The sequence below is a fragment of the Anser brachyrhynchus genome (genome assembly GCF_964034855.1).
Source record: "Anser brachyrhynchus genome assembly, chromosome: 2".
Taxonomy (NCBI): Eukaryota; Metazoa; Chordata; class Aves; order Anseriformes; family Anatidae; genus Anser; species Anser brachyrhynchus.
In genome coordinates, this window is record NC_137695.1 from 79,491,676 (window position 1) to 79,635,854 (window position 144,179).

Here is a 144,179-nt window from a genome sequence, read left to right on the forward strand (position 1 = left end):
GGCAGCATTGTGGTGCCCGTGCAACTAGTTCGCTAGTTACACACTGCTTTCCAAGGACCTGGTCCTCTTAAGTCCTAGGGTTAAGTCCTCCTGCTCCTAGGATTAGGTAAACTTTGCAGCTTCAGACACAGCTTCAGCACGCTGTGGAGATACATAATCTAGCTTCCACCTAACCAGTATGAATAGCAGAGGTAATAAACTTGACACAGTAACATGGAGGTCAGCGTAGGCTATTCATTCACACTGAATTGACTCAAACTCAAACTAGTTCTTAGGTGATAATGTATCAGATCAATGCAACAGAACTAGTGCTAAATAAAGTCTGCATTTAAATTAACATACCTTCATTCTCTCTGTCCTCATCCATTCTCCCCAGTCTCAGTCCTCCGTGTGGAGTTGGGGGCTGTGTCGATACTGAGATGTGCAGCTGTAGCACACGCACCCTCACATGGGCCAGCCTGCATACGATGAGCTGGAAAAACACAGCAGGATACACTTCAGCACAGCGCGCTTTCCAGCTGCTTTGGGCTCTCTCAGTCCAGTTCAGGGGGCAACAGTCTATATTAAACACACCTGCACACACCCGTGGCACAGTTGAGCAGCCCACTGCATCCTCTCACCTCTACCACCAGCGCCCTTTCCTTCTCCCTGTCAGCTGCTTCTTATTTCTGCAGTTGAAGCCACTGGGAACAGTGAGAAACCAAGCACTGTACACACACTTTTCACCTTCTCTCATTTCTGATGCATAATATTTTGGCACCCAGAATTTGCTTGATTCAAAGTACTTGAACACATAATGTAGGGAAAAAGCAAACAGAAATGAAATTGCTTCTTGGCTGAAAGTCCTGCAGTTTGTGAATCACTACAAGCTGACAGATACATACAGAACTACCACCGTTCGCAGAGCACCATTTATCTGGAAGCAGATATTATCTTTATAACACAGTGTTCACAAACTTGTATCACACGTATGCAATTTTCTTAGAAATTTGTTCTCCTCTGCTATTTTTATCCATACTATGGCAGTTCATGTAAAAAGTTCTTTTTAAATACCTGCAGTTTGGAAAAAAAAAATAAATAAAAATGAGGAGGGAACCTCCGTCACCAAGAGCTTTGAGGGTGCTCCACCTACACCTTTAACTTGAGGTGAATTCCCCCCAAAATCTAAATGCCCTGCAAGCTTAAAACTTTATTTTAATTAGAGAATAAACAAAGCCAAACAACTTTCAAAGATATGGGAAACCAGGTACAAATTTGAACCTCTTAAGTGCACTTATCAAAATGATTGGTGAGGTAGAAGAGAAATAAGAGGGCTGTAATCAAATCCCCATCACACTTGCTGCATCCCAAAGAGAGGTCCATGACTGCAGGCTTGCTGCCAGCCCAGCAGTACAGAGGTGCAGACCATGCCCTCTGGTCCCCAGAGAATGCCTTTTTCTCTCAGCCACCTCTGAGCCCTGGCTCCACGCTTGTCCCCTGCTCCTCTCCAGGGATGTCCCAGCCCCTGGTACCCACCGCAGCCTCCAGAGTCCCCTGTCCCTAAGTAGGCTCACAGGAAAGAAGCAGCCTCCTGCTATCTCTGCCAAGGGCTTCCTCTGACCCTGTAAATCTCTTCATGTAGGACCATAACCCAACATAAAGCAAACATTCTACATCCCACCTTTGGTAACCCAGGTGCTGATCCTACAGGGCAAAAAGGCTCTGGGGCACAGTTGCAGTGACGGTTAAGAAAAAGAATGAAAAATATTATAAAAGCTGTCAAATTATTTTCATTCTCTTTTCATTCCTCTGTTGCCTACTCATATGCAGCTGGCAGCTCATAATACTGGGAGTACCAGCCAACTCCCACAAATGGTAAAATTCATACACAGTTCAGTGGCAGAAGCGTTGAACACCTCTAGTGAGCTTGATGCTGCTCCCACTTCAGAACAGAGCGTGAACTTTTTCTGATGAAGCTACAGCGGACTGAGAAGATTCATAATACCTGTAAAGTGTCAGATATCATGGTGCTATCACCCATGCAAATAATTCAACAGATAGATTAATTTTCTTTTTCACAATTGAGATCCCTGCTTAGCACACACTTCCTTTTACTCCAGTTGATAACGTTCAAATCACTTCTTTTAGCAGGCTCCTATTCTTAACCTCTCCACTTAAATTTATGTTTGGAAATAATAGAGCTGTATAAAAAAAAAAGATATTTCATTGTTCAACTTACTCTTTACTATAATCCAACTGGCATCCTACAGCCTGATTCCTCAGAGACCCCGGAGCAGGGGAACAGGGGCAGCATTTCTACATGTCCCATGAACAGGCAGCAGCCAGAAGAGAATGGCAGCTGCTGGAGTACTTTGCACTGTGCTCTTTGAGCAGATGCTGCCCCGTCAAAGAGGCATTGCTAGGTCCTCTTTTCACTGTGAGGCAACCCCTCCAGCTGCACCATGAGCAGGAAGGGACCCGGGTAACCTTGTCTCCACTGCACTGCCCTGCAGAAGTATGTGGAGTTGCATCTTCTCAACAAGGTTTGCTGTTTTAATTGCAACTTCGCTCGCTGTTTCTATACCTCTCCTACTAGGGATGGTCTGAACTGGTCCCTACCCCGTGGAGCCAGAAAAGCCTTGACATTCATTAAAAGTTTATTGTAGAATGGAAATGCCCTGGACGTGCCTCACACTTTCTGTGGTGGAGCAGAAGAGATGACAGAGTTGTCCTGGCAGATGACAGAAGAGTTTGTTAGCTGGGGGCCTCTCAGTCTCAATGTTTTGGAAGAGGGTAATTTGCATAACTTCAGATTGTTCATGTCTTGTTACTTGGAATATATGTAGGCCTTCTAGGAGAATAACCAATTCCACTCATGCATACCAATATTAGAAAAAGATGTTGGTACAGTTAGCTTTGTTTCAATTCATAGGTGGAGATGAAAAAAGGTAAGAACAAAGACAGCTTCCCATGGGCATGTTACGGGGGCAGAGCCCTGACCTTCTTTGAAAACACGACTGGTGATAGCTGATGCAAGTTAGTCTTTCAAACTATATTGTGAATAAAAGCAGGAATATGGCAGCTATATTTACAGAGGGGGCCTGGGTTTAAAGTGTTGGGGTTTTTTAGATTTGAAGGCATCTACACAATATCAGTAGGAATTAATGCATACAAAGCAATGAGTTGGATTTGCTCTTTACTAGTAAGCCTGTTCCAGAGAAAGCACATATTTCTGAAAAGAGTTAAGGTAATACAGAAGTACAGAAAGAAAAAAAAAGATTTTTTCTCTGCTACAAAGCAGTTGTGACAACTTTTTTCTGTGTTCAGCAAGCCAATAACCCTAGTGTGTCTTGCAGCCCAAGAACACCTTCTAGTTGACCACAACAATGTGTCAGTAGCATGGGTGGCTAGCAGTGTATCTACAGCCTGCACAGTACAAAGGACAAATCAATGAGGAGGAAAAAAAAGGGGTATTTGTCTATTTCTGAACTTTCTAGTCAACCAAACATCCCACTAGGAAACATCACGTTTCTGTTTTTCAGCTTTTGCCTGCTCCACACCATGTCTTTGATCACACACTTTGGATAACTCAGTGTTTGAAGGTGAAGACTAGAAAGTCAATGAGTTTATTCTGATTAAAAGACAACAAGGATCTGACTTCAGAGCTTTACATGAATAAAATAAATGGAGTCACTGCACAAGACAACTGCCACCATGCTGGGCTTATGATTCAGGCAGCGACTTTCCTCCTATTAAGGAGGAAATAGGATGGCAGAGGCCCTTCTATGCGTACCAGACAGGCACTTTGAGCCTTTTGTTAACATTCAGGAAAGCTTCTGCATGGTACCAGAGGAGAGAACAAATGAGGACAGCATTATTTCTGTTGCAACTACATCAGTTGCTGCTAATAGCAGTGGCAGCGGAAAAGAAGAGTGACCTTACCTCCTCTGCTTACTCAGCAGTTTAAAGGCCTAGAAAGGCTAAGATATAACATGAGAAACCACATCACTATAGCCAGATCCAAAGAAAAGAAAGTACCATATTAGTATATGTCCCATTAGGCAAACTTTTATTAAATACTACTCGTGTGTGCTGTACATGGATTGTGGTGTGCTAATATGTATCAGCTAATATGAGTACATTTATTATTCCAGTTACTGTACCGCCAGAAGATACTAATTTGAGATCTAATAAGAATGGGATAAACAATTCTTTTGTTGAAATGATGATGATCCAAACTGGTGAACGTTGATTAAAATAAGCAGAAATAATTGCTTTTAAGTTTGGAGTTTTGTTTAATTCTCTGGGACAGCGAACACCCAGCTTACAGTCTTTCTAGCCCCAAGCAGAAGACATGAGAGAGAAAATCCTCAGCAGTTGTAATGCAACATGACCTCACTGGGGCTTTCCTACAGGGATGATAACACCAGTTTTTGATCATGACATGGCACCCTGCAAATATGCTAGTTAGCTAGGATCTGCTAAAATTTTTACATGTATGAGTGTGGCTTTTTTGTTATGGTGCTCCAATATCCCATGGAGTTGTTATTGCAATACTAGTGTGAGAATTGTAAAATATTTACTGGATCCCTGTAACACAAAACCTAAGCACAAAGAGAAAAAAGAAAAAAAAAAAAAAAAGAAAAAAAACAGTACACCTTGAATTCTGGGATTCTTTTTAAGGGAAGAATGAACAGTTTAGCACCCAAATGCTGCTGAAAAGCAAAAGAAGTTTGGCATCCAAACCTGACTAGGCTAAATCTAAATGCTTATGTGTAGTTACAGGCTCTTTTAATTGCAGAGAAGCAGAAAGAGTCATAGATGAGCCTGAATCACAAATTAAATACCACAAGGATAATTTGCTCCACCTAGAGCTTTTGTTTTACTGTAAACATCTCCCAGCCTGCTCTGCCTATTTTAAGACAAAGACTACGCGGTGCGAAGTGCCAGTGTGACAGAGTGCTGTTCCTAAGATACTCATACCTCTGGGAGCAATGCTGCAAATATACACCATGTACATCAACTATGACAGGGAGGAGCTGCCACAGAGCTCGAAACATGGTGGGGTCAGCACGGTGACCTGCACTGCTTGCAGGACACGGGGGAAAAGCCGGCAGCATTTGCTCCACATCATGTAAGCTTGTCCGCAGGAGCTCTCAGTACCGCTACAGTAACAGATAAACTGTCAGACAAGTCAGGGAAATGAATTTAGGCCAGCTCTAGTGACGTTTTTCTTTAGAAATTTGCCTACGGAGTGAAAGCAGCGACTGGCTGCTTTCTAACAGGCAGCTGATGCAACAAGTAGAGTTCAACTGAAAGGGGCTTCTTTGGGAGGGAGACCTGATGTGCTGTCACCCTAAAAGCCGTGCTGGGAGAGCAACTTTCCCATAAAAGGGAACACCGCAGCTCGGAGATTTTGCAGGGAGATTTTGTGACGTGCCTGGCACAGCTCCTGCAACGGTCTGTTCCCAGTGGCAAAGCAGCCCTGGTGGCTACCAGCACAGTCAAAATTCGGCTGGGTGGCTCGGAAGTAGCAGAACGGCCCCGCGCTCTAGCTCATAGTTCAGTTCACGACACAGCCTGCACTTTGGAGAGATTATTTTGCACTTTAGAAGCAACTACCGAATACAGCAGCAGCATTCGCCTCCTTAATTGATGTGGAGCCTTTGTACATGTCATTTGTCATGGCAAGGTTTCGGATCCCTGAATAGAGCTCACCTCTTTTCACTGTAATATTCCTGATCTTCTTTTTTTCTATTGATTATGCCTCTATTCCTTGCAGATTTCAAAGAGTAGAAATGCATGGCCAGTTTTCCCCCTGTGAAGCACCTGAGAAAAGAAATGGAAGAATCTTGTAAATCCCAAATCAAGGCAACATAAGCTAGTAAGTGCAAAGGGAGAAAGAAAAAGAAAAAAAAAAAAAAAAAAAAGCTGTAATGTTCTGGAGATAAAATGCAAAGGTAAGAAAAGGCTTCTGTGTGTGTTCTGTCCTCCTAACGCACATAAGAGAGTCGCTGCAGCCTTTAATTGCTGGTGGGGGTGGAGAAAATAGAAGGGTTGAAGAAGAGCACCAGGGAAAAAATAATGGAAACTTGACCAGTGACAGGAGCTGATTACTGTTGGCAGACCATAGAGGTTTCAGACTCACGCTGTGACTTAGGAAATAAGTCCTGGCCGGGATGCATTTTTCTGGAATATCCCTAAGGAATATCTATCAGTGATTCATCTAAGCAGCCACTGGATATCATTACTGCTCTACCAAAAATGAAGATAAAATAACAATCTGGAAGAAATAAAAGAAACAAGTGCCCCAGATTTTCTCTCAAACTGTAGCAAAGAGATCATAAGGGTGGGTAAGGAAAGGAGGGGGGAAGGAAGAGAGGGCTGAACTTTTCATCTGTACGTCCTCAATTTGCCTTTAAGCTGTGCACATTGAGTTTACTCTTGTCAGAAGCTACCACCACTGTACTTTGTAGCTCTTAAAGAAAGAGATAATTGCCTTTTTCTCCAGTCACATGCTCACTAATATAGAACTTTATTTTTTTTCCCCAGCCCTACACAGTAGGACCTCCATCACTCAAAATAACATAAGCTTTGCTAGAGATGTTAATGCACTATCCAAAGCAAACAGAATGCAGAGGCTCTGACAGGTTCACATTTTGAAGTCCCTTTTGAACTCAGAATTTCTCTTTTTTGTCTGATGAACAGTAGCCAATTATAAATTATAGCTCTTTCCTAATGCCCCACCCCAACAGTTCCTATGGGTGAAATTCCTACTGGGGTGTGTGCTGCATTAGGCTGTTTTTATATCTCTGAATAGTTGGGTATTTTCCCTATCATGATGTTTAGCTGATACATAGCTAGTCATATGGGAGAAAACAGATAAGAGAATTAATTCTAGAAAGAAAGAGCTTTATGAGTCTATGAGCTTTTTTTTTCCTTGTTTTTCCTTTTCTTTTTTTTTTCTTTCTTTTTTTTTTTTTTTACTTTTGAGTCAAAGACATGCCTAGAAACCTATTTTAAACTGTAGCATCAGATACTCAGCTGGACTTCTAACAATGGTTCACTAATTTACATCAGATGCCCCATAGGGTCTATTTGACTTGCAAGTTTAAATAGAAGATTGTTACTGAAATCAGTGTTCTTATATATAAACATATAGCCGATCCAAGGAGAATGTAAATATCTACCACAAACCAAACCCAGCCTAGATTCTCTGAACCTTGTAGGAATTAATTGCAAGAATTACACTTTGGAGCTTTTAAAGTAAGAGATAATTGCCTCTTTTTCTGTCACGGGCTTACTAATACAGAACTTTAGTTTTTCCAAATCCTCCACAGTGGGACCTCCATAAGTCAAAGTAATGTAAACTGTGTGAGAGATGCTAATGTTAAGCACTAGAAAAATATTCAAATTGGCTATACAGTATTTCAAGTGTGAAAAAAAAGCCTGTGGGTTCAGGAAATATTTCCTCACCCAGTTCAAGGAGAACATGTAAACAGGATTTTTTTTAACCCTCCATAGTCCACAGGGGGCTTGCAGCAGTGCTAATCCCCATAGCGTCTCAACCCCTGATTCAAAGATGCAAACCAGACATCCCAGCCTTGGGGGAACTCAAGTGCCCAAAGTTCAGCCTGTTGCTAATTAACTTGCAGAGCTACAACCCCGGTCAATAAACCAACATTTCAGTCACAGATAAACTTATCATCCATTGAGTGTGGACAGCTCATGCTTGCCAGGAATCCAAGAGCAGCTGCTGCCTTCCTCTGCTTTATCATGGGTGCTTGCTAGTCCACTCATTTCCACTCAACTGCAAGATGGTCTGTTCTTACAAAAGCCCACTTGCATCGCTCTGATTCCTGCTGAATGTTTCCCACCCTGCTAGAAGGCCCACTGAACAAAAAATTAGAAAGAGGATCAGCTAGAAGATGTTTAGCTCTCTTTCAGTACAGTACCTATTAACGGGAACTAGGTATATCCCACAGCGTTGCACTTCCTAAAATAGCTACAGGCAGAGGAGACAGTGAAATGCAGAAAACAGAGTGTTAATTCCCCCATGAATTACTATCACAGTTTGCTGCTAATTGAGAAAGTAAATAAAAAAGGTCCTGACAATATGCTCTTTTCTAGTGGGGGCTATTCTCATTAAATGCAAAATAAAAGGTTGCCGCTTCTCCTTCTGACTGCAAATCCTTTACAGCGGAGCAAATGTTTCTCCTCATTTAAGGAAAAAAGACCTAAAATTACATTAATACGAGGCTGAGAAGCCAGCTGCATTATGCAGTTTCAGTATTTTCGTTGCACTTCATGGCAACCTGCAGCGAGATGCCACATCCATAGGGATCATACTCTAAATGTCGCCCGTAGGTATAGTTGCGCAATTCCGTATGAAAGGAGACATAAAATATTCTGCCAAGGGTTTGGCTCCTGGTTCCTACAGGTTACCTGAAAGGAGCAGGGCTTGTGCGAAGAGAGAACACAGGATGACTGGGCAACCACATATACAACCCGAAGGATTAGGAGGAGGGGGTACAGGCAACCAGCATGGGAGCAGAAGAGATGGAAATTTTCAAAAGGCTGCAGCCTCCTAAGGAGAGTATGTGTATTTACAAACACTGCACAGGTATTCCTAGCCTTTTGGCTGCAATCACACCTTCATCTAAAATGTGGGCATCTGCTTGAATTCACAATGTTCCCGCCTTCTTAAAATGCAGGCTTGGATTAGCGTCACCCTCTTATGGGAGCAAGACTTTTACACCCACAAGAGGTAGGGACTAGGTATCTATTAAAATATACTGGTCACTGGACTCCAAAAACTGGGATCACTAGGAGGTCTCTGATGACTGGCCCACCTGGCGGCTTGAATCCAGGCACAAGAAGCTGAAGTGTCCATTCTTCAGACGAAGGCTCTTGGGAGGAAGCAGATGAGAGGAATTCCAAAAAAGAAGGAAGCAGAAGAAAGACCTGTTGTGGAGAATAATAAAACAGCCCACATAAATTTCATTGCTGAGATTCTTGCTAGCCCTTTGCCTTCAGCCAAACATCAGGAACACCGAGTTATAGCACTTATATAAAGTGTCATGCACAGGGCCCACGTGGTGTACTGGGTGTTTGTTTTCGCTGGGATGACAATATCACTCGGCAAGCAGGAAGGGTGGCAGCAGATTTGCTGATTAGCTCACATAAATTCTCATACAAACCTCTAGCTCATTTTGCAAATTCTGTACATAGCTAGCTATTCTAGAGAAGTATCTCGGGGACTTTTCATCATTTTCATTACTATGCTGCTGTATAATTTCTCCTGAAAAGGAAATGTACCTCTTAATGTGCAATCTGACATTACTTATTTTTTTCCAATGACATTGTCATTTAAGAAGTTCCACAACCTCCACATACACATGAATGTATGTATGTAAATATGTATAAACGCATATATATGCATGCATGTATGCCCATGTATGTATATATATGCAGTTGTTCACTATTTCCTCATATTTTACACTGCAACAGATGACTCAAATATTTAAGCTAAAAATGACTTTAGCCAAAGTTAGGTTTCCAATGACACCAGTTTCTGTGACTGATCATACAGCACATCCCACAGTTGGTTTTGGTGACAGAAATCTGGTGAATTTTGACAGAGGCAGGAGCAACGTGACCCTGGGTTGAAGAGGGAAAAGTGACGTAAGCTACTTTGTTAATAAAAATATAATGTGGATTTAAAACCTTAGTGTAAGGTGTATGGTAGAGAATTCAGCTCTAGTGTAATCCCACAGATGACTGCAGTCAACCAAGGTTATAGGAATCAAAAAGTAGAGGAGTTGAGGGAAAGAAAAGCACCACTTTTTAGAAAACTACTCCAAACTGACCTAGTATTGCTTGTGTGGATGAACTAACCTCACACACAAGCAGGTATACGAATGAATAGCGTTATCTGGAGAGATGAAGATTTGGAATAAGTCATAATCCTGAGAAGGAGGAATTGATCAGCTGAGGAGGGAATGACCTGTGGTTCTCAGCAGGACTTATCTGAGAAGTGAGAAAGATACGCCTGGACTGAAACCTTTGGTAGGAGACAGATGTGGCAGGCACTGTGAATAGGAGGAGAAGACACTGGTGTGAGCTGGAGTGGAGCAGGAATCAGGTTTGGATTTCATCCCCAGATCTAAAGCAACCCGCTGCATGAAGCTTAACTCACTTCATCTCTTCATTTTCCTTTTCAGCATTTGAGCCTTTTGGCTCAATTTAGGTGACTAACCCTTTGGGCCTGGAAGTCTGTGAGTGGATGTGTGCACATGTGTACTACTGAAAAATACACATGGATTCTGATGTATTAATTATTTGCCTCACCTTTTTAGTGCTTTTTGTCCCATTGTGCTAGGTGCTGTGCAAAGACAGTCAATTCTCCAGAGGTTATTAAAATATAAAGTATGTTCATGTCAGACTCACAAGCAAGTTATTACTGCACAGTGAGTAGCCTACATCAGCTGAAGCACAGACACTGTTCATATAGGCACACTTAGCCAGGAACAAATGGAAGATAATTCTTTTTAGCCAAGTCCACGGTGAACAGGAATGACAAAGTTGAATTACATGGTGTTCTCTACCATCCGAGAGTACAGACAGACAGCTACTGTGGCTCTGGCAGGGAGGAGAAACTGGTTAAGCCAGGGTAACTTACACAGGAAGTTTGATCCCTAAAAGAAGAGAGAATTGATGAATATAAACAGACTGGGGACTGCCAAGAATGCAAGCTTCACACAAATAAATAATAGCATTCACAGCCCAAGTGGTGCACTTTCATAGCAAATGCAGCCCTGCAGACGAGTGCTGTGAGTTCCACAACAAATTAAAGGGAGTTTTCCGAGAAAATGAAGCATTTCTTGAAAAACGCTTCTGCACATTTTTTAAAATATTCCCAAAGCACCCAAAGCTTTAACAGAGCTGGCCAAACAGCACTGGCTTCTAATATAACTGCGGTATCCTTGCATGTGGAAAGGAGTAATGTCTACAGACTCTGCCTAGTGCCCATGACTAACACCTCCTACAACAGCAGCATCAGAGGAACACTGATAACATGTCTTATCAGTTACAGGGAAGCCATCAAGATTCAGAGTGCACCCAAATGACCTACAGTGAAACGTGGTCATGAACTGATCTCACTGTGTAGCGTTTGTTCAGCTGAAGGGACACAATCTGATTTTCCATTTGCTACTAGCCCATGCATGCAGATGTGCGTTGGCTCCTCACTTATCCCAATCATGCAAGCTTTTGGTTTTAAAGACCATACTGGTTGTGATGTATTTATTGCCATGGTGTTTCAAATGGAAGATGTTTCTGCCCTTTCGGGCCTCTTCTATGGCAAGCAGAAGTGCTAGCTGCTCGTGGGAGTGCTGATTAGAGCCATTATAACCTGTTGAGGCAATGAAACTCCCAATGCGTTAGCTGCTATTTACATGTCCTATTTGTCTATGCTCACATTTTTATGCTTCTGCCAGGAACGATCAGTCAGACATATTGGTAGTGCCGAGGTGAAGGACTCCTTACCGTCATGCTTAAAAGCAGAGTTTCCTTGTGGTTTGCAACGAGTCTGGGCTGAACCCTGAAGTTGAACGGTTCAGTCTGGCTGAACATAACTAAATTGGATGTATGTGGGATGTATCTGCCATTCTTTAGCTTGTTGTTTTCACAATACAATTCTGTAATTACTGACTCCATAAGCAACATAACAACAGCTGTTCTTGTGATATTTCAATACCACTGGAATTAGGAGAGGCAAAAAATTCAGAGGTGTGTGACAGCTTTGAAAATATCTGTTTCAGTATGAGTTTCACTGAAACAGGGCTTGTTTTTATCATCCACGGGCAAGACACCAGAGGAAAAACTGGGGGAAGGTCATGATAGTCAGGATTATTCAATTTGGAAGTAATAGCCATTTCTTAAAGAAAAATGGTGCTGTTTTGAACAGTTCAGAGGTGCACAGAGCAGCAGAGAAATAGCATGTTAGAAAACTGAATTTCCAGAACACTTTTTAAAATAAACTGTCATCTTCAACTAAAACTTCAACCAGAAGTTCCATGCTGTTAAAAGGAGAAAACAAAGGAGAAACCAAAATTGTTATCATTTTCTAATTACCTTCATCTCCTGACTTTCACTACTGAAATTGCGAAAGACAGACGCTCAAGAAACCAAAAAACTCGAGAACTCAAAGGATTTGGAGTTACAGGTTCCCTACTTGGGAGGCAGCTGAGAGGTTCAGAGAGCAAGCTACAAGGAACCAGGTAGATTTCATAATGTGTCAATGAAAAGAGCATAGGATGATGAAAATTTTGTTTCTTTGTTCTTTTGTACCTTGCAATGGGAAGCTCTTTCGCTGTAAAATATCTATGGCATAGGTAGAAATGGAGTACTTCCTCACATGGTTTATGAAGCCACAAATCTAGCTATCACCTACTTTTCTTCACCGCTTCTTGAAGGAGGTAAAAAATCCAACAAACTCAAATTAGAATGAGGCATTTAGATTTGCTGGAATAACCTCTTCTGTTTTGGGAGCCTGATTGGAAGAAGGATGTCCTCAAGAACAAAACTATTCAGAGAAGAAAAACATGCAACAGGGGGTTGTGTGCAGTCACTGGGATCCATCTAGCAAACCATTACCTCTCCAGTGGTCCACCAGACCATAGGTATGGGCAAAGAGGACAGGAAAGTGGTTGAAACTAGCCGGTTTCCTTTGTATTGCAAAGGATTGGGATTAGAAACACACACAGGGTCATGTTCAGTGCTGTGAGAAGCTTGTATGGCTTGAGGGATCTTGGCCTCTTACAATTGTCTGGCTGATCCTTGATCCCTGCACGTAGATCTACAGGACTGGGTTTAGAGACTTAGAAAACATGTAGCATTCAAGCTTGGGGAGGCAAAAAACGAAAACAGTTTGGATTCTAGTAGCAAGAATAAATGAAAAAAAAATACATGGTTTAAGCTATCCAGGAGCTCACTATTTTATTGATCCTTAATATAATCTGACACTGCAATTAAAAGGCTATAAATATAAAGCAAACAAACATAAAAGACACATTTATACCCTATATTGTTCACCTGTGGAACTCATTATCACAGAAGGTCAGAAGTGTTAAACTGTGGATTTTTAAAGATTTGCATGGTGACCATGCATTGCATCTGTAATGATGTGACACCAGGTTAATAATTTATTCTATCTTAAAATTTTTGGCATCAGCCTATTGCTTACCAGGTTAAACAAAATTTTCTTTCCTGCTCTTGCAGTGAAGCAAAATTGTAATTTTTTTTTTTTTGGGGGGGGGGTGTCTTCATCTGGAAAATAAAAATAAAAATGAAAAGAGTGAGGAGAAGTTCTGTTACATTGAGGTTTCCCCTTTACAAAGTCAGAAGATCCCTTCACATTTTTGAAAAATAAATAGGGCTGTGAAAACTCTGAAGTGTCTTGTTCATGTGAGAATTTACAAAGTGAGACCTTCAGATTGTTTCACAGATACTGCAGCTTGTAGTGAACTGTAGGTAGCTTTTCAGTGGCTTCAGAAAATTTCTTTCTAGTCCTTAAACCCCACATAAAATCTTCCATTGTTTAGAAATGGGATCTCTCCTGAATAGCTTAGAGGAAAATATCACATATTTCTAGCTCATGCTGTATTTTGGTTTTTGCACTGATGAGATTCATGGACATTTTGGTCACAGTTTGGGTATTCCACAGAGACCATAGAGGCAGATGTTGCCACTTCGGATCTTCGTTCTGGCCAGTTCAGTGCTATGTCTATCCATGGGCAGGAACAGTTGGTTCAGAAAACAGCCCCAGGCAAGGTGGGTGTGTGATGATATGTTTTACATGGAGTACTCATCCTGATTTCCAAATATCAGATGGGTTCAACAGCTGAAAAAAATTAGTTTAATCTACTTTCCTTTTTTTTTTTTTTTTTTTTTTTTAAGTATTAAGTGTAACAACTCTGACCACTGCAAGCTGGACACATAGCCAGCCAGTCCTTCTTTGAACCTTCTTAAATTCTCCACCTCATGTCAGGGCAGTAGGTTTCAACCAACGTTGATTTTGATTAATTTTCACATGCCTAGCTGAACATTTCACTCAGCTGATGTGTCAGGTACAGGAAACTTCATGGCCTAATGGCCTGATCCAGTCTGGGAATTCTAATATCATTATAGCTGTCAACAGAAGAGGGTTGTAGAGGAAGGGCATCACTTTGACAATGTCCCTCAAAAATGAAAACAAGTCTTCTTCACACAGCTACAGACTTAAAATTGTCAGCCACAAATTGATGTAATTAATGAGAAGACAAAAACCCCAAGCAGACACTTTGGAGAACACAACAGTTCCTGTGCTAACCTTTCCTTCTTGACGAAAATACAGAAGTCCATCTAGGACATAAATAGCCCTGTCCTGTCTGAGGAAATAATGCCAAGAAAAAAAAAAAAAAAAAAGAAAAAAAAAAAGCCTAGAGCAGCCTTATTAAAGCTAACTAGAATGAGACACATCCAGAAATGAATAATGCCCAAGGAGACCTCAGGGTCAGAGTGGGCAGTGAATCAGACATTGACAATGCAATATGGCAGGGAAAAAGGAAGCCTGCAAATGTGGTCTGTCATAAGGGAGAGAGAGATGGTGTCCAGGAGGGACCCTCGGGAATACTCTGCAAATACTCCTGACCCGTCAATGCCAAAAAGACGGCTAATGAGGGGACCAGGGGAAGTTCAAAGAAGAGCGAGCAGAAAGATCCGCGCACTGCAACAAGCCAGCCGCGTGGAAAGGCGATGCGGCCGGGAAGAGCCGTGCCACCTAGGTGGCTTTGTGGGGCCATCTGCATTAGGGGGGCTCGCAAACACACGGCAGGCAGAATCCGGCCCCTTTCCAGTGCCTTGGCGATGGGAGGTATCACGCGGAGCCCTTACGAGTCCGATTTTGTGCTGAGGAAGGGCTCTGCCAGCACAGCCACTGCAGGGAACAGCTTGGGGGCAGCCTCAAGGAGCACAGGCCCTATGTGGGGGATGAGAGCCGTGCTGCGGAGCTGCTGCAGCACCGCAGGAGGGACAGCACGGGCAGCAGGGGAGAGTTACCTGGACTTGCGGTGCTCGCCGCGCTTAAATCACGCTAAAAGCCTTGAAACGGTCCAGGAGCGGGAGGACACAAAGGTGGCTTAGAGCCAGCGCAGAGCCATCCTTAAGACGTTCAGCCTGCACAGATTGCGGGAGGTGGGATGAAGAAGAAGGGAAGGGAAAAAAAAAAAATACCCGAAGGCTTACGGCGGGCTAGCAAGGGAGGCAAGGAGACGATAAAGGTCAAACCTAAGGCCGGGGAGAGGCGCTGGGAGGCGAGGAGCGCAAAGCCGCACTTGGGGCGACATTTGCCGTGCGTCTTGCAGGGACTGAGCGCAGCTTCAGCCGCCCGGGGCTCCTTTTTTTTTGGGTGCAAACGGTGCCGGCAGGCAGCCGCCACCCCGCCCTGCGACCCCTCGTGTCCAGCCCCCGGCGGCCGGGGTCCCCCCGCGCCCCCTGCCCGCCGCACTTGTCCCCGGGGTTTGGGGGGGGACACAGAGCCGGCCGGCGGCTGCCTCCCGCACGGAGCTGCCCGGGGGGAGCTGGAGAAAAGGGGGGTCGGCGGGGCAGGACCCCCCCTGCGCCCTCCCCCCGCCTCCACTCGCAGAGCCCGTCCCGCTCCGAGCATCCCGGCCCCGGGGCGGCGGCTCCGGCATCCGCAGCGCTGGGGCTGCGGGTGTGTGTGTGTCCGTGTGTCTGTGTGTGCGTATGCGGGTGTGCGCCTGCCGGGGAGGCAGGCAGGGAGGGAGGGAGGAGTTTGTCTTTTTTTTTTTTTTTTTCTTTCCCTCCCATCCCTCCCCCCCTCCCTCCTTTCTCTCTCCCTCTTTTTTTTTTTTTTTTTTTTTTTTTATTAATCAGGAGCACTGAATGGAAACCAATCAGATGGAGAGCCCCCTCGGCTCGGGCTGCCTGCATGCTGGAGTTAAAAAGTGCTGCCGGCCGAGCGGCAGCCCCAGAGAGAGGCGGGCGGGCTGAGCGCCGCCGAGCAGGGGCCGGGGAGCCGCCGCCGCTGCGTGCCGGTAAGGAGCGGGGGCTCCGCGCAACTTTCCGCCCTCTCCTGCCAGCCGCCTTCCCCCTTCTCCTGCCCTTTCCCTGCGCTTATCGGGAACGCTAATCCAAGGATTTGGGGGCGGGGGGGGGCGGGGGGGGGGGAGCATTTATTCTGCAAAGTTGGCTGTAGGGTGGCGGGGGGCTCCTACCCCCCCCCCGCCCCCCAACCCTCCATCCCATCCCCAACCCTCCATCCCAACCCCAACCCTCCATCCCAGCCCCAACCCTCCCCTCCATCCCAGCCCCAACCCTCCCCTCCATCCCAACCCCGACCCTCCATCCCAGCCCCAACCCTCCATCCCAGCCCCAACCCTCCCCTCCATCCCAGCCCCGACCCTCCATCCCAGCCCCAACCCTCCCCTCCATCCCAGCCCCGACCCTCCATCCCAGCCCCAACCCTCCCCTCCATCCCAACCCCGACCCTCCATCCCAACCCCGACCCTCCATCCCAGCCCCAACCCTCCATCCCAGCCCCGGGGCTCCCCCACGCTGTTCCCGGTGGGCTGGGGGCGGGCGGGGGGCACAGCGGCGCTGTCACCGCAAGCCGGGCGAAGGGATGCGGCGTGTCCCCGCTGGGCAGCGAGGGGCTGGGGGTGCGGGAAGGTGGGGAGGGCAGGAGGAGGGTGGCGTGCCTTTGGAACAATGGTGGGAACAGTAATAAGAATAAGAGCACGAATAACGCCGGGAGACGAGACGCAGTAGAAGAACTTAGAAAATTAAAAGAGAAGAAAAAAAAAAAAAACTGTCCTGGCTTTTTGGCACTGCTGAGTCGCAGGGAAATGGATACAGGGCAAAACCCTCCGGATGAGAAGCGAAAGGCGAGGCAAAGTGCGGAGCTGAAAGGGGAGCCCAGCTGAAGCGAGGCGCTCCCTCGGTGCGAGGCAGGGGCCGAGGGGGCAGATCTGGGGACGCTGCCGGCACTGACAAACGTGAAAGCCTTCATCTGAGGAAGGCACGGGCTGGGGAGCGATGGAGCTGGGGGAAGAGAGCGGGTAGGCGTAGCAGCATTTTACAGGAGAGAAGTTGGATAATTACAGAAAGAAAGTGCTGAATCTGGTTGTTGTCAGTGTTTCTAAGGAGCTGGTAACACACTTCGTATGTCAGATAGATTGAACTGTTTCTGTATTCATGTGCATGTAACACCCACATGCACGCACGCCGGCACACGGTGCGGATACTCTCTACGTGTATTCTTGTGCAGAAGGTTGAGCCAAGAGATAAGCAATAGCGGTAGAGGTCAGTGGCTGTGGGAAGAAGTCCTGTCACTGCTGCAATAAAATCCATATTTTATGGAGAGTTAAATGCAGTACTTTGTAAGTGCAAGTGGATGGTCACCTAAGTAACTCCTGATGACATTCAAGGATCAAGAAGCTTAATGACCAGAATTACTCCCAGCGTGATGGCACAGCTGCTACTTTTATACAAATCCAGAGGCTGGGGCATCTTTTTCCTTCTACTTCTACACGATGTGAGGTTTCAAAGTTCGGTTAGCACTGCATGGGGAGGCTCTGTAGCAAAAATTACTTACCGAGCGTAAGGTCAGTCCTTTCTCTGATTGACCCTTCTTCTGGCACAGCTGGAGCAGAGGGGAAAGCTGTGCCCATTTCCCCAGGAATCGGCGAGGGCAGCACACACGTCCACATGTGCACTTCATGGGCTGTGTGTGCGAACACATGCGCAAGGAGAACGGCACGATCAAGAGCAAGGTTATTTTCATTCCCTTTTGTCATAGGGCTGTATGTAATAGCACCCTGGAAATAACATAGTTCGGGGGGAATAAAATTGCTCAAACGTGAAGACCTCTTCGGTTTTAAGCAAAATAGGCATAATTCTCCCAGTCAAGATAAAGGCTTATCTCATGTATTTGCTGGGCTGCAATCTCTATTACGCAGCCAGTTCTGTGCACAAGTGCTTGCATATTACTTAAAGCATTCCATAAAATTGATTAACATCTGTTCCTGAGCAATATAATGCCATGAGTAATGGTGCATCCCTATTCATTTCTTTTTTCTTTTTTTTTTCTAATTCCTGTTTAAAGGTAATAAGTTTGCACGTCACAGGAGAGCCGGGTCGGGCTTGGAGGCTTGTGATCAAGATCAAGTAGATTCCTTTATCATGGATATATACAGTTTTAGAGGCCTGGCAGCAATGGCACAATTGGATAGCTCCTTTAAACAGCCCAAACATGCTAATAAAGACTGCAGGGCTGAATCCCTTTTTCCTCTCCTCTCTTCTCAGATGTTGTCTGACACGGCACCGGTAAATATATAATCTCATATGCTTCTGGCTTTCAGCTGCACCATAATCTTTCTGGACATATTTCTAGTGGCTTGCAGTTGACTTTTGAGGTGGAGGAGGCAGGGGGGGCAGGCAGCCAGTCCTTGCAGAGCAACATAATCAGAGGCAGAAATACATTTTTTATTTTATTTTATTTTTTTCAGGGAAAGTGGCATTGATTCAGTCCTGTTGTAGTTCTCTGCAATTATCCTCTGCAGCCACTTAAGGACCTGGCAAACTGGGGTCCCCATGGGGACTTATTAGTCCCTCTAGGTATTTTAGCTTTCACACCAGTTCACAGCTCTTACATATTGCCATGCCAGCACTCCAAAGAGCACATTTATAGACATGGTTGTCATTTTCCAACCAAGTTGTTCAGCTAGAAATATGCATCTTAACTTCTGACTCCTCTCTCCCTCCCGCCCTTGCACAGCTTTCCCCTGCAAGCAGTAACCTGCCGCTCAAGGCAGCCTTCCCTTTCATAAAGTTTGCGTTTTGCCATCTGCTGTTTCAAAAATATTTAGCTGAGAGACTTCCTTGAAAGCAAAACACATGCATTAAAAAATGCTTCCTCCCCCCGGCTCCTTTCTGCTGAAGATCTTGAACCCAATGTAAACTTGGTGGAAGTTGTGCTCGTGCCTGTGCAGCTCCCCAGCCGAGATCCGACCTGAGCTCCTCCGCTCGGCGACCCGAAGGCACGCCGGGTCCCTCGGGCAGGATCGTCCCCCCTCGGGTCTGCTCCATGATTTTTGCTTTGGCTGAAGATTTCAGCACGCCGACCTGCTTGGTGTTATAGACTCCTGCAATGCAAAAATTGGGGTTGGGAAGGAATCGCCGTTGGGTGCCCAGCGGGTGCCTGTGCCTTTTGCAGTGGTCAAGCAGATCCAGAGGGCATCGACATTTCTCTGCTGTTAAATGGTGGCATCCATCTCTTGCTTAACTTTTTAGCATGCTGTCTGCCCTTCGTTGACTACTTTTAAACTCTGCTCAGTTGCTAGTGCAATCTCATAGCAGTATGGCTCAAGATGGGCAGGAAATTGCTTATGGATCTCCTTGGAAATGGTGGCTAATTACTGAAACGAAAGGTAGCTGAAATCTATAAGAACGAGTGGGTAAAATCCGTTGGAAACAGCAGGCCCCACTGCGATGGTGCCTCATCCTGCATAATGGTTGCAATTCCTCTGGTGGCTCCGTTGCAATTATACCAGAATAAAACAGAATTGGTTTTCAGTATCTTTTGATTATCGTGCGTGTGCAGGAAATGCCACGGAGAGGCCCCGTGTTGGGAGCTGGGTGTCAGGGAGACTTCTTAATTAACCCCTTCAAGCCACCGCTAGCTGCACCAACTGTGCTGCTTTCTTCAAAGGCTTGGAGTCATTGGGGGTTGCTTCTTTTTGCTTTGTTTCTAAATAATTACTTTGGTTCCCAGCTCTCAGAAACAAGGCAGATAACCGTAGCTGCGGTTATCCTCACCCCCACCGGGGGCCAAATTCGGCTCCTTTCCAACAGAAACCTTGGAGGCGAGCCCCCCATCAGCAGACGGCTCCGCGTGCTGCCGAACCCAATCTCTTCCGTGGACTCTATGCGGGGTTCGAGTTGCAGCCTAAGTGCCCGAATGTGCTCTGGTGGAGATAAAATCTGGCAGCAGCTGGCTCGCTGGTGCTGCTTGCTTAGTCATGGCAGCCCTTTCCAAGGGGGCTGGAGAAATGAGGGGAGATGTCTTGACATCTCGGCTCCTTTCGTTCAGGATGGGGAGAGAAGAGATGCAGAGGGGACATTTAGCGTGATTAAACTCTGCTGCTTTCTGTCTCTATTTGCTTAACAAAAGGTACAGGGCAAATTAGTAGTCCCTGTTTGAGTTTTAAAAACACCCTCGAAGAATGCATAATAAATGCAAAACACCAGCAGCCTTATGCTAACCAGGGAAGTGACAGAAAAAGTCATCCTCTCGGGGTCGCGTTGTGAGTGACACTGCAGGAGAGCTAGGTGGAGAAAGTGCTGCATAAAAGCGTTTTTTAAGTCAGTTTTTTTTTGAGTGCTCCTCCTCACATTGGTGTGGGTTCTTCTTGCTGTACATCTCACCCTAAGAGCTTCTCTCACCCTTCCCAAACAACTGCCCCATATCTGCTGGGGGTCCATCCAGCCTCAGGCTCCCCAGCTTCCCTAGGGCACTGCTGTGCGCCCCAATCCTCATTGCCCACCAGTGGCTTCCCCTCCCTAATTCAGGCAGCCTTCTCCAGCCTTGCACCCATGACCGTCCCTGGTACTTACTCCAGGTGTGGCCGGCTGCCAACATTGTCTCTCACTTTATTTATTTACCTGGCTGTGTGCTTGGCATTGAAAGGCCCAAACAAATATTGTGAATATTTGTATTTATACCTTTGTTTGTTAACAGGAGCATTCCCTGAAGAAATCAGCGTAACTGTAGTTCAGGACTCTTTTTAGAGTGAGTGAATTAACGTGGCTGGTCAGTACATCCCATCCCATGGAGCTGCCCTCCCCTCTCAGTATTTCCCTCTTCCAAAGCAAACCAGAACAGTTTCCCCGAAGGTGCAGCCCCCTTACAGCAGCAAGGGGCAATGCTGGTGGGGAAGAGAGACCGTGCCTTTGTGGTGGGGAGCCCGTGGGCCCTGCCAGTGCAGAAAAGGTGCATTTGGCGTGGGGATCTCCATGAGTTACGGTGCTGGACCCCCAAAAAGAATCTGGAATTGACACAGTGGTTGCTTTACTGTGACGGTGCCAGAGCCCTCGAAACTGTGCTGCGACGTCCACCATTGCACTGACACGGCTTCATCTCACCCCAGCCACAAGACGCAGTCCCCATGCCGTCCTCTCCACCAAGCACACACGCAAAGAGCAGACACACTTCCATCTGGTTGCGCTCAGGAACGGTGCCAACCTTGCTATGTTTTAAGTAACCTGCTCAATAATGGCATCATTCTGGCATTGCGGGCAGATATTTTATGGATTAATTAGCCTGCCTTGCCAGGATATACATATATATTTCTATATATTCAGAAAGTGCTCGGTTATAGCCAGAATGTGACTATTGGATTTGATTTGCAACATAAATACCCATTGTATCCCCACGGCTCTACCCTAATGACACATCGCAGCACACAGAAGAGAGCACTTTATGAATGGGATCGGTTCCGTCCTATCTGGGTACCTTAATTCCTCTCAGCTAAACTAATTCCATTATCTTGCTGTAATGTTTACAGCCACCTGCAAGATAATAGGTAGTGTTTCTTTCCCACTTCTGCATCTAATCACGGAACCAGAGCAGGAGCACCTAGGAGAAGGGTCAGCAGGAACTGGAAATTAGCACAGAAATTAAAAACAAGTCGTTTCCCCAGGTACTGCAAGTGCATGCTGGTCTGGGTGTGAGACAGAGCTGCCTTCTCCCTAACTGCTGCCTCTCAGTCGTCAGTGAATAGCTCCTATAAGCACGAAGGCTGCTCAATCAACACCATCATTAGCACCCAGCTCAGCTTTGGTGGGACCAGGCTCAAAGAAATACTTGCCTCTGATGGTAACCCAGCAGTGGGTTCTCGAAGGAGGTGGGAATCCAGGTTTGTTCTGCACGTGGGACAGGCGGCTGGTGGGAGACCACACACCCCATGAGGTCCCAGCAGGGTGCGGACACCAAGCGGCACAGGGACCAACCTCTGTACTGATGCTCTCGCCCAGGGGAAAGCCCTCTCGCTTAGAAGGAAATCCACGTGTCCTCTTCCCCCCCAGTTCCACTACATTAACAAAAATAACAATTAAAAGCATGGTTGCTTTAAGTTTTGCCCTAAGCATTCAGGTGAAAACAGCTTCCTTGCTGAATTGATTCTCTTTGAGTGCCCGGTAGTTTGTAACTTCAGGGTGTCATTAGTCTGGCAATCATTATTTGACAAAAGCATCTTCACGGACAAAAAGAAAGCGAAATAGCTTATAGTATCATGTCACAAAAATAGCACTTTACCATTGTGAGATGCTCTGTGGATGTCTGGTGGTCTTGCTCCACACAAGGGACAAGGCGTCGTCGATCTACATGGGGCCATCACTCAAAAGCTATTTGAGTGTTCCACCGTCTCTAAAAATGCGTGTCTTCACCACGCAGCCCCCAGAGAGGCTGGCCTCTGCAGCCGGCCCTGTTTTACGGAGGGGGGAAGCGGATCACAGCGGAGGTGAGTGGCTTGCCCAAGGTCATGCCAGGAGTCCGCAGCACAGCAGGGATGCTGAACCAGGATCTACAGCGAGTGCAGCTTGCAGTCAACCCTCCCACCTCTCTGCTGCTTACTCAAGTTGTTGGAGCTGATCAAAGAATGTCTGGGGAAAAAAAAACAGATTTGGGTCTCTTTTTTCATCCAGAAGAAAGCCAATTATTTTTCTCAAGGACTCCTTGTAGCCGCTTTGACGCTCTCTTCCCAAAGGACTTTCTGGATGTCTTTTGCTTGTTTGTTCAGTCGTGTTCTGTGCCGAGGGGAAGGGGGAGGCCGGGTAGCTCCAGAGCAGTCTGGGACAAGACTGAATATTTTATCCTCAGGGGACAGTAATCTGAGCTGTCCCTAAGCAAGGTGGAGATGACCTTCCTCTCCGCGTTGGCCTGGTTGGAGCAGCCACAGAGTTTCTTTGCCATTCCCTGCCTTGTCCATTCCCACCTACTTATGCCTGTGAGACAGGAGGGGATAAAGAAGTCTCATAAAAAGCTGCTTCTTCTGCATGCTGCTGCCTGTGGCTTGGGGCAGCCAGAGGTCACGCTCCACTCTCTTCTTCACCTCTGTGCCTGTAGGAATTCATTTCAAAGCACCCCTGCTTTGTAAACATCTAAGGAGCAGTATTCCTAGCACATAGCTATGAAGGTGAGCCAAAGGAAAGTTACCTGAATAAGGACATGGCGCACACCAACACCCCTGCCATGGGTATTGATCCTGGAGTAAATAAATAGAGGGAGAGGCAGGAAGACATGCAAACAAAAAAGATGCCTTGAATTTGCAAGCTATGTGGTGGGGTCTGATCCAAAGAGCACCAGGCTCTGAGCTGCATGCAACCCACTGTGCCCTAATGCTTTTGGAGCTGGCCTTACAAACGGAGCAGCCACTGTAAGGATTCAAGAGAGCCTATTTCCTCATTTTCACACTGCGAAGAGTGCTCTGGGAGATCACAGAGCAGGAATATATGGAGTTAGAATCCCTTTCAGAGAGCAAATTCCTTTTGTGAAATTGGTGCTCAATTTAGCTGTCACTGCTGAAAGGGAAAAAGATGCAGAAGCAACTTTTAAGTCCACCAGCCACATCCCTTTAAGCAATCTGTGCTGTGCCAACCACTTTTATAAAACTCTGTATTTCATCTAAACTCCATTTAAGTCTAAATAATATGAATGTCCTGCTACTGTACTTCCCTTCTCACTGCTGATAATTGCCAAGTTATTTCTGCTATAAACAAAGCAGTGCTCTTCTCTCTCTCTGCCTTATCATACCTGGTCCCAGAGCAGAAAGCTGTTAAAGACATGTTTACTTTTAAACATACCACCACACTGCACCAAAGTCCACAAGACTGTTTGAATTCCTAAGTGCCTTCCTGGATCGAGATGTCAGGATCCTGTAAGGCAGTGTTTACAGCTCCCCGATTAATTCAGTGCTGACCAAACGGTGACCTCTGAAAATTTGTAAACTTGGTGTCCCTAAACAGCAGATGAGGAAAAGTACGGGTGGAAACCACTGAGTGAGGAATGATCATCATTTCCCACTGACCTCCCTTCAGTAAGTGATATGGCCCTGGCTCGTTCACACAGCGTGGAGCTGGGTTCCCTGCTGTGCTGCTGCTTCCACCGGTGGCTAGGGGAAGTCAGGGGGGGATGCAGAGCAGGGATGCCTGAATGTGGCAGGAGCATCTTTCCTTTGCACAAGCGTCGCGCCTCTAAAGCCAACGCTTAGCTCAAACTCCTCCTTCAGGTGCCTGTGCCTTCAGGTTGTCTGTACTTAAGAGAAAGTGCATACACATCTGAGGGGAAAATGCTGGCCCAGTGCATCTTATTTATGAATATTTACAGCCATCAGCACAATTCCACAGACAATCTAATCTCAAGCAGCTTTGAAATTCAGCGCATTTCAGAGCAGCGTTTCCCGTCAGAAACAGACCTGTGCGCTCTGATTTGTAGAAAGGATTTCTCTTCCTCTTAACAAAAAAAAAAAAAAAAAGCTCCCTCTTTTCTCAGCACAGAATTTATATTGTTATTAAATGAAATGTATTATCATATTTTAACATTTTAGGCTGTCTTTTACAGGATTTCTAAAACAGCTCCCCATTAATCTCCTGCAATCCATTTGACAGATATCTCAAAGCTACTTGATATCACAGCTACTTTAAGGTATGATAGAGTTTTCCTTAGCAACAGGTTGTAATTTCAACCAGGCTGGTAATTGTGAGGTCAGAAGCTGGTTGTTGCAAACCTAGGAGATTAAAATATACTGCACATCCTTGTTTCCTCTTGAAATACCATCCTGGATCTTGGAGGAGCAAAAGTAAATACCGGGGTTACTCGGGGACAGCTTTTGTCCACTTGGAATGGCTCGTTTAATTAAGCATATTTTGTGTTTATTACAGAAGCATTTATGTTTGGCCAAACTGGCATTAAAAGCAGCCTTCACGTGGTTCAAGCACTTCAGATGCAGATTTAGTTTCGAGCCCTCACCCCAGCAAGTATCAGTTACCTCTCCGGGTCATCGGGGACGGAGCTGCTGGAGCAGCAGTGCTGCCTGAAGAGGGAAGGGGATTTGTAGCAGCCCTCCTGACCCTGGCAGGCATCTGAGCTGCAGGAGACAACCAGAAAACTTTCTCCTGGAGGTTGAACCTAGAAACAGTGGGCGCACAGACTGGAGGGCTACCAGAGGTCACAGCTTCAGTAAGTGGTTGGCCGGGGCCAGGTCAGTGCAATCCAAAACACCTGGGATGTTTTGTTAATTCCCAAACTTAGTGTAGTTGGCTATGGCGGTGACAGAAAGTAGTATATTATGGCTGTGGCAACAGCTTTCAGCTCTGTGAATGGTGAGGCGAGCACATGAAGGAGACACTCACCCAGCTGCTGCTTAAAGTCCCATTCTTCACTTCCTTTGAAGGGGAAATGGATTAAGGTTTGTTATTTTTTATATCTACCACTGATGGTAGTGCAAGACTCATGTTTATTCCAGCTCTGTTTATGGCACGTGCTGTATAAAGGGTGATGAGGACGTATTTCCAGGCACCACCCAACTTCCTATTTTCTCCTTCCCTTCCCTATTTCTGTTCTTCTATCGGATTGTTTCAAGCTCATCTGTTGTTTTATAACAAAATGATCCTTCGCCCAGCTCTCTGCATGTTGCCTCTGGGAAGACAAGACACATCGGGAAGCCAAAAGTTCAGTAGACATCAGTGCGTTGGAAGTAGGTCTCTGTCCTCACACGTTGTGTCACGGGGCTGGGTGAGCTTGCTCTGCACCTGCTGGTGTACCAGGGGCTGTGACCGTCCGAGTGGAGCAGAGCACAAGCAGGATTCAGCTGCAAGCTGGGATGGGATGAATTATTGTAAATAACTGAGCTGAGCCATTCAAAATAAGTTGCTAATGTAAGCAAGATTAACTTGATGTGCTGCCTGAAATGAGATATTAGAGATGATAGGGAGAGAGAGAAAACTTTTCATTTAGATGGAAACAGGACTGATTAATTAAGCAGTAACGAACAAGAAAGCTTGCCTTGAATTACTATGAGGCTTGCAGTGCTAATTTAACACAAAGTACAGCTCCCAATTTGTTATTAAATTAAAATGGCTTTTAAAATTGTTTACTTTTTTTTTCCTTATCTGCTTCTGTGTGGCAAAATGATTATTCTGGCTAGTTAGAGAAACCAATCAGAGCAACAGAAAGTGTAGGTTGAAGGGGGAAATGATTGTCCTGTTGTGTAATTAAGAAATATACACTAATATCCACGACATCATGAATAAGCACTTCAAAGTAGCATGTTTGCTCTGTGTTGTATATTAAACGAAACAATTAGCATGCTAACAAGCTGCTCTGGACATACAGGGGGAAAGCATTGCACTTAAAGATGTAACTGCTTTTTGCTTTTTTTTTTTTGAGTCTAAAGATCTGTTCACCTGACTGACAAGTATTGATAAGGAATAGACAAGAAACGTTTCTCCTTCTTCTGCCTTTCCTCTTTCTTGTGATTTTCAGGATAGTTTTAACTTGGTAGACTTTGTGGTTGCCCCGTACAAGGGAACTTTTGCTACGCCACCAAAGTGTGTGATGGAAATGTGAAACACTCTGTGTGATATAGATCCTATGAAACAACAAGGGGAAGAACCTTCTAGTGACTTTGCTTTCTCAATCTCAGACAAGTTTTACTCTGACAGGAATGACTCTATGTAATTTATCATAGGATAGCTCAACAGTAGCAATTTGTCATCCATTGTGATGTAATTTGATGGGTTCATTTCTTAAATGAATTATGGATTATGGATTACCTCCGTATATCAACAACAGAGCTGTATCTTTTATGTAAATATTCCCTCAACTTTTTCTTCCTCTTCCAATCCGTTTTCCATCATACAGAGATGGCTTCTCTTCCATCTAATCTTTCTACTAATAAGGTGTTTAATAATTTAGCAGCCTAAAAAATGAGCATATTTCAAAGGAGTTGGTATCAATAGTAGTATAAGAGCCTCGGGCTACAAAAATGTGGATGAAGCTACCAAAGTTTTAGAGTCAGGATCCCAACTGTCTTTGTGCTTCAGGCAGCTATTTTATTAAAGTTGGTATTAAACAACACCGCCTAGGGTCTGATTAACAATTTATGACTTCCTAAGAAGGATTAGCACAAGCCTATCATTTTTATATTTAAATCTTAATTTGCATCTAAGAGAAACCTTACCCAGGTTTACATTTTCATTATTTATTATTTTTATTATTACCATTGCTGGTTCGGAAACATTGCTTGTGTGAGCACTGCCAGCACCAGTTTGTTGTACTCATCTTTTCGCACCTCATCCCCTCACACACGTCAGAGGAAAAGCTGGCCTCCTGTGTCATGGGATGGGTCTCATCCTGCAAAATGATGAATTTTGCCTCTTGCTGGGCTCAGCTGCTTTTCACTGCCCCTGAAGTCCACTGGGATGGAAGGGATTGGCACATGGTAGAGTCAGGCTGAGATCTGCAAGCCTAGGAGCTGAACGTTGTCCAGCTAATGTTACTTTAGAGGGTGAAATCCAGATATACACGACTGAGGCTTGCCTGACATACCTTCTCAGAGAGAAGAATTTTCATTTTTGACATTTCTTTGATGCAACTAGTTGTATCTCTTTCTCAGTGATGTTTTTCGATGAGCCTCTCTGCCCTGCTTATTAGGTTACTGCTGGGCAGCCTCTGCTAGGAGAGAAGGCAGGGGGTGATCCTGCTGCTGTGTTCTGGGAAGCAGTGGAGCAGGAGCTGTCGATTTCTGTTGTAACAGAGGCAGCCCAGGAAGGAGGATGCTACCAGGTGGAAGGGGGAGGCGAGTACATACCAGTATCTCTGCTGGCCAAACTTCGCTCACAAAGGCAGGCCAAAGACATGCACCCTAGTGCAACACAGTGGAATTCATTCCACTGCAGGCAAGGCTATTTTTTATTTATTTATTTTAATGTTCAAATAGAAAATAACAACAACAGTCTGTTCTGTTATCTTGCTATTTTCAAATTGACCTAATGTTCCCTTTGACTTTTTCCTCTCCAGGTTCAGCTGCTTCAGGAAATTGTATGGCATATCTTCTTCTTTTTCTTTCTTTTTTCCCCTCTGTTTATTTCCATTTCTGTTACTCTTCAGCGGACTTAACACTCATTTCACCAAGGGTTAGATGTGGTGGTCATAGCCTGTAGAGCTAAGGGAAAAGATTGTCAACTAGGGGCTACGAGCTCAACTGGTTCACAGCAAGGAAGATGTGATTCTTGTCCTCTTGAGTTTCCCTAGTCAGTAAGACACTAAAAGGCTCAAAAGAAATGCTGGTATTTAAGCATCTTCATTGCTTTATTTGAACTCTCAACACCTCCATGGCTTTTCTTTTAATCGATAACTTAGTTTTTGTCTTGGACTTGAGGGCTTTAAGCTTTAAAATACTGGAGTCATAATCTGAAAACTGCTGGTTCTTCAAAGCAAAAACGAGCACTAACACATTCAGAGGAAGATCTCTCATATGCCTGGCTTTTCAGGTTGTGACAAACTAACTTTCAGTTTTAGGGCTGTATTCACATTTCAAGGTGTTAGGAGAAGTCTGAGAAGTGCAATCAGAATGTTTTCCTGTGGCGCTTGCATTCAGCGTGTGCTTGTGGGCCATTACTGTCAGTGGGATTTAAGCAAATGCTCAAAAGATTGTGCTGAATCAGGGACTACGCAGTATCTGTGAGGAGTAAGTCCCTTGGATCCGGGATTAGTGACACTCAAGGTTTCTATCCTACATTTCTGGCTGAAATTTTAACTAGTCACATTCTCAGTCAAAAGAGAACAAATGAATCTTATTCCTTTGACTTCTGGGGAGATGTAATGATTAATGTGAGCTGAAAAACTGGTCCAAGAAAGCAGAAGAAAATGCATAAATAAATTATCAACAGTGGACATGCCCAGGAACTGAGAGCAGTGAGCTCCCTTCACTCTCTCCCATGAAAAATCCTCAACCATGCAGCCCAAGAGCAGAAGCAATGTCATGGGACTTCGGTGGCCAGTGACATAGCAAACAGCATGAGCAAACAGTTCATACTTAATCTGTGAAATGAATTATTTATCCAAAGTATTCTACAACAACATATTATTATTTATTGGTCTTACATTAGTCCCCACAGTTCTTAATTGCATGAAGCACTGTGCTAACCTAATAGAGTCCCAGCTGGCAAATATGTTCGGAGAAATCAGTCTTCGTTGTAGGAGTATTTGACCAAACTGTGGCTAGCTTTGCAGCAAATCATATTACAACAGAGTGGCTAAGCGAGTACTACCCTGTTATAGATGTGTAAATTAAACATCAAAGATGGCTTATTGGTTCCCTTAAATGAATCAGACATGAAAAAAATGCAATATATTGAAAGTAATGCACAAGAACATCTTACATGAAGAAGCCTCAGTGGTCTTCTGGACAAATTCTGCCCTGTTTCACACGTCTTTCTACTGTATTCACAGATGGAACTGTGTCCAGAAAAAAAATGCCCTGTGCTATTTTATTTTGTTAATCATCATTCCCCAGAATGTATAAAACCCTATTTCTTTCCTATTGTGTGGCTGCACAGTCTGAACTAGACAGTAAAATGTCCAACCATGGTCAGTAGATATTTTATGGTTATACTGGGTTGCTTTCCACAGTAACACAGTTTTGTAGGAAATGTTGACTTTGCTGTACATCAGTCTGCAGTAGAATGGCACAGTTTGCAGTCACAGACATGGTGTTTGGGTCAAAAGAACTGCTAGATGAAAAAAAAAATCAGGGAATGTTTCTTTTATACACCTCTCTAAATGTCTACCTTTAGATGCTGATTGCTAATGAAGTTCTACCACACACCAGTGCACTTAAATTTTTCTCGTGTGGATGTCATTTCTAGAAGAACATGTGGTTATCAGCCTGTGGTGGAGTGTCAGCTGGCCTGAATCCAAACCATAAAGTCAAATACCTTCACACAATGAAGGTGTTTGGAGCCTTGAACTGACGTCCATGTTGTGCAAGTGATTTCATCTTGACATGAATGAATGAATGAGGGAAATGCATGAAGTAGGTGACCTCTTAGCATCTCCTCCTACCTTATTTTCTGAATCTCTTCAGAATGAGTACAGAGACAGCCCTGCATCCACACCCCAGCTTTAAATGGGTTACCGATACCCAGCTCTGCACTTTGCAGATTGAGTCTTTCTGCTGCTTCAAACCAGCCCTGAAATGTGTCCCTTCAGGTTAGCTTGCATAAACATAAAACCCCAAATTAGCATTGCAAGCAGTCATTGCCCTCAAAAACCAGTAGTTTGGCTGCGTTCAGTGCATATTTGCCATCTGCTAATGCATTAAAAAAAGACCAAAAAAAAAAAACCAATCTGGGCCAAGTCCTTAATTGGAGTAAATCCACGCGTATCTCAAGTAACTTTAAGGAACTGTCATCACCTTTACTATCTGATGAATTAGCCTTTGTGACCACAAGGCAGTGGATGCTTTGGAGCACTTGGGCTATGTGCTGCTTCTGCCTGACTGAATGGATGCCAAAGGCAGGGGTACATTTTCACGGAGGCAGCCTTCTCATTGCTGTCTGCTGTGCAGAACAAGGTGTATACCTTCAAACTGCAAGCTTTCTGTACTCCCGAGTACTTGGCTCTGTGACACAACTCACATACCTTGCAATATAAATACTCAGCTTTGCTTTCTAAGCTCTAACCCTGACCATGCAAAGCCAGAAGCATGGATGCTGTGCTAAAAATAGGAGGCTGAACCCTAGGTCCTGCAGAAATGATCTCTTTAAAAGCCCTAAGCAAAGAAGGAAAAGGATGTGGAAGTATCTCATACCAGAAGGGACATTTTGATTGTCTGTGGGAGTTTATCTCTATCAGGAAAAACAAAACAAAGCAAAGAAAAAAAAAACAGTTCATTTGGGCATAGGAGTTTGCATTTTGACCTGTGTTCTGCTCAGGATGAGGAGCGTGTGATGACAGCCTGGCTCATGGTGCACCATTACCATGCAGGCCACTGGCACTTGAAAGCAAAACAGGACTGTCAAGGAAAGAAATGTAGAATGACACTTGTGGACCATATTAAATGGATTTATAAAGAATATATTTCCTTCTAACAGCCTTTAAAATGCTTTCTTTCTTTCTTTCTTTCTTTTTTTTTTTTTCAAAAAGAAAGAGAGAGACTCATAGCATTTGTCTTTTTCCCACAATGCTGTGGTTTGGTAGATGCCTCTGGGGGAGGGCTATGTGGGAACAGCACAGAACACTCTCCAAAAGCTTTTAACTAACGCTATTTGAAAAACATAATTCAGTGAGAGTGTTTAAAAGGCCTTGCAAGAGAAATTTTGTATCTTTACTTCACGCCTCACCCTCACATGCCTGTCTCTTTCAATAAAACTATTACTCTGCCACTGGGAGCACCTGGCTTGCTGGCTGGTATCACACATCTTTCAGTATGTTGATATCCACATAGCTGGGATACCTCAGGGGATTGGCAAGCAGACGGGTTTTGAAAGCCCTCTACCTTCAAGGCCCTTGCTCAAAACCCAGCTAGAACAGATGCCAGCAGTCAAAAGCACCATCAGTACCACCTAATGGCTCTTCAGAGGACTGTGTAAGCAAAACAAGTAGTTTCATTCCCTTTCATAGAGGGAAAATAAATAGTGGGGGTTGTATTAACAGCATCATCTCTTGAGACCTCCAGTGGCACTGGCCCATGAGCCAGTGGCAGAAGTGGCACGGAGAGCAGCACTGCTAGCCAGCACCCAGGCACGGTCCCTGCAGAACAGGCGTGAGGCTCCTTGTCGAGCTGCAGAAACTTTCTTTGCTGCTGTTTATCCACTATCTGTTCTGTGGATAAATAAAGGTCTTCAGCCTCCACAGCTGTCAAGTGTCTACACTGCAGAAGGACTGCATCAGTAACAAGATTGAAAAAAAAAAAAAAAAAGAATAAATGCTCATCCCAGAGTAACTGATCTGCCATGGAGTCAGGCAAGGAAAGGATTCCTGAACCTCTGGACCCCTGTACAACACACTGAGTTACTCAGAGAGGCCATAGCTTTTGTTTTCTCATATCTGCAGAGAGCTACAGGCAGGGCAGCCTCTTATCTCAGGGTGGAATTAACTTTTCGCACACTCTAGTCATGCAGTGAAAGATCTGCAGTGATATACCTGATACATTCTGGCCACGTGTTTAAATTTTAAAACCTTGACTTGTAACATCTGCTGTGATGGAGGGGAAACAGAAAAGAGGGGACCACATACATCCACAGTACTGCAACTACCCACTAGAGAATAGTTTCTGAAAAGGAACCGGATAACTTAAGCTTGAAGTATCAGTGTCCTTTTCATAAGTAATCCTTACTCATGCTGAGTTCAATTTTTTTTTTTACAAAGAGTATTGTATCACTAGCTTTTAAGGTCTTTGTACCCTGGAGCAGATCGTTTGCTCAATTACAGTGGAGAAGTTATTTCATGAAGCCAGTGATAACTCACTTAGATAGGAGTTTGCAAACCTGCACACTGGGGTTTGCAGAATCTGTATTTATGCTTTGTAGATGTGCACCTTAACAGAAACATAAGCTTGCAAAAGAGACCATGTGGCATACGTTCATAAATAGAATGGGTTTTATCCTCTTAGGAATAGATGTATATGAATCTAAAATGCATATAGCTGTTCATCTCACACAGACACCTTTTTCTTCCACTGAAGTCTAGGTTAGACATGAAATTCAGCCTGAAGTTTCATTTCGTAAGACAGCCAAATCAGTATTCCTCCAAGGGAAAAACAAAACAGAAACATGAAAACTATAACACCTGAGGACATGATCTAGTTTTCAGTCATTTAGACAGTCTGGTCAAATGACAGGACCTACACTCGCTCTTATTTACATTGAAATGTTGCTCTTCCCTCCCCACTGGAGATTCTGCCAGCATTTTCAATGAACTTCCACGAGTTTGAGAAGCTAAGATTTTACCCATTGATTTTAATGAAACTGTTTTCAGCTGATGTGAATGGTGGCAACAAATCAGACCTTTATATTTTAATTCTTGGTGGTGTTTGTTTCATTTCCAAATCCCCTGTGTGCACCATTTCTTATTGTCCACTCTAAGCATTCATTTTTCTTAAAGCTCTGACTTGGTACGATAAAGATATTATTATACAGGGATTTTAATTTTCTCTAAAAAAAAAAAAAATCTAGCTCTTGGATATAAAGAAAGCTTTGAAAGCATAAACTCTACTGAGGGGTAAAGATAAAAGAATAATCATCTTAGCTATTTTCAAGTCAATCCAACTCAAGATTTATTTGGAGATGTGGGATTGGCAATACAGTTAATTTAATCGCAATAATTTATTACTTTCTTACTAACTAGTAATTTATTAAATCACCAGCAAACTTACCTCTCAGCTTTCTGGAGCAAGGCAGATTCCAGGGCTCCATCTCCCTGTTCCTATGGTCTCACTGGCTTCATCCGTGTATAATCTGGCCAAAGACATGCCGACTCCTTGGTCGCAAGCAGCTAAATAAACCAGAAATGTATTAAGTAAAGGTGAATGATAATGACTTAGCACTTACAGTGTTCCTTCGTGTCCAAGTGCTTCGCAAGCAGAAACTAATTACAATACGTTCGGTAGTAATGGTTCAGAGAGATACTAAATTGTGTTCTTACTGTAATAAATGGCTGTGCTGGGGTGGGAAATCACTAGATTACAAGACAGGAGGCAGCAGCTTTAGGATAATCCCTGTGTAACCTCATGCACCCAGGTCCCTCACTGGAGACAGCGCACATCTAGACTTCTGCACAAACACCTTGCTGTTTTTTGGGAGAGGTTTGCAGCTTGCCCATATTGTCCTTGCTTCAGCTGTACTGGTGCAAAGGGGCTGCAGGGCTGCCAGAACTTCTGCTGTTGTCTGTTCATGACCAGACACTGAAGAAGGGCTGGAAAAACACTTCTTAACTGCCACGGGTTTAAAGAAAGATGACTAACCCCTAAAGCATTTTCTATTGAATATTGCAGAACAAGAAAGAAAAAAATCCCCTCTTTGCTGCTCTGCTGTAGCAGTCATCTTGTGTTTTCTCCTTGAAGTATGTGATGCCACAAAAAAATTAATTACTTTAGCAAAAAGAAATAGGATTGTAGGGGAAAAACAGATTTGTAATATTATCCTGATTATAGCTACAGGTAAGAGATAATCTCCTGCTTTCGCTTGTGCAGGAAAAGATACTTTGTCTTAGGAACTTACTCAAAAAAATCCATTTTTTATGAGGTGTCTAGCTATAAAGAAAAGGAAAAAGCATCATCTGTGGACTGTTGCATTTACTTATTTCTAGAAAAACTTTCAGGGGATAATTCACATTTCAACATCTTGTTCCTTATTAACTTCGGCCAATACCCCTTTCCAGGAATCCAGTCCACTGCATGGTGATGGCGAAAGCTCTCTAAGAGGCAAATTAATTGTGTAGGTTGTGCTTGTGCCTTGCTGAACTGAGCTCTCTCTGGACTCGGCGGGGCTGCCACAGAGCTGCTCCTCAGGGCTGCCAGGACGCCGACACTCAATCTCTTTAAAACAGAATCGTTCTGGATGAGAGGGAGGTATTAACCAACAAAGTTTTAGACATTAAATGAACTTTGGAAACGAGCAGCACATTCTGTTGATTTGGCCAAGCTTCCACACAACTAAAGTTCATGGCATTTCTGAGCTTGCCCAGCACACATCATTGAAGGTAATTTTGGCTGAAGTGATCTTACGCGGCTTTTCCTTGGGAGGAATGGCATACAGACCAGCTTCCCTCTCCTCCTTCAGGCAGAGAAGTTCATAAAAAGATATGTAGCTAATAAATGGCAGTGGTGGAAACCCTAGTTACTGGCAATGTTCAGGGTTATGGAACAACCCCCACCTCAACTTTAGTTTCTCGACATTAAAAATTTATAGTGAAATACCAGCCCTGTAAAATCCATTGATTACTTGTTCTAATGCAAGAGAGAGGGCATTTCTGAACCTCTTCAATGTTTATAATACAGATTTAATGACGGTGGATGCTGCCAGTTTCATGGATGATAACAACCTGGGTTGTGCTCATTCGGCTGGTCCTTGCATAAGTGGCATTTGGTGGCAGTTTCCCCAGGCTAAGCTGCTGAACACCTTTTCCTCCTCTCAGCTTTCTAAAAATTAAGTGTAATTCAACCCTTGTGAAACTTAGCCTGCAGATTACAAGACAGCCATAATTTCAGTTGGTGCTGATTTAAAGAGGGGATTATTCTTTTTTAAGAAATAAAAAATTGTTCCTTTCTTTTCTCCTCAACCTACTCTACATTCAGTAAATCCTATAATGGGAATTCTGAAAGCAATTTTTACAGGTTTTACAACACAATTTTACAACAGACAGACATGCTCAACCCCCCCTCCTTTTTTTTTTTTTTGGCAAAACCTTCCTAAAACTGTATCTCTTTGACCTAAGATTTCATGGTTAGTAAAGCACTAAAAACATGGAAGATATAAGATTATTGGTAGAGTTCTCATAGCCCATGAGGTATTTAACTAGAAGAGATAGTTTATTTTCTAAAACGCTGTCTTAAGAAAACAATAGCAAACAGAAGGTGTTTACATTCAGAAGACTAGGGTAAAGCATTTATCAGAAGAAAAGCAACAAGACAGGGCTGAAAACAAACAAAGCAAAAAAAAACAAATCCCCAGCTATCCAAATAGGCTTTGGAAAATGGGAATGATTAAAAAAAATCTCTGATCAAAAAAACATCTGCATGCTAATCCTGGTGTTTTCAAGTGGAACAACAGAGTAAGAAAAAAAAACACATATATTTAAGAAGAAATATGAGAAGCAAACAAAAAATAATTATGAATGGAAAAAAACCACATGAACAAGTTAGAAAAATATACAGAAAGAAACAGATTGAATCTGCACGTTCTTTCACAATGGAGCTTTTGCTGGTGTAACTGCATATTCAGCAGTGTGAATATTATAATTAAAGAATGTCAGCTCAAGCAAAATGTTTTAAAATCTTCCTGTTAATAAACAGATAAACTGCTTAAAAATACTGATTATTTTAGGAAAAAGTGAAGTGCTGGATTTTTGTGCCTCGATTCCTTTCATCTGATACAACCCATTTAGATAGCAGATGTCTCTCCCAGGCAGTGTTTGATAGCGGTGCTGTTGATTTCGATACCAAGGTGATGAGAATATCTTCACGGGGCGGTTTGGCACCGTGGCGCAGATCCCAGCACTTTCTGGTACCTGTGCCAGGGTCCAGCGCGGTGCTGGGCAGGGGTCCCACCAAAGCAGCCGAGCAGCACTAGCCCCGTGCCACCTCCAGGCTGATGAACGGTGCCTGTCAGCAGGATGAATTAGGCACGGTGCGGCGCGGTGCTGGGGCAGCAGCTGGGAGGGCTGGGGGCTCTGCACGTTGCAGCCCGCTGCACAGCCGCGTGCTGCGGACAGAGCTTGACCCCCAGCGAGGGCAAGCGGCAAGCACTAAGCGCTGCTTTATGCCAAGCTTGGACCCCAGCAGGAGCTCAGGAGACAGCTCTCGAGCGCTGTCAAACCTGAGTGCTAGTTCAAGGCAAAGCTCCTTCTTCTCTGGTGTTTGGAAAAAAAAATTCTCATTGAATTGCAACTAAACTTGCTGCTGCTTCTTATAATAGCAAGACGAAGTCATCAGTGTATTTAATAACAGTTGCAGTGGACTCCAGTTAGACCAGATGAGCCCAATCCTGCAAATACTTATGCCTGGGTGTATTTTTAGGGACACGAGTAGTCTCAAGCACTTACATGTGTAGCCACTCTGAGAATTTTGCTTATCATTCAGAAAGGCTTAAGGAAGATCCTATCATTGCATGTAATGATCTTAAGAAAGATTGTTATAACATACCTTGAAAACAACTCCTTTTTAGGTCTCTTTAAGATACTGTTCCAGCACAAATAACTCAAAGTTGGCTGAACCGTGAAAAATGGCAGCTGAAAAATAACCGCTGGTGTATATATTCGTCCTGGGCTCCCAGGAAAACATTTGTCATTTGGAAAGCCACTCTGAGCTTGTTTTTTCAGCGCCCGAAAGCATCAGAACATCTTAAGATTTTTGTCAGGCTCTGCCAGTGAGACTGTGGTGCACTTTTCCTCCCCATTACAGCCACGCTCTGCTTGGTGAGCAAGACAGTTTACCTGAGGTGTCATTACAAAGTGGGAGAAAATTGTGATCATAAATCATCAATGTGAAAAATAAATGAAGCCTTTGGGATTGTGGGATTTTGTCCAAAGTTTTTGCCTTGCTATGAGCTATCCTGTAATCTAGTGCTAGATTTCTGTCTTTCTCAGTTGCTAAAGTGCTGCTCCACACTGCCAGGCTTCCAGAGGGTCACCATGGCAGTCAGACTGTCAACCCAACCCCGAAGAGCAAACAACAGCACAAGCAACGGTCTGGTTGTGAGTCTGTAAACATGACCTCATCCATTTCAGAGAAATTTTAACTTTCTTCCCCATTCGAGGCGCAAACTTCCAGCTCCAACTCCAACTGTTCAGATGCCAAAAACGTCAGACATTGTAAAATGTAATTTTGAAAAATGTGGAGTAATAAAACACATAGCTGCAGCCTTTGTGAGATAGATGATTAGCTAATTTTGAGTCATTCAGAGACAAATCTAGATACGTTTCTCTCACTGTACACATTCAGCTGTGCTCTCTATCGCAGTCTCACAGAAAACGACTGAACTCTGGGACGCGGCAGATGAGCAGAAAGGAATTTGTTCCTCTGGGTTGCGCGGCACAGGACGTGAGGCAACATGAGGCACATCTAGACAAACAAAAGGCTTTGTGATTAACTAACGGCATTTCAGGAGAGCGGCGTTTAATAATGTCAATTCTCAATGTGATTTCATCCAGTTGCTGCCTCTCCATGCTATAGCAGTTTTATGTTTTGTTGTCACAGAGTCATTCACCTCTGCGTTCGGGGTCAATCTCTCTTCGTTGCACAGCCTGGCCATAACCGTGCAGTTGCTATTTCTTGCCGCACATTATTTTGTTTTAGGCCACTTAATTGGAAATAGTTAATTGGCCTTGGTGTCTTATGGCAGGGAAAATAACGCTCTTAAACTGTATTAAGCTCCCATAAATATTTCACTTCATGCTAATTTCCGTGCTTCCAGCTGAGCTGTTAAATGCGCTCAAAAGAAATAAAATTAAAAAAAAAGGAAAAAGTTTTTTTCTTTTTTTTTAACTGTCACACTAAACACATGCCTAGAAAGCGGTGAGGTGCATGTAGCTTGCTGTAGCTGCCGCTTTGCGAAGCGCCTGCCAGCCACCGAGACCCCATTCCCCCTCCCGGCCGCCGGGAGCCCGCCTGAGGGGCCGTGGCCATGCAGCGCCGTGACCGTGCCAGGCCAGGCCAGGCCGTGCCGTGCCTCAGCCGGGCCTGCAGCGACCTCAAGCGGGGGCTGCCGGCAGCCGGGGCCGCCTCCGGGAGCCGCGGCCCAGCCTTGGGCTGGCGACCCCCGGCCGGGCACGGCCGTGGGCCCCCGGGCTCCCCGCCGCCTGCGGGGCTCCGTGCAGGCCGCAGGCGGGGGGCGGCCTCGCTGGCAAGCCCGGCCGTGCAGCCAGCACAAGGGCCGGCGGCAGCAACTTTCTCCAAGTTTTTCCTCATCCTTCTTTCCGTGTGGTTAACAAGGCAGTATGCTTTTATCTGCTGCTTCCCGCAGCTCCCAGCTCATAGCCCGCTGATGGCGTGTCAAACGCCCAGATTCAGCATCACACGTGAAAGCACAGAGCTTAGTGACTCTCCCTCAACATCCCGTCCTTCCTTTATTTTTTACTATCCCCCAATAAAAGTCGTGAAGGAGCATGTTATCATACTCAGTACATTACACCTATGCTCAGAGTCACAGTGCAGTAATTCAGGCACCATTTTGCCCATCTTCTTATCTCTAAGGTGCTTTCTAATGGCTTGGTGAAGCACCCACACGGTTGAGTTGCGTTACTGGGGACTGCAAATGGGTTAAGGTGATGGCTTAATGAATGAAAACTCAGCTACCAAAAAGCTCAGCCTCCAGAAAGCTAGGTCACAGATATCAATCTTTAGCCTTAAATAAATCTGCTATTGTTAGTCCCTTTCCACAGTCTGACCCTATTTGCATTAGTGCAGATTGTCACTGTTCCTCCAGTATAAATCTGTCCTCAGCTTAAATTCAGCCCTGGAAGGCTTATCCCAAAATAGGTGAATTCACAGATTGAGCGAAGCTTTTCTAGCATTTATTCATTTATTTATTTAAATCACACCCTCTGCAGAGAATATAAGTCAGGGCTTGGTCTAAAACGTCCTTTATTGTCCTGGTGCATCCCTGCTGTGTTTAGCAGCTGGCACAACTTAAAATAGCCTTCAGGCTACTCTAAATATTGCCGAATTTCCTGGGAGCATAGCACTAGAAGGAATCTTTTGGGGCACTGAGTCCAGTTTTGCCATAATCACAAGTCTCCCCATAATAGACATCTAGTTTGCAGGAGTGCACAGCGCACTTCACCCTTTGCTACATCCTGTAGCCCACCTGAGACCTGAAGAACATGCAGAAGCAGCTTAAAAATGGCAAAACATCGCAGTAATGGAAAGGAAGAGATCAAGGGTATGATCTGGCAGAAACTGAGTGAGGACTAGTGGTGTATAAGAAGGACTTAAAGCCACCTTTAACCTTACCTTTACTCCCCAAGCTGCTCTAAAGCCACTGCTTGGAATGAATCACGCTCTCCTGTGCTCCCTTTGTGCAATGCCGACTTTGTAATCATTTCTAGAAGCACAAAGCATTGGCAGACAGATTCGTGGCACTCATTTTAAAGCCCGAATGCTTTGCAACTGCGTAGGAGTTTGTACCATATGGTTTCTGCTGGATCATGTAATGTCATACTGAGGAGTTGCGAGATGCATGATAAAATAGTTTCACTTGATAGTGGCCAAAAGCAAGATATTGCTCATTGTGGTAATGTACTGCCCCAAGTCTTATGTCTTATGTCCCATTAATATATCCCCCTGTAAAATACAGGCTTTTACAACAAGTGAACACTGCTATACTATCTTTGTAATACACGAAAACAACAACTAAGGAATATATTGTCTCAGATTGGACCTTTTTTTTTTCTTACTTTCTAATTACATTTCCACACTAAACCAAAACATAACAAAACAAACAAATGAGTAAAACCAGCAGAGTTAATATCTTGATTGCTTTTTAGGGCCCACTAAAAAGGATTGTGATCCTGTCAGTCATTCTGGTTTCTTTCGATGAATAATTAAAACTCTGAACGTGAGATAGACTCGGAAATGATTTCCAGGAGCGTGAATTTTATTTGCCACTCCTCACCCCCCTGTTTTTTCCACTGTTTATTGGTTTGACAATTATAAGTTACTGCCCACCCAATAAATTGCTATGCGATACTGGACACTGTGGCAGGGCACCATGTTTCTCAAGAAAGGACTAATCTAAAAGCAATAATAATTGTTTTTCTTCAGAAGTCTAGCTGTTTTCAGTAGTCTGGAAAAGTCTATCTATGTCCTAATTTCCCAGTACAGTTCGGTGCTGCAGCTGAGCCAAAAGAGGCATATCATGTTTAAGAGCACTAATAAGAATATGTCCAAGAAAACAGTCTTATCAGGGCACACACAGTTGTTAGAACAAGTGATAGCAAGGGAAGGATCTTGAAATCTTCTCATGTATGAAACACAGCAGGCAGAAGGTCTTACGGAAAGACTCAAAATATCTGCTAACAGTATCTATGACATGCAAAAATCCTGCCCCCGCTTCCATTTCCTCCTCTCCCTCACTCACATGCAATATGTTGCAAGGGTGCAAGTGTGAAAAAGCACGCATACAGAGTTACATGTAGGCAGCGCAGAGACTCCTGTCATTTTTCCTGCTGTGTATATTTATTTTTGATGGCCAAACATCATTATTTGCTGTTATCATGGAATGAACTGGGCAGAAGGATTTGCACCTGGCACGTTACTGATTGCCCCAAAATCTTGCAAAGGTATCAGAAATTAGGATATCACTTCAGATAGATAACTGGGACCTAATTTTAATTGTAATTTGAATTTAGTTTACCACCTTGCTTACATTATACTGAAAGCTCTTCTTATACACACTCTAATATAGCCATATTCTGGCAATCACCATTCATTCAAACAAAACCTTGTAAAAATCTACTTTACATAAGGATATGAATCATTTCTGACTTGCTGACTTCTGTAATAAAGCAACAGATCTTGCACCGCATTGTTTGTTGTGAGGGGAGGGAGTAGGCTGGTGGGATTTTGTTTGGAGTATTCTGACAAGCGTACAATGTTTCACGTGTTCTATGGGCTTGACTTGTCTTGCATATTTGTGCAACACTGTGGGATCAGCAGAAACAAACATCTTTTGTCAGGTGTCTCTGATTTATCAGCCCTCATTCACGTTTGTTGTAATTCTTGCTACCTTCTGCCCCACGTTATGGCTGCTTTGCAGTATGCCCCACAACACAAGCTTTGTGGTCCACTCCCAGAACGAATAAATACCGAGGAGAGGAAATGTTTTTTCATGCAACATGAAACTGTTGTACTTCAGGAGCCACTGCAATACATAATCCTGCTAAACCCGATTTCAGTAACATCCAAAAGGGAACTGGAGATGTGTGTGGCCAGAAACACTTGTCTGTGAATGAGAATGGTCCAAGGTCCCCACAGCTGCTTTTGGAAAAGCCATAAATACCTCAGATCTTCCGAGTTCAGAGCAGTCTCTTAACTACACCAAACCAGGATCACCACACGGAAAGCAGATCACCCCCACACCAGCCTGTTGCTGGGATCTGTGACCACTCCTTTACTGCACCCAGTGCTGGCCACCTTCAAAGGAGTGACAACAGTCTAGATCTGCCACGTGTTTGTTCTCATAAAACAAAATGGCTTTCATCCTATGTTCCATATATTCTTCTGGTGTTTGCATCAGGAGTTCAAATTCTGACTCAGGCTGAGCTCTGCTGTAATAAAATACCTGTGGCCTGGCAGTGTTATGATGCCCAATCTTTTAATGCACCAGCTAGAAGAGACGGAAGAACACAGATGTAGCAAATGCCACTGCACAGTATGCTCTCTCCAGTTACCTGGAGGCGTTGTGCTGTACAAAAGCATAATGTCATCAAGCACTTGGGTGATTCAGCTCCTCCCCATCCTCAGTACTACCTTGTAAGAGGTATAATTGAGCTCTTTTTTCTGTTCTTTTCAGATTTTTTTTTTCTATGTGTTTTTGTAAAGTCAAACAAATAGGAAAATTAATGACAGCACATGAGTGCACCACAGAATAATGCTACTTAAGGACTGCTGTGCCCTTGGCTCCAATTAACCTTAGTGTTCGTTATAGGTTGCAGCCAGCTGCATCAATCACAGTTACTTCGGTCGGGGGGAAAAATATAAAAAATCCATCATTATTGCAGCCACACACAGATAGATACATTATTTTCCTAAAGTATCATAATCCTCCACTTACCAAAGAGGGCCTGTGATAGCTGGGAGGAGATGAAACTCGATTTTCCTTCACATCTGCTTGATCCTTTCGTATAATCAGCACCGCATGCACCAGGCAAGGTCACAAACTATGGCAATGTTCATCACAACATGCAATCTCCCCATTCTAGTGCCATTAACTGCTCAGCAACCTCTCCTTCTCCATCCCACTGTTTTTAATCTCCTAGAGCACTTCAGAGCAGGAATGGGAGAGCTCGCCTTGCAGACCCGTTTCCAAGATCGCTGTCACAAACCACACTTTGAGAAGGAGTCAGCAGTGAACCACTATCCCATTTGTTTCAGTGCAATAAGATAAAGAACATCACAGTGAGATTTAATTTCAGGTTTGCTGGCCAGCACCTGCATCTAGGAAGTAATTCTGACACCACCACTGTTATAGGACTGCAGTATCTCCTCTGAGTAACATCCTGGAAGTTTGTAGAGACCTGTAGCTGATCTAGAGACAGTGGGACCAAAAACATGGTTCATTTTCTTCCTTTTATTTTTTAAAAGGGTAGAAAGTCAGTAGTACCCTCTGTTATGAAGGCAATTATTTGCAGAAAGATGCAGTCAACTTTACACTGATTTTCTGAAGGCCTATTTGCTTAACCTGCATAGTTTGGGCTGAAGTTTTGTTCAAAGCCCATAGCTGCTTGAACCAGAAATTAAAGCAGAACATGCATCGCCTGAGGCGAGGGTAGGAGGTTCTGGTGAACCCCACCTCGCACTATTTCACATGGCCCTAGTGTTGCTGCAGATGCTTCCTTTATAAAAGCAGACCTTTCCCAAGACACCTCCCTGCAGACCGGCTGGGTCAGGCACACATCTCTTGGCTTTGTTGACTACTAAAGGGCCTCTTTCCCTGACACTGGCCGGGCTCTTCTTCCCCACCCCACTCACAACTCTTCTTCCACGTGGGTCCCTCCCCACCCCACTCACAAGGCAGCACCTTGGCACTGTGTTGCTTCAGCATCCCTGGGGAAAGGTTTGCCTCACGCGACGGTTAGGGCACCCAAATGTTAGCTTCTTACTTTGAGGCTGCCCTCAGCTCTAACGAGGCGAGGTAAAAGCAAGAAGTCTTACGACATAGACAAGGCAGGCCACAGGTGCACCAAAGCGAAAAGGTAACCGAGTCCCTGTCTTCCAAGCAGCAACATCAGCTCTAAATAGCTCACTCTGTATGCATCCAGCTGACGAGCTGACAGATACTTCACAGCCCTCTGGCTGAGGATTTGGTTCTTATGCAAACCTATGACTTCAGATTGCATTCATGCAAGAGGATCCGGGATTTTTATAGAACCAGATGCATCTTTTGGCAGGAGGTGTATATGCATGTGTGTGTGCAGAGTGGGGGGCATATTCAAATTCAAATTCTCCTATCCCTTCTCTCTCCCTGCAAGGGAAATTGTTAACTCAGGAAGACATTTATGTTACCAGACAATTGTTTGCTTTTCCCAGTCTCACAAAGGCTTGGTACTTTGGGAAAGGCAAGGTGCAGGGGTTTCCAGCGTCGATGATAGAGAGACGCCTCACGCCTGATCTGCCAGCACGCTGTAAGAGAAAATGTTCTTCTCCGTTTGGCAAAGGGGAAGTCTCAGTGCGAAACTTCCTACACAGAGCCTTCCATCACACTTACAGATGTGTTGCTGGAGGAAAACCGAGGCTGCCCCAAACTTGCTAAACAATCAGAGAAGTTTGTTCACCTTCTTCCCTAACCAAAATGCCTGTTTGGAAGGAGTAAGTTAAATAAACTTGCTGGAAACATAAAACCATTTATTTCAATGAGAGATAAGATGCAAAAATCCATTCCTCACCTGTCTGTAATCCCTACTGTTTTATGTGTATTGAAAAAGTACTTCCATCAGCATGATGCCAGCCCATCATTTCTTAGATAATGATCAAAATTTTCTCTGTAATGCTCTGCTGCTTAGGCCTCAATTCAGCAAAGCATTCAAGTACATCTTTATCTTTAGGTCTGGTAGCAGTCTTCAGTGAAAGTATACAGCTCGGAAGTAAAGTGCTCTGCTAAATTGGGTCCTTCACAGGACTAAAGTGAAAGCTCACATGAGAGCAAAGCAGCATTGCTTTCCTTCCAGTTACACTTGTTTTATTCACTTGCTCTTGCTGTGTACAGCTGTGGATTGCTGGCAGTGTGTTTGGATGGAATTTGAGGGATTCACAGCTTCAAAGATGAGATGTGCCAGCCTTTAAAACAAGCTTGTATAAACACAGGAAACAAAAGCATCCATGTAAACAAAGGGAGGCAATGCATATATTCACACCTGAGCAAACACACACACTTCTGCATGCAGCCCCTACCAGCAGTGCTCCAGCAGGTTAGATAACACTCCCTGTTTCAGCAGACGTAGCTCTCATTTCTGGTGTTGCTTTTCTCTTTGCTTCGTGATCAGAGAAGCACCGGGGCCAAGCCTGCTGCTTTTGCAGCACACTGTAAAATGTATGAAGAGGTTTCAAAACAACTGACAGTGTCTCGTCTACAGTGAACTAGCATTAGGTATATGCTCTGGGGATGTAGCAGTCTACATATCATTGGATCTCTACCTTATACTTTTCCTTGTCTTGCTGAGATTTTATGGGGAGGCAGATGTTGCTTTGTTTTTGAAAAGACAGTAAGGTTTTAGAGCATATCCTCTAATTCAAAAGGCTTGTGTAATCATAGAGATCAAGGGATTGGGAAAAGAAGAAACCCTTACATTGCAAATACTGAGCATTTCTGAACTCCCTGCCACAACAGAACCACCAGATATCCCAGTACTTCAGGGGGAGCAAGCTGCTTCCCCATAGCCTTTACTGCCTTGTCTCCTGTCCTGCCCTGCCCCTACCTATGCCAAGAAGCCGCACCATCTCCATGGGTGGCCTGAAGCGAGCCAGATTTTATCCCCGCTTCATTATGGATGGGCACATGCATGGCCCCACAGAGGTGTTCACCTTTTGAGGGCTGTCCTGGATCCCTCTCAGTACCAGGTAAATAATGACCCTGGACACACATGCGGACCTCTCGTGTGTGAGCACACTCAGCCGGATGGTATACTAGGATGGCACACCTCTGGATTATTCAGGCTCGCTGTCAAACCCTCAGAGATGTACAGGGTTGCTTCTTCTACAGCCCCAAATCCCATTTGCTTCAATTCTATGAGAGGTAGAAATGTTCGGCACTGATCACAGTTGGCTCAGGCTTGACACAATCTTCTGAGATTTACAAAGATACAATGTTAGTTCAAGAGACTTGCAAAAGCCCCTGAGGGAGCTCATCCATGGGAGCGAGATGCCTTCTCGGGATGCACAGAAGTCAGCCTGGTGCCTAATTCCCATTAAGTTAACTCACGCAAGTATTTTTGTAAGTCCCTCTTGGCACTAATCCCTCTTGGCTTCCCTTCCCTCTTCTCCTTCCCCCTTCAATCTTTTAAATAAAGACAGCACTTAGCATAAAGAAGTGTTGCGAGGCTCCACTCAGTGCCTTTAAAGTGCTTTTCAACTCCTCTGGCAGAAGTGTCTAAGTGTGGAGTATGCAGTGAAACTGGAAAAAGTGGGGATTTTAATGGAGATGATGTGCAGGCTCCTTTCTATCAAATACATTCATCTCAAATTTCTCTGGTGTCAACGTCACACGGCTAAAAGAGGGTGCCGAATCCCCAGGGCTCTCCGTGCCTTTCGGCACCATGATTAAATCCCCCAAGCCGATTCCCATTTCATCCATTTCTGCATGACTGAAGCAAGAGATGTGGTTTGAGGGATAAGAGAACAGGAGATATTTTAGCTAAAGCAACGTAGCTAAGTCTTAGTTATATTTTGTTATCTTCAAAGAGAAGACAGATAATATATAAATCAGCTGCATTACAAGCAAAAAAAAATGCACGGAAAGCGAGTAGGGGAGGGTGGCAGCGTGCAAGTGACAAACCAGTAATTTGGTAATAGGGAGATGAAATACAACAACTGATTTGTTTATCTGACCATTCTATTAACCTCTAATGCAACATTTCATCTTTTATAATTGAGCTTTCCATTTTGCTGTTAGACCATAATAGCTAAATTGGCATCTTGCGGACCAGGCCAGAAAACAGAAGCGAGCACAGGGGCACGGACACACTTCAGTCCCTTCATCTATTCTGCACAGAAGCTGCACCGGCCCCGTTGCATGATGCAGCTGAGGTCTTGCTCCTCCGTGCTCTTCTGGCTGCATGCTGTGGGTGAAGGAGAGACCGTTCCTCCACCTCCTGGCCACCATCCCAGAGCTCTTGGGATAGACTCCTCCTGAGAGCCCTCCTCACCTCCTTCAGGTCAAAATTGTAGGGGTTTGCTTGAGATCTGCAAGCTGCACTGAGTTTATTTCAGCTGAAATGTATTATGGAGTAGTACAGCTAACAGGCTCCTCTCCTGGCAGGGTGTGCAGATGAGTGTCTGGTGACAAAAAAGCTCTTAAGCCAACACAGCTGCAGCAGAAAGAACATGTGGATGAGACCTCGCTCCCCCATCTGAGCCCACTGGGTTGTGTAAGGTAGGGCTGCAATGCAGTTCGTGCTCTACCCACTTAGGCAGGAGCGGGGAAGAAGGAAATAATCAGATGGGAGAAAGAACTTGAGCCAAAAGTTTCCTTTTGCTACTGGGCCAAAGAAAGACTGGAAAGGAGGCTTAGGTCTGGTAGACAGAGGATTCAGGTGGATGGCCTGGGTGCTAATCCGTGCTGTGAATATTATGGCACGTTACACAGCCTCAGCACAGCACATTGAAAAGGATCCAGCTCAAAGAGCCCCACCAGAGAATGGGGGCTGGAGGTGGGGAACGGGCTAGAAAGCTGTTCCAATTTGGTAGATGCATTTTGATGTCCCAGCTGGGGCTCCTGAGGGGAAATAGGAAAAGGAGGGTCTAGCTTGTGAATGGTGCCAAGCATTAGCTGCCACATTGCCTGCCTGCATCAGATTTGCATAATTTTGCCCTTTCTCAGTAGCAGAAGTGCACGCACCTGGAGGGCTTTGATGGCAGAAACACGAGTGCCTGGGGAATTTTGGCACCCCTAGGGTCAGCTGGCAGCTGAGAAAAGGTTCAAAGGCTCTAAATATTGAGCTTCAGGGCCCAAGTGCTCCTGTCCAGACTTCCTGAACTGATACTATTCACAATCTTTTTTCAGTAGTTGGACAAACATCGCTTCCATAATTTGGAAGTTGCTTTTGCAGTTTTCAACCCTCTTTGTCCCTCAAACGTCACTAATCTGTTAAAAGTCCCACATAATAACCACTCTTACTACATTCCTTTTGCCTTTTTTTTTTTTTTAATCTTCCTGATGTACTGGTCTTTTTAAAAGAGAACAAATTCATATAGCTTGTTCCCCAAACTCTGCCAATTATATAAGTAGACATTTATCAGCCACATTTAGGAGAAAAAAGGCTTCAAATTACCTATGTTGCCAGCTTGTGCCTGAGCAGATTACATGTTCAACTGGACACCGACACGCACACCGACAATTTGGTACAACAAAATAAGTCAGTCCATGGCCACTGTTGTATGTGCAACGTGGTATGTTTCATCAAGTAGGGAAGGAAGGAGAAATCACCATTTGCTAACTGGGTATGGATCCCACCCCACTCTTCTGGAAACCCATGCAAGAATCCTCTGAACATATCAGAAAAAGTCAAAAAACAGTAAAGAATAAAGTATCATTTGCTGACCCATAAGAGGCTTTTACTAAACTACTGGCTAGTAGCAAACATGCAAGCTACAGAACTGCACTTGATGTGCATGTCTTTTTTAAAAATAAACAAACATGTTTGATTATTTGTAATCCAGTATAATCCTGTGTGTAATGTTAAATATTTTAAGAGAATTTTGCTTCCATTTGTTCTCAGCTTGCTTGGCCTGGAGCCAAAATGCTGTTATTTTTAAAGGCAACACTTTGCTATGGGTTTTGGATTTCTTTCACCCTGGTTCTTTTTATAACAATTTAAAATTGATTGTGCATAGCAAATCCACAAACAGCAAAAAAACTATAGGAGAACATCTCACTTGTGCAGGTAAACTGCTGGTCTCATGTCCCAGGGTTGTGCAGCAGGAAGGACCCTACAAAGTACTTGCTAGGAGAAGTAAAATAGACCTGTATGTGCAGAAGAACAATTAAAATGCTGCCTCCACACCTACAAAGCCAAACGACAACCAGCTCCTTTGCACCTCCGCCAGAGAAGCAACAGCAGGCAGATTTCTTAAAACACTGCAGAGCTGAGGATGCCACAGGTGAAAGAACCGGGCTGGGGGGTTAGGTCTGGAGAGAGCCCGGGTTGTGTACGGACTGGAACCAGGGCTCACGTGTTATTGGCAGTATTGCATACACTGTTCAACGGCATTTTGAAGACAAAAGACGGAGCAAATCATCTCTAAGAAGCTGTTTTCCTCAGTGAAGGTAATACAGCAATTTTTCCCTGTTAGTTTCTCGTTCTCTGGCAGAGAGCATGTCTTTGCTCCTCCTGGGGATGCAGCTAGCAGACAGAGTTTGCTGCAACTATTCTGTTCCTCCTCGTCTCAGCAGGCATCTTGCATCCCTCTCCCCTCTTCACTCCACTCCAGGCTACTATGACCCCTTCCTTCTGCTCTTCTCAGCACATTTCAGATCTTCAGTTTAAATGCCCGGAATTAACCATGCCATGATTAAAAGTCAGGAACCTGGCCCCAACATGAATGAGATGGGTTTTCAATGCAGGAGGTATTTTGTCTCAAACAATGAAAAAACATCATAAGGACAGATTTGCTTCCATTGCATTCTAGCTTTTGGGTGGCTGGGACACAGGTTATATTTTCCAGTATTATTTGGCAAACATCAGGCTAGAAACATGCTTTCCTAAATGAAAACGAAGATTTGCACACAATAACCTATCTCCAGGAGCTGGGGCTTTAATTAAAATATCGATTATTGCAAGACTTGTAATGAAATTGCCAGTCAGCTGTGCTGAATGTCTCAGTTTCCTCCCCTACCGATACAGGTTTCTAAAAGAGGTAACATCCCTTTCTTCCTAAAACTACAGCAATGTAAAAAATAAGCAGTACGAGCAGTCCAATTCTCTTGTAAGATATTTGTATAGGCCTATAACCTCTTTCAGGGATTTCTTCTTAATTTGTATTCATTCACAACCAGCAGAGAGAATGAAAAGTGTGGCAGGGAGAAACTCATTCCAGGAGTTCTGCAGCACCCTGCAGCTTAGCAAAGGTAATTTGTGTAGTTACAGCTCTTCTTTTATTGAACACATCTGCAGCAGTCATTGGATTGGGATGTTTCCTTTATGCCTCTTTGAGAGCTAGTACATGTCCTGGGTGGAAGGTTGAATTTGAAAAATGTTCATATAGCCTGTGACCAGCTATGGGAATACAAAAGCCAGACTGCTTTGATCCTATCAGCCACAGAAATGCTACAACACACACACGTAAAAGAGAAACAACAGAGAGGACTCATGGGTAAACAGCTATTTATTTGTTATGATCTCACCCTAAAGATTTTCTCATTAAGACTTAATGTGGTTTGGTACAGAGGTGAGCTGGGGTGCGGGGTTGGAGATCAAGCCTATAAATAACCAGCAAGTAAGAAAAAAAGGTTTAAAAAAATTGTTCAGAGCTTTTTTCCTTGTCTCAAGTAAAATTTATAGATTTTACCCTATTGCCACCACACAGTGCTCTTCACTATGAGGATGAAAAGAAAGTAAGATACAATAGTTTTAGAGTGCAATTAAAAGCAAATTTGGAAAAAAAGCTAACAATGACTAAAACAAGCGTAGCTGCAGGCAGAAGGCAGAAGAGACCCAGAGACACAAGGCTGACGTTACCCAGCCAAAAGTATAAGGAATAGGGTTATACATTCAAAGGGCTCCCCTCACAGTGACTGGAAGACATGCGATGGCAGCGTGTGCTCCCTTTTAAGCCCCAGGGGAAGTTGTGTTTGACCAAGCCACAGCTGCCTGCTGCTCCCTTCCTACCCCTCCCAGGCTGTGAAACGTTCAGCAGTCAGACAGTGACCCATTCTACTTCTGATTTTCTTCTTGCAGTTTCGCGTTTCAACATCCTTCCTGCCACAACCAGAACTGCGAGCATTACTTTCACATGTATCCAAGGAAAGAAAAAAAGATTTCAGAAGTGTAGATGCAAACCTGCAGAAGTTTTTGTCAAAGCTTCGCACAATAGACCAACTGACAATTAATTTTCCGTTCTTCCCCAGCCTCAAGCTGTGCTTACATCCCCCCATGTCAGAGAAAAGCGCATTCATCAGTTATCTGTCTCTCCAATCCCACTCACCAAACAGCTGTAATAAAAAAAAATCACTTCTAAATTACTTCAGAATACAAAGGGAAATCTCTCCATTTTGTAACGACTTTGCTAATTTTAACAGGGATGAGGATTCTTTTTCCCTCGTGTTTCAAGCTAGCCTATACTTTCTAGGACATCATATTTTGTTCTCAATTTGCTGCAAGTACTCATCCAGATTACTACAGCGTCCTCCAGCAAATGCAGATACAAATTGACATTAAGAAGACACACATTTCCTGTAGGAAGTCACCCTCTGTGAACCTTGCCTGCCCATAAGTATGCATAAAAGTGCACCTCCTTGAAAAAGATTGAATTCTTGTCCTGGGGGAATGGAGGAGGGAAGTTGTGCTATTAATAAATCCAAATGTTAGGCTTAACTCAATATGCAGAGTTGAGGCAGGGGTGATATATTTTACTCCCCTCTTTGAGAAAGAATGGCGAGGGAAGGACAGACATTATCATTTTTCCTTGGAGACAGCTCATTTTCCTTTATATGCTTATTCAGGATGTGTGGCTCAGGTGCTTTATCTGGGGGGCCTGGCAGGACCCTATCCCAGCCCCTTCCCCACATGTCAGCTCAATGGGTGTGTGACACCACTGAAATGCCACGCTCTGTGCTCCCTTTCTGTCTTCAGCTTTCAACAGCAGTGAGGTATATGCGGTCTGGAGGGCTGTTTTGATATTTTTTTTTTCCTCTCATGATTTAGAAAACCAAGTCGCGCATCACATTGCACACCGCAATTGGGCACAAACAAGGAGTCATCCATCACTCTCCCAGGTTCCCCGTGTTTGCTCAAGGGTCTGTTTAAGGCAGTGTTAAGGGAGCTTTAAAAGCCCCAGACACAGCCAGGAAGGACGTTCTCCCCCCGTTTTCATCATTTGCACGGGAACTGAACCTCAGCGACTCTGCTCATGTATGTGTCAGCACAGGGAGCAGCACGACCAGGATGGCTCGGACTGCAGCACCTAGATGCAGCGCCACAGACATTTTGGGAGGCGGAGACTGAGCAGCAGAGCACAGGCAGCTGCAGGGACTACAGAGCTCCCTCAGGACTGTGCAGGGCCACTTCAGGCCTCCAAAATGCCAGAAAATAAGGCTGCTTAAAGTCAGCCTCATCCACACTTCCCTCAGGCCTCTAAATTACAGGTCGCACCTCAGAGAGGCGGCACGACTTTCAGTGAGCCTCAGCTAATAACTTGACGCTGTCGGTTCCGTCACAGAGCTCGTGCCAGTGGCGTGAAACTGCTGAGAAGAGGAAAAAAATAAATAAATCGATGCTGTGAGCATTGATGGCAGCCTTCGTGACTGCACACTGCCCAGCCTTGGGTGCAGCTCCCCACAGACAGCAGGGGGAGGGACAGCCGCTGCACGTGCTCAGTAGGCTGGAGCCTCATAAAATACCTGACCCCTGGGCTGTCGGCGTGTCTGAGAGCCACTGACATGGGCTTAATGCAGACGTGAAGAAAAGGAGCACCTGTGCCCTGAGCCTTCCTTGCCTGGCTGCGTCCCAGGCTCGCAGCTGGATAACCAGCTGTATCCCAGCTCTGAAGCGCTGCCAAGTGAGGAACCTCTCTACTGCCACTCCTTTTCTTTCTCTGTGCTGCTACTTCTCATTAGTTTCCCTTTTTCCACACTTCTGCTGCACAAAAGTTGCCCATCTGACAAAGAGTGCTACAGTCAAAATCTCATTATGGGCACAAGGGAACACACCTCGTATGTGGAGCCAACAATTAGCATTCATTGTTAGCCTAATTAACATTTCAGCAGTAAAATCAAAATGAAACAAACAGCTATTCATCATCCAGTTACGTTGATACTAACACTTTCTGTCCATGTTATCTATTTTTTGCTAATTCCCATTAATAATACGATTCAGTTTGTTAGTCAGTGACTCCCTGGTACCTCCCCCTTTCTGTCCCATTATGCTCACCTTTCTTCTGGGCAGTCACAGGGAGTTATGACGTCCCAGGTTCCCCACTGGGAGGAGGATGCCCTTGGGGGCCAGAGTTTCTTCCTCCTCGGTCTGAGGTCTGCTTGGGGTTTTCAGACAGTCTGTTGCTAACACGTTCTTAATAGGTCCATGACTTCAGCCGCGATTTCTTTAGGTTAAAACCATGCAATTTCACAGAGTTAAGGTAACACAAGAACTAAATTAGACGTTAGTCATCCGTTGGGCAATTGCTGGTTCAGCTAAAACAAGCTTCAGACCAGACAAGGCCTGAAGCAGCCTGTGTGAAGGTAGAATAAGATTTGCAGTTTGTGGCTAACAAGGGCAGCACCACATTTCCTAAGGCACAGGGCTGCAGGAGCTGTGTTCATACGGGCACTGCTGGTGCATATGTGCTCTCCTCCAAACAAGCACACGTACCAATTACCTGTGCCATAAACACTTCTGTCAGTAGAACTCTGCTTACCCCATCTTTTTCCAGTTACAGTCAAATTAACCGCCATCAAAGTGTTAGATTTTATTCCCCAGAACACCTGAGGTTTTCTTTCAAGCTGAAGTTGCTCAGCTCTGTTCACATCTGACAAAGCCATGCTTTGATTTCAAGCAACAGCGGCTTATAGTTTTAAGCCTCCATCCTATCCTGGACACTAACATGCCAGAAGCGCGTTAGTCATTCAGCACTGAAATCAAAGTTCAATTGCCACTGTTAACAGTAGCATTACTATAGCCTTTAGTAGTATAAATAGTATACAGCACACAGATACAGGCATAAATATATATTTATATACACACACACGTAAGCTCAACATTTGGGATACGATACTAAATGACAATATATCACACTCTCATAGATTCATTAAGGTTGGAAAAGACCTCCAAGATCATCTGGTCCAACCATCCCCCTACCACCGATGTCACCCACTAAACCATGTCCCTAAGCACCACGTCCAACCTTTCCTTGAACAACCCCAGGGACAGTGACTCCACCACCTCCCTGGGCAACACATTCCAATGCCTGACCACTCTTTCTCTGAGAAGAAATGTCTCCTAATTTTTGACAATCATCAGGCATTTATAAACAGAAAGGAATTAAAATCTAAAATCATAAATCTCACATTGCCCATTTAATGAACTACCATATTTTTTCCATAGACAGCCTGAACCTTGGATAATCCCTGCTGCTTTATAAGTGCCCATGTTTGAAAATAAGTTCTCTTACAACCTGCAGTGCAAAATAACCTGCAGTAAATCAGAAGAAAGGGGTACTGTTTAGAGATTATAGGGAGGGAGCAAAGGCAGATAACTCTGGGGTAATCTTCCCCCATATTACCTGTATGTACATAACCCTGCATTGTTGCTAAGTTCCAGGGGCTTTAAATAGCAGAGAGAACCTAATTTCTGGTTTAGAAGAGATAGACTATGGATTGCTTATATAACTGAAAAGACAACATTTCGTTACAAGACGATCAATTCTACAGATAATAAGTAGATGGTGTTAATAAACTGCTGGTGTAATTCTCATTTTGTTTTGAAACTATATTCATCCAGGAGGTGAAAAATATAAAACAGTAAACGTCTTGCAGCTTATGTAAGAAAAGATCATTAAAAACAAAATTTAAGACCTGAGTAGAAACGCATGAAATCTTACAGAGAAATGAGAAAGATAAGCATGTGCATGTTTGAGTTTATCCACGTTCAAATGACAATGATTCCCCAGATTTTTTGGTGGCCATATTATCTTCTGGTTTTGAATTAGTGCTAAAACATAATACGATAAGAGGCTTAAATTCCATTTACCTGATTGCTGTAAGTTAGGTTTCTAAATGCCTTAGAAGGTCTCATCTTTACATCTATTCAGTTTCCATTTCCAGAAATGCTAACTTTGTAGTTCTCCCAAAATGACTCTGAGGATAAATACAATAAAGATTATTAAGTGATCAAACTCCTTGGTAATTGAGACTACGCGGATACCTCAGACAGGTGAATAAACACTCATGTTTGCCTTCAGGGCAATTTGACAATTTTCAGCTTACATCAGTTTGCCCATAATTAGAGGTGAGAAGGAAACAGGAGAGCAGAAAGTGGGAGGACTTCGGGATCAAAGCTAAGTGACCTTGACAGGAAGGAGGCTTTTATCTCTCCAGAAGGAAGCCGCCTCAGTTGGCGACAGTCACAATGCATGCGATATTTAAGATTTTGGTGTGGGACATATAGTGGGTGCAAATAAGCACAATTTTTAGGAATGTCTGAGATTTAATTAAATGCATATTTTGTTGCAAAAGCATGGATTTCCCTAGGTACAATCAGTAAACGTTTGATCACTTCATTTAATATTTAGCTGTAGCATCTTCTGCTGTAGTCATTAAAGTCAGGCTAACAGAAATTTTACCAATAAAAACTAGAATAGCAGCTATTGAAAAAAAGCAATTGTAGAACTAGAAATGTAAAAGAAAAAAAAAAAAAGCAACATCCTAGCTCCGGTGACACAAAATTCATGAAATTCTCATCATTTTCAACAAGACCAAAGCTGGTCATTTCTGTACACTGCTATCTTTAAAAGTATCAGAAAAGTTAAGTATTTTCTCAAGCCAAAACTGAAGACGTATAGAGTAGTCTTTGCAGTTATGGAAGAACAGCAGACTCACTCCTCTCTGATACAGAGCAGTGTCAGAGACTGTACTGACAGCTCAGTTGGTCAACTTCCATTTATAACTGGAATTACTTTTCCTGAACATTTACTGCTTTGGGGAATACCTTTTAGATGAAAAGGAATTTCAGAAATAAGAGGGCAGTCTCTCTTGTCCAGATTAGTATCTCATTGTTTTTTAAACAGAGACATCTGTTTACAGGCATGAAAGCACACATTATGCAGAAACAGATTCATTTAATTCTGCTCCTCCCAAACTGCTTATCCATTTCTCTCTTTGATCTTGGCTATCAATCTTGGCTACTCCACGGAATTAATTCAGAATCAAAACTCCACTGAGCAACAAGGGCCAATTTTGCAGCCTTCAGTGGCTTGTACAGAGCAATGCTCCTCTGAATCCTGGACCAAGAACAACCACTTGCATCGCCCATTTTGTATATTTAGGATTAGCTCCTTCGGTTGCCTAAAACATAAGAACAGAGCTGTCTTAGATATTTCTAACCCCCTGTTTGCTGCATATGTGATCGCATAATTATTTAGCATTAACAGCATAATTAAGAGTTGCAGTATGACTCCCCACTCCCTTCCCTTGAAAACAGTAGCAAAGAGTCTAGCTGGAACAAATCTAAAAACAAAACACCATATCCAAGTCTCCATTACACAAGGGGAAGTTTTCAGTAATTCCATTACAAACCCCACTTCCAAAATATATATATGAATTCGCCTTCTATTCCAAAGAGATTCCACTTATAATTGCAAAGAACTTAACAACATTGTGAACACCCATTGTTTTAAGGCAGATCAAGAAATCTTTCCCAGACTTCTTTACTCCTAAGAAGCAACATGCTTACAGGGATCTGATCATAAATCACTGAGAGGAGCTTTCTCATGGGGTTCAATGCCCAGAGGAGCATGCCTTAATAACAGAAGCATGGGCTTAGTCACCTTCACAACATTTGATGTTAATGGTGTATGCACACTGAGCTGTGGGCACCAAAAGAGAGAAAATAAATAAATAAATTTGTGATTCAAATTTCTTCAATATTCCTAATTAAACAACTCATTAAGGTTTTTCAAAGAACTAGTGACATAAGTGGCATTATGAAATACTTCAGAAGCTATTCAGTCACAAGCAACGTTATTCTTTCATACATTTTCATATTCTAAGAAACATGAAATTACTAGCAAAAACATATTAAAAGGCCCCTTTCAAAGAAGAAAGCCACCTCTCAGATTAGCAATTTGAAAAGCAAGTATGCATGTTTCCTATTCAGGGAACTTCAAGAGTTTCAGAAACATCACTCAGTGTTCACAAAACCTCAGTTAAGTAATGAGTCACCATGGCTGGATCGCAGTGAAGTGGGGAAGTTTCTTGCCTCACCTGAAGTCACGGGCTGATTTCCCCACACAGGTTAGAGATACAGCACAGATAGTTCCAGCTTGGAGCTGTACTATGAATAAAGATCATCTTGTTTGGACAAGAATATCCTAGAGGGCAGAGTGCTAGAAAATCCCTGCCGTAATAGCATGGTATTTATTCACCCTGGATGAACAGCAAGCATGCCTCATTCCCATTTAACAGTGATCATTCAGCCCTAGTAACTCTGAAGTCACTCAGAAAAGACTCAGTCCCCCTAAATGCCACAGCTTCTTTTGCCAGCTGTGAGGAGAACCCAGGACTCACCACAGGTGTTTCCACTCCTAGCCGTGTAGTCTTGCTTGAGAAGATCTCCAAGCTCCTTAATAGGATCCCAGGGAGGATCAAGAGCTGTGAGAAGGGAGGCCGGCAGATCTACATTAGCTCTCCTGCCTTCTGGTACTGCTTCTTAAGCTGTGCAGTTAATAGGGGTAACGTTAAGAGGCTTTTAAAGAAGCCATAGCCTTTTAGTGCAGCCTGTTACTGTCATGATCAAAGAAATAAGAGACTCTTTCATCAAAAAAAGAGACATGACCTACTAATCTACAGTTCTTTTAATAGCACATTTGTAATGAAATGAGTCTTAATGGGCATTCCTCTATTTTCCTGTTAATTGCTCCTGTTGGAGTGTATTTGCATAAATGGAGTTCACTTGCCCGCAATATGCTGAGCCTTACAGGGATTGCTGGTTGGTAGCAGTCCGCATCCATTTCTCCGTGGTAAATGGCTGTGGAAGTCCACAAGAAATAAGAAAGCCCTTAATGATCACATATAAAGCTAAAGTTTAGCTATTTCTACCCTTCCCAGGTCCAGTACATTATGCCCCACCTACCAATTGTTTTCTCCTAAGTTCAGAGTGGGAATTACCATATGTTACTGTCAAAAAAGCACAGACAACTAGAGAGAGCATCAAGCCTCTAGCAGAGAGAAAGAAATAAACAGCAGCTGGTGACTAGAAAACTACTTAAGAAAGATAACCGCTTTGCTCTGCCACAGATGAAATGGGGCGTGCTGGCAACGGGGGTGGCGAGGAAAGTCCCTGTAAGGGAGAACTGCAAAAGGCAAGCAGAAGAGATTAGGGTCACTAAAAAGGAATAAAATGCAGCAGTCAAAGGTGGGTTGGGGCTTTCCTAGAAATGTGAATTTACAGATGGCTGTAAATAAATAAAAATAAATAAATAAATAATAATCGCTCATTAAATATGAAAAGTGTATAAACTCTAACATGCCTAAATTGGAATCAGGTGAACTCTGCTTACCTGGTTTGCCTCAATTAGACCACTTTCTCTAATAATTCTGGTATCTCTGTCTGTGGGTTTCCTCTGTAGGAAACAAATTAGGACTTTAGCAATTAGTATCACACTTGACAACAATGTATACTGCCCAAAGCACAACCAAAATACTCTGTCAAAGAATTTTCTTCTATCTGTGTCTGTTATTGAACTGCCTAATTACTACTGTCAAAAATAGTCAGTCTTTGATAGGAAGATACGCTAGTGCCTGCTGAAAAAGAAGCTCCCCCCTGCTTGCTTTTATTCCTGGCTACGCATGTGGCAATATAGCCTCTGCCTTCACTGTCACACTGCAATGCTTTAAGAAGAACTGCAGTGCCACTGAAACAGCTGCAAGCCCAGCTTTTTCTCTTTTCTCAAGCCAGGTTTTGGAGAGTATCTGCGACATCTTGGCTTAGAGTAATTGCTGCTCAGCACAGAAAGGATCTGTTGCATGTGGCTCTGTCTCATTTACAGGAGCTTGAGGATGACATCAGGGGCCTCTGATGGCATGGAGGCAGGTGCCTAATAAATGGTAGGTGGATGGAAAAAGCAAAACCCGGCATCTCATCTAGTTAAGGAAAAGATAATTTTCAGGGAGAAGCTGACGAAGATTTCTTTAATATGTCTAATAATTCTGAATAGTTCCCTTAATAGAGATTTTGGGGTGGTAGCATCTCATACTATTCTAAGAATGGAGTCTTGTTTGAAATAGCTGTCTATATTCTTTAAGAAGAAAGTCTAAAAAGTCACTGATCCCTTCTAAGAGCCCGTCTATGAGACTTTCAAGTACCTGAGTCTGGAAAGAAACAGAAGAAGAGGTATTCAAACTATATAGCTTTTTCAATGAAGAGACAAAACGCTTTAACTTAGGCACTTCAAGTCACCCGAGACCCTTCCTCTCTGGGTAGGAAGACTAGGTTCCTTTTCAGACATCAAGTTTTGGTGCATAAGGTGGAGTGACTTTTTCTTTTATGGCACTCCTGCTTTAAAGAACCTGATAATTTTTATTTTTTTATTTTTTATTATTTTGTAGGTTTAATAATAGCTTATTGCATGTATGAAAACCACAGTACATTTCACAAGGGGGTGGCAAAACTGCAGATTTCCAACAAGTACTGAGATAAGGTATTCCTACAGCATTTTCATGGCTTCAAGGATATTTTTGGTACTGCTGAAAGCACTTTGGCTATCACTTCAGGCACATCTACTACTCTGCCATCAAGGTATTGATTAGGAATAAACGACCCATGTGCCAGATACGCCCAGCATCAGAAGTGCTACCAAGTTGTTTTCCTACTAAATGTAGTTGTTTTCTTAGCTGTTTTTATCTTCCCTCCATCAAGGACCAGCTTAATATTATTTAAAGTATTCTGTTGTATCACCTGCTAGTCACATACCTGTCCCCAGTTTTAGGATATAATGCAGTTTTAGCTGAATGCTTTTCTCTGCGGGGGAACAATGAAATGCCATGGATGCCTGTCCCCACGTCACCTGCATGAAGCAGATGCAGCTGGAAGCCTTTGGCAAGATCAGTTCCTGCTTCCTGCTAAAGTCACACAGAAATAGCTCACAGAAAGGGCAGGATCAACCCTTTCCATGTAGCTGCTGGCCGCAGAGGTGAACAGCCTGTGACACCCGTGTAAGGTTGCTGGAGTTGCTGCTCTTGCCTGCACACCCAGGCAACGTCAGATGCTTTTCCCAGTGCTCCTCCTGCAATGTCACCTGCCTGCACACCCTGTAGCATGCGCCAGCGCGCTGCTGGTATGTGCAGCAAAGGTGGGCGTGGTGATTAAAGCACAGTGACTATGTCTTGACTGGCACACCATCAGGAAGGAAAAAGAATAACAAAGTGATTAAAGTGCTGCTGTGTGACTTAGGAAAGCTGAGTCCAGGTTCCAGCCCTGCCACAGGTAGAACCATAAAATGGTTTGGGTTGGAAGGGACCTTAAAGACCACCCAGTTCCAGCCCCCTGCCATGGGCAGGGACACCTCCCACCAGACCAGGTTGCCCAAAGCCCCAGCCAGCCTGGCCTTGAGCACCTCCAGGGATGGGGCATCCACAGCTTCTCTGGGCAGCCTGTGCCAGGGCCTCACCACCCTTACTGTAAAACAAAAATAAATATATATATATATATTCTTCCTTATATCTAAAATGTCTGATTTATATCTAAATCTTCCCTCTTTCAGTTTAAAACCATTGCTCCTTTTCCTTTCGTACACACACTGGTAAAAAGACTTTCTCCATCTTCTGTATGTTTACATATTGAAAGGCCACAGTAAGGTCACCCCTGAGGCTTTCTATTCTCCAGACTAAAGCCCCAGCTCTCTCAGCCTTTAGGAGAGGTGCTCCAGCCCTCTGATCATTTTTCTGTCCCTTCTCTGGACCTGCTCCAACAGGTCCACATCTTTCTGGTGTTGGGGGCCTCAGAGCTGAGCGCAGGGCTCGCAAGAGCAGAGCAGAGGGAGAATCCCCTCCCTTGCCCTGCTGCCCACTCTGCTTTTGGTGCAGCCCAGGGTACAATTGACTTTCTGGGCTGTAAGCACACATTGCCAGCTCTTATCTGATTCTTCATCCACCAGCAGCCCTAAGTCTTTCTCTGCAGGGCTGCTCTGTCAATTGATCCCTAGTCTGTGCTGATATTGGCAATTACCCTGACCCAGCTGAAGGACTTTGATATTCTTGAATGACCGCAGATTAGTCACTTAATGCAGCCATACAATGGAAACAAGAATATTTCCTCTTCTGTGATATGCCTCTGTCTTGTGTGTTGACACAGTTTATGCACAGTGGATATAAGATATGATTTCAGTGTTTCTAAATACAGAGACTTAGCATCGGCATCTCCGAAACAAGACAGTACTGAGACTCTTTTCAAACAGCAGGTGAAAAAATCAAACTATCCGAAAGCAGATAAACCACATCATCAGTCCCCTCACCAGCTACTGAATAATCTTATAAAAGTCATGCAGTCGTCTATTGCCATTACCTCTGAGGCACAAAAGGGAGACAGATACCTCTCACTTTGCCTATTTTGTCAGTGTGTGCTTTTGTGAAGGCTGGTGTTTGTGTGCATTCAGGTTCACTGGGGTTAAAGCAGTTGCATTGTTCAAAAGGGCCATGCTAATAGATCCCAATGCAGGATGGAGGTAGTAGTTATCTTAACATTTCTGCTGCATTCAGTTATTTTTATAGTTCTGGACCTTTTCTCCTGCTGAGAGAACTGAAAAAAAAATGGTTTTCAAAGACACTATAATCAACCACTGCTGGCTGCAATTACATTGTGTACTTGATGTCTTCAGAAAGAACCTATGGTTAAAACTACAAATCTTTTGGTTTGAATTCTCCTGGCTCTGTTCTGTTTGGTATTTCAGAGGTGTATTTACAGAAATGATCGCTAGGGCATATGGGTTTATATAACAAAGATATCAAAAAAAAGTGAGCATCAGAAGATTAAAATTTCATCAGCTATCTTTACTCTGAAAAACTGACTTTTTTTTTTCCTGTTTATGACTGATATTTACAAAGGAATACCCCATGGAGAATGAAGGAAAAAGGGCATTTGGATTTCAGAGCAGTAAAAGCTAATTCACACTTGAGAAAATTATTAGATGGAGACTTTCAGATCTGACTGGTCATAAGAGAGACATAATTGTAAAGTAAGCTCAAACTCAACTGCTTTTTAAGTCCAAGTCAATTATGGACAAGTCTGCAATGTTACAGCTTCTGAGTACATGAAACTTAGCTATTACTGGAAATATCCAGCAAGAAATTCTTTCCTATATATGAAAACGTATCAATATGATATATTTGAATATACGAATATGGCACTGAAAATAAATGAATATGATGACTTTGGAAGCCTCTATTTTTCAAGGTTAGCTGGAATACTTTCTTTTCTTTGTGTAGCTATTGCTACTTTAACCTTTCTCCCCATGATGAGAAAGTAATTTTTTTGCAGATTTTCCTTACAGCCTTAATCCTTTTCTTGCAGTCTTGCCTGCGGGGTAGCAGAACTTGGTGTTTTTGAGGACAGCCCCAATGACAATTTGAAGTCCTGCCTCCTCTGGGTTGCTCAAATTCTTTTAGGAACTGGGATATTGCTTCTTCAGCATGGCTTTGCAGCAAGGTAAAATCCAAGCAAATAACCATTAGATCCTCACCTAGCATGCCTGGTTCCAAACCATGGACTACCACATCCTACACACTAAATCTAGGACTCAGTATCCAGCCATTCTCCTTCCCCCAATTAATGCTTTACCCACCCTTCATTCCTCAGGCTTTGAAAACAAAATGTTGGTTCCTTCCTCTCTCTCAGGAAGGCCTGACAGGTTAAACACTTGCACCTGATCTCAAGGCCAGGGGAAGGTCGTTCCTTGCAGGAGATGGTGATTATGGAGAGCACCTCTGCCTGCCTGGTCCCAGCACAGGACTGGCAGCTGAGCCTCCTGCACTGGGAAGCTGCGAAGCTGCAACCTGTGGTCAGGCAGCCACAGCTGGCAGTTTGCTCTGTAGGACTGTTGGGGATTTATGCAGGGTCAGTCCGCCTGGTAAACTCACTTGGTGTTGGCTGGGCAAGCATCTAGAAGTTATTATATCAAAATTCTTGTACTGCTTTCCCCCATCCTTCGTCTTCTATAAAATTAAACATAAATTACAGCTTCCAGGGCAGAACCCTCCTTCTCTTCTGAAGGTAGTGGTAGACACTTCAAGTGATACAGTCGTTGGTGAAGCCAGGGACTAGTTTGCGCCTTTTCACCACTGCCCATAAAACAGGCTTGATTTTGAGGCAGCAGAGGCACATGCACAGGTGCATTCACAGTGTAATACTGCTAGAATTAAACAGCGGGGTCTATTCTCTGCCTTTGTGCATTTCTTTCCCAAGAACCTAAGCAATCTTGATGAGCATAGATGCAGCTTATTTCTTCAAATAAATAAATTAAAAAAAAAAAAAGTTAAACTAACTGTTCTTGTTAGTTGAATATTCAAGGGGTGTATCTGTATCATTCCCCATACTCAGTTTCCTCAATTATTATGACACATCAGCTATTAACGTTCACCTCTTTATTCACTCTTCATGTGAGAATAACAGTAAATTACCAATTCTTGAATACAATCAATGTTAAATCAAATGTAGTAGTGGACCTTAATCCTAATGTGTGAAGCTTTGTACCCAACCCTCAAACAATGAAACTATACTTAGATGACTAAGGAATAAAAGATCTATTCTAATGGTACTTCTTCTTGAATAAAGGTTATGTCAGAAATTTTAGAGACACTGATGATTGTTGATATATTTAGAGACTATTTACAATCTAATCATCAGTGGCCCATAATGTTTGACATCGATATATATACAGAAACAGAACTGAATTCACGGGATCTGAAAAGAAATAATTCTCAAGTCCAGGATCTAGGACAATTTACAAGTCATATTCCTTTGGGAGTCTATTGAGGAGGGAATACGATGGGGCTGAAGAGAAAGGAATAAAAAAGCCAATGTTTTCCCTCTCCTTACTGGTGTCTCTGATGGGAAGGCTCCTTGCTAGCCTGGTTCATTTAACCACCACCTAGGAAGAGCAGCACAACCCACAGTGCTGCAAGTGGAGGTGGGACCTCTCTGGGGTTCTTCCTGCCAAGAACCTGCACCTGATGGCTGTCACTGTGCCGGAAAGCCATCTCCAGGACTGTGCTCCCTGATACATTGGCGGAACCCTGATGGACACATTTCCTCCGATTTATACTTGCAATAATGAAGTACTTTGCAGGAAGGGTGTAAATTCGCACTGAATTCTCACATCGGTGGCATGAAGACATCTACATTAACGAGATACTGGGGGAAAGGGTGAATAGAAAGGTTGACTATGAAAATCATCACCTAGGGGAAATAATTTTGAAGTAAGTTGATATTTATAGTGATTAAGCAATTGTCTGAGGTTTTGATCCTTCAAAGAGGCATGAACATAAACTTTAAATCTGCGACTTGTCACACCAAAGACAGTTCTTTGACTGCAAGTGACATTGCTTTTATGTTAACAATCATCATACCTAAACTTAGACTGGGATTTTTTTTTTTTTTTAAGCTTGGGTATGCAGATTCCTCCTTCTCCGATAAAAAGCCCATATTTGATGTATATTTGAGCTGACAGAGCTAAGCCAGTCGTCTGAGATTGTTGTACAGGAAAATCGTTTTTCACTCTTGACATTTCAGTTGATTAACACAGTGCGTTCCCCAATCAGCTGACCAGCTGATGGTTGAGGAAAGTGAGATGTCTGAAGTGCTCCTTCTGTCTTTCTGCCTGTCTTTGTATGATGTGAAGAAAACAAAGAAATTTTAACTCCCGTCCCTTGGTCTGGACCAAAGGAAATGTCCCATCAATTGTATTTGCACACCTTCAATTAGAGAAAGAAAAATGTCCCTGGTCAATGACTTGTTTTCAAACTAAAGACAGGAGTGAACACAGAGATTGCAGGTGAGCAACCATTACGTTGCAGAGACCTCTCTGGAGCACGAGGCATTGGGACTGAAGCACAAAATGTCATTTAAAAGCCACAGGAGCTCACTCTTTACTAATGGCTCAGCTCGGAGCATATTGCTCCTGTCCTTTTTATTCACCTCACTGAATTTATCATTATGACCCATAAAATAGTTATCAGCACCTATAGGGCAAAGACACCCTGGACTTCGGTGGGTACTTACCCTGACTGCACACTTAAGCCGAGGTCTGCAAAAGTGTCTCTGCTCTTTTGCCACTCACACAGAGGCTGTCAGGGCTTAGCTGCTGAGGCACTATGCAAAGACCACCCAGTCAAGAGGAACATTATGGGATCATGCCCTTATTTCAGCTTTTTGGACACATCTCTGCAGAGAAGAATAAAAGACTGTATTTGACAGCTATGATATCATTCTCGTGAGCTATATTTCAGCATGAGCCACTATAAAACCTCTCCCATGACATCAGAGCTGTGAAATATAGCTGACTTCAAGTGCAGAAAATTCCTCCATAGGAATAATTGTTTCCTGGCAATTGGCATTTGAAGGACTGATCCTTTAAAAGGATGGCACAAATCCTATGCAGGTGACTCTGCTCTAGGCAACACTACTCAGAAAACATTACATACAGGAGCAGAGGCATAGAGCCCCACTGAGGGATTTGGCCATGGAGGCAATGAGATGAGCGCCGGGGGAGCCTGTCAAGTGGTGATTTTCATTCCCTCATGCCTCAGCAATCCACGTAGTCTTCACTAATCGCAAAATAATAGGTTTGCTCGTACGCTGTGCTCCCTACCTCAGACCCTGCCTCCCTAGAGAAGCAAGCCATGTGTGTGCAGCCAGAACTCGCATCTCCTTGTCCTTTCCCACCCACACTCCACGCGAGCCTCATGCCAGGCGTGCTGCTAGAGGGCTCTCTCTGTGCGTGCACGTATGTTTGCACGGGGGTTGTGCCTACAGAGCCACGGGTCGTCATCTGCCTCACAGCACGCAGAGCACCCAGACCTGCAGGGCAGCGCTGTTCCTGCCTACAGAAGACTCACCCGTGCTAATGAGAGCTCACTAGGAGCCTTCCCTGCTCTCCGGAGGAAACTACACCACTTCAGAACTAATTGTGCCTTTTCCACTCCTCCTCTTAATGTTAAAAAACTGACTCCTTCCCAACCAGAAGTTACCTTCTTACGCTATTTTACCTTGTGAAGCAGTAAAATGATATTGTCTGAACAGCCCTGTTCCATTACGTACTATCCATCTAAAAGCTAAGTGGTATTTCTTTATAGAAAATGATTTACTAAGAGGAACCGTAAGAGACTTGAGGTTATTTTATACAATTTATTACTAAGAACAGTGACAACCAGAAGAGTGGCTAACCCGAGGCATTGTAAATGCTTTAACTCCATCAGTGTAGCTCAGAGGCTAAATTCTGCCTGATTTACACCTTTAAAAAAAGAAAAAAGAAAAAAAACACATAAAATATAGCTTTAAAAATTATCTTTGATGTAGAATATGATCCAAATAGTGACACATTAAATACTTAGAAAATAAAACAAATCTCTTTTGATTTGATATGAAGCCAGATTGCTGTTCAACAATTTTATTTACAAACATTGTGAGCTGCTGTGTTGAATTTTGAGCTGGTTCAGAATGATCTATATTTTTTGATCAGGATATTGAAAGAACTTTTCCGAAGAGCATCTGTGCAAAACAAAATGAAAATCAAGCAAATGAACCTTCTTTAAGAGTATGGATCTGTTTGGACTAAAAAATTGAACAAAGTGTTTATGAAAAATACTCTTATATGTTGTAGAATGTTTCCGTCAACTAATTCTGATTTCTTCAGATTATAAAATGTTCCAGAGCTGATCATTAGGCATTTGGTTATCTGATATCATTTCTTCTTTCTGAGTAAAAGCTTTCGACTGCTTTAAAACAGAACTGTCAACACCGAGCTGTAGTACTGTATGGATGGCTTTTTTCATGATGAAAATCATGTGGTCTTCTGAGATGGGGATCATTTTCATATTTATTTTGTAGCTGCACAGATATTTAATATTAATAATAGGAAACAGTAGCTAGTAAGAGCCCACAGATAGAGATGAACTAGCTGTTTTTTATAAGTAATTAATGAAAACATTTACATATATAACTATGTATTTAAAGATTCAAAACTCAGCATAAAACTCAGGCAGTAGGTAAATAAGAAAACCAAAATGTCCACTTAATCTCCTACATAGTATTAAACAGGCCTAGCGTGTGGGACATATTGACAAATACATACATATATTTCACTAACTTGTTTACCTGACCCTTCTAAAATGAAGTTAAAGGCAACATTCCTTACATTTTAGGGGAATATTCTAGAGTTATTTTCAGTCCATAACTATAGCAACCAAAATGCTTCCTGAGAAGCGTGTGCATTCTTGCTAGCCCTTCTTCAACATAGCAAAGTAATCCCATCAAGATCGCTGGTCAGAAATTAATCAGTTATATCCTGAAGTCCAGGCCATAAAAAAGGAAATGCCTTGTTTGCCTTAGTCCATGAATGGAAGTAAATGGAGGCAAAGAAAAAAAAAGAAAAAAAAAAAAGAAAAAAACTACAACAACAATAAAAACACCAAAACACATCAACACTAGCTCTTCCAACTCAACATAGGTTAACTCCAGTTACTTAAAGGACCACCGGCAATGTTCTGAATCAGGAATAGCCCTACTTTTCAATGATCACTATTACTCTTCTACTTTTTGGACTTGCTTGCTGTAATGATGAATGTTAAATACCTTTGAAAATACTTAAAATGTTATTATTTTTCTTTTCAGAGATCCTTTGAGACTGCAAAAACTATTTAAAGAAGGAAGACGGCATGAGATTGGATTCAGTGCAGTAAAGTAGGTTAGTTTGAGGACAAGAAAAAAGTTGCTGTTTAGATCTTCTCGTGTTGTCGTGATGAGAACTTACCATTGCTTCTGGCTGCTGTTTTGGGCTGGTCAGCCCCACCAAAGTTTCTTAACTTCGTTGTCCAAAAGGACTAGTGGCTTTCCAGAGAAGGGAAAGGTTTTGGTATTGTCTGGAAACAGCAGGAGAGAACTCAGTCGTTCCAAAAGGAGCTGGATGTGGAATCAGTTCTTTTTATTGGAGGAATACACAGGAACTGACTACCAATATGTTGGCAAGGTAAGATTCTTTTAGACACATCTATGTTTTGATCTTAGAAGAGTTAGAAAGTCAGCAATAGCAAGTAGGTAAGAACAAAGCCTGCTACAACTTGCACTTCTCATTCCTATCTGCCCAGCTTCAGAGGACATTAATTCAGCAGAAAGGTTAGTACACTTCAGCTTCAAATTGTAATCCGCAACAGAAAGTTCCCAGTTTAACTTGCAAGTCCTATGGCCAATCATACACAATTCTTTTAGAGTTGTTTTTTGTTTGTTGTTTTTTTAAATATATATTTTTTTTTGTCTGGAAATAATGCAACTCTATTATAGGACAGTCTAGGCCAGTTATTAGCTTTAAAATTTAGTATGTGTTTTCCTTCATACTCCTTAGCTTTGTAGCGTCAAACTATATATACCTGAAGAGGGTCTAGTCCAAGATATTTGGGATTCACAGTACCCATACTTTGGTGAGGGTTTACTCTACCCAACAGAAGGCAACCATTTCATTGCTTATTTCCCACTGCACACACCAGCACTGCAGCCATTTTCTGATGAGGTTTCGTGGTGCTCTGTGACATGACCATCATACCACAAGCCATGCTATTACAAAGAGTTGAAGAACACTGTGCTTATACACTAAGCAGTAACAAGCAGCTAAAAACTGCTAAGCTCAAAGCATGCTGACAGAAAAGGGTCTACAAAAAAAAAAAAAAAAAAAATTTTATACCACCCCAACTCTGAGAATATCCACCTCCCTGAGCTGTAGACCCCCATGTAGGTAACAACCTTTGTGTGAACTGTAGAGCAACTGCACTCGTGGTAAATCTAGAGAGTCTACACTGCCCAAGGTGCCATAGTCTATAGGAGTCTCTTCTTGCAGAATATAGAAATTATGCTATTGATGATGACATTCAAAGTAGAAACAATACAGCTTAGTTTTCCAAACTAAAACGGGATTGTGTCTGATCTAGTTTGATCTTTCGAGCCTCTCAGCAAAGGCTACAGATCACAGTGGTTTGACATTTTATCTCCCTCTACAAGCTTCTGAGCATCCCCATGAGAGATGGTGGCTGCTTTTCTTGCCTGCCAATCAGCTGTCACTCAAAGTTGGATGTGACATCCCTTTCCTACTAAATGGCTGCAAGGCATGATTCAAATGAAGAGCTACTCAGCTGGCGTAACACTCATAGAGCTCCAACCAGGATAATCAGCATTCACGAAGAGTACCATTGAGCCCAATCTACAGGAAAAAAGCCAAAGGCAGAAAGTCCTCAGAGAGAAGTAGAAGGGAAGATAAGAGGGTAGGAAAAAAAGCCAGAAGAGAGTAAGAGGGGAGGAGTAGAAAGACAGAGGTGGATGGAGAGGAAACTTTACAAAGAGGAATCAAAACAGGGCGAGGGCAAAGGGAAATCAAATGGGGATGGGAGTCAGGAAGAAAGGTTACCTAAAGAGAGCACAATAAAAACAGAAGACGAGACAGCAAACAAAAAGCAGCAACAAAACCCCAAACAGACAAGAAATATGGAGTCAAGGAAAAAAAAATAAAAAATTGGAAGGCAGCACTCCTTTACGCACTCTTCTGTTCCACAGATTACCTGTGGGGGTTGAGGCAGTGGGGTCTGTCTGCAGCACATCATTTCCACTGCAAATCCTGACATTACACCTTCTCAGTCCCAAGTCCCCCACACTTTCCACTGCAGAATTCAAGCAGAATCCATTGACTTCAGAGGGACTGATACGGGAGCAAATATTCCTGCAGGATAAATTTGCTGAGACAGTTAAAAATGGCCTAGTTGGACCAGAAAATCAAGAAAGTTTGAAGTGGAGTCACTGAGAGAGAAAAAAATGTGGATGTTATTTTAAAAAGTTGTTCTCCTGTCTATTGGTACTTTAATATAATACACTTACTATTACAAAGCATAGAAATGACACATAATGTATAAATGTCATTGATTCTGTGTCCCTGGGCTGTTCACAAGTGGCCTTTCACACGTCTTTCAAATGCCAGAAATGCTCACACCCTTGTAATTGAACAATTAGCCAAAAGGCATGGAAGAGCAGCCATTTATTATTAGAGAAAGTTGAGTATTGGTGTGAGGATAAATGATAGAAACAGCTGAATGTCTCCAAATCGAGGTAACCAGGCAATTTAACTGAGCAATTAAACTTGATTGGTGTGGGCAAATGAGGATAATGAACATGTTTATGAAGCATATTTTAGCTCAGAGGACAAAATGTTAACTTTAAATATGAACTGAAAATGGTCCGAATATTTGGCTATCGTCTTTTTATTCTTATATCATAAGGAAATATTAATAGGAAGGTCTTTGAAAACGGAAGCAATATATTTATGTAAAGGGGAATTGTACTCGTGTCTTACTGTATAAGCAGTCATATCTAGCTGTTCTGTTTTTTGTGTTCAGTGGTTGAAGCTAGTTGGAATTAACTTCAGAATTATAAAAAAGATGTACATAAGCTACAAGAAAAAGAAATTTTTTTAGGCTGCTTTTGCTTTTTTCTTTTCTGTTCATTGTTCACATCTGTTTAATTCAAACACCTGCACCAAAATTTGAGATATAACATGTCTGCGGTAAAAAATTCCAACAACATTATTTCGATAACTGCCCAAATTACAGTTGTAAAAGCCTGTAGCTGTTTATGCTACAAACCCCACATTTATATCATAATAGTTTTGGAGAGAAGGGAAGGAATGCATTCAGGTCTGAGATAATAAAAAAGGTAATCTCTGAGGACATCAAACAGCGGTAGAGCTCAGGGCAGTACTGAATGCAGTGCTGAAGCATCATGAGTCACGGACCAGAGCACTACAGCGCTCTGCGTACTCTACATCCAACGAACCCAAATGCCTCCATCCTTTAGGAGATAATTGCCTAAGCATATACGAAACAACATAGCCATTTTCTGGTACCCATGGCTACTGTGAACTGTTACAAAGAGGTCCCCAGTTTTGTCTGACATGTATTTTACTGTCAAGCCAAATACGCTGCTTTGTCACCTTGGACACAAGAAACTGCCGGTGTTATCAATACAAGTTGATCGTATGCTGTGGCACTGACACCAGGGCCACCATTTTATCATCCGGTGCTTGAATTCCTGAATTTCATTCCCGTATATCCACAAAACAAATCCTTTTAAAAGGAATAGAAATTCACACCTCCAGTACTGGTTAGTCTCAGACACGACAATATAAGGAACTTGTACAGAAGTTCTAGACTGGAATTATTCATTGCACTGCTGAATAACTTGTGAGCCACAGCTATTCACTGAAGTGTGATTGATGGGCATGGTGACATTTTAACCTGAAGATATATTTTCTTCTGGTTCAGGAATTATGGAACTTGGCAGGGACTCAATCCCAAAATAAAATAAAAAGATTACATGAGCATCAAAGTAGAGAAGTGCCAAGTACTACAACCCAGAAAAATCTGCAACCCTTGAGTTAGGTTTCTACAAAGATCTACTTGTACCAATGGTTGTTTTGTACACTTTTAAAGGGCTGGGGTGAATGTTTCTCTAAATCACAGGTAAGCGATGAAATGGTAGCACAGCTATATGTGAAAATATATGCTATGTTCCCTAGAGGTCTTCAGATATTACTGGGCAACAGAGTGAAACAAAATCTGCCCTGTTACAATTGCAGGCTCTGGGGTATAGGTACCATTTGTATGCACCTGATGTCTTTACACAGCTATTCCACTGGCTGCATAAAATCCATGTGCTGGCATCCATCACCAAGTCGTCTCATCAGAGCACAAACCTACAAGTCATTGTTATATAAAGGGATAGGATGCCTCTTCCTTTTAGAATAAAGAAAGATCTGAACAAGTCTTAAATCTTACTAATTAACCCAGAAACTGCTTCTAGCAGTCTGCAGTAGAAAGAAGCAACTTGCTTTCCTGATAACAGCAGGCACAACTGTGGAGCGGTTCTGTCACACTCTGTCTGTCTGACAGTAAAAGGAAACTTCCAGACACACTTTTCATTTTTCCTGTGTCTTACTGATGTTCGTATAATTCAAGCAGTATGCTTGCCTGGAAGCTATCTGATGTTTCTACCTGTACCACCCATCATAAACAATCAACCTTCGCTGACAACTCCATTTTTCAAGGAAGATAAAGTCAAAGTCCTGCCACTATGTGCCCTGGCAAAGCAGAAAGGGTACTGCAGCACTCTCAGCAGAACCAGAATCCTTTCATTTGGTGTCAAAAGAGCCGCTGGGAAGGATGGGCTCCCCTCTGTCAGGAATGGCGTAGGCACCATTGATCCTGCTTCTGAGGAGGAGGGATGCACTGGATATTGCAGTATAATTTCCAGTACTATTCTGCTTTCTTCTCCCTGATTTTACTTCTGGCTACAGCTGGACTGAAGGCAAGCATCATCAGAATCAAATCAAACAAAAGGCAGAGTCTCTCCAAACCACTCTGAGTTAGTGGGACTAAGTCACGTACTAAATCACAAAACAAACAGGATTTACTTCTCTGCCTTGAAACTAATGCTGTGATATATTCCTGATGTCTTCAGTTTACCATTCCAAATGCAGTGACCATTTGTTATCTTTACAACACCTACAATTAAAACTTCTGTTTGTGACTTCTACCTGTTGAGCGAGTCTACTCAAAACAGTTTTAGATTTCTCTTGATGTTCAGGATATCATTTCTTTAGGACTAGATTCCACGCTCTGCTTCCAGGAGAAACAAGCCAGTCTCTGGATGGCCTCTTGGTGCTGAGCAATTCCTTGGTCTTGGAGGGGCTCACAGCAAAACTGTCCACCTCTAGGTTGCATCAGCTGAGTTGATGATTGCAGCACAACCCAGAGCCCACATGGGGTTCTGTGCTGGACCCCTGTCCCCGGCAAGACCTCAACGTTGTTCTTTCACAGCCAGATGTGCACGTGAAATTTGTGCATATCACGCAGGAGGAGGAGGACTAAAGCTTTGTTCCTTTCCAGATGCAGCCTCCCTCCGGCACACCATCTGTGTGAGGGCACCAGGGTCCTCGGGGAGCAGTAATGGCTGTCAGCACCACGCTCTGCAAAGCCACTTTTCTTTTAGCAGGGCACAGGGCATTTGTGGACCGCTGATGAAACTCCTGCCCTTCCTCCTGACAAGAAAGTCACAGGATCCTTTACGAGTACCAATATTAGTTACTTGCAATGATATGTTAAACGCTGTGGTGAAAGAAGCATTAGCACCAGTGTTTTATAAATGAGGAAACTGATGTACAGGGAGGTTAAATGACCTATGCTAAAAATCAGAACTCTCTAAACCATGATCAAAAATAATAATAATAATAAAAAAATCAAGAGTTCTTAGCCCCCACCTGCCTCCTGCTCAACAGGCTGAATATATGTCTTTCTTGTAAAAAGTGGAACAAATGCCGTGGCACATCTGCACTTCCTTTATTCCTCATCCATCATTCATATTTTATGTTCCACCACTTGACTTTCCCAACTGCCCTTCATTCCTATATTGAATTGCACACACACACACACACTTGTCATATACTCCTCTTTGAAAGATTTACTGGCGCTGATAGAAGTTCTCTATGCTGTCAGTCCCTGTGGAATAGAGATAACTCTGAAATGAGGGACAGTTGAGAGGTTAGAGGCCCAGGACGTGAATCCAGAAACAGCTTGCAGATTTTAAGCCATCGTATGGGGACTAAGAAAGGAGATAATGAGAAATGGGTGGGATGAGCAAGGATGTTATTCAGCAAATGAAAGGGAGGAAACAAAGCATGTTTAATGTTTACGGTCCTCATAATTGTGAATCTACTTGGCATCATCCTTATGCCCAAATACATTGCACGATATTAGAGCCTTACAACCATCTGTCTCAAACATACCACATTTCCTCCTTTATGGCACACGATGGTACTTACAATGTAACGGTACATAACCTCCTCCCCTTCTTCCCATTCTACCCAGAGAAGCCAAGGCAAGCAAATTCTGGGACCCTCAAGCCAGTATTTTTCTCTGGCTTGAGAAACGAAAAGAAATGAAAAAATCTTATTCTTCATTTTTTGTGTCCTGAACTTCATAATTTTGTTTTCTGTATGCTAATGACCCAGTGCTTACATTTGGGGCCACATCTTTTCACAGATCATCCTGTCCTCCCCTTGCCAGCAATCTGCCTGTTTTCTCGAACTGTGCACCCTTAGACTTCTAGCTATAGAAAAATAGCTCAACATATTAATCTTTCTCCCCAAGGACAGACTACAGGTGAAGTTCACGCATTTTGGGGGGTTACTTAGATCACTGGTCTTTGGAGCTGTGATTACCATTTTCCTATTTGTTTATATAGCTGAGTAAAGTCCTCACTATAAAGCTGCAATGTCACGAATATGGAATTTGCAGGGCAGCAACAGCTAAAAAAATCCCTTTTTCAGGCTCAAGACAAAGATCCATTGTTATTCCACCATTCATTATTTACAGTTGGCTCACTGAAAATATTAAGCCATAAAGCTTAGAGAAATCTCTTTATTAAATGAAACTCTTATCCTCTGTGACTCCCCTTGCTTTTGCTGCTGTTTCTCTTGCTGGTGAACAGAGGTTCACAGTGGGGCAGCAGCAGATTGAGAGCTGTGGCCAGTCAGCATAGCATTTCAAAACACAAAGTGAAAATGTGTTGTGATGTGAATAGCTACTGCTGATCCGTATGCGTTAATGCAGACCGTGGCTTGCTTTCACCATTAATGGGGTGAAACAAACCTTCGCATGCACTTGCAAATACTTCAGGGTTCAGTGAAGCTTGTACTTAGCATCAAAGTCTGAGGTGGCAGATGAAGGAAAGGTAAGAATCACACTCTGGAAGGAGGGGAGAAAGGAAAAATATCAATCCTTTCTCTTTTTTTCTTCTAATTTCACCCCCAAAAAAGCATATACCACCACCAAGAACAACAAATTTTGTAGAGAAAACACTGAGTGAGCTGAGAGCTAACCCGTACATTACAGGAGAAGGGGAAAAACGTACCAGCAAATGTTTATTCTGGATCTATCATTCCTACTGTTTTCTTTTCAGAGTTGTTTATTCTGGGGTTATATCATCCAAAGAAGACTGCAGCCCTTCTATCCCCAGCTGCCATATGCCATGTTGTACAGAGCAGGACTCTAGAAAAGCCCAGCTGGAGTGGCACCTCTGTATAGCAATACTGTCTACCTGGCACTATTTCTTACTTTGTCTCTTCGTGAAACATCAAGTGTTCTTTCACCATTAGACGTCTATTGGAACAAATAAGGTTTTACTGCCCTGCACAGCTTCATAATCATCATTCTGTCTTCTTTAGTGTGTTTGCCATCTTTGCACCTACTATATCTTCATGTTGGAAGGCTGCATCAGTCAAGTCAAGTAATGTGTGTACCTTCTGTGTTTAGAATCATGTTATCATCAATAAGAGGTTAAAATCTCTCTAAAAGACAGAACCATATCACTGTACCTTTGGCTCTATGACATGGTTCCTCCTACATAGCAGCCCTTGTAATCCAGCTGACTCGGGCACCAACAGAGGAGTTAAAGGGCATGCAAAGAGAGGTGTCAGAGCGTTCACAGCTTCTTTCCACTCCATGCTCTTTCTGTGGTTTTACACTTTTCAGGTCAGTTGCTTAAAGCAGAGTTAATGCTGCTTACAACTGCTAAAATCTCTCGCAGAATGTCCTGTACACGTAGGGAATAACAACCTCTATGGGTGTTGCAGACAGAGAGTTAATGCCCCGTGCATAACAACTCTTGCATGGATATTCATAATTGTAAACTGGTGTGAGCTTGAGCCTTGTGCTACTTCCAGTAACAAAGCCCATCAGGATCTACACAATTCACCCTGACAAACCCACCTCATGCAAATACCTCTGATTTACCTACAGAAAATATTTTCTGTAAAAATACTTTTAGATGATTTAGACTGATTGGATCATATCCACTACATGTTCTTAAGATACTTTTTTATTCCACAAATACTAGGTAGCAATTTGGAGAACACAGACACAAATATTCTCACCAAAAGAATTCCAGGCTCTCCAGTCAAAATCAGCCCTCATTCCTAGACAAGCCGCGTTGGATCTGAACTGCTGAGGACTGAATATCACTCCTGACAGAATCACAGAATAATGCAGGTTGGAATAAACCTTTAGAGGCCCTCTGGTTGAACCCCCTGCTCAAAGCAGGTCCATTTATAGCAGGTTGCTCAAGGCTTGGTCAAGTTCTGAGTATCTCCAAGGACAGTGATTCCACACCTCTTCAGTGCTTAGCCATCTCTCCTTTCATTTTTTTCTCCTAATGTTTAATCAGAGTTTCCCTCATTGTGGCTTCTGTCTACTGCCTTTCATCCTCCATCTTCTCTAGCTCTGTCTTCTCTACACTGCCCCATTATGTAGCTGTAAACAACACTAAGCCGCCTCTTCTTAAATCTAAACAAAAACATTCCTTTCTCCTCTCTTCATACATCATACACTCCAACCTCCTAACCCTCTCGGTGACCCCCCTGTAGACTCCCTGCAGTGTGTCAATGTCTTTCTTTTACAGAGGAGGGACGAAACCAGATGCAGCGCTCCACTTGCATTCTCACAAGCCCTGAATGGAGGAGAATGATCTATGCCCTCTATCAATGGGCCACACTACCTCTAAAAGAAACCAGTATACAGTTGGCTTTCTTCTCAGCAAGGACATACTGCTGATTCATTTTCAGATTTTTGAAATGAAACACCCAGATCCTTCACTGCAAAAATGTTTACTATCTAGCCTGTACTGCTGCAAGGGATTAGTCCAGCACAGACACAGGACTTTTTGCATTTGACTGTGCTGAACTTCACAAGGTTTCCATCATTCCATTTCTCCAGGCTGCTGATGTCCTTCCAGATAGCACCTCTACCTTCCCAATACTGAGAGCTCTCCATGCAACCAACCCCAAGTTTTTCTTATGACTTGCAAAATTGCTGAGAGCACATTCCATCATTTGAGGTGTTAATAATTAAGCAGTACTGACCCCCAGTATCATCCCCTGAGGAACACCACGAGTAATCAGCCACCAGCTGGACTTCTAACCACAGATCTCAACCCTTGGTGCTTGTCTATCCAGCCAATTTTCCACACGTTTATGCAGTCTGTATCTCACCAATTTGTCCATCAAAATACTGTGACAAAGGCTTTACTGAAGTCATGCAATATCCTCTGCTCCCTGCTCGTCCACTATGCCATCCATGTCACCACGGAAGGCAAACAGGTTGGTGAAGCAATTTGCCATTGCTAAATCCACATCACTTGTTCCCAATCACCTTGGTTTTCTTCATGTGCCTAGATTTAGCCTCCAAGCAATTTGCTCCATACCCTTCCCTGGGACTGAGGTATAGATGGCCAGCCTCTAGTTCCCAGCTCTTTCTTGTCCTTCTTTAGAATGGGTGTGACTTGCCCTGTTTTCAGAAATTAGGAACCTTCCTCAATCACTATGGCTTTTCAAATATTACAGAAAGAAAAAATTCCTTCACCATCCTTAGATGCATCCTATATTATCCCATGGACCTGAGTTTGTCTGATTTGTTTAAAAGGTCTTTATTCTTTTTATATATATATATATATATAAAATTTTATTTTATTTATTTATTTTCATTTGCTGTGTAATGCATCACGTCACCAAAATTTGCTGCTAGGCTCAAGGACCTTTGAGACCTGAGGGCAAACTGCACTTTCACATCCTCAGGAAGTTCTTCTTCTGCATGCATCCAACATAGTGCATCCTCTGGTCAACTCATCAATCTCTTGTGTGAAGAAATTGTCTTATGGCACTTTGCAGAAACCTGGGTTGCTTGCACACAGCCATATTGCCTTTCCAGCAGACATCAGAATGATTAAAGTCCCTCACGAGTACCATAGCCTGCAATCATACAGCTTCCTCCATCTGTCTAAAGAAGCCTTCACATACTTGGTTTCTTTGAGCAGGCAGCCTGTAGTGGATGCCTACCATGATATCACTTGTGGTGGTCTGTCCTTTTATCTGCAAGCTCTCGAGTGATTTGTCACCTGTTCCAAAGCAAAGCTCCATCTACCTGAGCTGATCTTTTGCTAATCCACCTTCCTGGCCTTCCTAAAGGACCTACGTTTTTCTATTGCAGCATACGTGCTGCCACGTGAGCTACCCCTTGTGTCCTGGCTTGATCCTTTGAAAGAAGAATCTACTCAATGGCAGCCTTGGCTAAGGTTTCCCATAAGCAAACACTTGGTCAAGCAGCCTTCCTCAAGAGGGCCCTGTCAAGATTTATATATGTGGCCTTTTCAATTGCCTCACACAACTCCTTAATTATCTGTTTACACAACACAAACATTAGAAACAAAGTTGGGAAACACGACAGCATGGAGATATTTTTCCTTTCTTCACTTTCTGAATTACAGCACTAGATGAGCCAGGCATGCAAATAGATTAAGGATTCTACTAAACCTGTGGATATGAATTCATTTCCTTCTTGTCAGATCTTCATTTAAATGAGAATGTGGCTTCTCCTTTGTTTGAGTGTTCGTCTATATTCTCGCTTCTCTGCTCCCTACTTTCCACCCTGCCACACACACTTTCACCTAGCATATAAAATTCATACACATACCTCTGGATTTGATTGGCAGCATTAAGTACAGCTCAGAAAATCAAGGGGTCACCTTTGTCAGTAAGCAAAGGATGAGCATTTGCTTTCACGCACATCCATCAGGGAGTAGTAAGAAGCTGTTACTTACTGAAGAAGCCTGATGTTTTATTCAACTACATCCCAATAAAAACATTTCTGGATATTAGGCCAAGCATGTTGGTTTTTTTTCTTCCCTAGTTCATCATTAAGTGATACCTACTCGCTCCTCCCCACCACTCCCCAAAGAATAGGGATTTTTACTGCATTAAAAATGTATTTCTTCATCTAACTTTATGAATCCATATTATTGCCACAAAGAAAGATAAAGGCTGATATAATATTAAAATTAAGGCGCTTTATTTGCCAATGATTTAGGGATATTTTTTAAAGTTTGGAAGTCTGAGAAAAACACTTTTCAGTTAAATGGGTAATTTTGACCTCTCATAAAGAGTAAGCCCTGGGTAAATTTCCTGAGATGCCGAAGGCTATCAAAGCTGGATGTATAATACAGATTGATTTCACTAACTATTCTAATCAAGTAATTTAGACATTAAGGGACATATATTGAGACAAATTATTAGTTACCAAGGTGCATGTTTGTAGAAAGTAGTCTTTTTTTGAAAAGAACAAAAAATCCTAATTTCAGTAAATACCTGTTGTCAGCTACTATTATTTGAGTTCCCTTTCTGACTGAGTAACGCAGTACAGGATAGAAGTCCCATAAAAGTCAGCTGGAGATCTTCAAAGATACACAGATCAACCCACAAAAAGTATTCTGCCATAAAATGACTACGTACACACACAAACTATGATACCTATTTCCTGTGTAATTTTAAAAACATTACATATATATATGTATACATGTAGTAGATAGCTATATATATATATGTATATATATGTCTTCTGGCTCAGCGAGTACCTTTTCTTGCAAAAATGGAAATGCAACATAGTCAATATATTATTTAATAAAGTTAAAGAGTGAAGGTACATTAACTATGCTGTAGGTATCTTTTCCTGTGCACATATCTGTCTTGGAGATATACAAGGATGTCAGGATATGGGAGCTATTTTGCTCTGACTTGAAAGAAAGCTGCAAGGAAAGTACGTGCTCTTGAATTGTATTTGCAATTCTCATTGAAAAAATGGGGATTTAGGCAAGAGACTTCCATGGAGGCATCCTTTTCTTCAGGGACTCATTGCACTCCCACTGAAACTCATTACAAGTTAGGCACTTAATTTTCCTTAACTCCACAGCTCACCCAGTAGAAGAAAAAACACACATTTATTTTCACTTTAGCACAAAGTCATAAGTTTTAAGACACCTCCAGATGTTATTTGAGCTCATATAGCCAGCCTCAGTTCAGAAACTCCCCTACCTACCCCCTCCCTTAAGTAACGTGTGATGACAGTGACTTTCAGCTAGTGGAGAATAAGCACCTGAGAGCAATTACATTTTGTAGTGTTGCAGCTGGATTAGGAATAGGACATCAACCCACCCGCTAAATGGAGCAGGCTCTGGCAAAGCCACAGTATTTCCCTTGCTTTATTCCAGTTTCTTCAGTCTTTCTACAAGCTAACATAGAGAAAATTACACCTAAGACTTTCAAATCATGTTATAATCATTATGTACAGAACTGAGAATTGTTAACAACCCACATTTTACTGCAGGGAGAATGCAGAAGCATCAAAAAGTGATCTAACATCAGACAGTAAGACTGTGACAGAGACAATATGAAAACCTGCAAGTCCTGTATTTTCAACTACAAGCCTACCTTTTCCTTGCATAACTTGTGTTTTTGTCAAAGAGATGCACTTACATGCACTTCAGTCCTTGCTGTTGTTACTTTTTTTATACCAAGCAAATCATCAGTTATGCCTCAAACTAACCTTTCCATTTAGTCTTTAAGACACACACTCTAATCCAATGACTGACTATGCAGTTATGGGAGGAAACCTGCAGTGATGAGCTAGTCCGTCTACTATAACAAAATGACTTGTACAGCTCTTTATGGCTTTCAAAGCTTCAAAAGACTGAATTTTCATTGCTGACCACTAGGTAATAAAATAATTTTTAATCTCTCATAATGTTCTGCTCAGATATACATGCAAGACAGTATTCTTCGTACCTGAGCTAGGGTATGCAAGTCTGGGGTGGCTAAGTCCTTCACGCTTTTTCCTAAGTGAATACTGATGCTTCAGCTAAAACCAGTCCCGCTGTCTACCAGGTACTGTTTCTAATGCACACTTTAAAAAGAATGGAAAAAAAGGGCTGGTAGTTACTATGACAAAGAAATGCCAGACGCTGACATGGATGGACCAAAAAGCATAAAAACATTTTTTCAAACAGCTTTGGCCTTCCATATGGAATTGAAAACTGGTTAACAACCATATCTTTTGTAAGGGTAGTTCTAGAAGTCTGTCCAGTGCTCTTTTGTTATGATCACTGCTGTTCAGCTGGAAAGGGCAACTGCATAATGAAACCCAACTGCTGTAAGTAAAACCATAGAAAACAGTTTACAACAAATATATATATACATATATATATATATATATTTTTTTTTTTTTTAAGTGAGAGAAAGCAATTACTCAGAGGTGTAATGGCTTTGAGTTCTTTAGTGCCTACAGAGTGAGACTGGATCTCTTTCTTATGGTTATCAGGTAATTCAAAGAAAAGCAAGAAGTTTGGTGAAAACATGAAATTCAAGGGCCCTTATGTATAGAGAAGATCAGACTTGGACACAGTCTGCCTTATTAACTAGAGACTTACTTGTCTGTCATAACTGTGAATTTGTCATTTACAGTTATAATTGTGATAAAAGATAATAGCAAGAGGAACAAATAAAACTGCTTTACCACAGAAAACCTGAGCAGCTATCAGCTCAAGAGAATATGGTGACACCTTTACGTATTTTGCAGCCTTGTTAAATAATCATTAAGATGTGATAACAAGTTGCTCCTAGAGGGAGCGACCTACAGAATAAGAGACCTTCCCAGTTTGATGTACTGTGGTGCAGGACAAAAGCTTTTGTGTCATTGTCCCTGTGCTGCACACTGAAGAGCAGCAGCAGTTGGGGAACCCAAGAGGGAAAGAGTTGATAGGCCCTAGGCAACGTTGAAAGGACTGACACTTCCCAATTGATTTTCTGCAAAGCTGATTAGCTGTGGCTGCATGTTTGCACTTCAGGTTAGAAAACCCATTTGTGATTTTGAAGGGTGTGTAATAAAAGCATGAGTCACCACAGTACGGACGTTTAATCTTAGTTTTGCATGTTTTAAATAGGACAGCAAGTTCCTGACTACTCTTTGGGCATCCTGTCCCATAAGCCAAGGATCACAACATCAGCCAAATTATCATCCAGGTCTATCTCGGGCCATGCAGCCTCACGTATAGTCCTCACAAAAGGAGAATGAAAAGAGCCTTCCAACCTGCCTGGACGGTGTGAATCTGGAGGGTCCAAAGTGAGAGCACTTTGTCTCTTGTCCCTGGTCAAATGATAAATTCTCATTCCAGTGCCCTTTATACTCTATTTCTTACTCTTTTTTCTTTGGTTTTTTTTTTGATCCCAGCACCCTATACTCTTGTCACAGGGCCTTTTCTACGTTTTGTTTGTTTGTTTTGAAATCAGATGCCACCATCTTTTACTCTCAGTTTGCATTTCAAGCACCTGTTTGCTTCTGAATCTTGTGATGTTCTTACTGCTTCTCAGTCTATTCATTTCCTGAAGCTGTTCAGAAGCACAATACTGTTTTTAGCTTCTCTTAGCATCATTACAGAGAATGGAATGGCACTGCTGCTTTTGAGAGTGAATGAGAAATACCACTGACATTTTGATACTCTCAAGAAGCAGATAGATACCATTACCCTGGTGGTTTTTTGTTATTGTTGTTGTGTTTTTGTTTTTGTTTTTGTTTTCTAGGTGTCTTTTTATTCCTCCTATAGTTCTCAGTCTCAGCACAATCTTTGCAGATGATTCTATTGTTACTGAATGCTTCTACCTGACATCTAGCTTTTTTCCCCATTTTCTGTGGGTAGAATCTTTGCATTTTTTTCTCCTTTAAACTCATGGCATGTTTATCTTGTAAAATCCTCAGGGTTAGAGCAAAGGACTAGTACCTAGGTTAAAGGGGGGCCTAGGGGACATTTTTGTTTTACCTTTGCCTCTTGATAAAACTTTTCAGTTGCATTTTGGACTTTGAATCCTTTACAGAACTTTTGGTGTTTTGTTGTTGTTGTTTGTTTTTGTTTGTTTGTTTGTTTTTGCTAATCTACCTGATTCCATGCAACTAGAGCTGATACAGTTTCTTTGTGGAAAGTAGGTTGTAGGTATGAACTTTATATAAAAACAAAACTCCATAACTCGTTTTATATTATTTTATCAATAGGGTTCCACAGCTGAATATCTTAGGGTTTAAAGTATTTCTGGATTTGCTATACCACCCTTTATAGCATTAAAAAAAAAATGTAAGCACAATACAAATAGGACATCATAGTGTATTTTCAAATAACTCCAAACAAACCAACATCCCCAGAAGTCTCATATAACCTTAGTAATTCTTCAGTTCTGTTTCATTAATTTATTACAGGTTTAATATTTGCACACCCGATTTTAGTACTGTATCATATCCACTGATCAGAATATCTCACAGAAACAAAAAGATGATCTTAAAAATGGAAGGAACAGAAACAGGATAGAAATGCAATGTTCATGAAATAGGAGTTGGGAAAAAAACATCAAATACACAATGAATGGTCCTAAATTAGAAACAGTAAGAAAAGGAGAAAAACCCGAGTGTTTTAGTCAGTCCTGGGATGACAGGAAGAAGCTAGTTCAATATGGCAATGAAAATGGCAAATGTACCTACTAGTTTGTAATAAAGAAAGGAAAATATTAACATCACTGTTTAAAAACCTGCATCCGCTCATACAGAAGGAAAGACAATCAAAATGGACCAATTACAGAAAAACTAGTAGGAACATCAGTCCTTCATATCTGGCCTTTTCTTCACTGACTGTTTTTGGAATCCACTTGACTCGAAAATGAGAGACTATGACTGTAAACAGGATTCCGAGGACTGAAAAGTGCCCATTTTACAAGAGAAGAATACATATAGGCTGTTAGCCTAGCAAAGAAAAGTACTCCGAGCATAAGGGATTATTATCTTTAAATGTTGGAAGAGGAAGAATATATGAATGTGGGAGGAGGTCCTTAAAACAGAAAAACAATCTTGGCACGAGAACACAGCTAATCTGGGAAACAAGATTTTTTCTAATCATCAGAGCAGTGATTTCTTCAAATAGGTACTGTGTACCTGTCATACCTTTTTCTTCACTAGGCGTGGTGGGAAGCAAGGAAGTTAGAACTGCATTAACAAACTCAAACACTCAGGAATCAGTCACACTGAGCCATATGAGGTTCACTGTATTAACTGTAATATAGTAACTACACTTACTATAGTAAACTAATCACTACACTAGACTAATTCATGTACTCTGTAAAACTGTAAAATCTGTAAGGTCAAGAAAGTGATGAACAGTGAAGATCATAGAATCATAGAAGAGCTTGGGTTGGGAGGGACCTTAAAGATTATCTAACTCCAGCCCCCTCCCACGGGCAGGGACACCTCCCACCAGACCAGGCTGCCCAAGGCCCCATCCAGCCTGGCCTTGAACACCTCCAGGGATGGGGCACCCACAGCTTCTCTGGGCAGCCTGTGCCAGGGCCTCACCACCCTCTGAGTGAAGAATTTCCTCGTAACTTCTAATCTAAATCTCCCCTCTTCCCATTTAAAACCATTCCCCCTTGTCCTATCATTATCTGCCTGAGCAAAAGCTGCTCTTCATCATTTTTATAAGCCCCCTTTAAGTACTGAAAAGCTGCAATGAAGTCTCCCCGGAACCTTCTCTTCTCCAGGCTGAACAGCCCCAGCACTCTCAGCCTTTCTTCATAGGGGAGGTGTTCCAGATTGCTGTATTGCTTAGGAAAGCAGATCTTGGGTTAGTGAAAAGATATAAAAAAGTGGGTATCTACTTCGAGCACCTGTCATAACAGTCTAAATAAAGCCCCTGCATGGAGGAGCTCTTTCTGGCAGCTGCACATCTGGAATGATGGTGCTGTGCTCTGGTAAGGTCAAGTCTGTTCGCATTTCTCTTTTCAGCTTGTCAATACCTTTAGTTCGGTTCGTTTATTTTCTTTGGAAATGACAGTGTTTGAATCTTACTTCAAACTGCTGCTCCCCCACCTCTTTTGAGGCTGTAGAGTATAAATGTTCATATAATCTTCAAATTGCTTTGTGTAAGAATGGAATCACTTCTTACAGTTCTTTAAACACCTTTTCCTCTTCTCTTCTGAATTCTTTTTTAGCATCCTCCCATTTTTACCAGAAATTTAAGTTAATTTTTTGAAATAATGATATAAGTTAAAGGTAGGTACCTACATCTTAACATAACCATCCAGATATGTGACCTAAGCAGACAAGTAGCCTCAGTGTTCTAGCCACAGTCTCTGTTCACTGTCCCCTTTACATAATGTTAAGTCCATTAACCACTTCCAGTTAAGTTTTATGGAGGAGTAAAGGTGTTGAAACCATTCATCTCCTAAACAGTTTGGAAGAACAGTAGCTGCATGAAGCAAAGAAACCTACTTTGTGCCTTGACTGTTTGGCTGTGCCATAAATATGCATATAAGCTACTGCCAAACATAAAGCATTCTGACTCTTTTCCAGCCAGGATTTAGGGGATATGAGAAGGAGCTTAGCATTTTGCTTGCAAGAGGTTTTGAGGACACGGCTGGAGCAGGATGTATGAAATACCATGCAGTGGGCTAACTGATAGGAGGAAGAGCAGAATGCTTTGCCTAAGGGGTGCATCTGAAAGAGAGGTTATGTGAACCATGAAAGGAACCAGAGCTTTGCATAATTGAAGCCATAAGAACATGGCACACACATCCCCAGGAAATCTCTCATTTCTGGTGATGCTGGATCTCCCTGTGGATCTTGTGGAGTATCTTTTTAGAAAAAAATCTTTTATGTGTTAAAATAAATTATTTCTTTAAGTATTTGCCCTGATGATACATGACTCAGTGTACGAATTTGTAGGTATATGGAACACATTCAGTGTTTGGCAGGTAGATTTTTGGGCATTAGGAAGCAAATAAGTAAGTTTAAGCAAAATATACATAAGTACTTATTACCTAATGTACAAAAAAATGCTTTTTTTCCTTTTAACACAGAGTCACCAAGTGGAGTAAAAGCTTTTGGGATGATTATTTGGTGATATTAATGGTGTTGATTATGATATTAATTTACAAGGTTGGATGATGTTACAGGGATAGAAAGCACCAGGAGGGACAAGGAGGTTATTATTCTGAAATAGAAATCGTGTGCAATATTATAGTATTACAGTATTTTGAGTGCTTTAGTTTTTCTGAATGCTGTAACATCGCACTGTGTAACCTCAAGCAATACATGTCGTTGAATTTGTTCAGTACTAGACAAGACTGCTGTTTGGATTTATTCAATTTGGAGTGAAATCATTGCTGTGAATGCTGCCAAGTGTAAACCAGTGATTCTCTTTGTTACCAAATGCCTACTTGCTACTTTAATAATTGGTCTCCATTTCATTATTGTGCTAGGGGAAAAAAATGTGACCACAGCAACTCCAGAATATCAAGTTCTTCTAATAAACACAAACAATAAGATATGAGGCAGTTAATTTCTGGATAATTGTAGGTTGATGGTTCAGTGTGTACATCCCAAGGTTAATTGGCTTGTGTCTTCGTAAAAGTCCAGGAACTGCTCTGAAATTCAGGGAGTTGGGGTTATATTCACAGCAGGAACCAGAACTTGGTCTGTAGGATGGATGGAAAACTGCCTAGCCCACTGAATTGCAAGGTATCATAACCAGTGATATGACATTAGTGGGAGCTAAACTGCAATTTACAGCTGTCTTACATAACCTAAAGCCACTTCCTGAATGAGATTAACTATGATGTTTAAATCAGTGTTATAGAGTGAGGTAGAGGAGGGATGTTATTTCACTCTGGAAAATATCCATGGCCTGCAATTTCATTTTTTTGGAATTTAATTACCACAGCTATAAAAGTACATTCTCAGTGAAACCTCATTACAAATATGTGTGCTGGAAAGCTGCCTCTCTCTAATGCATTCCATTTTAACACACGCACACAAAAAAAAGACAGAGCTTAATCTTAACCTATTACAATATATGGGACCTCACTTTCATTACAAAGTTCTGGTGCTGCTGTTTCATACAATTTTGTATCAAGGTGGATTTAGTGTGATTAGTAAAGGGCCCCAAAGGGCCCCACCAGACCAGGCTGTGGCCCCTCGGCAGCCCCAGAGCCACCAGCCCCAGAGCCACCAGCCCCTGCCCCATAGAGGCTGCAGCAGGGCCGGGCTCCAGCTCCCCACAGCCCTGCCCTGCCTGCCCATGGCCCCCACCCGGCTGGGCCCAGCCCAGCCATGGCCCCGTGGAGGTGCCTGGTGCTTGGTCTGCCCCGGTGCCCCCGGTGCCCGGCTCTTGGTGGGGCACTGGGACGGGCCCTACCTGGCCCTCACCACCTCACCAGTGTTAGAACACACTAACACTGCTTCTTACCTGTGTACTGCCGACATTTTGGAGTACAGCTCTTGCACTTTCTAGTACCAAAGACAGACATTAGTGAGTCGCACAACTTAATGCCAATTTGATCTGCTGCTTTCATGCCGTTTCAGTTTATAGTCTTATTACGAAAGTACATGAAAGACTCCCTTAATTTCTCCCCACATACTTTGCTGAAGTAATTCCTATTTGTGTAGCATGTGTCTGATTCCATTTTTGAAAACCTGGTAAAATTTTCATGGAGCTTTGCTTTAAAGTTAAGCAATCCTATGTATCGGAGATGAACACAAATACTGTAAATATATTCACTCACACACACACACACACAAAATGCTCACAGTACAAATGCATTGTGCACAGCTTTCACCTACCTTTTCCTTTCTGTCACGGTGAGGAGACACTTGTCACTGCCCTTGATGCTTTTGGGGGCCTCTGCCGCTGTGACACTGCGGAGAGAGAAGCTGCTTCAGATTGTGTCTACTTTCAATAAAAAATCCTCTTTTAAAATTACTTATGTATGTGACAATGAGCATGATGTCAAATACAGGTAGCTAACGCTGCAGTCCTGCAAGCATTTTAAAAATCTCTTTGTGTTTCTTGCTGGAGGAATTAGGCCCTGGCTGTTTTCAGGCAGCCATATTAGTATTTTAGGCCAGGATGTTTGGGGGTTGGGGGTTGGGGGGAGAAAGGAAAAAACTGGACAGTTTTTATTTGACTATAAATCATTAAAGGCAAACCAGATGGTTCACATAACAGTGGCATTAAAGTAAAATGAGTAAAAGTATGCCTAGGGAATAATAAAATCTTTAATTTGTCTTTCATCCTCAGCCTTAGCCAGTGATTGATGGGTGATTTCACAAAAGTGTCCTGACAAGATTCTGAGTGAATCAATTTACAATAATATTAATACAGCTCAACTGATGATGCATTTTCTGTTTATTGCACCAGCATAGACCTATTTCTTCACAATTTTCCTTACGTTTGGGGTATTGCTCAGTTCAGTGCCCCGCTGACATGAATGTCATTGAGTAACACTGAGTTCCTCAGGAAAAAAAAACTCTAATTTTAAGTGGAGCACTAAAAACATTTGGCTGTTTTAACATCATATTGAGGAACAGTAATATGATACAGTCCAGCTGACATGAGCACTGTGTCCCACAATGTATTATTCTATCCCATGACTATCTGCCATGGTCCATTTATCTGGCCTGTGACCAACTTTATGCAGAGGATAATGGACACTCTTTTGCAACACGGGTTAGCACCCAGAGTGAAGCTATAATGTCTTGTGTTGGCTACGATCTGCCCTGCTGAAAGCATCCGCAGTATACTTTATATGCATATCTCATCACAGCAAACTTCCTGTGAAATGAGGTGTCTGGGTAGTGAAAAATAACTTCAGCTTAAAAGGAAAGCAGGGTTGTAACCACTACTCATTTCATCTTCATAACCTAACAATTGTGTTAAGTTTTATGTACAACACCATCAACTGCATTTTTAAGTGCATCTCTCCTCTGGGCCCTTCTTTTGGCCTAAGCTTGCACCATTAGTTTCGCCTTCGAATTTTCTTTCCTTTTTTTTTTTTTTTTTTTTTTAACGTGGTTAGAGCAGCAATCTTCCCTTTCATATAGGTCACACAGACAAAATATTGCTTCCAAGTAAACTGGCACTTAAGAAAAAATAGAACAGATTGCTTTTGCCTGGGTAAAATTTTATACCAAGTAAACAGTCAAGCACAGATAATGTAATCTCTAATAATAAATTGTTTTTCCAGATATTTACCTCACATGTGAATGCTGCAAATTTAACATCTGTAAGAAACTTTCCTACAGATCTGCAGGAATGTTATTTTCTGAAAAAGAAGGGTACAAAATCCAAACTATTTTGGCCTAGCTATTAAGCAGTCGATGCTAGTGCTGTGATATTGGCCTATCCCACCAAAAAGAAAAAACTAAACAAAACACCTGATGTTGAATGGTTAGAAAATCATCATAATTTACTGAAATCAAGCATTGTAATTATACCCTTTGAGAATCTTTATGAAGCATGTTCTTGAGGCCATGTGTGGTGACACACTGTAAGGGCACTGTTGGTTTGAAGAGCAGGCACTCAGCCAGACTGAGCTCTGTGTAACATACACTAGTCACAAGATGTGACCTCCTTCAGATTTCACTCTTACAGTAAATAAGCCATTTACTGTCTGACCCACTGAGCACTTAGTTTGTTCTGTCATGTTGTAGGAAAGTTTTAAAACTGAAGGTAACAGAGTTGAAAAGTATCTTGTCATGTGGAATATTTATTTTCAAAATTTAATGGTTTTACTGAAGGGCTAGAGTCCTAACCTTTCTTTGATGAAGATCACCTCATTCTCAACATTAATGAGTTAGTACACCGAGATGTACATTTTCTTAATACACAGAGTCACAATCCATCTTACTCAGGTGGATTAGTTGTGGGAAAAGAATGGAAATTTCATAAACTATTGACTTGAAAAAAATCACACATTTCTATTTTTAGCTCTTTAGGTGGTCTAGACTATGTAAAAAAAATATTTTGGAAAACAATTCTCAGTGGTTCCAACACCTTTTCTAGCTTGACCTTTTTTGCTACCTTGTTCTTTGAAACCAGTTTTAATTAAAATGGTGATAAAAATTATTTTGGGAGTCAGCCTGTAATAAGTCTCACAACAGCACTATTCCATGATTAATATGAATTAATGATAGTCTGTTACCGAGGGCTGTTTTTCTCCCAATATGATGCAGACAAAATTAAAGAGGCATTCAAGGCAAACAAAAATTAAATTTTGGGGTGTGAAACAACCATAAGAAATACACATTTTTAAAGACAGAATTCTTTCCATGCCTTTTCTGTTGCAGGTTGCCTTTGAGAAAATTATATTCAAATATCCTATTATAATTACTTCCCACAGTAGACTTCTAGTCTGACTTCTTAACAAGCAGGTCTAACAGATGTTCTTCAGAGACTTAGGTTCTATCTAGTAGTATAATTTCTGTAAGCCTGATAGCCAACTGACTGGAACTCAGGAGATTTGAACTCTATTCCATGTATAGTTTTTGGAAACTTGAAGTTTCTATACTTTGTTATTCAAAAAACAGAGCAAGTGTTATTGACTGCTTTTGTGAAGGGTTTTGAAATGTGATGAAAAGTGTTGCATACAAGCTGGCTATTGGTATTCCTATTATCAAGAGAAAGGGCTCTGTGCAAAATTACATTGAATGCTCATTTTCACACTGAAGGAGAAAATGAAGGAACAGTGCCTTGGCACGTCTGCTAATGATTAACCATGCTACAGTTCTGAGATTTTGTTTTATTGAACACTCTTTGTATGTGTGGTGTTAAAGAGATTTGCCTTTGAAGTTGGACTGGTTGCATGGAGCATGCTTTCTGTAGGGACCACAGGCACGTGGTGGAGTGCTATGCCACCAAGTGTGTTGTCAGTATGCTGCCAGCATAGCACTGATCTGGGCAGAAGGTTGGAGGAAGCCCAAAACATTGACCATATGGTCATACTGGAGGCTGCCCTTCCAGTGTGGTTGGGGCGTAGCCAAGCACTGGCAAAATCTACGTGAAGATCATAATATTCTATATTCTTTCAACTTACAAATCTTTTTGTTCTATGCAGCATGCTATCCACCAACGCTAAATACTTCACCACACATTCAGCTGGGTATATTTTTTGTTATTTGCATTCGGGAGGAGAAGCAATGAGCTGGTCGAGAAAGTCCATCTCTCCTGACTCATCAACATGTCTTTTCTGTGAAATCAACCATCTGCAGAATTTGATACCTGATCTTTTTTTTCCCCAAGAATTTCGTCATGAAATGATGAAACCAAACTTAGAATCCATTTTAATAAATATATATTTTTCCTGTAATGTATCAAGAAAATAAAATGCAGTTGATTAGCCTTGATTTTAAAGCCAGGGGAATAAATATGCCCTTATCAAGGGAAGAGCCATCACAGGAGGATTTAATCGGTTGTACTTTGTGTGTGCTAAGCAGCATTTCAAGGGAAATGGAAGTCTCCTGGGAAAAAAAGGTGGTAGTTTGGGCAGCTCATGATTTGTATGCTATCATCATTCTCTTTCCCCTGCCCTCACCATGTTTCAGCTTGGTCCATGTCCCTTTGGATAAAGGGAACTGATGTCTTCATTGCCAGTGCTGGAATGGTCTGGTACACACGCCTGCCTCTGCTCTTGGTTTGCTGCATTTGTTAATACATCTATTTTCCTGTTATATGTGTATTTAGTAGTCGAGGGGACATAACAGCACAGAACACAGAATTTAAACTCAAGAAGTGACTGGCATGGCCACTTTTTAATTCTTTGCTTACTACAGTTCACGAGTCTGCTGTTTTTCCAGCTGTAGGATCTCAGTATCCTATATATTCCTAGGATTCCACCTGAGCCACTGGCATTTAGATCAGATTAATGTATGCTTAGCTTGTGGAAGTGATCTGCAGCTGTGGTTCGTGGTTTTTCTTAGTTTCTTATAATACAGCAAATGGTTTCAATTCAATTCAGACATCAAGACACAACTCTATCAATTCAGTGCTCCTACTGAGGTATCATCTCATTTCCTAAAAGCAGTGTACAGCCTTTTGGCTGGGCATTAATAATAGTAAAGCCTGTATCATGATAACAAGATAAAGTACCTAGAATTGTGTTCCAATTATTTATTTTTCCTTTTTTTTTTTTTTTTTAATTCCCATTTCACCACCAGCTGCATTCAGACCAGGATAAAGGAGATGGATCACTTAAGTACATCCTTTCTGGAGATGGAGCAGGAGACCTCTTCATTATCAATGAAAACACTGGTGACATCCAGGCCACAAAGAGACTAGACAGGGAAGAAAAGCCTGTATACATACTTCGTGCCCAGGCTATAAACAGAAGGACTGGAAGACCAGTGGAACCAGAATCTGAGTTCATCATTAAGATCCATGATATCAATGACAATGAGCCGATGTTTACAAAGGACGTTTACAATGCCAGCATCCCTGAAATGTCAGACGTTGGTAGGTGCTAACTAACAGTTAATTTCAGTGTCTGATACGGGTTCTTTATGTGGATTTTATTAAGGCCCCAAAGTTTAGAGACATCTGTTTTTTGAGTTGAGTAAAAGTACCTCAGCCGTTTTAAAAATTCTAACCCCAGGAGAATTAGCAACAACAGTTTGCCGAAAACAGAAGTGTCCACTGAGTGCAACCCACTCTCTCTGTTGTGCCCCAGAAAAAGCAAGTTAATGCAATCTTGTTTAGTTCACGGTGAAAGTAAGCTGAGCTTACCTCTGTTACATACCTTTAAAGGACTTAACATATATTGCTAACATGATTTATTTGCAGTTTAATAGTATATTAAGCCATGGTCACCCATGTGTGTCAACACAACCCCTAGAACTACTAAGCAAACCTTGTTTAGTTCAAGAAAGTAAAAAAAAAAAAAAAAAAAAAGGGGGGAAATAGCAAGCACAGAAGTGAATGTACACACTTCAGGAGAGAAAACTATCAGCCAAGTCAACTCATCACTAATTCTTAGATATGTCATTAACTTCCTATGACCCTTGTTGCTTTTTTTAGGCAACAAAAATGAGCTCCAAAGTCCACTGATGTCCATTGAAATCTTTCGATTGGTTTCAAATGTATCAAGCTGTAAGAATCAATCAACAAAAGAAAAGAAAATAATTTCCTTGAAATATGATTTTAAGATTGGATCTTTTTCACAGAAGTTGACAGGTTTTGATTTTTTCTCTGTGATTCTGAGGAAGGTCATTTTGATTTCTTTGTCAGAGAGCAAAGGATGGTTGAACTGCAAGAAGCACACTTCTAATCTGAAATAATACCTAGGGAAAGAAACGTTAATTAATCACGATGAAGAATGAGATTAAAATAAAGCTCAGGCAATATGAAAATAAAGACTTTGGGGCATACTCTCTCCTCTCATTCATGGGACTTGTCACATGGATGAAAACTTATCTGGTGAAGGAGAACCTAATATTCACATTTTAATATGTGAAGTGAATACTTTATTTACAAATCTGTTTTAAATGCCAAAACCTAAGCTAATTTTTCATGTTTGTTAACACTTTGCCTAGGATTCAAAACCATTTCTTTCTCTAAAATGTATATGAAAAAACAGATTTACATTCTGATGTCAAGCACCTTCAAGTCTAAGATTGTTCAGATTGTAAATTTTAGTCTAACCTGTTATAAGCATGAGTAAATTTCTGAAAGTATATTCTTGACCGATATTCAAATTCTAAATACCTTCAGTATCTGGGGAAAGGTGGGTTTCAGGTTTGTTCATAAGAATTATGATAAGGAATCTACAAATACAGTCAATAACTGCATTTTAATAAACTGAGAAAAAGCCATCTATCATTTTGGTTTTGGACCTATGACCTTTATGAGCAGAGAAATTTCTGAAAAATAAGAATATCTCCACTTTTCGCCCTAAGTTTGACTTGAACATGAGCTATGCTTTTTCTACATCATAAACTGTCTTGGCCATGGAAAAAAACGTGCAGATTTTTATTTTGTTTAATTTATCATTGCAGGTACCTTTGTTGTGCAAGTCACTGCAACTGATGCCGATGATCCTACATATGGGAACAGTGCTAAAGTTGTCTACAGCATTCTCCAGGGACAACCATATTTCTCTGTTGAATCTGAGACAGGTCAGGAGAGCTTATCTGTCATTCTGTGACAATGTCTGCAATTTAAAATGACATGCTAAGCCAAGCTAGGACATATTAGACAAAAACTTCAAAGAGATTACATCTTATTCAGTGCAAAATCTGACAAATCTAATAGAGCGATACATCTGTAAACATGACACCTACATTATTTTAATCTTACCAGCAAAGTCTAATAAATACAATTAGTACTGAATGAGAACCAGTTTTCAATCATTTTTAACAAGCAGTGGGTACAGAGACTGCTGTAGATGCTTAAATTAAACCAAATAGGTTGGCTTTTAGAAGAAAACGAGAAACAGGTGGGTGTGGAAAAAAAGTGCTTAATCCTCATAGATCTTCATAATGGCTAAATTAAGACTGAAGGTTTGCTCTTTTTTTTTTTTTCTCCTTGTGCTTCTTCAAAACTTGTTTAAAGTAATTATAATTTCTGTACATCTGCAACATATCACTTTAATGCTAATTTTATGAAAGAAATCTTAATTAAGAATAATGATAGAAGAGGTAAAATTGGCTGTTGCGCTACACTAGCAGATCACAAATAGAATCCCAAACTTCTGAGTTCTGTTTTTGGAAGATATTTAAATTATACACAGTGACTGGAATTTTTTATGGGCTGAATAACAGACTGCTTTGGAACCTGTGCGTGTAAAACATACGAATTCTGGTGGACTGAATCTGCTGTACCACTAACTATCTCACTACATAGGTATTCTCTTCCCAAGACTTATAACAAACTTCTTCTACAAGAAACAAAGGATTTCAAGAAATTCTTTAAATGGAAACATCCATTTTGATAGGTTGCTGGAAGCTAGAGAAGACAGTTCTCCTCAGCAACCTTACAGGAAAGGAATGGATTATCCCAGACAATTAATCAGGTTTTCACATTGTTTCTTAACTAAATCTTAGAGACTCAGGCAAAGTAAAGATTAGATGTCTCAGAGGAAAACGGAAGGTGAAAAAAGCTTCCCTTCAAGCATAAGGTATTAGATACTAAAATAAGAGGATTTTTGCACTGATGCACTCATTCTGACTTGGACAATATACTATGTATTCTTAGAGTACAAAAGGATAATTTACCTGGAAGTTCAGCATTAATAACCTTTTAGCAAGAGGGTTGTAAGGGGAATGGAGGGGAAGCAAGGTAAACCACAGGCTTGATTGTGCAGCAATGGAAATCAATTGCAAAACTCCTAGAGTCGAGTAAGTCTCTGTTGAAGCTGCTATGAATTTTCCCATGGATTTCAGTACCTGGATTTCACTCCTTTTGCCTACAAAGGAGTCATTTCTTAGCCTTGAGACATCCAGTAAGAATGCAAACATTTTGTTTCATGGTAAATCTAAATGACTGAATTTCAATAGGAGTTTTGCTCATAACTGACATTTGTGCTTTTGAAGAAGGAACAGACTGGCAAAATCATTTCAATCAATGTATAAATAGAAATATATATACTTGGGCATGCTTGGATGCTCACAATTTTCTTAATTAATTTCTCTTCTCCCATTTTAATGTTGTACTGCCTCTTTAATGATGTCTTGTTGAAGTTAGCTTTTTATTTATTTATTTTCTGCCATGTCTGTCAAAATGAAAATATTGACAGAACAGGAGAGAAAAGATGGAGCACATTATAATGAACAATGAGCCTTCTTCCAGTTCAGTGAGAGACTTTAGCATGGAACTGAAAAGGGGTAAATAGTTATGTAAAATAATACTGCTCACAAATAGGTAGAATATCTTTCTGGGGATGCCACTACTATTGTGTCTGTCATATAGGCAGCAGCCTGAGATCTGATATGACAAGTCTGTAATTTAATGTGCCATCTCATAACAGTAAATATTTGTACTGGGCAAAGTTTACTCATTACATAGAGATTGTTTTGTTCTTCAGGCTGTGGGTTTTTTTGTTTTGTTTTGTTTTGTTTTAAACAAGAATTTGCATCGAAGTGAGTACATTACTTGTGAATTTTGCCTCTTTAATTTTCATGTTTTCAGGCATTATTAAAACTGCTTTGCTAAACATGGACCGTGAAAACAGGGAGCAATATCAAGTGGTCATCCAGGCTAAGGACATGGGAGGCCAGATGGGCGGATTATCAGGAACCACCACCGTGAACATCACACTGACCGACGTAAACGACAATCCTCCTCGGTTCCCCCAGAGTATGGAACACTTACGTCCTATGTCTTTACAGTAAAATGGGCAAAAATTGATTCTTTTCACCCCAGATATTTTTTCTGCTGTTATGACTTTACTGAGTTTAAGACTTCACTTAAGAAAGAAAAAGCAAACACATAAGCAAGCAGTAGCATCACGCTAAGGTTAATTGCAATAATTGGGAAACATATCTTTAATATTTTTACCCCAGTTGCAGTAGATAGTCTGAGAAGTGAATTAACATACAGAAACAACTCCTATTTTTCCTACCCATTAATAGCTTTGACTGATACAATCTGTATTTTCTGATCAATATTATTTCTATAATAGACCTTGTGGTTGACTGTCTTTTAACGTATCTGCTCTAATCTAACATATTTAACTTTTGAAGCATTTATTTAAGTACATAAAATGATCCCAGGAGCAATTCTATTTAAGTTAATATCTATACCCAGGAAACATTTGCCTCAATGGATTTTCTGACATTAACTGCAAACAGAAGCAAAGGCACAAGCAAATATACCAGATATTCCTGCCTATTTTCTTTCCCCTGCCTCAGATCATTTGGTAGATAGCTGTGTAATATTTAAATGAAACAGTAGAGTCAGGTCTCTTAGAAAACCATTTGTATTAATGATTGTTCATGGTTATAAGTAATTCAGTGATGCAGCTTTCATTCACTTCTCTTCCTTCCTTCCTTCCTTCCTTCCTTCCTTCCTTCCTTCCTTCCTTCCTTCCTTCCTTCCTTCCTTCTTTTTTCTTCCTTCTTTTTTTGCTTTGTCTTACCAATTCTCAGTGTGTGCATGTGTGTGTATCAGTGTGTCAGTGTGTGTCAAAGTCAAGAGCAGCTGTTCGAGAAAATAATTGCAGATACTATCAGATAAATCAGCAAGCTTTGGCGGTTAAGTCACTGGGAAAGTTATTGAAAGCAACTTGTCATTTGAGTTCAAAGTCTGTTCTTAGCTGTGGGCAAAGCATTTCCATTTAAATTAGAGCAAGTTAAGAGGAAATATAGCACTCTGCCTCCAATGAGTTAATTATACATCTCTGGACATGAGTGTCTTCAATATAAAAGCCAAAGATACAGGCTCATAATGCCAACATTCCCCAGGTAGGATTTTCTCAGAGGAGAAATTCAGTGTAGCACATTAGTAATAGGCATTTGGGCTGGATTTGCATTTAGTGATACTAAGCTGCATCGGCCTCTGGCACCTCTAATATGTTTTAATTGTCTTTTGACCTCAAGACATTTTTCTTACACAGTTTTAACATGGCCAACAGAGACTGTGATAGTGTCCAGAAAAGGACATATGTAGCTAATGATACATATGTGTATCCTTCATACTAGAAAAAAGGTAGAAGCAGTTATTTTTCTCCATATGAAAGTAAGGCAAAAGCTGAAGGCTCAGTAACTCATCTGTGCATGCCCAACATGGACAGTGGGCTCAGAGATGTTGTCCAAGATAGTGTAAGTCCAACTGACAAAAGTTTCCTCTTCTGTCTGCTGTAGGCACATACCAATTTAGAGCACCTGAATCTACACCACCTGACTCGCCAATCGGCAGGATAAAAGCTAATGATGCAGATGTGGATGAAAATGCAGAGATTGAATACAGCATCACTGAAGGGGATGGATATGACATGTTCGGAATTACCACAGACAAGGACACACAGGAAGGAATTATAACCGTCAAAAAGGTACACATCTTTAACATGCTTCATCCCAGCCTCTGAAATACCAGCAAAAACTTTATCTACTACATATTTGTTTTCCATTTTTAGCACAACTTGTTTTGTTTATTAATTTGAATGCTGTCTATTAGGAACCTCTACAACATTACTTATGTAAAGTTTCTTTTATACAAGCAATTAGGATGCTTGCTGCTTTACTAGAACAATGCACATGCTTTAAGGGATCTGAAAGAATAATAATCTATGGAGTGGGATAGGACTGCAAAAAAAATCTTGATTTTGAACATGTCTACAGGAAAACTCAAGGAAGCATTATCCAACTGTGACTTTGTCCCTAACATGCTTACAGGATTTGTTCACTTACTAGGAAGGTGCTGTGTTGACACCACAGAAATAAGCAGTATCACATTGCCTGCTTCACACTATCAGAAGGTATTAAGTTGCATAGCTAAAATGTATTAAAGTACATAGATAAACTTATTTTGACTCATGTTGTAAAGACGTAATTAATAAATCCATCAACATGCTCTTACTTCAGAAAAAAATAATAATCATCGTGCCTTGTTGGATCACAACAGACATCATCTACTAGGTTGCACATTGGCTGTCAGAAAAGGTTTCAGAAATATTGTTTACAGTGGGTTATCAGGCAAGCTTGATAAGGTTACAGATATCATCCTCCATCAGTTCAAGTTCAGTCATCACTAAATAGACATTGTGTAGATTTTCTGAACATGCACTTGCTTGTTGATATCAGTACGACACCTGTCATTACTCGTTTTTTAAGAGATGCCTTCCAGGGGCTGGTTATGATATCAGTCTAACTCTGTTTGCATTTCTGTCTGTTGGTGACAGAAGCTGTGAATTTTCTACAACTTAATGGAAAAGTGGGGTGACTAGTACCTCCCCACATTTCCCTAAGTACTATAACAAACTGTCCCTACATGCTTCTTCTTCATACTTTTATCAGTGTGTGGCATAGTCATAGGCTATCATAAAATCATATTTTCTGTGCGTGGTCCAGGATGTCCTCTGACACCAGATGACAGTGATTCATTTCAGGGATGGAATGCCAATGTTTTAACAAGAAGCTCCTAGAAATCCCCACTCCCCCCCCAAACGGATAGTCAAGAAAACATCAAAAAAAAAAAAAAAAAAGAAAGAGCATGAAGAGTTGATGCTATTTGAGAAGGTACAATTACTTGGAGTTCAGAAGTTCTGGGCACATAATGCCCTGCAAAAGTGGTTTTTTTTTTTAGAACTTATTGGTGGCAAAGAGGCTAGTCTTTGTCCTTTCTACTGGCATGTTAATTCCAGTTCAGACTCCTGTTATCTAGCACAGGCCTCTCCATGACACCCCCCATTCATTTAGCTCATAAGGCTGGTAGCCACAGCAGTCCCCACAGATCTCTCAAGCTTTTACTTTCTCTTCCCAGGCACTGGATTTCGAAAATAAAAACTTGTATATTCTGAAAGTGGAAGCTACCAATACTCATGTGGACCCTCGATTCCTCTACTTGGGGCCATTCAAGGACTCAGCTACAGTCAGAATTCAAGTGGAGGATGTAGATGAACCGCCCGTGTTCAGCAGACCAGCGTATATAATTGAAGTGAAAGAAGATGTGCCAATAAACAGTGTCATAGGAACAGTAACAGCTCAAGATCCAGATGCTGCCAAGAACCCTGTCAAGTAAGCATAGACTATTTCAGCTCATTATTAATTTGACTGCTGTTTTGATTTTGCTTTTTTTTGTCACCACACACACAAAAAATCACTTTTAAAAATGAAATTGTTCAGATATGCTTACATGTGCAGTAGCATAGATGGTAAATAATCTCTCACGCTTTAGCTTATCTTTGTATGTGTGATTGTGTTTGCGTGGCACTTGCATCTTGAATTACGTACTAGCCTCTTCAGTAAGTGATGTTTGTGTATTTGTGTAATATATGTTTTTTACCGTGGAAGAGTTTACTGCAAAAGAACACTAAGATGATGTTAGTGTTCTTCTTCTGCCTCTAACATTTTCCAGTGCAGTGCAGTGCATCCTCTTGGCTGTATGACAGGGGAGCGATTCAGCATCTCTTTCTTCTCCTGTCCATCCAGACATGTTTAACAGAGGTTGCATTTACCTTCTATACACCACAAGCAGAAGTACCTTAAAAGCAGCTTGGTGCGCACACAGACTCTGTTCTCACTTGCATCAGTGTAAGTTTAGTAAGAAAAGAATCAGGCTTATGGACCTCATAAATTACTCTTGCCATGAATCAATAAACTAGTCTTAGAGGAAGTGGAGGAAATGTTAAGGTTGGAGTAGCTAAACCAAAGCCTTCATTTTTTTGTAAATTAATACATCCATTGTTTCAGTGGGTATCTGAAAACATACCTGAGTACTTATATCGTATTGGATAGAGCATGAAAGAACTTTTAAATATCTGTGTGCTTTAATTAGATTTCATTGATACTGACAAGGTAGTAAGAGATGGAAATAAAAAATACAGCAATATTAAATCCACGTCAAATTTTAGCATGTCTCTGGGCACCTTGGAAATGCAATAGTTAGTCTTAAGATCAAAATAGAACAATGCAGGTTTAATAAAAATCCAATACGTCAATACTTTGCACTTCTGCAACAGCCATCTTTCATCAAGATATCTTACAATGCTTATGAAGCATAAACAAGTTTTAAGCTCTCAGCTCATCTTGTGAGATGGGTAAATATTGTCACCATAATTTCCTAGATGAAGAAACTAAACCTAAAACCCTTTCTTGCAGAAACTCTGTTTTCAGTTCGCATGCAATGTGCTGCACATGAGTTCTTGTTTAAGACTAAGCCTTCTAATTTTAATTAAGGTTTGCTCTAATTTACATCATGGCATGCAAGAATTATAGGAAGTTCTGGATTAGCAGAGCATAGTAGCTTGAAGGGCAACATAGTACTTTGTTGACTGTGGTGAATCCCAGGGACAAAATAGATAACTTCTATAGAATGTCTTAGTGGGTATGCTACAATGAAGATGACAAAATTGGTTGGGGTGAAACCCAGGCCCCTTCCAGTCTTCATATGAAACTGCTTTTTTGTATCTAATGGCACTGGAGAATGAGGGGAATGCTTCCCTGCTTCCTTCTGCTTCCCTGTGGTGATAACTACAACCATTTGCATTTCACACCAGCACCACCTCCTAATTGTTAAGTGATTTACAGTGGATAGGGATTATGCTGTGTATTGTTGAGTGTCGCCTACTGGCTGATTTCCATTAATTGGATGTGTGTGCTAAAACTTACCTATCTTTCAAAGGGCAGTTATTAAATGCTGTACAGGTACTCTGCATATTAAAGCATAATTATTGAACAAAATTTAGTAGAGATGTCAAAATTGAAGCAAAGCAGCAGAAAACTTGTCTCTTTTATACGCTAATAACAAGCAACAATCAAGGTGAAAGGAGTAGAAAAAGAAAAATGAGGAAGAGGTTAGAGCAACAGAAATAAACACAGCGAGAAGAAATATGAAAATCTTAAGAGACGAATGAAATCAGCAGAGACTAGTAGCCTGTGAGATGTTATCTTGCAATATATGTAATTTTATGGTGCTAATATCTTGGGTATCTCCTAGAATTTAGGGTCAGGGGTTGAGTCTGCATCTTTTTGACAGGATTATTTTTTTCCATTATGCAATGGAGATGCTAAAACCGATTTTCACTCTGAGCTTCGGGGGAGATACAATTACAGATTCACACAGATTCACAGATTTCTCTAGGTTGGAAGAGACCTCAAGATCATCGAGTCCAACCTCCGACCTAACACTAAGTACTCCACTAAACCATATCGCTAAGCTCTACATCTAATCGTCTTTTAAAGACCTCCAGGGATGGTGACTCCACCACCTCCCTGGGCAGCCCGTTCCAATGCTTAATAACCCTTTCGGTAAAGAAGTACTTCCTAACATCCAACCTAAAACTCCCCTGTCGCAACTTTAGCCCATTCCCCCTCGTCCTGTCACCAGGCACGTGGGAGAATAGACCAACCCCCACCTCTCTACAGCCTCCTTTCAGGTAACTGTAGAGAGCGATGAGGTCGCCCCTGAGCCTCCTCTTCTCCAGGCTGAACAAGCCCAGCTCCCTCAGCCGCTCCTCGTAAGACTTGTTCTCCAGACCCCTCACAAGCTTAGTCGCCCTTCTCTGGACTCGCTCGAGCACGTCCATGTCCTTCCTGTAGCGAGGGGCCCAAAACTGAACACAGTACTCGAGGTGCGGCCTCACCAGAGCCGAGTACAGGGGCACAATCACTTCCCTCGACCTGCTGACCACACTGCTTCTTATACAGGCCAGGATGCCGTTGGCCTTCTTGGCCACCTGGGCACACTGCTGGCTCATATTCAGCCGACTATCCACCAATACTCCCAGGTCCTTCTCGGCCAGGCAGCTTTCCAGCCACTCATCTCCCAGCCTGTAGCTCTGCTTGGGGTTGTTGCAGCCCAGGTGCAGGACCCGGCACTTGGCCTTGTTGAACTTCATACAGTTGGCCTCAGCCCATCGCTCCAGCCTATCCAGATCCTCCTGCAGAGCCTTCCTGCCCTCGAGCAGATCGACACACGCACTTAGCTTGGTGTCATCTGCAAACTTACTGAGGGTGCACTGGACGCCCTCATCCAGATCATCAATAAAGATATTAAAGAGGACCGGCCCCAGTACCGAGCCCTGGGGGACACCACTAGTGACCGGCCTCCAACCAGATTTGACTCCATTCACCACAACTCTCTGGGCCCGGCCATCCAGCCAGTTTCTAACCCAGCGAAGCGTACGCCAGTCCAAGCCCCGAGCAGCCAGTTTCTTGAGGAGGATGTTGTGGGGAACGGTGTCAAAAGCCTTACTGAGGTCAAGGTAGACCACGTCCACAGCCTTTCCCTCATCCACCAAACGCGTCACTTGGTCATAGAAGGAGATCAGGTTCGTCAAGCAGGACCTGCCTTTCATAAACCCATGCTGACTGGGCCTGATCGCCTGCTTGCCCTGCAAGTGCCGCGTGATGACCCTCAAGATAATCTGCTCCATGAGCTTCCCCGGCACTGAGGTCAAACTGACAGGCCTATAGTTCCCCGGGTCTGCCCTGCGGCCCTTCTTATAGATAGGCGTCACATTGGCTAGCCGCCAGTCAACCGGGACCTCCCCCGATAGCCAGGACTGCCGATAAATGATGGAAAGCGGCTCAGCCAGCTCCTCCGCCAGTTCTCTCAGTACCCTTGGGTGGATCCCATCCGGCCCCATCGACTTGCGCACATCCAAGCTCCGTAGCAGGTCGCCAACCATTTCCTCATGGATAGCCAAGGCCACATCCAGCTCCCCATCCCCTTCCACCAGCTCAGGGCACTGGGTGTCCGGAGTACAACCGGTATTGCCGCTAAAGACTGAGGCAAAGGCGGCATTAAGCACCTCAGCCTTTTCCTCATCCTTAGTAACTAGGTTTCCCCTCGCATCCAGTAAAGGATGGAGATTCTCCCTAGTCCTCCGTTTCGCGTTGATGTATTTGTAAAAGGATTTTTTGTTGTCTTTAACGGCAGTAGCCAGATTGAGCTCCAGATGAGCTTTGGCCTTTCTAATTTTCTCCCTGCACAGCCTCGCTACATCCTTGTAGTCCTCCTCAGTGGCCCGCCCTTTTTTCCAAAGATTATAAACCCTCTTTTTTCTGCTAAGCTCCAGCCGCAACTCTCTGTTGAGCCAGGCCGGTCTTCTTCCACGCCGGCTCATCTTTGGGCACGTGGGGACGGACCACTCCTGTGCCATCACGATTTCCTTCTTGAGGAGCGCCCAGCCTTCCTGGACTCCTCTGCCCTTCAGAACCGCCTCCCAGGGGACTCGGCCAACCAGCGTCCTGAGCAGCTCAAAGTCAGCCCTCCGGAAGTCCAAGACAGCAGTTTTACTGGTCCCCTTCCTGGCCTCGCCAAGAATAGAGAACTCTACCATTTCGTGGTCACTCTGCCCCAGACAGCTTCCAACCACCACATCTCCCACCAGTCCTTCTCTGTTTGTGAAGAGAAGGTCTAGCGGGGCACCACCCCTGGTAGGTTCACTGACCAGCTGCGTCAGGAAGCTATCTCCCACGCTCTCCAGAAACCTCCTAGACTGCTTTCTCTGTGCCGTGTTGTGTTTCCAGGATATGTCCGGGAAGTTGAAGTCCCCCACGAGGACAAGCGCCGACGATTTTGCAACTTCTGTCAGTTGCCTATAAAACTCCTCATCCGTCTCCTCATCCTGGAGATTAGACTGTATATATATGACTTGTCACTTGCTTGTCAATTTTCCTTGACAGTAAAAAATAAAATCTTTAGACAGTTGATATTACAATGAAAACCTTTCATTTTCTCCTCTACTTGAGTGAAGATTTCTCTTTTTAAACAAAGTGAGCCCTAACTCTGTTAGATGAAAGCCCCTTTGATCTTCCATTAAAGGAAACCTTCACAATATCATTATGAAAATGCATTATGAAAAATTCACACACACATCCCTTCCTGACCAACAAATCTTCCTGACTTGTGGTTGCATTAGACAGCAAGCTGCTGAGCACCAGGAGACAATGAAGCAAGAGCAGAATATGAGGCGGGTACCTGACCTGGTTGTGAGAGTGCTTCATCATTCACAACCTGTGTTTTGGTAGAGAATCATTCCAGGTCTTATAAATAATCTTTGCTGCCACATGACATTAAGACAATACAAAAATACACCAATAGATGTTTGGCTATGTTTGAATAATCATCTGTGCATAGTGACATTAATACACTCACGAGTAACATTCCACTGTCCAGCTGTGTTGTAAAAAAAAAGTTTTGCATTCTGCTTGTGCTTGATCTAAACAGAAATGATGTTATGAACCACTGCATACTGGAAAAATAATGCTGCAGCTGGCACTGCTGTATTGTACATCAGATCTTTTTAAATTGCTAGTTGAGTTTTTTTGCTATAGTAACTCCTCAGAGGCATAATGAAGTTCATCAGTCACTGGAACTGTCTCCCTGCTGTGATTTGATTTACTAAAGTTTCCCAGATGAAAATGAACTGCAAACAAATGTAAGGCTTAATTTTGTTTGTGTATTTTACTGACAACATATTTGCATGTGTTTGAGTCTCTCTTTCACTCTCTCCTTCTTCCTGTTATGTACGAGGAGAGAATGGAATCTCTATAGATACCTTTAACTTCCTAGCTTGCCAGTTCCTAAAGGTTTGAAAGGGACAATGTCTGAAATCTGACAAATATGCACCAGTAATTTCATTAAATAAATGTAAAAATGAGTTTGATGTCTGCTTAATTCTTACTAGGTTATGATCCATAAGTCAGAATCACCACCAATTCAACATAATTAATGGTCCTTGATCAAAAGAGACTGGATTATACAAACTGGGAAACAGAAGTGACAGTCTAGCTTATTAAAATCATCCTTCTAGATCAGGGTTAATGGTATAATTAGAATATACTTTAACTGCAATGACCTTGTATGTATTTTCTCTTGAAGAAATAAAATTAACATTTCATTAAGAAGCTGTTCTCTGTTTTCTTTTTTTTTTTTTTTTTGAGTTTAACTTTCCACTGCACAAATGACTAAATATACAAATTGTTTCATTGGGATTTACATGTGTTAATTCTTAACATTCTGAACACGTCCTCGATGTATACAGCTCTGGTAACCTTAGAAAAAGTCCAGAATATTTGCTTTTATTTTACTCAGAACCTTTACATCAGGTGCAATTGAACTGGGCAATTTTACAAAGTAATGATAGCGATTACAATATGCCAAAGCATTAAAATATGCTAAGGCTGTAAGAAATTTTAAGTCCATTCTTAATATAAAGAATAATTGAGGGCATAATTGAAGAAAGAAAACAACGAATGGACAACTCATGCCTACAGCTAGATGCTTACTTAAATATCTTGCTGAATAAGAGCCTGAAACATACTATTGCAGTTGGCTGGAACAGCTAATCTATGGAAAATCCTGATATTTTCATTTCAAATAAGAATGAAAAATCTAGATATACTGCGAAGTGGAAATTCTAAAGTATTTCAGCTGAAAGGTATGGAAAAGATCTGAAGAATCTCTGAAAAAATAATTTAATTCACAAAATGCCAACATAATATCATATAAAAGCCTGAATGAATGAAAGTTAAAATGAAATGTTTACCATATCAAATACTTACTTTGTCAAAATATAAGAGAGTCAGACTGCTTGGTGTAAACTAGTTTCCATCAAACATTTCAGCTAAGTCAACAAATTCACGTGTAGTATTTAGATTTGGACACAACGACATGGTTTGCTGGAGCTGTCCCATCACTCAGCACTGCCTATTATGTACCTTCTCACATGCTCTGTTCAAGCTGATGGTAATGCTATAATGCTGCATAAAGGAACTAGGTTAGTGACACCACAGTTGACTTTGTGCAGCTAAAATTTTGATACTGTTAGTCAAATGACAGCAAGAATAAGGACTAAATCGACTAACAAGGCATGCCTGTGCAAGTCCTACAAAAAAAAAAAAAAAAAAAGTTTGCTGTGCGAGTACCTTTGAATCTCATTTGGTTGTTTCCATAGCAATTTAATGTGTAACAAGAAAAACAATAATGAATACCTACTATAATTCTGTTTAGGAAGGTACTTTACACTAAATTCTCGATTTAGAATAAGACCAGTCTAATTTGATGTGGATACTATATCCCTTTTTCTGTATATTTTATTTGAAAAGGGAAAACGTGCAGTTACAAAATAATTAGCAAGTTATTTTTTTTTAATACAAACCTTTCTTAAAATCACATTTCAGATGGACTCTTCTATTCTCTCCTGCCTCCATACAAGATTATTCTCAGAAGTTAAGAAACGCTGCACAGGCCCTGGGAAATCTGTGCAGAGTAAGGGACATGTCACGCAGCTGCTCCTAGGGCAGAGCAGGGAGTGGAAATTTTTCTTCAGCCTCTGCCTTCCCTGCAGTTCTGTAGTGACAATGAACTCTGCCTGTCATTCTCCTGGCCCAGTTTTCATCTGACTGCATGCCAGCTCAGCCGAGTCTTTATCCTGGACTAGACACAAGGGACAGCCGTAGCTTCCTTGCCTCCGCCGACGTGGCCTGCAAGGAGACCAAGGGAGGACACTGGGCTTCATAAGGCTCTGTCCTGGACTGTATGCCAGCACACATTCAAGCTTGAAACGAAAGCAGACTAATGCAATTGTATTCTTGCTTTAGCAACATCATAATTTATGCAAGAATTTTCATGAGAGATGAAATGAAGCAAGAGCATTTGGATCACGGTAGTAGGGCACTGTCCCATGAACTGGAGAGTTCTGCTTTTAAAGTTGGATTCAGTTCAGCAGGAAAAAAAAAAAAATACAAAGATCAGATTGAAAATTGCATCTGCATTTAAGCTCTGAGCTCCTCCAGAGCTTGTTAGCATTCATTTTCACGTCTAGATACCATCAAGCAGGGCTGAGCACGTTAGTTTTAATGAATTACTGCAAACCTTTATGTGAGAGGCCCTGTGGAATCTCTGTTCCGTGCCAGCTTGGTTTTTTGGGGGCAGTCTTTTTAAACACTGGGAAGTGAAAGGCAGGAAGGTGCCCCAGCTGTCAAATCTTAAATCAGAAATGATTTGGAACAGTTGAGATATCAAACCATAAAAAGGGGGTTTGATAATGGGAAAGCCAACTCAGCCTCAGAATAAACTTCCTATCTTCCAGGGCACAGACTTCACATTTCTCACTAAAAACAAAGCTTTGATGATTCTCTGAGGTATGTAAATTTCACGGTAATTCATTTATTCAGTGACAATGCCCCACCTTCTAAATCAAACCTCCAATGTGTCATTATCCAGTAGCTCAGAACAAGCTCTTTGTGTGAATATATAAAGACGCTGAAGGCTGCGCTGAAAACAAAAGGCAACCCCATTTACTGGGTGTTTTATGTCTAGTCTTAGAAAATGGTTAAAGAAGATAGAAATTAAAAGGAAAGCATTCTCCTAACTCCTCTCTCTGTATTTGCAGATACTCTGTAGATCGACACACTGATATGGACAGAGTATTCAACATCAATTCAGGAAACGGTTCGATATTTACTTCAAAATCCCTTGACCGGGAAACACTGCTATGGCACAACATTACAGTAATAGCAGCAGAGATCAGTAAGTCAAACCTAAATACCACTGCTGTCCCTGATGTAATGAATTTAGCTTTCTAGCTGAGTGTGTGGAAAGCACGGCTGGACAGATGTCAGGTTATATGGATAGTCCACTCAATACTAATGAAGAAGCTGAAACTCTGGAGGAGGTGGTCTGCAGCTTTATGTTTACTAGGGACACTGCGCATCAAGAGGTAACTTAGCTGAGCAGGGAGGAAGGCAACTATGCTATGTTTTCTGATCACTAATGGCCATTTTTTTAATGTCCTTTGAATTCACAACCCATATTACAAATTTGTCTGTTCCTTAGTTTAGGACTGCTCAGAAAACAGTCATCTGTGGTAATACTAATAATCATGTTTATTTTAAGAGCTGAATTGCTGGGGATCTAGATAAAGATGTACACGCCATGTAGCCTTAACAAGCAATCTATTTTAAGACATTAACTATAAGCATATGACCTGCTCAAATATTAGGAAATACAATTCCGGTCGCTTTTGCAGAGTCCCATTACCTGTGACTGTGAAGCATGGTGGAATGGTAGAGCTAATGTTGCCACCAGTTCTGTGACTGTCCCAGAGTCTTTGTACAATGCAGAGACTAAATGACTTTCTTTTTTTAAACATGATCTGAGAGAAAAATAAGTTCTACTTTCTCATTTTTCATGTACGTGTGTGTATGGCTCGCTCAGCTGCTGAATAGTGAGAAGAGTGTAACGAAGGGGTATTTCACTCCAGTTTTCTTTGTTCTCTAGGTCTTTTTAAAGACGAAAACTGAAGTGATACAATACTAGTGAGGCAAGCAGATGGGGTTGTATGAGAGTAGTGCACTAGAGCCTACAGGAATGATGTTAAAAAACAGTTTTCTCCCTCTTTTGAAAGCTTGCACCTTTTTTATGCTAGGTATGTGGTTTCAGCATACCAAACACTCTGACTTTTGGCTGACTTAGCCAGTTGTTTGTGTTTCTGTTAAGTCTTTGAAGGAGTGATCTAGGGTCAAGAGTTGTGCACTACAGACTGAGCTCATGGGTAGAAGGGAAAAAATAAACACCTGAAAAGGAGAGAATAGCAAGAATATTTAGCAAGCTCACTTGCTTTGATCCCAGTGGAACTGAAATAACGTACACTACAGCAAACTGTATACTATCTGAAAACCAAGTTAGCATCTATATGAAATACCCATTTCTGTCCTTGCCTCCTCCCTTAAGGGCAGACCTACTGGGCCAAATGCTCTCAACTAAACCTTTTGTGTCTGACACAGGTTTATGTCTTAATTACAATGTCTCTTTAGTCTGAAACCTTCCAGGCTGCAACAAGCTGCTTCCCAGGCTGTGCATCACTGAGCCCAGACTGAATTTGGCGTAACTGGGATAGATGCCTTCCAAAGGCAATTTTCTTGGCTGAAATGCAGCTACTGTTGAAATAAGCCTTGGTCTAATCCAGGCTACCACACTAATTTTAGTCTCAAGAGACTAGACTGGAAAACACCACTGCTTAATGCTCCTGGCTAAAACCAGTCACTTCTAGCAAAGCTAGCTACATTCCATTCTACTAACTTAGAGCTAACCATTAATTGCACTCAGTGACATACCATCACATCAAACTCCAGGTATATTTCACTGAAGTTAGCTAAAAGAAATAGCCAGTCAAGTTACGGGTAGTACGCACACTCAGAAAGATGTGTGCTCCCTTTGATATTAAAAAAGTAAAAAAAAAAAAAAATAATAATAAATGGTAGTCATGAAGAAAAACATCTTTCAGTGCTGACTGTTCACAATTTCATTTGACAGTAGAAAATAAATGGAAACGCAGAAGTTGTTTTGCCTTGAATTTTCTAAAATTGTCAGTAAGCGTAGCTAGCTGCATTTTTAATCTTCTCTTGTTTCACCAGTATGAGCTGCAGTTGCTCAGCAGCCCTGAGAATCATGCTCTTGGTGTTGCAAACAAATACTTGGTGAAACACTGGATCACTACGTCTTCCACACTCAGAGGAAAACTACTAATAAAGCTCAGTACCCAGGGCTCCTGAGTCTCAGATGCAGAATCACAGCCAATTCGCCAGAGACAATTCTGAGAGCACTTTAAAATAAATATTCTTTACTTAACACTTAAGATTAATTCAAACATTGGCAGGCCTTTGAGGCTGCATTCAGAAAAAAAAACTTTAGCGGTGTAATTGCTGGCTAAACAGAAAACATAATACTACAGAGAAGGATAGATTTAAGCAGATGTATCTCTTTCATATGGTGGACCTTTTTGTTGGAGATGGAGCTCAGTAGTAATGAAAGGATAACGCAAACAAATTAATCTACACCAATTCATTTGCAAAAATAATTTGAAAGAAACAAAAAGAACTTTATGATGCATAAATATCTTTCAACCCATATTGCCATGAAATCAGAAAAAAGGCCCCTGTCCATACAGCATATAGTATCTATACAGCTTCTGTTTATTGTAGTATCATTTTCAATTGCAGGGATCTTAAGCACCTTGAAGAAGTAAAATGAAAATATGTAATGAACAGTTCCAAAAAAAAAAAAAAAGGCAGGAAAGAAAGAAATTGTAATTCTTGGGAGGAAAAGAAATGCATTTGGCTATATATTTAAATGCATTTGTTAGAAAGGTATGCTCTTATAAATAGTCTTGCAAGTAGTCCTGCAAATTCAAATGAGTACATTTGATTTCCACCTATTATAAAAATTCAACATTTATATTGATGTATTTTAGCATAAAATTCAGCCTAGTCTATATTGTACATAAACTGATATTTTATACATTGAATGAATTTAGCCCAATGGTTTATATTAGAAAGTGTTTTATGCCTAATGGAATCATATTAACTTCAATGGGCCTGTGGAGCTTTAAAGCACAGTATTTTGTCCAAATGACTGAGCTCTGTAATACAAATATACAGCGCCAATTTTGGAGAAGGCATTTTCAAATTTATAAAAGTTTGATAAATACAGTAATAGGGCTTTTATTAAAGCTTAACTCAACAAGCTACTATAATGAATGCTTGTAGAAGCATGTGGACTCATAGATCTGTACTTTATTCCACTATTTTTTCACTTGGATCATATGTTAAAATGTTTTAATAAACTATATTTACATGGGTTGGAAATGAATGTAGCAAAATGCAGTGTGAGTCCTCATGAAAGGAAGGGGTTGAGTATTTATTTTAAACAAAACTCATTTTGATTTCAGTCCCACTCATTCCCTCAGATTTCACCCTCGCACTCCCACAGCCATGTACTCCCAGGCACTAAGGCGGGTATGTTATGTCTAGGTGAGCCAGCCTGGATCATATTTGCGTGATGTGGAGGACAAAGGACATTGATGGAGTCCTGGAAAAAATCTCTTGGTTTCCTCTTGATTGGTGATGACCAATTAATTGGCTTGGGGCTTACAGCTTTTAGGAGCCACCGGTCACTACAATGTGTCCCTTTGCCTCAGAACTGTGCCTCTTTCCTCTGTCACACCTCCCAGGCAAGGTTGCTGCCCATTGCCTTTCTTTCCTTATTTTGAGTATCTTTTTGACAAAAACCTCTCTCCTCTGTAGTCCAACAGCAAAAGGAATAGTCTAAACAATGTGCTGTATTTCCAAATGTTTTCATTTTTGTATATGAAGTTAACAATATTTTTATCAGTATTTTATGCTCAGATATATCCTTGTCAAATTCATTCTCTTTATCCTATCTAGTTCTTAAAGGTAAAAGTAAAGTTTACATATAGGTATCTGCAGATTTTACATAGTGCTGATGTTCTTCAGCTGATACATTTTAATATCAACTCTAGAATATTAGCCAAATCAATCCACAGCAGGTTAGAAAACACCTGTGGTCACTGCAGCAGTTATTTATATATCATAACAGTAGTGATGGTAGCTTAAGGAACTTTGTCGGGAGATTGCAGGGGAGGGAATATTGTCTGTTATACATGGAGAGGGAAAAAAACACAAGCCCATCTTTCATGACTGTTCAGTCTTTCCATTTCAGAGATAAGAAATGGAGTAAGTTCTGGGAAATTTGATACCACCAAACTGTATCCGTTAGGCTAATACACAGATTTAATTTAATTCCATTATTAGATTTATATGTGCGTATATATATATATGAAACATACATTCATAGTTATACTTGGAATGTTCAAAGGAATTTGCAAACCTTATGATCCTATCCAGTCTTAACTGTATAGCTTACACAGAATCAGTGTGGTGATAATAGAGTACGATTTTGTGGAATTCACCCCATAACTCATTCCCCGGGAATCAGGAGAATATAATGAATGAGAAAAGAATTAAGGCAATGAGGCCCCACGTCTGTCCTTTTCTTCTCCTGCACTGGGTCAGTAGCTAGGCTAAATAAAATCTCTGTTCTTTCTGATTTTATCATTTCAGACAACCCAAAACAAAGCAGCCGTGTCCCAGTATTCATTAAGGTTTTGGATGTAAATGACAATGCTCCAGAGTTTGCCATGTTTTATGAGACCTTCGTCTGTGAAAATGCAAAGGCAGAACAGGTGCGTTGCGTGCTTGTACTAAGAAAATATTCCAAACGAATTGAGTTTTTCTACTACTCTTGCATCACCTCATCAAGAGATATACTTTGCATCGCATCAAACTGTCAGTTTTGCAAAATTAAACTAAACAGTGGCTGCACAGTATCTGATTACGCTTAGTATTCTTGCAGCTAATGTGGCACTATGTTTTACACCTGTTTTCTGTACTGTGCCTTGTTATCTCTGATTCATTTTCCCTCTGTGATTCTCTGTTATATTCAGGCACCTCCACTGTCTCCTTCAAAAACTGTTACAGGTCCCGTCTCTGAGATAATTATTTTCTGCCAGATAACTCTCACTCTACCAGTCCTATTACTAAATGGTTCAAAGTAGCAAATAATTTGAAGGAGTCAGCCAAACAGTTCCTGTGACGGGGGATTTGGTTAGATGAACACGCAGCCACCTTGGACTGTCTCACCTGTCATTTCTGTTGCCTGTCACATGCAAAGATTTCCTACCCAGCTGGAGTGGCATCAACCCAAAACTGCTCTCTATGTCAATGCAATTTTCCTGCCAGCTTTCAGGTTCATTATGTTACTGGCTAACGGTATGGGATACAATAGCATGGTGATCTGAAACAGCATCAGTAGCACATGGATCACTTTTGTTAAGGTCAACATGGCAACATCAGCTGCCTTAAAGCAGCAGGAAAATGAAACTAAACAAAACAAAAAAACAACAACCAGTTATATCACTTTACAATCCTACAGTAGATAAATAAGCGTAAGGTCCACTGACTTCGAAGATAATTTTGTTCTTATTGTTTCAGCTGATACAAACATTAAGTGCTGTTGATAAAGATGACTCTTACAGTGGACACCAGTTTTCATTCTCCTTAGCTCCTGAGGCAGCCAGCAGCTCAAACTTTACACTCCAGGATAACAGAGGTGAATTTCTAGGAAGACCTTTCTTTATTATCTCACCCTTGCTTTCAGTCTTCAGATGAGTATAAAATGTGTGTTTTGTGTTTCCAGACAACACAGCAGGGATTTTCACCCGAAAAACCAGATACAACCGGCATGAAATGAGTACCTACCTCTTGCCAGTGGTAATATCAGACAATGACTACCCTATCCAGAGCAGCACTGAAACAGTGACTATTCGAGTATGTGCTTGTGACCATCGAGGAAAAATGCTGTCCTGTAATGCAGAAGCCTTGATTCATCCTACTGGTCTTAGCACTGGGGCTCTTATTGCCATTCTTCTCTGTATCATTATATTACTTGGTAAGTGGCTCAGTGGCATTTTGTTCCTTTCACGGTTGAATTGGGTTTGAGCATTTCACAAAACAATCAAACAAACGAACAAACAAAAAAGGAAAGTTTCTTTTCTTAACACTTTCAGAACAAACAAGAAATTCAAAAGGCTCACCTCAAAAGAAATGGTACAAGGGGAAAGAGGGTAAGCCTTCCACATCAAAACAATTGGTGTCATAGATGACAGTGACTTATTTTGCATTGCTGCAAGTGGTTATACCAAGGCTAGGGCAAGAGCAAAGCAGAGGCATCTGTGTGTTATCCTGCATTTCTATTACTGTATTTCATCCTTTAAGGGATGCCAGAAATATGGTGTACATCCTACCTAATCTTCGCTGTCTAAAAGCTCGACGTGTCCAATCAAAATAAGACAGCTGGGCTCTACCCTCTGCTCAAGGGAAAGAGACGGGCACCTCTAGAAAGTCATCCATCCCATCCCCTTACTGGTATCTGAGGAGGACGAGACTAATTACCCTCTGCAGGGTGAATGTGTCTCTTACTGTTGACCACAGAAGGAGGCCAGATAGCTTAGTTTTAAACAATTAAGGTCCCCTGTCTAACCTAAGGGGAAACGAGTCACACTCAGTCTTTCTGTTCTTCTGGAAAAGGATGCTGAAATAGGGTGGCTACTAAGGCATTCTCTCACATCTCAAGGATGTGCAAATATCTGGCTACAGTGCTTACAGGTGGTCAGCTTTTTTTTTTTAATTTGAAAAATAAGGCCAGTTTGCAACGTCTCTCACATTCCTCTCAGGCAACTTCCATCCCTCTTGTTCAACAAACAGAGAAGATCTGTCCATCAGCCATTAGCCATATCTGTTAATCTGAGGAGAACTGTAAAACAGACCACAGTCAGTCCTCGGGAAGACTTTATTAGTCACCATTAGCATCTGGCCACAAAGAAGGGAGTCAGACCAATTTTGTAGCAGTAGGGACAGGCAGGGGAGAAAGTGTTTCCTCAGTGATTTCACTTGTTTCTGCCATGCTTGTATCTTCCTCTGGCATGCTTCTGACCACTGCAGAATCACCCTGATCATTAGTTACTATTAACAAATGACTTCCCTCTCCAGTGATGAGATAAAGACCTTGTTGTGACACTCAGACTTTAACAACCTAGTCATGGCTTGCCCAAATAAGCACTATCACCTCTTCAGAACAGATTCCACAATAACAATTGTGCTCTTAATTTGCCATTAAATTTATTTTTCAAAACATGATATCATTGCCTCTAAGGATTGAGCTCACTTTGCATCAAGATCCTTTCCAGAAAAAGAAATCTAGTGCTGCAGATAGTCTTGCACTAGTTAATACAACTGTACTCATTAATATCAATCTGACATTAAACGATTTCCTGTTTTATGTCAATCGAAAATAATTGATTCTGTGTGCTAAGCAGCACTTTATGTCAATTACTGCTCACGCCACCATGCACCATAAGCAGATTTTCAATTAACTCAGCTATATAAATTTCTATTTTCAGGCTGGTTACAGGGTTTGCATGTGCAACCACTACTGAGAGAAAAACAATATTCTGGGCAGACCTGAACCACAATTTAAAGTTTAGCAGCAACAAAAAGTGCCTGTAAAGTGCTGGGTTTATATTCAGATTGAGTAGGCCTAGCAGCTTATCAGGAGGCCTCAGGCATTGCTAAAAACTGACATGCAAATAAAGGTGATGTACTTTAACATATAACATATTTTTTTTTCCCTGCAAGTTCTATTTGCCTAGCATATTCTGTGTAACACCTTTTTTTGTTAATGAGATACTTTAGAAACCCTTCCACATAAAAACTATCAATCCTGTGCTTTCTCAGATAATTCTGAGAAGCCCATTCAAAACTGACTCTATTTTTCAGGTTCTCCAAAATTTTCCCCAGCTATCTCTGTTCTCTCACATAGACCCTTCCCCTGTCTCGTGTGTAGGGTCACAGCTTTATGCTCTTAAAGACAAGACTTCTCCCTTATTGCACAGCAGCACAAAGAAGCATTGCTCAAGTTAGGGCCTTTATGTGACACCATAAATAAATCACCATCACTGGGTTGAGAGTCTGAGGCTTTCACCATCTGAACCAGTCTTCCTCATTCTTCCAGTTTCACCAAGTTACTTATTTCCTTTTGTCTCGTATTAACAGATAATTCTTTCGTACTATTCCTATGGTAAAGACATAGTAAGAATTAGATTATTTTACCTTATCATCTCAGGATCCCTCTACAGTCAATGTAGGGAAAGAGTATGAGACACTTTCACAGCATGATTGAGCACACCTGCAGAGAGCATGTAGATCTAAGCAATTCTCCAAGGAAGAGAATTAAATAAATAAATGAAAACAAACAAACAAACAAAAAAAAAACCTAACAAATTAAAAAAAAAAGTGTGGGGGGGAGGCAACAGCCAGCTTTTTGTCTGTGAGGTGAAACTACGTTTCTATGGACTTAAATTTTGCTTTGGGGATATCCTTAGTCCTTGGCATTGCCCTTAACAGAGTTACAAACAAGGAAGGGACTGCAGGCAGGAAAAAAAAAAAAGTCTTTTACAGTTACTGTGCTTTGACTCATACCATTTTAGACATACAGTTTTAGAAATACAGCTGACATGAAAGATAACTTTGATCCACCTTATCGCCTCATATCAGTGAGTTCAGGCATTTTCTGATTTGCTTTCCTTTGCTCTGAAAGAACTATAAAGAGCAAGATTTGTCTTTTTTTCTCAGAGTTTGTACAGCAGAGCTGAAAACTGGGCACTATGGACCTCAGACTACCAAAGCAACAGTGATAGTAGTAATACATCCCTGCTTCTTGCTGCTGTTCATTTGTAAATATTCAGTCGTTTACCATTTTAAGGCAGAACCCAGCTAAGAAATTTGAAATTAACTTCAAAAGGAGATAAAACATTGAACATAGCACAATTCTCCAACAGTACCATGGATCATTACTGAGTAAAAATACTTAAGTTTGGATTGGGGCCTTGGATAGAATTCCTGCCCTCTCAATAATTTAAATTTATATATTTACACAAATTAGAATGAAAGGCATAAAATAGCTGTTTGAGAAATCTCATCCCTGTCAGATTAAATAAAACCATTGCTGTATGTTGGCAGGCTTTAAGATTTAAGCTATATAATTTATAAGGCAAGCTATATTCTTTTTAATGTGGCGTCCATTGTAAAAGCATGCCAGGAAAATTAATACAACTTGGATTTTCTGCTGGCTGAGACTCCATCCCATATTCCAAACATTTCCAGAGGAGGAAAGATTTAGTGATCATGAAGAGCAGCTTTGCTAACCTTTTATCATAGCCCAGTAGATACTAGCCTTGTCCGTAGCACAGGTTTCATTTCATCCCAGAGGTCCAAGATACATAACACTGCAGGTCGGTTGTTTTGGGGAAGGTGTTTCTCCCTTCCCAGCTCTCCTGAAACTAGTTCTGTTCTCCAAGCAATGAAGTTGCTGTTTGACTCTGGTAAAAACATGCCTACTGACAAAAAGACACTCCGTTTCTTGCAAGCTTGACATCTCCTTTCATCTTGTACACACCCATGCCGCCCCATCTCTCACAGTACTCACAAACAGAACACAGTCTAAAAATTGAATGTGTACGTTTGCAGTTTTGCAAAACATCTTAGAAAAACTTAGAATGTAAGCACCGGTGCAGCATTTCACCTGGGTTTTAATGGAGTTGGGGATTAACTTTTCCCTTCCTCTCCCCCTGTTGGTTTGTTTCTAGTTACAGTGGTGCTGTTTGCAGCACTGAGACGGCAGCGGAAAAAAGAGCCTTTGATTATTTCCAAAGAAGACATCAGAGACAACATTGTCAGTTATAATGATGAAGGTGGTGGAGAGGAAGACACCCAGGCATTTGATATCGGCACGCTGAGGAATCCCGAAGCCATAGACGATAATAAATTGCGCAGAGACATCGTGCCAGAAACGCTTTTTATGCCACGGCGGACTGCGACAGCGCGAGATAACACGGATGTCAGAGATTTCATTAACCAAAGGTTAAAGGAAAATGATACAGATCCAGCGGCCCCCCCGTATGACTCGTTAGCAACCTACGCATATGAAGGTAATGGTTCTGTGGCAGAGTCCCTCAGCTCCTTGGAGTCGGTGACCACGGACGGAGATCAGGACTACGATTACCTCAGTGACTGGGGACCACGGTTTAAAAAGCTGGCAGATATGTATGGCACGATGGACAGTGACAAAGACTCTTAATATGTTGCCTTTTTTTTTCTCCCTCATTTTCAGAAACAGCATTGAGATATGTGAAGTGGCTATTTCTTTCTAATTCTCCACAGCTCTGTGAAAGGGTTCTCTATCCGACCGGTTCCAGTTGTCTAATGACTGCAGTCTGTGTGGATCAGCTGTCAGAAAACTTTTTCTAATATCATTTTATGAGCTTCCAAGAGGCAAACTTCTTATTTTTTAGTGCATCCAGTTTACTAAGCCAACCTTACAGGCACAGCAGTAGTGGAGGGGAAAAAAAAAGATCAGATGGGGAGCAATATTTTTACTTGTTCTGCTTATATTGTAAATTGGAGTATATTACTGTTTAAGCTCACTTGCTCTTTTTACTTGTATTCAGATTATTCAGCTCAGACGACTGCTCTGTCGATTGTGTATTGCACATCCCAATGTAATGAGGTACCCTAGTTTAACCTATGTATTATAGTCAAAAGTAGTGGTGATGGAATGAAGGTTTATTATACAAGTAGAGTCAGCTGAGAAAAAAACAAATGCATTTTACTCATGAGGAGGGTAGAGAGGCCTAATGGTCATTTAAATCTAAGTGTTTTTTTCAGAACTCTCCATTGCCCCCAATGCACTGAATCATAGTAACACACATATATATAGTTCATTGACTGCTATGTATATATTCTTCTGACCTAGCATTGCTGGAGAGATGTGTGTGCATGTGTGTGCGGTCAGTAACCCCAATATCTAGTTCTTAAGTGGTTTCCCAGTTCTGCCCCAGACTTGCCTTGTGATACCGAACAAGTCATCTAATCCAACTCCAGATTGAACCACGATTTAGAGGAAGGAGCAGAACGTAGCTGTGCTTTTCTTTGTACTTGTGATGGTTTCCACCTGCACAGCAGTTCAGTGGTGAAGGCCACTGTGCTGGGAGGTGGGAGTCAGGCTTTTCATATCCATCTACTTCTGCCTGTTCCCACGTGCAGGAAGGCAGCTGTAACCTCAAGGTGACTGCCACCCATTGAGTCAAAAGAAGCAAGTGCAAAGGAGGAAGGAGTGCTTTTATGTCTTAAACTCCCCTGCCAGGGTGTCTTCTGACAGATTCTCTGCCCAGTTTTGCTATCTGTAAAGTGGGGAAATAATGCCTACCTCATCAGGATGTTGCAAGAATTAGATAAGTCATTTGGAAAATGCTTTACAGATGGACAATGCTGGTATTCTGCCAGAGGAAGTAATTTCTCATGCTTTTTTGGCTCCTTCCCCCCCAGCCCCCTTTCAGATTCAAGCCTTGAATGCAAAAATAAGTGAAAATCAATTATCATTCTAATGGCCTGAAAAGTAGGGTTTATAACTTTTTTTTTTTTTTTTCAAATAAGCAACTCAGCCAAGGTTGTTAAAGACATCACCAAAAGGTGACAGTTTAATCACGTCTTTCTATGGGTGTTCTTATCTTCTTTGCCAAGCTAAGTAATTTTTGTCCAAGGATGGGGGCAGGGAAGATGCCATAGTCTCAGGCCAGAACAATTTTATCTATGTATGACTTATGCACCACTCACTCTTTCTGTTGGTTGTCAAACCTATACAGTGTCTGCTCTTCAAATCTAGCGATCTAGGAGAGGCTAGCTGGAGAAAACTCTAAGGGGCAGCCATGGGACATACCCATTTCCAGAAGCTAGGAGCACCCCTTGGTCCCAAAGTAGGGACATGGCCTATGGCACTGTGCCAATGAAAGAAAAATTTTTATTTTTATTTTAATATACCTCATAAATAACTAATCTAATGTATTTTATTTTGAAATGGTATTTAATACTAGAATTACAGGCATGGATCTATTTCCTTCCTCCTCCCCCCTCGATTTTTTTAGTGAATCAGTTTGAAAACTAAAACAATGGCTCCAGTTTACTCTAAGACACAAAGAGACAAGGGAAAAAAGTTAATAAACAGAAAATTAAAAGGGATTAAAAAATAATCCCTGGAATTCATTACTCCCAGAGAGTTAAATAAAGAGAGCAGTAAGATTCCAGAGTATGAGACGCATATAAGCACGACGACATAAATTCAGGATTTGCAGTGCCCAGCAGCACTGGGAAGGCCGCCTTTGCAGTGGGGAGCACCACATGCTCGCAGGCTTAGGGCAAGGCAGCTAATGCTTTACAGGTGCCCAGCGCTGCAGCTCAGATGGGTTTTCAGAGCAGAGGAGGCCAGAATTTCAGGGAGAGCTGATCCCCAGTGCAGCTGGTGGAGGCCTCTCAGGGGTCAGGTGCCCAAGCGTAGCAGGGCTGAGCCTGCACAACAGCAGTGACACAGCCGGATCCTTCTCTTGTTCTCCTCAGGGCCTCTCTGCAATTTAAGATAATAATCTTTGAATGCCTATCCCTTTGTAGCCTCCTAGAAATCAACACATCCAGGAGGCAACCTGCCCGAAACCCGGGCCTGGCACAGGAGCAGGCTGCCTGGTTTCTCAGTGGCTTTCAGGCCCATAGGAGGAGAAGGAGGCGCTCAGCACCTCCTGCCACAGGCTCCTGGCTTGGGGCTACACGCAGACCCAGGAGGCAGTGTACCCTCCAGGGCTCATCGCCCTTTTTGCGCAGGCCTGCCTGCAGCAAATTGCCTCAGAAACTCAGGGCAGAGCTGGATGCCGAGAGCGAGCAGGCCAATCCTCCCCACACCTCAGACCAGCAAACCACGGCAGAGGTGGCTGCCAAACCTTGAAGGCCGGGGGTTGCCTGGGCATATTCAGCCCCACAAAACCTCCCTGGCTCACGAGGGAGAGGGGGCTGTGGCCACTTCACTGGAGGCAGCCCAGGAACAGGCAGCCCGCCCGCAGCCCTGACAGGAGCAGGCACCCCGCCAGGCAGCGCTCAGCAGGCAGCCCTCCTCAGCAGGACTGCTCACCTCCTTGTAACTACTTCCCTACCTTTGTATGGTGACTTTGTCAGATTTAGTGATTGTTAGTGGCAGTTCAAGCTCAAGTTTATTTTTAATTTTTCCCGTCCTCTTCTTTTTTTTTCTTTTTTTTTTTTTTATTGAAAGCTGGTTCTATCTTGTCCACTGAGTGACACAGTAAATAACAGAGTGGCTACTTGTTCCTGTTGTGTAAATATATATAAAATTATACAATGTCACCACAAATATGGTGCCTGAATAGCAAATGGATTCTCCTAGGAAAACTCAAGGCAAACTCACATTCAAATTCTTTATTATACATCTAGGTTTTAAGGTCTATTTTTTCTTGCAAATTAGACAGACTTAGCATCCCTCTCACAGCAAGAAGAATTCAATTCTGTCTTTTCTTCTTGCTTGGCAGTACCACAAAGTGCAATTTATAAAATCAGTACTGCATATTAAATATTGAAAGTGCCATATTGCAGTGGATACAAAACTTCACAGTAGTATTTCTTTGCACCTTGTTGCATGCCAGCGTGCTAGATGATAGAATTAGTATTTAACAATGCTTTCACACATCGCTAGAATCATCATTTATAAATAAGCAAGTGTTAGATTTGGGGCTATAAAGTGGGTTTCAAGGCTGTTTTAAGCCTGTTGTTCTTACAACCACACCTATTTGAAGAGAAGAAACGTTACTAGCAAATTTAGCTGAGCCAGGCAGAGATGAGCAACGCAGTTGGCTTTTAATTTGGAAATGCATCTGATCTAACAATAGGGGAGCTATTAAAAGATACTGAGGAATTCATAGGGAGCTGTTTACAAGGGAGACATTTCCAGCCTTGCTATTGCAGAACAATAACATCTCCACAATTGAAATAGAATAATGTTTCTAATACAGCTTATTCCATCCCAACTCCCGAATCAGCCACTTTATTCCAGAAAAGGGATTTTTATTCCAGAAGAATAGATGTTTCAGGTTAAGAATCCCTCTATCCCACAGAAGCAGCAGTATGTGGAGATGCAGCAAACCAGCGCACCCGCATACGGTGCTGACACCATTGTGCCAGGATACCTCCCTGTGCAGACTGGCCCTTGGAAATAAGCGAAGGCAAAAAACTTGCAGTGAGCTCTGAACAAGGAAATTTGGGGTTTTCCAAACGGCTCAACTGGCAGTACCACAGGGCTGGAATATGTTCCCAGACCTGATGTGGATGGATACACTATCTAATCATAAAGAAGAAAAGAAATCTCCCACAAGAACAAGTTATCTATGTTTCAGCTAGTAAAAAATGTCTGGGAAAGATCCCAAGTAGAAGAGAAACACTATATGTACCAACAACAATATTTTCTAAACTTGTCCTAAGAAACAGTTATATTTTTCTGATGATTGTTTATATTGTTAGCTGTCAGGTCTTAGTTCATTCTATGGAAAGGTATTTCATAGTTGGTAAACACAAATGGGAGAAGCAACTTTCAAATGATCCAGTTTTGGAAGAAACAGGCTGCATTACAAGGCACAACATTTCCATTTCTCTGTCAAGAAATAAACTAACAAAAACTATTAACTGAATATGTCTAGTCCTACAGAAATACAGTGGTCATAAAGAAGTAGAGCAGGGAGAAATGCCTTTGGGAATGTGTGTGCACATGTACAGTATGCATAAAAAGAAGGGAAATAATAAAGGGAACATTGGGAGCTAGGCATGTTTCAAAATCAGACTTAACTGTGTTGAGCAGGGACAACAGCACATAGTCACTTCTACACTTCCAGATTGTCTACGACAGCCAGAGGGAGATTTGCATGGATAGGAAGACAGACATCATCTTTTTCAGACCAAGTAAATTAAATCAAGGCCATTTCCATGCAAATTTCTAGCGAAGAAAGTCCTTTTCTCTTGATTATTAAACGTGCTAAATTTCTGCATCAGATATATCTTGATGGCCTCCTGCAGTGTTTTCAGTGAATTACGGACAGTGACTCTGAGCAGGTAACTCTCTGCAGACACCATCATGTTACCTCTTCCTGCCACCATCTGTTTTAAATCTCTCCATGTTTCATTTGGCTATAAGCAGTACTGAAGTGTTTTACAAGACCACTGTCCCAAATGGATGCTGCCATCCCCTGCCCATTTGTGTTTCAATTAACACTGCAGTCTGAGCTCCCTTGTCAAATGAGAGCTGACAAATTAACAGTCATTATGCTATTTCTGACAAGTATGAACTATTTTGTAAGTTGTGAAATGCAGGGTATTTTTCCAGCCCCTCTAGACCCGTGAAACAGCAGCCTTCCCCAGTAAATGTCAGAGCCACGACATTTATTTTCAATTTAGCCTTCAGAAAGACTTGTTTTCTTAGAGGTTGTTTATTTAAGAAGAAAAAAAAAGGAACAAAAGTATATTTAATATCTACAGCTTCATGCTCCAGAAGAAGGGGAAAAACACAGCAGCCAACTCCATGTTTTAACACCTGCCTGTCCTCTCAGCACTTTTATTTAGGCACAGCTGAGACAATCTTGATTCTGCCCATTATTTTGCAATATTATACTTTTCAGCCCATACCCGCATTCGTCACACACTAAACACTTCCCTGAACCGTACCCAAAAGCCATGTCTAGGGTTGCAGGGAGCTCAAGAGTCAGAGACCCAGGATTTTCAGGAAGAAGAATGGAAAATGAATTGCATGGGGTGGGAGTCGGGGGGAGGTAATCAGTCACATGCAAGGCAGGCCCACGGCACTTAAAAGCCACAAAGCTGTCATATTATACATAGAGCTACTAGATTTCAAAGGAGCTTTTACAGAAGCTGCTCTTATTTTTTTTTCCTGCATGTCTTCTCTCAAAAACAAAAAAAAAAAAAAAAAAGAAAAAAAGGAGCTGTAAACTCCAAATTTCTCCTTTTGCAAATTTAATTTGACAAAGAAGATGCAAGTCCTGCACACAGAGAAATCCTTTCCACTCCCATGGGCTTTTGACCTTTCCTATGAGACTGCACTATTTATGTAAATATACTTGGAGACACTTTCTATAAGCTTTTAGTTTTCTACAATCTATTACTTTAGTGTTTATTAAGGAAACAAATGTATAGTATTATTAAGCATTCAGGTGAACACAACAAAGAAACAACACTGCAAACACAAAGTTGTTCTGGATTTTGACATATAAAGACTCTTCAGAAACACTGTACTGTTTTCATTCTGTGATTACTTTCATTGCTTTGAAAATTAAACTTAAAAAAAAAGGCCTTATAATAAATGCTATGTGCATCTTAACTGTGTTACTGAGCTAAATCAATCTGGCAAACTCTTATTGCGATTTGTGATTTTTAAACCCTTAAAATAAATGCTTTTCGGTATTGATCTTTTTTAATTAAAAATACTTCCAAGCATAAATTGAAACTAGTGCCACCACCTGGGAAGACTTACTTGCTGGTATGCTCCAGCCACACAGTCTCTCGTGACGTATCCTCTTGCGTAGGGGAAGCCTGAGCACCGGATGGATCCGCTCACCACTGCTCAGCACTGAGGAACATTTGCAGGTGACAACATTTTTCACGCCCAAGAGATTTACACCTAGAATCTTCCCTCTATTACAAAGGGATCCATGCTGAAACGATCATCTCTTCTGCAGCATGGATGGGCAATTTGTTATGGTCAGATGGCAAGTGTGCACTCTCTCCCTTATATTTCTTGTTCACTGTACTGGCTTCTTTTTTGGGGGTGGGGGGCAGGGGGGATATGAAATTTAAGGATTTAATGAGAAACCAATTTGAACAACAATTTCTCACAGACAGAGTGAATTTGCCTTTTTGCAAATTGATTTTTGTAACAAGTTATTTATATGATGCTACTTAATAAATTGTTTTTTCTAACTTGTTTTTTTTTCTTCCCCTAATTCTCTCAAGCTGTGGTTTGTATTTACAAAGCTATCGTAACACTAAGCCTTCAAAAAGATTCTGCAATCACTTTAAAGTACAGAGGTAAACTGGCTCAGTCTTTCAAACATCATTTGTAAGTTCCTGGCTTGCAACATGCTGTAAAAGCAGTAGGATCAGTAGCCTGTGGTCAGTGAGGCATCCCAAAAGAGTGATATAATTTCAGAAAACATTCATTACTCATGCTTACTATCAAGAGGATATTAGTCTATGAAAACAAGCGACATTGACTAGCTCTGGCTTCCTTAGAAGTCAGCAGGAGCTTTGCCTAAGTAAAGCATGTGGAATACTTTCTCTGAAGGATATAAAGATCATAGAATCTACAATGGCACTGTTCAGTTACTTGCCTTTCATTGCATGAGGTACAAAAAAAAAAAAAAAGGACTAAGTCTTGGTTCACTTGAGAAGAGTCCAAATGTCATTTTCATTATCTTTTTACATAAGCAGAACAACCTCCAGAGAAAAAGATTCATTTTAACATTTCCTAAATAAAAGATCTGTCTACATCTCCAGAAATTTAATCATATTTTAAATTCTTCCTAAATGTAAGGACAAAGAACAGACTGGAAAAAGTTACAACAAAGCAGTACTTCACCAAAAGCATTTGAATTAACCAAAAAGAGCAACTAGTCTAACACTGAGATCTATCTGTAGCCTGTGAATGAACTGAGGAACTTCTGTAACTGGTTAAAGGAGTTAGCCTAAACATCCACCTGCAATCTTTGGTGGACCTCAAGAAGAAAACTTCTGTATGATTAGCCCCAAACAGTTTTTTGGACACTCAATAATAGACCATAGAGCTATAAATGCAGAGGTCTACATAGTAACTAGAAGCATTCACTTATTTTTATTTCATCATCCAAACACCAAATTACAGAAACTAAGCCCTGCACCTATCTCCTTCCCCCAAGACCCTGCAGTAAGGTCACACACTTGCAGGAGCCAGCACAGAGAAGCTACCAATACCCCATGTCTCACCTCTGTTACTTTTGGTGTTAGAGCAGCCATACAAGATCTCAAAAAACATCAGCTTGAGTGCTCCATCTTCTAAATGAAGACATTAGCAGCAGCAGCAGGAGGAGGAGGAATCCTGGTTGCCCACTGCTTGAGCAGTGGTCCAGGCTCTGCAGACCTCCACATGCACAGGGGGCTGAGTGCCAGGATCAGAACAGACGGACCCTACCACCTTTCTTTATGGGAAAGAGGAATTGGACATGTTCCTTGTTTGATTTACTGTATCAGAGAGCAGCTCAATCACAGAAAAGTCAGCTAGAGGCTGGTATTTTAGCTAGAAAGCATATCTGGTTTTCAGACAGTCAGTTTTATCTATGTAAAACGCCTCCTTCCACCCTGCAACAAGCAACACACAAACCACAAACACACTGAAAGTTCATCGTTCATTAACACTATCAAAGTCTTCACAGAGACAAGTTAGGTAGATGAGCCATTAATGGCTACAGAGTCTTAAAAAAGGAAGTTTTACCAGTCATTGCTGAATTTCAAGGACAGCTCAAACAAGAAAACAAAGAAAAGAGCAATATGTTTCACTAAGGCTTTAATCCTTTATGATCATTTACATGAGCAGCCAAGTGAAATCAGTGCTGGTCCCTCCAATTTTAATACCAGATGATGTTACATTTGACACTGTAAATGAAATCCAAGTTTGTTGGATACAGATATAGATAAGATATAGACTATGGGGCGTGGGGGAGAAAAAAAAAAGGAATAAAAGAAAGAAAAGAAAGCTATATATTCTCATCCAAAGCCTTTAAAACCTTCCCTCTTTCTTACCAGCACTAGAATATCGTCCCATTTTAAGCACAGATGGCTGTCTAGCAAACCCCCATCCTCTGTGTTCCCTTTTCTCCAGACTGACCATACCAACTAACAGATTCTCAGCCACTGTCTGCCCAGTCAGGCCCCCAAACTTCTGTCAGAAAATCTGATTCCACTTTACTTATTCCCCACAAAACATAAAGCAAATTTCAGCATCATCAGAAGTCCCCAGCCACTCCCTGTCAACCTCAGAATTGCCCTAGTACTCCTTATGCATTTTTTAAACCGTGCCAAAGCCCTGAGTGCACAGACCCCTGTACCTTTTCACTAGCTGTGGATCTACTTTTGGCCTAATAGGACCTCATCACGCATCTTACTTCATTTAAAAAAAAAAAAGAGAAGAGATTTACTAGGATCAGGGGAACACAAACAGGAAGGTTGCGTGCAAGGGGACACACCAACCTGAATCCTCCTGCCCCAGTGGCGTGGTTCTTCCTTTACAAAAAGCCAATAATCACCCATATAGAGCTTCTCTCTACCCCCTGCTAGAACTTTGCCTTTCTTCACTCAGAACTTTGCTGGCTGTCTGCTCATGCATGCATCTTAATTAATAAACAAATGAATAAATCCCCTCCTGATTGCTTTTACATGTTTTTCTAAACATCTGCTTCTACCTACATTGTTAGACAAAGCTGTTCACTTCCATAACTCAGCTGGGGAACTTATTTCTTTCTCTCTCTCAGGACGCAATTGGGTTTTTCACGTCAATTATCTTAATTGGAAGCAAGCTTAACCCATTTCCCAATTACAGCTCCAGCTTATTAGAACAAACAAACTCTCAAACCTCCTTTAATAAAATATAATACAACCAGAAACACCCCCAAAGAACAAATGCTAACTATGGTAACAAGACACTGAGAAAGGGACTGAATAAAACAGCTCCGGTAAGGGAAAGATTGGGGTGCTTTGGAAGCTGGAGAAGCAGGGGGAGAAAGTGGGGTCTAATTGTCCAGCTCGATTTCTTATTTAGCATTCTTAAAAGTCTGCATGCTGGTGACTCGCAGGGAGTGAGCTCTTCACCCTGTCACTCATTCCATGTGCTTTTTCCCCCACATAATCAGGGGTCCCTCTTAGAAACAAAACACTGAGCTAAATGCAACTTTGCTTTGACAACGCTGGGTATTTTGATGCCCCAGGCTCTTCACAGTTTCAGTCCAGAGCCAGGTTCTCTCCGCCTCCTCCTCCTCACTCCAGTCCCAGCCTTTATCACTCATGTTTAGAAGGACATGAGCCTAATACTTATTATTGAACATGGAAAGCCTACAAAAATAAAAAGAGCCCAGTGGCAAGAGGGAGAAGCCAACTGTTACAGCTCCAGATGATGGCTGGCGTAGCCACACTTCCTCACATGGCCTTGGGTCTCTTTCTTAACCATTTTTCATCACAGCATCAATGCATCAAAGCTGCAGCTTCCAGTACCTGACACATGCTTCCCTATAGATTTGTGAAAACTGCAGATTTTGACCTTTCTATTTGGCTTCCCACAACTGCCACCAGCTTTTTGAGAGGCACCCACCTTTTATACACTGCTGGATTCCAGTCTAAGAAGCTATGCACGGAAATTGTTCCACTTGCACAGATCACAGGATAAATGGGCAAAATATTTAGCCCACAAAGATGTAATACTCTACAGCTGCAGCATCTGCCAGGCACGGATCCAGTGACAAGCATTTCCCCCTAGCCAAGCTTACACGTCCAGACACAGCAGCTACGATGCTGTTTTGATTCTGTTGTTCTCCGGTATTGTCAACATTTCTCTAAACAATTTTTACAGTTGTTTTTGAGTAACAGAGAAAAGTCAAAACTAAACTTGGAGATTCACCGTTCTAATATCTTGGTATTTAATCAACCTGTAATATAATATTGATTAAGAATGCCCTGGAGACAAGAGATTGGTACTTTTCTTTAGAGCAAATACTTCATATAGCTCTTTATTGCAGTAAGAGCCTTTCGAATGTTCTGATAACAAATATCCATCTGGCCCATGGGCTCGATCGCTTCTGCAGTCGGAATTTTATCATTGATTCTGGCAGGAGTGAGACGGGACTCCTGGAAGGCAACACGCCTTAACTGTGTGATGGCCAGAAGGAACTGCAGCAGAGGGCAAAAGGACTCAGACTGTAGATGTTGCTCCTGAGGGCCATGAAATAAAAGAACCACACGTGAAGAAAGATTTCCGGCAGAAGGAACATAACATACAAAATATTCTGTCGAGATTTCAGCATTTCATTTCATTGCTCAGGAACAGTTACCTTGCACGAGCATAAAAGTGAAATAAAAAAACAACCCTCAGTGTATGCCAGCTGTTTCCCTGCTCTCTCCCAGTCCCTCTCCACTGGAAGGTCACATCCCTGGTGCCTCTGGTGGTCCTTATCTTGTGCCAGCTCTGGCTGCTTCTCCTGCATACCCAGCCTCTAGACTAACTGTACCAAAACCGAATGGCAGACTTACATTTCATTCAGCTCTTCTTCTGGCATCTCCTTTCTTTTATCCTCTGCACAGCCTGCATACACTCATAAAAATGTATGCTATATACTAACCCTACATATTTAGAGCTGTAACGTGAATGATGGCACAGCCTTATCCTGCTCCATCTTGTCTTTTGAAACCCTGCCAGGCACGAAGCCCATGCTCTGGGTCACCCCTCTCAGTGTGAATGGACTGCTCACGCTTCACTGCTGCCCTTAGGTCTGGGCACTCGCCAGGTACCAGGTGCTGAATACAGCACCAAAAGGATGGCGCAGAAATTAGCTTTAAGAAGCCTTTTTGATGAAGAAATCAGCGGCCAGCTAAAACTCTCCTCCCATCCCTGCAGTACCACAGAAAAGGAAGAACAGAGTGGTAGACTGGAGAAATGTTGTTTCTGACGCAATTATAACTTGGACTGTCATACAGGGTTACTGGGAACGGTTACATCCATGAACCATTAATATCACAAGCACACAAGAGCTGAGCAAGGGGAACTCAGAAATCCGAAGACTGCTCGAAAATCATGAATTCATTTCTAGAACCTGATGGGGACTCAGAAACTGACTTTATATATACTTAGTTTGATGTTTTTTCCAGCTGCCAGTTCAATGAAACTAAAGACACTGGTCCAGGTACATAAACGAAAAATATGCATTAATCTGGGCAAGATGGGTGCCTTATTTTCTTCAGCAGCAGGACAAGGATCCAAACTGTAGCCAGTGTGAGCTGTTATTTGAAAAAATAATTCTGCACTCATGAAAACCAGAACAATCCTTTTAAAGACCATGTTATCTGCATTTTCCATCATCTCTTTGAGTCATTCTTCACTCACTCTACACCAAAAAGTATGATAAAGTTGTGCGGCGCAAATAGCTGGAGCTAGGTATATCAGCTTAAGTGCTGGGTTCACAGACAAAATTATCACATGTGGGGTTAGGCATTGTCAGTTCCAGCCCTCAAGACCCTGCTGCTTTATTGGATTAGATTTCTCATCTACTTACTATAACAACTTCAAGTCATTTACAATAAAGTCAGAATAAGCATACTTGTGCAAAGAAGCTTTGGAAAGTAAACTCATCAACATGTGAACATACTCTAGGACGGGGTTCATTAACACAATTAATGCCCTATCCACAAACTCGCTGCATTTGGAAGGACTGCTACAGTGCTCGCTTCCTTGAACTGGCTCTGTACAAATGTACCAGTGTGCCCCCCTGCAATAAACGACAAAATGAGAGCCTGTTGAATTTCCTGTTATGTTCTGGATTAATGCAATACTCTCCTTTGTTGTCAATGGTTCTGCACCTGTCAGAGGATGGTCGTCTAATCAGATGTTTGCCATGTCCTGATTTTATGAAGATAGCTTTCTTTGCTATGCAGTAATTATATTTAAATCACCCTGAGCTGCACATTTAAGTGAATAAATAACAATTTGGCATGCATTGGAGTTAGTTTGTTTAGGGGAAAAAAAAAAAAGAAAAGGAAACGCAGCCCCCAGTCTTCTATTACAGTGTGTGGACAGACGGCTGCATCAGTGCAGAGCGACACAACAAGCAAAGGAATAATTTACAAGGCTATCAAAAGGGAAAAAGATAAAATGTTACTAAACATTTAGTGTTAGTGATATATTTAAAGCCCCAGAGTACAAGCTGTTCTGTCCATGGACAGTCTAAAAAATCACACACATGGAAGTGTTCAGACAAACAGGTTCTTTCCATGCTACAGGTTGACTTGATATAATAATTCATTTTTTCAAAAGGGTATTTTTGTCTTGAAAAAAAAAAAAAAAAAGGTCAGGCTCCCTCTGTTTTCTCCTACTTGCTTTTATATATGCTAGAACAAATGAGTCTGCCAGGCATAAAGACACAGTTTATGACTTAGGCTTGTTGAGAGCTGTATGGAGAATTACTATGAATTTGTATTTTGTGCTTCCTTATCTCTGGCTGAGTTGAAAGACTTGATGCTTTAATTTCAGATATTTATTTTTCAAATCATTTTAGTTACCCTAGTTGAAAAAATTCATCAGGGAAACACTATCAGGCTTTTTAACAAGAATGGCACAAATAGTATCTTTATAATGGGGTACTTATTGTACTTAACGCTTGAGCTACAAAAAAGCACAATGCTCTTCCAAATTCCCCCTTGTACAAGAAAGGTGATTTTCTTTATTTGAGTCCCTTGAAGTGAGAAAGAAAGGGAGAGGAGATAGATATAGCTCTTTGTGGTACTGCTCAGATGTGAAAGTTAATCATAAAGTGCTCTTTTTAAATGTTTCAGAATGTAAAGCAGGGATGCATTCAGACCTGCCTCAAAAATGGGCTGTTCTAGTTGAAATTTGGAGAAATGAATTCCTGGCTCTGCTTCTTTTTACTGAGAAAGAAAACACAGTGGCCTTCTGGGGCAAGATCTTTAAAGATTTTCAATGAGATTTATGGGGCAGAAAGAGCTCTCAGAGACAAATCGATATAACTAAGTACGGCGCTCTCCTACAATCACGCTGATCAGGAAAACCGGCTGCATCATCGCAGGGCTGTCATTTTCTCACTCGCTTTGTGTGAGATCGCCTGAGGTTTCTCACAACATTGAAACCAAACCCTCTGGATGACAGCAGCCAGGGACTACAGGGGGCTCAGGAGCGGCATCACCTTCAGTTTGTGGGTTGTGATACCCATTGCTTTTCCTGCCAGACTTGAGCTTCCCCTTCCCTGGCACTGTACTGCGAGCACAAGCACACTCTCAGATTGTGGCTGCCCCTCTATTAGACAATTTTTATAAGTGGTAACAAATATGAGGCCAGAGACTGCAAGAAAAAGTATATTCTTGCACTTTCTATGCCTCCATCCTATTTCTTTATTTAGGGATTTTTTTTCATCAGACTGCTTGCAAAGAACAGAAAGACAACGCCTCACCTTGGATCAATTAGCAAGGTGTTTCTGCTTGTCAGTTCTTCACTCCCTCATCATCAGATGAGCTGATCGCATCGTGTCTGTTTGGCTTGGCTCTTTTTACTTTGCATTAAATTCACCCTGTACGGCCCCTTGGTGTTGCTTCTGTCTTGTTTTGCTGCTGTTTGCAGGCTGGTGCTGCTGAGGAGCTGGGAAGAGCAGGGCTCTGCTGTTCCCAGTACTGCATGGAGAAAAGGGCAGCTCCTGCCTAGCAAACTCACCACAACCAGGTAGAAGATGTCAGAAGGAATTCAAAGTTGGAAGGTAAAATCAAAAATTTAAGTGTTAGAAACTCAGCCAGCCTAGTAGTCACTTCTGAAAATCCCACTAGACCTCTATATGCAGGTCAATGTGCTTAAATACAGCTGGAAACCTGGCCTGACCCTTGGCAGGAAAAAGGAACGGAAAAGCATCCAAAGCAGAAAATGCATCCTGAGTGCCACTCTTGTACATTAGTTGCAGAGCACACATTCTCTACCTGCTTGTTCAAATGCACACACCAGGCACAGACACGGACCACAAGTTATGCAGGCCCTGTGCAAGTCCAGGCTGCTTGCAAATAACTATGCACCAGTAATGAATCAAAGCAATGGGAATATAATGTCCTCCTTGAAAAAAATGAAGGCTTTAGTTTTGGTTTTGCTGTGGGTTTTTGAACCCTGCAGCAGCTGCCTTAGTAATACAAGATGTTTGCTGCTGATGTATATTAAAAGCACAAAACAGTGTGAGAAATCTGGTAATATTATGTAATATTTTATGACATCCCCTGCCCCCAAACCATTTTAAGGTGAGTTCTGCTCCTTACTATTAGTCAAACATGGGAAAGAAGATCACATGTAAAATTAGTTAAGGTACTGAGCTGAACTGGTGATAGAAAAGACGGGGAGCATACAAATGAGGGAAAGAGAGGAAAAAATAAAGGAACTGAAGAGAGCAATACATGGGAGAAGTGAAACCTCGGGAGGAAAATGAACATAGCCTGTAAATATCTTCAAGGTAACAATGTAAATGAAGGAAGGAAATAACACCAAGTCTCAGAAGATAACAGATAAAGAAGTAATGGCCACAAGCAAAGGAAGGAAAAGTTTAGGCTAAACATGAGCAAAAATCCAAGAGTAATTAGGCTAGTGAAATAAATTCAGAGATAGCTGAGATGTAATTAATGCCCGGATTTAAGAACACTAGACAAAGAAGAAAAAAAAATGGAGAGAGCAGATCTGTAAAATTTAAGCTTTGAGAGGAAGCAAAAAAGAAAGTCTTCCCTGGCTCTCTATGACTTCTCTCCACAATCGTCTGATCAACTTCAGATTGGTACTGCACTCAACTTCTGTTACTTGCAACATACCTAATTTCTCATTACACCTGCTTGTTCATAAGTTTTCTTTTGTGACAGCTGACATCAGTGCTTTTTTTTTTTTTTATCTTTTTGACTTCTCATCAGTTATACCTCAGTCACAGCATCTCCTCAGCTCAGCTGATCATTTTCTCCTCTCTCCATCAGTTCCTTCAGTCAGTATATATGGACATATAGGTGCCTCTTTTGCAGCGAGCACGAATTCAGCTGTACGTTCCTTCAGTTGCATTTGCCCCAAGCATTTCAAATTGTCATGTTGCAAAGAGAGCCCGTAGCTGTTCAGATGTAAGTGGCCACCATTAAAAGCTGCGCAAATGGATGACCTTTGTTCAACACGGGGGTGGTTTTCAATAGGTATTTTCTTTCAAGAGACATCTGTGTTTCACTAAGCACATTATGATTTAGTATACAGAATAGGTGTTGTTTCATCAGCACTGTCTCCTTGATATTTTCACAAACTGTAAATTCATGCTTTTAAAGTCTCAGTTACTCACACGCCAAGGTTTCATTTCAAGGTTCAACTTTCAGCTGAGTATAGGCACTTATTAAAGTCAAGGGAAGATCCTATCAACTCGGATGAGTTTAGAATGAGGCCTTATACTTCTATTCAAGTTTAAGTAACCCAGAACATAAATTTGCCATTTGGATCCTTTAACACAGTCAGTACAATAACTTCCACTTCTGCCATCACCAACTGCACTGTAATTCAACAGTCTGTCTTCAGTCCTCACAGCGCTCAATGCCTTTGTATGCGAGCACTCAGAAACCTAAAACAGACTTTCACTTCTAATGTTGTATGGCCAAGAAGTGTTCTTTTCTGCTTTTGCAGATGGGCAATTGACACGCAGTTAAAAAGGACTCGGGTGCCTACATAACCTTGGTGAACTACTCCGAAAGGACTTTTGTGGTGTTCCAGTAGCCCTTCAGATTTTCCTGGAAAAAAACACTTGAACACAAGTTTCTCAGCACGGAGGGGTCCATAAGGTAGGGAAAGCTGGATGGAGCTACAGCACAGCTATGGATGCAAGGGCATGTTGGTGGAGCAGCAAGGAGCTCGAGCCAGCCCAGGGACACCAATGGGAGGCACAGGGGAGAGAAAGGGAGGACAAAGTTCCTAGTCCCTTAACATTTTTCTTCTTGTTTTGCCATTCTAAACTTGCCCTTGCTGGGCTTAATTAATATCTATCCATGCCAGTGCTAGAGAAACAATGCAGACTGCAGTTTTCACCCCTCTCCCACATTTTCCATAGCCTTGGCCAGACCTTGGGATGTAACCTCTGTGAATGCTGTCTCATTAACTTCCCACTAATTAGTTGCATACCATTTATGAGGTATATTATCTGGGGATATTATATGGTTTAACACATTAAAAAATAAAGCTTCTTGACATTTGAAAATGCTCTCACTTAGGAGAAATCGTCAATCCTCCTCACACCTGCAGGTGAAGGGATGGCCAAGGGAGTCATCTGGGGATAACGGAGCATCCTCCCCACAGCAATGACTATGCAAAGTGTTAAGGTGGCTGTGCCATGATGCCTCAACTTGTGTCTTAGCTACAGCGATATGCCACGTGCTTAAAGCCCAGATTCAGCTCCTCTGGCTACAGGCACTGGACTAATCACCGAGACAAATGAGCTGTCACCCTTCAGTTTGCAGACAAGTGAGGGCAGCACATCTTGTCAGTGATTCATCCTGCCTAAGCCATGAACCAGTCTCTGGAGGCGTTGCCATCCCTCTCCACTTATTCCAGCAGTAGGCCTTAGTGTCTACTACTTGGTAGGTTGTATTTCAACCTTAGAGTTTAGGGCTGCAGATGAACTTGCCAGGAGTGCTCGAGTTTGGGGCTCCTGCTTTTTCTATAGATGCAGCTTGCCACAAGTTTTAACTTCAGCCATGGTCCTTAAAAGCCTGTTGTGCCAGCCTGTGCTTCCCTCCGCTGTTCTGTGCCTTCAAGTGCACACAAGCTGAAGACAAAGGTCACTAAAAACGCATCCCTGAGCAACAGAAGCCAGATTAACACATTTCCTCCACAGAACTATGATGGCTCAGATACTTAAAATACAAAGGCTGCTCTGCAGAGCCAGGTACACTCACAGGCTGCTGGTATTCACCTCCAGCAAAATAACAGCCCTCAGTCTTTTCCCCACTATCCTTTCCTCCTCGGAGAAGTGAGAGGAATCAATGAGGATTTAACTTCTGAAAGAGCCATGCCAGAAGTCAAGAGAGAAGCTTTTTTCTCTCTCTCTCTCCACAGAACATCTGATGGGATGTCTCCTCCAGACTTGCCTTCTCTACACATGCCTCCTCGTGCAGAAAAATTGCTGAACAAAAGAAGCTGAGTTCAGGTGAACATCTCGAGTTGTATTACAAGTTTTAAGACAGAAGGAGGTGATCTATTCTGAAAGTCCCTGATGATTTATTTAGTGGGCATATTCTTACATTGTTTCCCTTAACATCAGAGAGAAGGTGCCTTTGGAGAGGCATGGCTTTTATCTCACCTGCTTTAAAATCACACCACAGATCTCAAAAGAAAGGCTATACCATGTCAGAATTTAAAAGATTCACCTTATGGCTGTCACCCACAGTAGATAAAATATGTGCCACGGAGTTTTAAATGATTGCTTATGCTGCCAATCATAGTTAATACGATGGAGTCAGACTCTCGACTGAATGATGTAAGTTCTCATTGTTTCCCTGAAAGTGATGAAACTGAATCATTTTATACCAGAAAAGGATCTGGCCCATAAGTTTCAACTTCTTCTCAATCCAAAGTAATTTCATCTAGTTGAATAATTTATCATAACCTATTTTTCATTAATGTGACTATGCTCTCAGGCATGGTACTTAGCGTAGCTCTACTGCAAAAACAACTATGTGAAATTAGCGCTTCCTTACTCAGCAGGTCCCTTTCCTGCATGAAGTCAGAAAGAGGGTTTTTTAACTTTCCATGAAAAGTAATAAAATCCCCCTCTCTCCCCTTTTTTTTCCTCCCCTCCCCTCCACCCTTTCCACCCAGCAGAACCCATAGAGCTAAGGGGAAGCAAACCGGACAGGATTTTGGACTTGTGTATTTACAGAAATATTAACTCAACTACAGGGCCACCTGCGAAGCCTCTGTGTCTCCAGATTATGACCACCATCACATTCCCGCTGCAGACAACGCAGGGCTGCCAGCACACATGAAGCTTGCAAAGATCTTGCAACTGACAAATGCAACTTGAAACATGAGTCCCAATTCCCAGCTGACCTACTCAGCTCAACGCAGACAATTGCATGTTTGAAATTAATCGTAGGTGTAAGCATTGCAGAATCAGGGCCACTGCAAGTCTGGGGACTAAAAACCACATAAGGCTATTTGGAGACGTCCTGCAAAACACCTCCTGTACACACTCTTCTGCACCCATCCATTTAGCTACAATAGACGGTGCAATCAGATTCTGGGTGTCCCAGATCGAGTAAGATTTGGGGACAATTTCTTATACTGTAAGAGAGAAATTGATTGCTCTTTCAGAGACAGATAAAGTAACACTGGCATAAAATCTCCTCTCTTGTGGAAGAAGATACAGTTTGAGGCAACACACCCTCCAATATAGTCAAAATATTTCTTCTGCTTTTCAAGTTAAGTCCTTTCTAAAACTCACATTAAAAAATTAAACTTAGTATCCCCCCAAGATTGTCATTAAGTGCATGCAGTAAGTAGAAATTTTCAAAAATGCTTTCAATTTCCCTTTGCCATAAAATACATTTTCTTTCCAGGACATTCTTCAAATTTAGACAGTCTCTAACACATGACTAAATCTGAAGTCACTTTGTCTGTCAAAAGGTAAAGGGCAAATGAGTTATAAGGGCAGCTGGGTCATCAGAAGTCTTTCTCTTTGGACCTGATGCAGTAAAAAATATCCACAGTCTTCCAAACAACGAAAGTCCCAAAAGGCCACAAATCCTAGCTTTGCAACAGGCCAACCTATTCAACACAAAGGTCAGTATCGTTAAACGGAATAAACAAAACCAATCCTATAGCCAGAAATGACAGATCTGCCTAGGCGGTGAAGGAGCCATGCAGCCTCTCTCTGGGCCTCCTTCACTCTCACTCTTGCACAGACCCAGACTTCTTCATATGTGCACACACACGCAGGTCCAATTAGGTCCATACATTAACTCCACACTTCTGCACATGTGTACAAGTGGGCGAGCAGTCTTGTCCCCACCTCCATCTCCCATTACTGCCACTGAGGCTGGAGGCCGCAAACCGCCCAGCCGGAGTGAGCACACGCTGCATGCAGCACGAGGCTGGGAAGAGGGGACACTGCATGACATTAACCCATGGCTCCTTCTGCCTCTCTGTGGCCATCACTGGAAGGCAAACAATCCTCCAAACTATGCCTAAATAAGTGTGCAGCTGTTTACACGCTTATTTTCTCTTGTGACCATGCTGGAAACATATTACACTTACACAGAGCCACGCTAAGCTCAAATGGGTTTTGTTGTAGCCGAGTGTCACTTGTCCCATGGCCTGTCACGAAGACTGAAGGGTGGACATCAGAGCTACGAGGCCGAGCTGCTGCAGCAGGAGATGGACATCAAAGGCAGCAAAGACAAACACAGCGGCTGCAGAGGGAGGCTTAACATGCAGCACCAACTGGCTGTGTTTTCTTTTCCATGAATCGCTTTTTTAATTATTTCCATGAGCTTTCAATTTGAAAGAGATTATGTAAAACCACATTCTAGTCTGCTGTGCATGAAATTCAAAATGTCTACATTAATGCAGAAGTAAAGCAACTCCCACCTCTAAAGCTAAATGCTGTAAATAAATAGCTACATGGCATGAAGAGAGAACGAGTCTCAGCTGGGGCTCGACAGACTCAGGTTTTGTTCTCATTTCTACCCTTGACCTGTTCTGTGACTTTGAGCAAGTTGTTGCTTTTTTCCTATTTCTTTCTGGGTCAGGGACTATCTGTCATTTTGTGTTCATATAGTGGCTGGCATGAAAAGCCCTAGCACTAGCAGAGATCTCTGGATACCACTGCAATACAAACAATATTTTAATACCTGTTAAACAAGAAGCACAGAGGAGACATTTTTGTTTCCCAGTAAAAAAGTTTCATGCTGTAATGAGTGAAAACTTCATATGTTTCATAAATAATATATACATACATATTTGTGTTAACCCCAAACACATATTCAAATACGTTCCTAATTAAACTCCAAATGCCTATTACAGAACTGTTAAGAGTATTTCCCACCTCTGTGACTTAAGATACTGAAGTTTTATTGCCTCTCTTCTACTTCTCATAAAAAGTATTGATTTGCTATATCTTATCTTTTAGATTTATACTCAGGCTTCACATAAAACTCCACTCCCAATGCATTTTTTTAAACCATCATTATCTCAAGCAGAGGGCACAATTGTATTTATGTTAGAACAAAACCCCATATATTTGCTACATATTTGAAAGTGGTTAATGTATTTTTTTCTATTCAAATCAATCTGCTTCTCAGCAGTCAATGATGAAATAGCCCTTTTTCTAGTGTCTTAGGTAACAGGTCTGTCTTTTCTTGCCTCTTTCTCCTTGCTTACATGTACAAATGTCCATTTATAAATTGCCAGCTGACAGAGATGCCGATCTAATTTCACAAATTCACACCATAAGCTGCAAAAAGTACATCTTTAAATGCCTAAGGACTTCACAATCTCTAACGGTGTCCTACAGACTCTAATAAAACTACATTAGAAAGATTCAGTTTTTTATTTGTGTGGGTATACAGTAAGGTTTTTGTTCTTGCTCTTGGTACTTTATTTCTGATACAAATGCTGAAGTATCATTTCCAAGGACAAAGAGTTCAAGGTCCTTGCAAGGAATTGATACCTTGGAATATTCTTTGGAATAGAAAACAGTACAATACAGACTGAGTTAAACTAACAAAGAAAATTAAAACACTGAAATGAAAACTAGTATTGAACACAAGGAATGGGAAGTCTTGAAAACCAGCTGTAGGGTAAAGCCACGAGTTTTCTGTAAGTTTGAGGGCTTGTAAGCTTAGCGCTTTATGGTGTCCCACTACTTTTGGATGGCTGGTCAAGCCCTAATTCAAAAAACTGGGAGCAATAATACATAGATCATTTTAACCTGTTCGTGTACATATGCTTACGGAGCCCAGATGTTGACAGCAAAATCCAACACATTCTGACCAGTGGAAAATGTATTTAAAATATATGGCTTGATTTTTGGAAGGAGACAGCAGTATTGAATACCAAAAATATTAAACATGAAAAATTAAAACAGCTGTTTTCTTATTTTTTTCCTTTAGATGCCAGGATATTTACTCTTCATTTACTTTTTTTTAAAGTGATTACAAGGCTAAAAGATTCTCATGTATTTGATAACGTTCATCAGCCCAAGAACAGAAGGTAACAGCAGCAATTTTAGATGACTTGTCCAATGAGGCCGTTAAAAATTCTTATCTTAGGGAATTTTAATTGGATTTTTTTCTTTTCTTTAAAAACAAACAAACAAAAAAACACCAGTGTATAATTGGATAGTGAATAATATTTGCATTTTCAAATACTGCTGGACTGGGAGATGGTTGCTTTTTGTTTGCCAGTTCAAGTACTCCTCTGGAAACAGAGCCACAACATTTGAATTGTAATTCTAGTTGGCAGCAAAAACGTTTCTTAGCTGGTCAGCATGTCAGGACTGTTCTGACACAGCAAGTGGCTGAAGTAATGACAGGAGGAAGCCCGCAGGGAACGAAATTTTGTTAGAAATGTTGGCTCAGCTGGCTTCAGTGGGGTCACATGGGTCCCCATGACCAACATGCCCATCTTTATTTAAAGAAAGAAGCTACCTCCAATGACAAACACTCACCCATCACTGCCGCCTCACTTCTGGACCCCCGACACAGGAGCTGCCTGTGCCACTGGTAAAAGCTCACAATTTGTCAGCTCCAGAGTCTGTCTTTTGCTAATGGATTACTTTTGAAATGTCTGCTGAAAGGGGACTTTTAAACTTACTTATGTATTTATTTCTAAAAAGAGTACAAACAACACATTGCTTGGACTCTAGCTTCTCATAGCAGGGTCCCCAATTTTAGAGACCTCCTTGGTCATTGTCTCCCAAGACTCACCCCTTGAAAAAGGGATGAGGGTGACAGTGCCCAGCTTGCACAGCCAAGTTCTCTTTTTCTCCCTCAGAGGCTTTCAGGCACAGGAAGAGAAACGTAGCATGCTTTGAAACAAAGATACCTAATCCATAGACTGGAGCATCCTCTGGATGAAACAACATTGCTCTACCACAGACCTCTGCAGACCTAGACCCCAGTGACAATTTTGTCCTTGCTTTCATTTCTCAGCAATGGGATAAATAGCTCTTTATTCCCTCCACACAGGTACTGAGAAGAGCAACAAAATCACATTTTTGAGACAATCAGATAGGATTGTAATGGAAGTAACATGTATGTCATTTATATGCTTATTCATGAAAGATTTTAGAAACGTTTTCAGGAATGCTAAGGTGATTTAGATAAAGGGAATGCACCTATTTAGCAAGGTTTCAAGTGCATCTCTTTGGTGCTTTCTTCACAAGCTGGTGAAGGAAAGTGCCTCTAAAATGCACTTGCTCCCTGATGTGTGGGGAAATCTGAATGGCTATAGCACATAACCTACTTCATCTTAGGACCCTAGAAAAAAATCTGTGAAATTTGAAGGTACCTGATAAACCAGGCATAGAAACGAAACATCCAGGTGAGCTAGGGAAGGTAAGGGCTGAGCAGCCCTTGTCTTTTTTTTTTTTTTTTTTTTTTTTTAGTTTTAAGTAGGCAAGATCTTTTCTTTCACTTCTCTTTACAGGCTCAGCCTACCTGTTCTGGCCAAAACACTCGGCTGCAGCTGCGGGACCAGCCTCTCTGACCGCACTGCTGTCGTGGCACCCTGTCAGATCCTCCAGCATGCTGATACCCACCACTGCACTCTGGTCAGCAATGCTCCCAGCAATGCTCCTTTCCCTCAGCTCATTACCTTCCAGGCCAGGTACAAGCAAAAAAAAAAAAAACAGACAAAAGAGCCTAAGAAAGTCTTTTCTTCTGCAAGCTTCAGAGTTCGTCTGGATTGAACAACTCACCGCAACAGCATAGAGGTAGGCTACCACAAACAGAAGCAAATAAGGAAAATAAGACAAGTGCAAAGTCATTTACCCTTATTTCCTCCTACAGAGAACTTTTAAAAGAGGAATCCAGTGAAACACTAACTAGTTGTTGTGATGGATGATCTCACCCAGCATTTCATTGCTAGGCAGACGTAGCATGTTCATTAACATGAAAAATTTGCTATGAAACACACCATCTGTAACTCAAGCTGGGAACACAAAATACATCAGAATACAACGGAAGAAAATCATGAAATATTTTTGAAAGGCTCTTCTCACTAAACTAAAATTTCTACCTTGCCTATAATTTGAAGTGACCAACACATCCCTAGATTTGCAGTCCATTTTAGTGAGCGTTCATATATCAAAGAGAGATTATGGCTTCAAAACACAAGGAGTTAACCTATTTTTCAACCAGACCCACTTGAGATTAGTGGAAGATGGTCTAATGGGCAGCTCTGCAGAAAGATTAAATTGTATTGAGATGTGAGAGTGACAGATGAGGGAACTGATTCCCTGCCCCACCTACTGTATCGGTATGGCAATTTTTCTTTTTTAGCACAGAAAAAAAAAGATCAACAAAAGCTTATTATGCAGCTGCTTTTCAGGTTATTCACTCTGTTTCCCAAAGGTGAATGAAAGAACACAGACAGCAGAATCCAGAACGTCTGTCCCCTGACAGCAGGCTAGCCTGGGCTTACTGGGAAAGAATAATCACCAGAAACCACTGACAGGTCGTGTCACCTTTCTTTCTGACCCTATTCATGATAAGATTTCAGTCATTCCAAGAGCTAAACATTGAGGCTTGCAGGGAAGAGCAGACAGCACTGTGATCTTCAATAGCAAGCTTTTGCTACAGCCTAGACAATGCTTCAAGGAAACAAAATGCGACCCACCTTCTGGTTCAGTATTCTCCATTTACACAAAGCTATTTAAAATGCTGGATGATGAATGTATAACCTCTAAGGGAAGGAGTGAGAAAAATGCAGGGTGGGGTATACGAGTCTCAAATTTTTATCACAATATCAGCTCCACCAAACATAATTTACACTGTGGATGATCAACTTCCGAAGCTCTTACAGGCTTTATAAACTTCCAAACAAACTTTTCACACGTGAATTGTTTCATTTAAATACGCAGCCTGTAAAATCAAATAGTCTTTGAAGTAGGAAGACATGATCAGGATTTGCCTTTTGATCTTTCCAAATTGTTTTAGCAAATAACAACCATGCCTGAAGTCTCTTCTGGAAAATTTTATTAGCAACAATGTTTACACCAGTCTTAGAAACCAAGGCTCTTTTATTGTCACCGTTGAATAATCTTCCTGAAGCCTCAAAAAGCGAACTTAAGCTCCACAAATAGTGATGTATTTCAGGTAAGTTCAATTAATATCCCCATTCAAATGAGCTGTATTTTGTATTATTATTCAATCCTCTGTATATTTATGCACGTTAAAACAAGGAAAATGTGCTTTCACAGGACCTGCTGGATCAGCACAAAACTCAGTCCTGTTCTTCTTACATCTACTGATAGACAAAACAAGTCATTGGATCTTGCATTAGCACCTAAAAATATGCCCTAATATAGATAGGAGGGCAGCTCACTCGTGAAAAATGATCATCATCTACTTTTTACTGTAGGAGACCTAGAATTCCTTGACTGTAGTAACAGAATGCAGAAATTGGTTATGTTTGTTTTCAAGCAGTTTCTGTGTCAAAGACAAAAAGAGAACAGTTCCAGGTTCCACCTCCCAAACAGCATAGCTGATGAAATCAACAACCTATTTTTATGCAAATGTTTATGAATAAGCTCATTCTTCTTACACGTGAAAAGTGGTATGATGTATAGGAGGAATAAAAGTGATGTCTAAGTATGAGCCAACACTTCCGTGGGGTACAGGTACACTGGTGATAAAAGACGTGAGGAGAGGCTTTTACAAAGCAAATTCATACCCATGAATATGCAGTCAATGCACCTTCTATTTGTTAAACACACAAATATGGTCACTTTTAAGAGAAAAATAATGATGTGCGCAATTACCTGTGACCCTCTACCACTGCACCACTTCAACTTACTACTAGAAACAGAAGGGCAATGCTACAAAAGAAGTTGAAATACAAAAGACTTGGGGGGCAGCGGAGTTGTTGCTTCTTGTTTTTTAAGTCTTCTGCTGTTCAGAAATGTTTCAGCTTTTTATTTACAGAGGGATGCTGTAAGGAGCTGCAATCACTTCTCAAAAGTCAAAGAGCAGCATCCAGCAGAGAGTAGCTCCTTGCCTTTATCTTCTTGTTTTTATCCTTTCTTTATATTTTAATGGTTTATTATCACTCTCTAAATTACTGAATGTTTTCCTCTGATACTCTGAAATGGATTCAAAGCATCAATCCATTAAGAAAAGGTAATCATACAAGCTGGAAGAAGTGAGGTAGTGCTGTGGGGTCAAGTTTTAAAAAACACATTTAAGCATGCTTCACATTGCATGTATACAAAAATTATGCTTATGAAAATACACACTGATTAGCTCAGAAGTGAAACTTTGGGAAGACAGGTGTAGTCTGATCTTTTCAGCTACACTTGAGTCTACTTTGGCATCTGCAATAAAGTGCTTTTAGTGATCTCCATCACACACCTACAGAAGGGTGCTCCAGACAACTAAAGAATTAGTACTGGAAACTAGTGCTAGTAAACACTGCTCAGAGTAGCATGGCCATTGGGCAAAAGGTCTTTTTGTTTGTTTGTTTTTCTTCAGGAGCACTGCTTGAATCCTCTGGGCCAGATTAATGCATCCTTGCTCATCACTGTGCCTGGCTACCTTATCAA

General features: G+C 41.8%; 1 protein-coding gene and 1 long non-coding RNA gene across 7 annotated transcripts; one reads left to right on the forward strand and one right to left on the reverse strand.

Annotated features, from left to right (window-relative positions):
• Window positions 1-15,885: 15,885 nt before the first annotated feature.
• LOC308189336 (cadherin-6) lies at window positions 15,886-119,163 on the forward strand. Of its 5 annotated transcripts, XM_080579271.1 has the most exons (14): window positions 15,900-16,076; window positions 47,011-47,124; window positions 62,186-62,320; window positions 67,502-67,856; window positions 91,822-92,116; window positions 93,655-93,774; window positions 95,786-95,953; window positions 97,459-97,646; window positions 99,077-99,330; window positions 107,658-107,794; window positions 112,186-112,307; window positions 113,116-113,233; window positions 113,321-113,572; window positions 117,327-119,163. In XM_080579271.1, exons 4-14 carry the CDS (start codon window positions 67,629-67,631, stop codon window positions 117,815-117,817), a joined length of 2,373 nt encoding a protein of 790 aa, XP_080435397.1. In that variant the 5' UTR covers window positions 15,900-16,076; window positions 47,011-47,124; window positions 62,186-62,320; window positions 67,502-67,628; the 3' UTR covers window positions 117,818-119,163. The 5 variants fall into 5 exon arrangements, with proteins under 5 accessions (XP_080435395.1, XP_080435396.1, XP_080435397.1 ...); XM_080579270.1 differs by lacking the exon at window positions 47,011-47,124 and having other exon boundaries at window positions 15,887-16,076; XM_080579272.1 differs by lacking the exon at window positions 62,186-62,320.
• A 2,878-nt stretch (window positions 119,164-122,041) lies between these two features.
• Window positions 122,042-127,058, reverse strand: LOC308189337. 2 transcript variants are annotated; one of them, XR_013946302.1, is made up of 3 exons: window positions 126,853-127,058; window positions 125,593-125,804; window positions 122,042-124,201 (listed from the first exon to the last, which is right to left on the reverse strand). It is a non-coding gene; the product is annotated as an uncharacterized lncRNA (long non-coding RNA). The 2 variants fall into 2 exon arrangements; XR_013946301.1 differs by lacking the exon at window positions 125,593-125,804.
• Between the last annotated feature and the right edge of the window lie 17,121 nt (window positions 127,059-144,179).

Excerpts from the sequence above, each read along its gene's own strand:
- LOC308189336 (XM_080579269.1), top strand. The coding sequence starts at position 67,629 with ATGAGAACTTACCATTGCTTCTGGCTGCTGTTTTGGGCTGGTCAGCCC. Across the intron at positions 92,117-93,654 it reads CCCTGAAATGTCAGACGTTG|GTACCTTTGTTGTGCAAGTC; the intron begins GTAGGTGCTAAC and ends TTATCATTGCAG. Across the intron at positions 95,954-97,458 it reads TCCTCCTCGGTTCCCCCAGA|GCACATACCAATTTAGAGCA; the intron begins GTATGGAACACT and ends TGTCTGCTGTAG.